The 121,896-nt window shown below is 38.3% G+C and overlaps 1 protein-coding gene across 1 annotated transcript; it reads left to right on the forward strand.

Annotated features, from left to right (window-relative positions):
- The first annotated feature begins 42,815 nt into the window (after window positions 1-42,815).
- On the forward strand, window positions 42,816-121,663 carry TRPC6 (transient receptor potential cation channel subfamily C member 6). Its single transcript, XM_058018485.1, has 12 exons — window positions 42,816-42,958; window positions 90,276-91,050; window positions 98,882-99,067; window positions 100,949-101,113; window positions 102,910-103,123; window positions 104,893-105,120; window positions 106,846-107,110; window positions 107,941-108,136; window positions 109,312-109,515; window positions 115,487-115,570; window positions 117,939-118,014; window positions 118,791-121,663. Exons 1-12 carry the CDS (start codon window positions 42,816-42,818, stop codon window positions 118,940-118,942), a joined length of 2,688 nt encoding a protein of 895 aa, XP_057874468.1. The 3' UTR covers window positions 118,943-121,663.
- Window positions 121,664-121,896: the final 233 nt, after the last annotated feature.

Raw genomic sequence — 121,896 nt, forward strand, 5'->3', positions numbered from 1 at the left:
TCCAAAATGCTCTGGAAGTAGATCCAACAGCAGCTGGACTGCTGAGCCTTTTGTGCTTGGTGTGATAAAGGACATAACTGTGGTGTGGCAGAGGACTGAGGATGAGCTCTCTCACTGTCGGCCACTAACTTGCACATAGGTGCACAAGGTACAAGTTCTAAGTTGTAAATTAGAGAACTTGTGAGTTAGAAACCTCATGAGCTAATCAATGAACCAGTGAGTCACTTGTTAGACTAGTCTGTACCAAGAGGGTTGAACCCTTGTTTGTCATGTTTGTTTCTTTTTTTTCTTTTCCACTAAGCTCATAAAAATAAATTTATTTTACAGTGTAAATTGTAAATTTGAGATCCAAATGCACTGTGAAAGTCAGGCTCCAGGAGGGCTGCTTTCAAATAGTATCACAAAAAGCTAATTTCATTCCTTCTTGGAATTAGTGTTCAGAGTGCACTGCAGTGATGCTGCTCATCATTACTTCAGCCTGGGCTTTGATCATAAGTAATATATGAAAACAGTGATGGATTTACCTCTTGGAACTGTGAGGTTCATAAATTATTAGATCTAGATATTTTGAGATTTGTTCCTGTTCATTAAGAAACACTGAACAAAAACAAATCCTCAACAAAACAAACCCCAAAATACCCACAGAACAGAGAGAAAAAAATAAAGAAGAAAAAAAGAAAAGAAGAATAGAGAGTTCAGTCAAATTTCTGACTGGATAAAGCATGTGAACTGGGATGGTAGCATGTACAATGCACCTAGAGAGTTTTAAGGCTTTAAAATGGTTGTGAAGCCATTGGGCAATATTGATGACACAGCTGCAAACCTGTGGGTATGTGTTGGCTAAAACTTGTCTACCTCTGAAAAATGCAGCTTTGCTTTTGGCATGTCACTCCAATGACTATCATGTTTATTTTTTAGTGAAAGAGAGTGAAGAGGTGCCTCTATTTCAGGAGGCTGTATCCAGTTCCTACACTTGGCCAACAGATTCAGCTCACACATAAATTGTAGTTATGTTAGTAACTCTGCTAGAGAGATGATCCTTGACATGTCACGTTTCATGTCAAGAGTCTGAATTTTGTATGCTTGCATGCCGTGTGCAATTTCCCAATAGACAAAACTAAATAGAGGGATACAGGAATTCTGTAATCCATGCAGAATACTGCTCTCTTTTGGAGTTGCAAGAAAAACCAAACACCAAACCAAAACTACAACAACGACAACACAAACAAAACAAAACAAAAAACCCCACAAAATTCACCATTAGATTAGGATATAGAACAATACATGCTAAGAAATAATATTTTTGGGAGATGAAACTGAGTGTTAGCCTCTGCCCAAAAATTTGACATAATAAACCCTCATTTTAGAGCATATTCCTTACCTATAACCTTGTTTAGAAATCAGTTCTTAGCTCAAGTGCTGCCTCTGATCTGATGCCAATTTAGCAGGGCTGATGGACAAGAGGCTGAATTCTTCCCTGGGACAAGAGGTTGAATCCTTCCTTAGCCCAGCTGCAGAGGAAACTTCAGTGACTCAGGTGTGTGTTCTTAAAGGAGTTTCCAACAGCTGCTCATGGTGCTGTAAAGAAATTTCTGAAACCTCAAGTAATGTGCAATTTCTGTACTTCAGTAATAGAGCTAAGCTTAGCACCAGGCAAAAAGGAATACAGAAAATGCTGCCATAACAGCAGTGAAATTTGTTTTGCATTGACATAAAAATCATAAACTATTTCTGGAAATGTTACTTGCTGATTAAACTCCAAGCAAACACTTGAAAAACTAAGCTTTTAATGTGAAAAGTAAATTATCATAACTAATAGTAAACAGTAAATAAACATAATGATAAAATGTATAATTTGAAACTATTTTGCATGAAAGGTAAACAAATAAAGAATCAGTTGTGTCTTATAGGATTTCATTTCAGATTTCTGAGCATCTGGAATTCCTTGATGCTTTCTCTTAGAATATAAATGACATTTCTAGAGAATGAGTAATGTCAGAAAATTTGATACTCAAGCTGGACTCTAGATTTCTTGTGCTTCTCAGCTAGAAATAGGCATCAGCACAGTAAATTACAGGATGGAAATACACAAGGAAAAGTTTCCCCATGATAAATCTGATAGAGCTTATCAGAAAAGAATTTAAAAATCAGTATATATTGGAAGTGTTCAAGGTTGGATGGGCCTTTCAGCAGCCTGGTCTAGTGAAAGGTGTCTCTGCCCATGGCAGGGGAGTTGAACTGGGTTATATTTCCAACCCAAACCATTTTATGAATCAACAATAATATTTCATATTTCTCTCAGTGAAAATAACTTCAGATCTAGGTGCTGTTATAACATAGCATGCTGCACTAAATTTCTCCAGCTTTCTGGAGCAGACTGAGGACATTTCAGACAATTTTGTAAATACTTGCTGGCGGCAAGGAGGCCATGGGTTTTCTGGAAATACTAGATACAATATTAATCTGGGAGGTAGTAGGAAACAAAAACACTGTATAATTGTGTGGTAACAAGAACTTTCATTTCCATTTTACTCCATGGGCTAAAAGAGTGCCTGAACCCAGAAGCCCTTGTTCAGCTAAACCTGACACCACAGAGCAGCCAGGGATTGGCCTCCAGAGAATCCACATAAAATATCTGTTTAAATGGACTAAGATAGAGGCTCTATTCAATGAGAGTAAATCACTGTAACATCCTCCTTACATCTATTGGCTAAGCTACTATTTAATGTATGAGCTGTTAATCTTTTGCTTCTGGTGACTCTTCTCTGTGCCAGCTGCTGCAATTCAAAGTGCACTTGCTGGTGAAGTGGTGGAAAAAGATTAGAGAATGCCCAGGTGCAAGCTGTTCGGGGCTGTGAGGCTGTTTTCCAAGACAATTTCAGACTAGATGGTGCTTGCAGACAACTCTGAGGCAAGGGTGAAATGGACTAACCATGGGAGGCATTAAACCATGTCAATAAAAGCTGAAGGGGACCAATATTATAAGGCTTTTGTATGGATGAGAGAATTTATCCATCTTTCTTTATTGTGTTCCTAGTAACAGTAAAGGCTAGGAACCACAGTGTTGAAAGCAATACCAGATTTTTTCCCTGAACTTTAGATATCCATGTGTTACAAGAAGTAATTGGGTAAGAATTAATCATCCATTACTGCAGTAGGGAAAAATCAGCTCCTACTTGACATCTCTGTATAGAAATTGGCCTTAATTGCAGTGACTAATATTTCTAGCACAGTTGTGCTGTGTCCATGCTTTTTGAAGAGGTTCTTCAAGGACTCCAGCGTTAACACTGTGTTAAACCTCCTTTAGGACAATATACTGGCATCCATAGTGGATGTTGCTATGAAGGGTGCTATTAATATTCCTAAAGACTTATTTATGCTGCTACATTGTGTCCCAGACTATTTCTTGACATGGTTTGGAATAAAATTAGGAAAACCTGGCTAGCACACAGTAACACTTTCAATGAAAAATCACTGCTGACTGAACAATCAGTCAGTGTGCTTGAAGTTAGAGAGTTTCCAGGGAGGGCTGTTGTTCAATGTGACTTGAAGAGTTTGTTTGAAGATAAATGTGTTTAATCATGAAAGCCATGGTTCATTATACCCTGTACATTGCTTCTGTCAGCATCTGACTAGAAGCAAAAAGGGACAAGTTTAGATACAAAGGAGACAGTGCCAACGTGCTGATTTGTGCCTCCCAGTAAAAGGGGAAAGAAGAAAACTAAACTAACATTTTCATACTAAATGAGCTAGTTTTCTTCACTTGTAAAGCCTAAAAGTTGGCTTAACAAATAGTTTTTACTAGAGGGAAGAAGACAAGTCTGAAGGCACGAACAAATGAAGTGACTCTGATCTCACAGCTGATCTTGTACCACCACTTGTGGCACTGGCTGTTGCCTGGTGTCGTCCCCTTGCTCCACGCTGCCTCTTCCTCCTTGCCCTGTTAGCACCCCTGGTCATCACAGTTGTGCTTCTGTCAGGCCCTAACAAAACACAGCTCTCCACAGCTCTCCACTGCAACAAGTTCAATTCCTACTCCCATTTCTGCCCATTAATGTCTTTTACTTCTCTTCCCTTTGATCCATCAGGTAACAATGGAGTTCTCCTTTTGGGGGAGTTCTCTGCCATCTGGGCTCACTGCTGGGGATGGGAGGGAGATGTGTGTTCTTGCCACTGCTTTAGGTCCCAGCTTTCAGACTTCTGTATATACAGGTCCCGGGGGAGCTGGACTGATGGACTTCCAGGCCTGCTGCAATTTCCCTCTCTTTCTTATTGAACTGCCTCTCTGTAAGTAGGCAGATGATAGTGAGGTCCACCAACAATCCCAAAAATTGTCAATCAGTACATGTACTGAAAACCAGTAGCAGCTACTCAGGAGTTCTTGTAACCAGCAAGAAGAGAAGAAAAAAGTTTTAAGGGAATTTTATGATGTGCTTACTTTTTCTTGGAAATGTTCACCTATTGGTTTTGAATATAAAGAAAATCTTAAGATTACCATATTGACCTACAGGGTTATCAGACATGGGGTGGAGTACAGCATGGGTATGCAGAAAGCACACAAGCTGTAAAAGAAAAAGTCAGTAACAAAATGTATTTGATACTTTGAGATTTTTTTACACAGAAGTTCTAAGACTTGTTGGAAAATCAGTAGCAAATCATTTCATGTTTGTCTATGTGTTGTGTGAGTATTAAAGGAAAAATGGTCCCTTACACAGGAAACCTCCAGGAAAAAGTGTCCCCTGTTTACAAATACCTCCAAGGGGAGGGAGTAAGTTGAACAGATATATAAAACCAGATAAAAATAAGGTGGTAATAATTCAATTTTGGCTAAAAATCATAAAAGCCCTAAACATGGCCACAAGAGTAGTTCTGGAGCAGTCAGGAGAGGAGTGAAATATGAACCTACTTTTAGGTGAAATTCAATAATAAATTTATGATGGGGATTATCTGACATAGTGCATTCTGTAGCCTAAATGATTCAGGAGGTCTTCAAATCTACTTCAAATGATTTGAAGTAAAGGTGTTCTCTAAAAAATTTTTATCGACCAAATCCATAGTGTGTCATACATAATTTTCATTGACAGTGAGCAATACGTAATTTGTGAAGCATCTGTATCATCATTTATACAGCAGTTGCTTAAAAATTGTCAGAGGAAATATGTTGTTCCAAATTACCATAAATATTTCAGTTTTGAAGAGATATGATACTTTTTTTCTTCTTAGATTGTTTTGAGGGGAAAAAAGAAGATGAATTAAAAACAGCCGTTGTCCTTGCATCACTAAAAGTGTTTGGTGCTAAATATTTCCAAGAATGGAGGAAAGAACTGCTTGTGCATATGCTCTGAAGCCCTCAACTATACACATGTACATGGAAAAGTTGTGAGTTTGTATATGTCTGTATTTAAATGTATATCTGGCTCATCTCAGGGCAGAGACCCATGTTTCAATCTGCTGTTATGCACCAAAATCAAACTTGAATGCTGAATAGGACAGTAGTAAATTTTTTTCCACATTTGTCTAAATTATTCCTTGATTGGTCCATAAAGCATGTGCAGTAGATGCAAAGCAGTGTTTCCTGCAGATGTCTGAAGCACTGAGATGCTGCTCTCACATAGGAAACAGTAATTTTTCTTAAGAACTGACTTCTAAAATGCCCCAGAGAAGAACCAGAGGCCTTTTAATCTTTCAAATGGACACCAACCCTAAGGAAGCTGTTACCATTCATGTATCTCAGCTGGAAATGAAATTTGTGTATGGACAAGCAAAACCTGAAATTTTGCAGTAAAGAAGAAAGGAAAAAATGTTGGGCTAAGGGTTGGGTAATGGGTGCTCATCACAGCCTCATTTCTTGCTAAAAAACTATTAGAAAATAGTGCAGCTGTGCCTAGAACATGATTTTCACAACACACATTTAAAAAAAAACCTTGCTAGTTTTTCTGGTTTGCTCTGGATTAATGTCTACAAAAATGTAAAATGTTCTGTAAATAACAGAGGAAGAAAGAAAATAACTGAATTTGATAACTGTGAATTGCTTTTCTAACACTAATACAGTTATCTTAGAGCTGCATCTTCTGCCCTAAACCAATCAAAATACCCAAAGTCATTTTAAATGGGATTTTTAATCTCTGTCACTATATTATGTAATAAATATGAGAAATATATTTTAATGAGACCTCACTGTGGATCGTCTAGTGGCAAATTACTGCCTCCTGTACTCACTGCACAAACTGGCAACATGATGCCTCACTGTGGAGGTGCTTTTGCAAAGCAAAGTTTGCATCCTAAATGGGGGACACGAGGGAACGACACATCCTCTACCACACCCTCATCAGGGGATCAAAATTAGGAATTTGGTGTATTGGCAGAGGACAGTGGCAAACACCTTTGCAGATGCTAATCAGAAGACATCTCTTAAATGAATAAATAGGTTAAAATCTTGTATTAACTGATATGTAATCACTGATAGGTGAAATTATGGTATCAGCTCAAAAGGAATATAATCAGGATGATACTTGTGCTTTACTTCACAGTGTGGGCAACCCTCCCATGATAAAACTTCTAAGCAATCATGGGATTGCTTAGAATACAGAATTCTTTCTGTACTTTGTGAAATCAACAGCATGGGAATTTTTTGGAACAAAATATCATGAGATATGTACAGAATAAATTATTTTAGATGGAAATGAATCATGCTCCTGCAATGAAATGCCTGTCTGAAATTGCTCAGTAAGAAATAATATGGAGTCAGTTTTATGGTGATGAAAACATCACCCTGAGAGAGAGACTGGTGAGGATAAGAGCTCTGCTAGCTTTAGCACTCATGAAATGTGGAGATTTACTCACACACCATTGAATCTGCAACTGGTGGGCTGCAGCATGAAGGCACAAAGTCTGAGGGCAGCTATGCTTGTGGTGGTGGATTTTATGATTATTTTTTAACAGCACTCAGTGATCAGAACACTTATACTGGTTACATAATTAGATTTATTTTGGATGCCAGCAGAAGAGGCAGATGTGCAGATTTACACTAGGAAATAGAGTTAACCCTTCAGAGTCATTAGGGTTTGCCAAGAAAATTGAGATACCCCCACATTTCCATTCAGCCTGAAGCTGATTAAGAATGGAGAGGGCTCTGATACTGCAGCCATGACAGGGGCACAACATGAAATAGAAGAAAAATGATACAAGGTGAAAAATGGCTCAGAGCCAGCATATGTCTGCCATACCAAGCTCCAGAACTAACAACATTTTTTGGGGAGATGATATTAGCAACAGATTATTTTATTTGGGCTTTGCAAATGACAGCAGTGTGCACAGCATAGACTGGAGGATTGAGGCAGTGCCCTTAATTCAAAAGAATTAGGGCTAGACACAAAAGGTGACACTGTGGCAAAAAATAAACAAGCAGACCAAAAGCACACCCAATATTTGCAAATTTTGATTTGGATAAAAAAAAGGTGAAGAAGCAAAAGCTGTGTCAGAAACAATGATATTAGTACAAAAAAGAAGTAAAACAGCTAAAAGCTGGGCTGTGTGACACTGGTCTTGCAACAGAGGATGTGATTATACAATAGAGGATGTGATTATCCAGCTGGGAAAGAATCTGTTCTGTAACAATGCTGAGGAAAAGTGTGGGTTAAATTAAGGTGAAGCTCTTAGTTTTGTTTACAGGGCAGCCACTGGAAGGGCAATAAACTGTCTGAGGTCAGTCCACAAACAGGACACAAACCTGTACAGACTAAAGCTGAAAAGCTCAATGACCCCAGGTCAAAACTCTGGAAATGCTGCCACGGCCCTAGAAAAATCCAAGCCATGGAGAATGGGATTCAGGATGCAAATAAATACCTCATTTAAGACATTAATAAATATTTGCTTAAGCAGTTGTCCAAACTTCTAGTAGACCCCACAGAGATTCAAAATTTAAGTTGATTACTAATATATAAGTACTTAGCCCTCTCCAGTTTCATGTTTCACATGAATGTCTCCACTGCTCAGAGGAGATATAGATTAGGCAGCACGTGTTTGCCTATTTGTGAATGTTTAATGCCATTGTAGGTCAATGGCTGATTTTGCTGATCTTCCTTTGGCTGTACCAGTGAAGTATGGATTTCTAGTGGGTACCAGTCCTCTGTGGAATTTATTTGCTATCACTAGAGCACCTCAGATGATATTAGGTATCCATGGTGAGAGAAATTACTTCTGCCTCTAGCATCAGATCACAATGTTAGGGAAAGAACTTGGGGCAAAATGGGAGCTCTGGTTTCCCTAGCTACCTCGTAGAAAAATTCTGGTACTTAGTAAGACAAAATGAAATACTTGATCTTGGTATGTCAGCCAGTACTGGTATTGTGTTTAAGAGCTACAGGACAAAGAACTTTAATACTTTTCTCTAACATCTTAAAAAGGATATGTAAATGTCCTGTGCAGATTTTAAAAATTCTGTGAAGAAAGCCCATGTTTTAGTCCTGCCTTAGATAAACAACTGTGCCACAGAAGTGGTCAGGAGCCTCTAATATCTCAGAAGCTGGATGACTGGAGCAAAAGAGGCTGGGGAAACTCGTATGAATGATTACCCTCTTGCAAAAATAAATTAAAAAAATTAACCTAGACTAATGCTTCCTGGTGCAGCCATGCCATAAAACACATCAGCTGGACAGAGCCCTGCCTGTGAAGGAACATGCAAGACGTGTTACCCATCTCTCTTCACCTCGTGTTGTCTCTGCATCTCTCTTTGCCCCAACCCCTAAATTGGTCTCTGTTGGAGGGAGGCAGAAGGGGGTTGGTGCTGGGGAGCAAAGTGGTGCCTGCAGAGCTGTCCCCAGTGAGAGGTTGGTCCTGGCTGCCCCTGAGGCCCAGCTGGACACTGGCTGGCATGGAGGGAACCACTGCCTGTGGTATTCACATTCTCTGAACAGAGAGAGACATAATTCTCTCTCCCAGGATTTTTCCTGGGGAAGATAGTGAGGATGCTCAGAGAGAGAGAAGAGAAAACAATTCTTATCTCTATTCGCTGCTCCTGTTGTTTGGCACATGTGGAACGTGTTATGGAGATTGCTTACCAAAAGAGATTTGTTAATTGGACTTTGCTGATGGTTGTTTGGGCTGATTGACCAGTTGGGTCAAAGCTGTGTCATGACTGTCTGGAAAGGATCACGTGTTTTTTCTTTAGTACAGCATTGTTACAGGGCTTGCAAGGGTCTTCAGGGTGAGAGAGAGACGAGAATGTTGACTTCATGTTCAGAAGGCTTGATTTATTATTTTATGATATATATTACATTATGACTATACTAAAAAGAATAGAGAGAAAGTTCTCAGAAGGCTAGCTAAGCTAAGAATAGAAAAGGAATGAATAACAAAGGTGTGTGTCCAGGAAGAGAGTAAGAACAGCTCTGCCGTGAGTGGTCAGTAAATCCAAACATTCACAGGAGACCAATCACGGACTCACCTGCTGCATTCCACAGCATTACCAGATAACCATTGTTTGCATTTTGTTGCTGAGGCCACAGCTTCTCAGAAGGGGGAAAAATCCTAAAGAAAGGATTTTTCACAAAAGATGTCAGTGACATAGCATAGTTTTAGTTATAGTATAGTATAGTATAGTATAGTATAGTATAGTATAGTATAGTATAGTATAGTATAGTATAGTATAGTATGTAGTGAAATAACTTAATAAAGCATTTCTTCAGCCTTCTGCAATCATTGGAGTCATTGCACATAATTTCCTGGCTGAGGCTGTCCCCTGAATTGACAACTGTCCATCGCCAATGTCACAGCTCTGTCCTCCCAGCAAGGGGAATGTGCTGCCACTGCTGCACATCGCACAAAATCCTGTCAATGCCAGCTGAAGGATGTCTTCTGCATCATGGATGTGCTCTTGCTGAAGTCATGGCAGTACTTAAATGATGCTCTGCTGATGAATGCAGTTTCATCAGGATGATTAAATAATGAGCATACCATATTAAAAACATAATTTAACGTATGATAAAAATATCTTGCATTGCTTAGATAGCATACCTGCAGTTATTTCAATGAAAAATCCATTTGTTAACAATTACCAGCTTAGAGAATTTGGCACAGTGAAAGAAGGACATTAATTTTTAATTAAACTAATCTTTCTACTGAAGAGCTAATATTGGTCTGTCAGACTACAGATTCAATTTTAATTTTAAATTGTAAACTACTAGGCATTGTTTTAATGTAGCAAGTATGAAACAATATCAATAAAAGTCCCAGAAAAGATGAAAAGTCCCAGAAAGTTTGTGAAAAGTGCTAAATAAAAAAAAAAAGTTACTGTCTTGATCAAGATAATATTTTTGAACCCAGACATACATCTCACCGATGCAGGTGACTACACAGGAGCAATGGTACTGGGAATAGAAATGATGCAACAGAATCTCATGGACCTTGACCTCTAAGTATAAAATATTATAAATATTTCCAATCCAGGAAGCTCATTTTCAGCTGAGCTACCTGGGCTTCTTCACAGTTTTGCCTGTGTTGCTTTAAAAAAGATTCTCCTAATCTCCAAAGCAAGACCCAGTGTTGTGAGTTCACAAAAACTAATGTGAAACATCTGTGCTTTCATTTTAAGTAATGAAAATTACTCAGATCTTCACGTAAGAAAATTGTACTTATGGGCAAATTAAATTCAAGTGGTTTACTGGAGGAAGAATGATTTTTACACTTTTTAAAACCACACCTTTCTTTATGGTTCTTTCTCTGTTCTTCTGAAAAATGAAGTTCAAATCCAATTTTTTTTCTCTTGCTCTCAAAATGATAATTAGACTTTTCCCTATAGGAGATGGCAGAGTGGTAGTAATTCTCTGTTTTTGAAATATATTGTTCTCTGGTGCTTCAGAATTTGTTGTAAGCTACACTATTGCTACTCATTCAGTTAAAGCATCCCTTTTATACCATGATATGGTCTTTTGCACTTAGTAAGTGCATGAATCTGTCATGTCACTTCACTCACTTTGAGTTTTTGATAGGAAATCTGGGTTTTTTCAATGCTCTTCAGATGGCTGAAATGAACAGCATTCAATTAATTCCTGTAATTCAGTCTATAAACTAGTCTTAGTTACAATTTGCTATAAGTAATGAGCAAGATGGGAATTAACTGAATTTGTCAGTTTCAGTGAATTTAGATAGTTATGAAATACAGTTATCAAAATATGAACTTTACAAGTCTAAAAAGAGCTGTCATGAAAGTTTATTACGCTAGAACAGCAGCTGGTAAGATCATCACAAATTTATTTACAATTACAAATATATTAAAAAGCAAATTTCTCCAGGTATTAGTGCCATCTGATTTAAAATAGTATAAACACATTTTGCTTCGAAATTGACAATATAGTATGTTTCATGGAAGTGTGTAAAGAGGCACTGCTCTGTATCATAATCAGTTATTCCAACCCAATTTCCCAGGCAGTGTAGATGTCTAGAGCCATATAATTAGCAAAGTTTTCATACTATCTAACATGGAACTTTTCTAGCCTTCTGCTACTGGAATCAATGGGCATGAAAATGAAAAGCAATTTTTTCCCCCTTTCTTTTATATCAACCACTTATCAGCTTCTTCTCTGAACTGTCCCTAATGTTTAACTGGTTTTCCTTAGAGTGCAGTTGCAGAAGCTGAGCACAGTATTAGGACAAAACATTTGCCAGTATGGTGCAGAGAGTAAGGACTGCTTCTTGTGTCTTGCAGGCTATATTCTAATACACACACATTTTTAACAGTTAAGATGGTCATAACTGATTTCCAGCTCGTGGTGTCCCTAGAGTTTCTAGGCAAATATTTCTAATGAATTGTTTCCCTAGACACTTGTAAAATTCAATATCCTGAGACAAATACCTAGTACTTATTCCTGTTGAATTTTGTCCTTGTTTTACAGAACCCTCCACAAGACTTCCTTTTTTATTGCAATTCTGTTTCCAAGACAGTTCTTGTTTCTGAGCCTAAACCTACCCTCTCCTTGTTTATAGCCATTACCGCTTGTGCTATCACTACATCCCTAGCGAATAGTTTAACTTTCCATTTTGATAACAACAACAAAAGATTTCTCACTGAATGAGGCTTTCTAACTAATGCTATATCCAGCCTATGGCAGTTGTATCTTGTTTTAGAAAAGTGAAGCCTAATCCATTGTTTTGTCTATCAAATCCTGTGCAATACTTGACAAGCACACAAATGGCTTGTGCCAAAACAAGGGCTTCTGTCCATCATGAAATGATGGAAAAAGCTGTGCTGGATTGAGAGTATTTGTCCATAACAAGTTTGTTTTAGTATGGCTTTATTTGAGACCTTAGTTAATTATTTTTAGCAGAATTTCTATGATAAAATAAGTGGATTAGTTTGTAAATGCTTGACTTTTTTTTAAAGGAAAGGCGCAGTATTTGCCTTCTTTCTCTATCTCCACAGCTTCTCAAACAGGGCAGGCACTCTTCTGATGCTGCTTTAGCCAGTTCTAAGTATCTTAAGGTGGCATTTATCAGGCATGCTCCCCCTCTACTCCATCCACCTTAAGCTGTAGTTTTATTATGAAAAAATAATGTGTGAAAACATTACTTGCATTTTACCATATCCTGTCTGTCTGTAGCTTCTGTCAGGACATGGAGCACGTGCAGCAATAGTGATGGCTGCTGGTGTTGTTCAGTTACTTTTTCTGCCGTGTTCTGTGGGTTGGAACATGCATTAGGATGTACTGCTCTAGTATCTAACACTTCCTTCCAAACTTCATTAGTCTTAAAAAAAACCAAACCAAACCAAACCCCAACAAAAACAACAAAAAACCCAAACAACAAAACCAAAAAACCCCACCAAACCAAAAGAACAGATAAAAAAAAAAGACTAAAGGAAACCAGGAGAATGTTGCATTTTGCACTGCAAGGACAATATTGCTTTTCAAGTGCCAGCTGGATTCTTTTCTGAATTAGAAAGTCTTTAATGTAATTGCCTGAAACACCCTAATCTAACTGCAAATTCCTTACTGAGATTGTAAGAAGGTAATTAAAAAGTAGTTTGATTGTATTTATTTAATGTGCTAAATCCCTGTTCCAATAAGATTATGTCCAATTAAAATGCAATTACTTCTATATTTCCTCAAACAAATGACTGCACAAGGGAGAATTTTTCAGGCTTGGGGAATCCTTTCTCCATTCACTCTCTTCTACCAGAGTGTGGTGGAATTTTGTTGGTTTCTTTGTGGGTTTTGTTTGTTTTTTGTTTTAGTTTAGTTTTTTTTTTTTTATGGTGGGAGTGGCTCATTTTTTGGCGGGGGGGGCATTGTTTTATTTTTTGGGTTTTTTTTAAACTGGGGTTTTGTCTGACTGGGGGTTTTTAGTGAAGATAAATCAGCAAGTAACATCAGCTGGTAGAAGTAGATGCGGACATTACCAAACAGGCCTTTAAATGTTTAGAGGATTTTCTGCAGAAATAAATGTTTCTTTCCCTCTTGACATCTCTGTCTTCAGCCTCCCTTCTGTTCACCTTCTTGATCTCAGCATCCTTTCGTAGCCTTCTAGGCTTTCTTTTGATAAAGTTTCCACCACAGTAAGCTTTTATTCTTGTTGCTGTTAGGTATGACCACAAAACTGGGTTCACTAATAATAAGTGAAAATCTACGGCAATTCAAATTAAATCAGGAAAAGCCAACAGCCAAGTCATGAAGATCTGTTAGGTTTGTGGAAAGAATTGTAGTGCTTTTTCTCTCACCAGACTGTGTATCTCTTCTTCTGGAAGTTAAAGCACTAGAAGTTTGTGTTAGCTCTGTAAAATCTGTGGTGACCAAATTTCATGGTTAATTTGGGACATTGGGTTCATCTTGCAAACAAGACTTTTACAGACTTTTATATTGTATTCCATATTTTCCATTTTCAACATTCTCAGAATTATAAAGTGTTCCTTAGGGAGAAGGATGTGTTCTCCAGAAGCAGCAGGAGTCATATGCAAGTTTGGGCTATCTCTGGAAAAACAAGGGAAAAAATCTGGAGAGGAATTACTTATATATTAGAACGAGGAATGTAATTTTCACAGGCTAACTGTAGCCAGGTGACCTTTAGCAGGATGGTGCTTTGCTAGGTTTGAAAACCAGGAGGGAATGTAGCAGCTGTTCCAAAGCCAACGTTCAAATACATGAAACAACACGCTCACTGAATATGGGCACTGCCTGCCTTTTTCTTCCACATCACTGCCATATGTACAGCAAGCATAAGGTTCTTTGGCAACAAAAAATATTTCTGACCCTGGAAGATGTGTCATCAAAGGCATAAAATAGCCAAAACAGGCTGGCCTTCCTCTAGAAGACACCTAAATCAGAGTGATTTGGAATGCCAAACATCAGAATATATCTAAGTGTAGAACAGTCTATACTGTGGATTTTTTTAACCTCCTTCCAAGAAATGATATTCGAAACATAACCATGTAAATTCACCTTGTTTCATATTTTTTGTGTGAAAAGACTTGACAAAGGGTAAGACAGATATCCTGATGAGACCAGTCTTCACTTGTGTGTGCACGTGTCAGTTTGTGTTGGATGAGTATGGGTGTATGTGGTGGACATTACTGGCATTTCTAAAATTAAGTTGGAAAGCTCAGATTTGTATTCTGCTTCACATGCTCTTGCAAAACTCTGTGAAACTTTCAGTGTATCTATAACCAGCTCATGAAGCAACAGACATACATCAGTTATGTTGGCATATCTCCATTTATTAAAGGAGACATCAAAGCAGCAATCATGACCTTTAAATGCTTTCACTTCCTAATAGCATGGGGGGTGCCCCTGAAAGGTTGTAGTTTCATTTAAGTGCAGCCAAAAATGTTTTGTTTCTTTGCTTTTAGAGGAAAGTTTTATTTTGAGGAAAGTAAAATTTCTTGTTGCACGGGAATGGAATGGACTTCTTGGAAAGTTGTGGACCTAAAGGAACAGTTTCACAGCTTCTTCAATGTCAAGTTGGAGAAACGGGTTTTTCTCTTGGGCTTCACTTTCCATTACCGATCAATGAACCTAAACAGGTACAAGTCCCAGGGAGCCCTGCAGAGGCCCAAATATCTGTGACAAGTGCAATATGAGATGATGTTTTATTGAGCTTCCCATTGCCATTTGGAGGTCAGGAATGGTTCATTACCAAATACACCTTCCTAACATAGGAGTCTCAGGTACATCAGTTTATTGCCCACAGTTATCAGGTACTGCTGTTTCTCTGAGGAAAGACTTTGACTGCTACAGTCCAGAACTGAATTTTTTCTGTCATGATTATAAAGACCAGTGAATACCTTCTACCCCTATTAGATTCAGACAATTAGATCTCTCTCCTAATTGTCAAGTTTCATTTCAGTTCCTCTGCTTCAGTAAAGATCACATTTATTAATTGCTCTATTAATTATTCGGATGCTATAGAGAAATACTTGTTCCAAGACAGTAATTTCCTTATATTGAAATATTAGTGCTGTATGATTTTAATAATTTACACACATAAAAAGTAGTAAGTGTTTTCAAAATAAGGAAAGAATAAATATTGAGAAATGTATATAGGAGTTCATATATTTTGGTACATTTTCATGGATATCATCTGAGCCTACATCCTTTGAAAAGGACACCAATGTAAACCTGAATCCTTGCAAGCGCTGTCTTTTCTTTTTCCTTCCCTCGCAATTTTTGTGATGGAGATGATTACTGTAACATCACATAAGAAGTTTAATAACTGAGCTTCCTAAAAAATTGTAACAACTATTAGGCTATGTCAGGTTAATCTTCTTGAAGTAAGTTAATAAAAACCCCTCAGTGAAAGGAACTTTAATAGAAAACCAAAGCAAAGAAGTAATCAGTAGCCTTGGCCAATAAATAGAACGAAGAAGTGCATTTGCTCAAAATATGTTATTCAGATACATAGATTATGCATAAAGTACATGTGAAAGTTTGGAATATGTTTTAATTTATGCATGCTTGAGGTCTGAGACTAAATTATTCAGAAAAGATGTCTCTCAGGTAATCCTGTTAATACAGGTAGCCTTGTTAGTACTCCAATAAGAGAATTATTTCATCTGATAACATTTACAACTTTTAAAAGATAAAGTGGCTGCCTCTCTTGTTATTAGCTTGTAGCCTAAAAGAACAGTTCATAACCCAAAAGATTATAGTAATAACCACTTTCAAGCAGTGTAAGTTAATGAATAACTCAAACATAAATGCACTATGATGAAAACAATTGAGGTTGCTAAGAGACAAAAACACCATGAAAAGTAAATCACTACTTTTAACATCAGTTTATTCAAGCAATGAAGCCGTATGTATTCTTGTATCACTATCTCACATATGCATACCCAAGTCTGAGATTACACCCTGAGAATTTATAATTCAAGTGCATATATTCATAATAACAGTGCTCTTTCACAAAAGCATTTCACAGCTTGAGAAAAGGCCAGGGTTTCAGTAATAGGAATTCATGTTCTCCATAGATCCCCAGTACATATCTCTGATTATGCATCAAAATGATGGACACTTTAACTCCAATGAAAAAGTTAATAGGTCCCTGTGCCTTATGCCTGAGAAGTAATTGTCAGTTATACAACACTATTTTTTCCCAAACAGGGAAACATTTGCTTTCATTTTGTAACACTGCTATGACACAGAACCATGCTTGGAAGGCTGTAAATGAAACTAAGAACAAGTGAAAAACAATCGATGAATCAAAATAAAAAAAAAAAAACATACATTTTTGGGTAACATGTACATGTATTAAAAAACACTAAACATCTAGGAGAAGAAAGCTGCCATGGTATTCTCTGTTCATTTAACTTTAATGTGAATTCCTGGGTGCTAAGCATAGACACAGATAGTCACTGCCACAGTAACTTGTGGCAGAGGCCACTTCAGATGCTCCTAAATCAGAGGGGCTGCCACTGAGCATACCTTGGTACTCTTCCACAGCCCCTAATTATTAAGGTTTCTGAGCATCTCACAGTGTTTAATGCACTGTCTCTCACAGGTGTTCTCCTTTATGAGGTGGAGAAATAGTAGGCCATTTAACTTTTTTTCTAGTGCTGGTACAATAAGATGTTTGTGTGCCTCACTGCTGCACTGAAATGCTCTGTCCCTGCCTATATGCTTGATGTCTTCACCAAGCTCCTGGGAAGGAAGGGTGATGCCCCAAAGTGCCCAAAGATGAGAGCAACTAAAGCAGAGCACTGGCTGGGAAGCCAGCCAAGGTCAGGCTGTGGAGAAACACTGAAAACAGGGTAGATGATGAATGCCATTTCTCTCCAGGGCTGAGATGCTTCATGCAGGGTGGCAGATAAGTGCTTCTCTCCACTTGAGACTCTCACCTCTGAACCCTACAGCAGGGATAGTACCTCTTCTTTCTTTCTAAAGCAGAAGCAGGAACAGTTTCTTCTTTTAAAACTGAATCTTCAGTCTTATGCTGCTGTTTTTGAGCAGTATCTTAGCACTTGCTCAGAATCCTCACATTTAATTCCCTCTTGCATCCAAGTGAATTCAGGCCTCTTTTTCCCCTGGAAATATCCTAGCTTTAAGTTATTCTTGGCTTATGATATTCTCCCCCTCTCTGGGTTTTGTACTTGCTGAGCAGCAATTCCCAATAGGAGACAGAGGAAGTTTCAGTTTCTGCCCTGCTCAGTGGGGTGTGAGGAGTGGAGCTGCAGCTGCTCCATGGCTCAGAGCCTACACAACTAAATGGCAGAAAGAGCAGGCCCTGTAATTCTGTAAACTTCAATTCACCTACACAATCTTTCAGCTTTGGTTTATCGCTAATTACAGTCCTCCAAAACTGAATTATACGTCATTAGAGGTCATTATATTTTACCAAGGCAGCAGAATTTTCCGTGAGTGACAGTTTTGAACACCTTTGTGTGCTGTGGTTCTAATCACAGCGTCCCACACAGCCTGGCCATGTGAAGTGCAGGAAAATTGGCTATAACCGAGCCAGGAGATAATTTTAGACCTTTGACTTGTGTGCATGGGCTGGGACCTCAGAGCCCCTTTGCAGTGAAGGCAGCCTTTGGAGAGTAATTGGGAACAGCCGTGCTGGGAGCCTCCTCCACTCCCACATGGGCTCCCACCTCAGGCACAAAGTTAAATGCCTCAAGTAAGGAGGGTGAATGCTGCCATTTTCATTAAGCCTATTAGAAATGACAAAAAGGCCAAATCATCATGTGCTGATGCCCTAGCAACCTTTTAATGTAGTGCCCTTGCTGTAACAGCAGAGAATTTAATCCCATAAGATTCCTCCCACTGTTTGATGAGAGAAAGGTTAGGAATAGATGAGAACAAATATCCTGAGATAACAAAATCTTTAGGATTTTGCAATGGATCATTCCTCAAATAGTGAAAAGCTACATGGAAAGCCTGAAGTTAAATATTTCAAATCTCCATTTTGATGGTGGAAATTAACCCCTTCATGAAAAGCACAACCCAGGACTCGCTTTGGCTCCTCAATATGTGTCTCAGCCACAGGACTCATCACTCCAGCAGCAACTTAGCTGCTTTTTGAGACACAAGGTGTGTTGAGAAAGTGTTGAGTGGCTGCTGATCCCACTCACGGTCACAGGTTTATTATCTTCTCTCAGAAACTCACTCAAGAGTTGGGGTGTTTCAACTACCTTCACTTGAAATGGCTGTGGACAAAGGAGAACACAAACCACTTTTTAATACTACAGTTTTGTGTTAATACGACTGAGTGCAAAAAGTAGGTGGATCTTTACTGAGGCTTTAGAATGGGGCTTTTGAAACTTTGTGTACAGCAATGCTAGAAGGCAGCTTGAGCTAACACTCAGTATGTTAGTGGGAAGCTGTGTGCTGATCCTGGCAGGGTCTCCTCAGACCAGAACTAATTCATTCAGCTGATGAGCAGGTGATTTTCCTATGGAAAGTCCAAATGGGATTTGAGATCCTCATTCATATTGGTCTCCTAAAAGATCTTGTAATTTATGGGATACTTATGCTATGCAGTTTCTAGGTGCTACAGATCATGTGCTATCATCAAGATTCCTGGTTGTTCTTCAGCCAGCTTTTTGAAATAGAGCTGTGGAAATACAGAGGTTTGTTCAGAATATCTTATCTGAGATGCTGTAACACTTCTTTAGTTTATAGCAGCAATTTTAGTAAATATTCTTGTTTTGAGGAGAGCAAGGCTACAGCAAATATGCAATCACGATAGGAAAAGCATGCATAGATAAGAAATCAAAAATAAACACTTCCCTTCAATTGTTAAAATGGATAAAAAGCATATAATATTATTCCTCTTATGGAATTAAAAGACATCAAATTATTGAGTGTACAAGAAAGAATGATTACCATTGTAATATATTCACAATTGCTTAAGCAAAACATTCTCATGATTTGCAGTTTCATTTAACTTTAAAATATTACAGTTGTCTCATGCTCACAACTGGATTTATACCTTTGGTTGTTTATGTTTCAAAACTGCTGTAAATGTTCAGTGGTGTCCAGTGACCCTAGCAGATGCTGTGAAGCAGACTTGTGGCTCAGCTCTGAAGAATTCCAGGCAGAAATGACAATCATTTAATTTGATTTTGCTAACAATCAGGAAAGCATGAATTATTAAATTCTGAATAGTCATCTAGTCCTGTTGTCATATTATTCTGTTTCAGGCCTGAAGTAATTTCTTCTCTGTGCAACTGCTTCCTTAGGTCTTTGCCAGATGTCTGAAGGAAGAATCCCTGCCAGAGGCACAAGGTGGGCATTCCCAGCTCTCTCAGCCCAGCTTGCCCTCTCTGCTAGGGTGGGGCTTGCCATACTCTCTGTATGGCAACTTCTTCAAATAAATGGAATACAAATCATGTGTTCTTGAAAGAATGAAACATTTGCGTTTAATCTGAAATTAAGTTTCTCTGAGTTTTAAAATAGTGTTAAAATATTCCCACTTCATTCCATTTATTTTTTCAGCTGTTGGATTTTTTTCAGTTTCTCTCCTCTTCATTTGAACATGAACTAAAGAGGCTTTATTCATACAGCTGTACATTTTAAGTGACTTGTACATTTTACATGCACATACCAACACTGAGGAAAAAAACTTCTGTCTCTAATCCTTTCTAAACATTATATCATACTCTGTTCATAAAATCCAGTCAAGGAAAATAATCCAGAATTTTGGTATTACATTTCCAGAATAAAGTATTACAAATATCTCTGGGTTTGCAGGTGCAATTCCTGAAATCCCTGGAAATTAAGACACTCCCTGTGGGCCACAGAAACAGCCCAAATGGGGTTCTTCATTATTTTTCTGGGGACTGGCATGGCCCAGAGTCATTTGTGTTCCTTTGCTGTAGGAAGCCTAATTACAGAAGTTTATGCAGATAAAATTTGAAGTGCACTTTATCAAATTTGTTTTTCTGAGGCATGGCTCTGGGAAATCAGCCAAAAACAAACAGCAAATAGCAATTGATTTACACCTAATTTTTACTAATGCCCTCCATATTTTTTATATTATAAATTTTCCTTATTTTATGGCACTCTGCAATGTCATGATTTGGATTGGAGCAAATGCCTAATTAGTTTGGATCATAAAGTGCCCAACACAACAGCCTTTCATCTTACTCTAAAAAAAGATGGTTCATTATCTAGGTTTTCAAGCAAACAGAGGCTGGTGATGCATAGAAGCAGCCTCACACATTTCTCTATTCTTGTTAGGTTTATCTTTCACTGCAGAATTTCCATGATCAACAGGTTGATTTATATATCTCAGTTGCTGGTTTTTTTCCTTTACAGGCGAATACTAAAGTCTCTGTTCACTTCATGTGCATTATGGCCTGCACAGTTCTATCTGTGGGATGTATTTTAAATTTTCAGATGAAAAAACATTTTACAAAGTACTAGAAAAACAAATTCAAGCATAATGAAGCCTCTGTCAGATTGTGAAACTTCTCATTTGGGTAAGGTTTTTGCAAAAAAAATCACATTCAAATTTTCAAAAAAAAGAATATCACATTCAGATTTTCAAAAATACCACATGATTAACTGAAATGTAAGCATAGCCTGTTACTTCTCCAAGGCACCATGCAATCAGAAGGATGAGGGGTAGGTCTGCCAGACATTCCTACTTAATCATGGGTAAATCATGGCACTTTGCTCTTTCTCCATTCTTGGTTATAGACAGTAGATAATCTGGACCTCATAAATACTTGACATAGTAATATTTTGTTGTAACCCTCTCTTCAGAGTGGATATTGAGTAGAGCACAGATCAAGTCAGATGAATTTTCCACATAAATTTTTCTTTAAAAAAAATTAAATATTTTTCAAATTTTATTATTTTTTCATAGTAATAACTGCAATATTGTACATACAAGTTTTACTATGACCTTACCAGAAATCTTTTCTCCCTTAAATACCAAAGACAAGTCAAAATCAGATTTTCATGAATTGCATATTTTGCATCTCTGAATTGATATCGTGATCTGCAAGAATCACCTAATCCTGAAGGATGGTTTTCTTGTGTAAAATAACATTGAAATTTGTAATAACCAATTATGAAGAGTAAATTTCTGACTTTTTTTCCCCTCAATACAAGATTTTCAGAACATCAAAAATGCTCACCCACGTTGCAGAACTACAAACATTAGAAATGTAGCAGATCTGCAAAAACTTGCAGAGCATGAAAGAGTTTCAAGAAATCTGCTGAAAAGTATTCTGAGGCACTGAATGCTTCATCAATTGGGCAAATGAGGAATGATAACGAATAGTTAGTTAAATCAGACTTTTGTATAATCTTGTCATCAGAAAGCCAAATTGTTGCATAAAATCAGTGGCAACAAATGCGTTCTTATCACTCAGTGCTTGAATTGATGGAGTCATGTTGGTGCATCATTCACAAGTCTGTGTGCTGAAAAGCCAGGGCAGAGCTGCTGCCTCTGCCAAGCAAGGGAGTTCTCTGATTCTGCTCCTGTAAAGACCCTGTGCAGCCTTTCTTGCCAGAGGAAGGTGTGGGGGAGATGGTAAGGAAGCATTAAGGTATATACCGCTAGAAGACAAATGAGTCCTTTAATTTCCCTTTTAAAAGGTAGTTTTACACCTAATAGTGGATATCCAGCCAGGCAAATATTGCTATTATCTGTCTTTTGTTGGGATTCACTTAATCCAGCTTCATCTATCTGATTTGTGCAAGTTGTTGAGTGTCAACAACAGAATCAAGACAGGAGAGGAAAAGGGCAATGAAAAAGCACTGGAGCAGAGCAGCTGTAACCACTGACTACTGCTCCTAGGACATCCGAAGGAGAATGCATAAACACTTTAATGAAGTTTTTATATGCACTATTGGAAGGTTCTTTCTTAGCAAAATGAGCATTTAAAATTCCTTTAATAAAACATAAACAAGTGTACAGTGTCCTACTAAGCACCAAGGAATTAGTAATGGTTAGCTAAGTCTGCAAACATCCACATGCTTGTGCCATGGACACACACATAAACACATGGACAAAACTCAGAGGCTCCCTTCAATTTCTTCACACTCAGAACTGAGAAATCTCTGAAGTAACTTGTGTTTGAAGACCTGTTTTCAGTGCTGCTAAGTGTACAGAGCACCCAGAGCACAGCATTCAAATTGCCTTCTGTGTGACAGGGAGAGGACATTGCTGTGCAGAAGAACTTCCTCAACCTGCTTGTTGCTTAAAAGAAGCCAATGATCTAGAAGTATTTTAGAGGTGGCAATGTTGTATGTGCACTTGGAATAGGAGAGTCCTTCTCAAGAAAACCAACTCATCTAGTGAGCAAAGGCATTATGGACTTGAGCAACTGTAATGAGATCAGATCCCTGCTCTGGAGTTTGAATTTATTTTTAATGATACCTACTGCTGTTTTGAAGACTACAAAAGGATAAAAAAATGGGTCATTCAGACTAAGGTGGTCACCTCTCCTGAAAGGGATATTGCTGTAGATTTTATTGAAGGAGGTCTTGCACTAAGATTTTGGACAGATATTTACTTTGCAACCAAGTCCCACTGCACATTGTTTTCTGCAAAGTCCTCATTGCTTGACCTGTTCTAGGAGAATTCCTATACTCTTGTGAAAAAAGCAAGATGAGGGAGAAGGATGTGTGCGGACCTTGCACCATTACTTCAAGAATACAGCATATTTGCAATCTACAGCTTCCTACTTTGCTGACTCCAAGTCAATTGTCACACTTCACACAAGTGTGTCATATTTGCTTTTCTTTCAGGAGATAATGTAATACTTCTTGAGAAAATGCACCAACGTTTGCTCCTATTATGACTGTTATTATCACCTATGTATTATTAGGTCTCATATTGGTCTGGTATTATATAATCTTTATACCTGGTTTATATTTTTCAAATCCTGTTCACATACACTCGCGCTTTTTGACTACACAGATAAGATGGGCTGACATTTTGATAGATCACTATGTTTCCATTATTTCTTTCCTATATTTTATCTTCAGAAATCAATTTCTTCTGTCTGCAGCATTGTGAGATTCTGGTAATGTACTGGTGGGTGGTGGATTCACTGTGGCATAGCTAAGCCCTACCCAGTTGCTCACTGAGTCTTCACCTTTAACTGGAGAGGAGAGAGAATAGGAAGAGCAAAATCAAAAAAACTCATGGGTCAAGACAATGACAGTTTAGTGAGTGATGGAAAGATGAGAAGGCAAACAAACAAAACCTGAGTGATGTAGGCATCAGGATGACCAGTAGCAGAGCAATGACCCATGAGTTTGGGTCACACAGAGCCCCCTTCCCCCAGGTTTATTGCTGAACATGTTACATAGCCTGGAATATCTCTTTGGGCAGATGCACTCCGTTGTCCCAGCTGTCTCCCCTTCCAGCTTCTTGCCCACTTCCAGCCTACTAGCTGTTGCAGCAGAATGGTAAAAAAGGAAGTCTTGATGCTGTGCAAGCACTGCTCAGCAATAAGCAAAGCACTGGTGTGCTATCAAGAGTGTTTTAATCACAAGTCCAAAACTCAGCACCATTCAGGCTGATAGGAAAAAAATTAAGTCCACCATTAACAGCCAAACCCAGTACACACTGTCATTATTATCCAATTATAGTATGAATACTTGAAATAAAACAACCAGAACATACACTGTGAGGTATTTCAGCACCACTCCCCACCATACCTGAGCGAAACAAACAAAAAAAAAAATAGTGCCTGCAGTGTTACATCTCAAATAAAATTATTTTGTATCCAAAATATTGAAGTTAACTGCTGGTTTATTCTTCTTTCACCAGCTAGACTAGCTAATTTATTTATTTTAAAGATGGGGGTGTCATTAATCAGGATTGTTCAATGGATGTGAGAATCTAGTCCACATTGAAATTGCTTACTATCCTGCTTGGGATGGACTGTAGAAAAATCAGAATTTCTAGATTGGAGACTTGAATCAATTTCAAGTCAACCTCTGTACAGGCATCTGAAACAGTACACACAAAAATTTTGGTGACATTTTTGTTCTGAACAGCAAATGTCCTAGGCATGCTCAGCAGCACCCTGCACATATGGACATCTATTACTTCTAGGAGACTCACCTAGGACTTTAAAAACCATTTCAGCCCCCTCAAAATCCCATCCAATGGTGCTGAATGCTGCTCATTGTGCTGCATTCAAACATAATTCCGCTTCAGAAAAGCCACCTGTACCCTGGGCTGCATCCAGTGGTGGGCAGCAGGGCCAGGGAGGGGATTCTGCCCCTCTGCTCTGCTCAGAGCCCCTGCAGGGCTGCATCAGCTCTGGGGCCCCAGCACAGGGAGGACAGGGACCTGCTGGAGCGAGTGCAGATAAGGGCCACAAAAATAATCAGAGGTGTAGAACACCTCTGCTCTGAGGAAGGGCTGAGAGAGTTGGGGTTGTTCACCTTGGAGAGAACAATGTTCCATATGTATCTTAGACCATTCTATGATTTTTGTTAACATATTGAACTCAGGATGGATGGTTAGTAGTAGTAAGACTTCATAGTTCCAAAGATAAATCTGAAAGAGTCTATGTGCCTTTAGGAACAACATTTAGAAAGATAAGATTTTAGAATTCTAACTACACAGTATTATTTTGAAATGCTATGGGATTTTATAAACCGTTCATCTTGCAATATCAAACAGCCCAACTGGAAAAGTTATCTTTTCTCTAAATCAGATGTTTCATTAGTCCAAATCACACACAGAGTATCTGATGAGCCATGTTTCTGTTTTAAAAAAGCTGGCTACTGAGTACACTGATACCTATCTGTGAGAAAATTTTGAAAGAGTAATAGTCTAAGTTTCATGTCTTTCTGCTATTCACTCCTAGGTAGGAATGCAGAAGAGGAACAAATGAAACACACAATTTTGTTAAGATGAATTTTCTAAGTATTTTCCCTCCATGTCTGCACTGAGGGAGGGAAGGTAGCAGCTCAACTTTTTAAATTTTTTTTTTCTCTGATTTTGTGAGGGGAGCAAGAATGAGGAATCATCTCCAAGCCCTCTGCAGATTAATGGCTTCAAAATATCCAGAGTCCTGGATGCGTGATGGACCTGGATGTCCACACAGGTGTGTGCAAAGGTCAAAATGAAGCAAAGATAAAAATATTGGCTTGTAATTCCTTCTTTCTTTCAGACCTTATTCATATAAGGGATTTCTGCTGCACAGTGATCTGATAGTAAAATAAAGCTGAATATGAACCACAGAACTGGATTCAATATTTCACCATTTTAGTTAGATCAATTTGGACAAATTTGGGTCTAATATGCTTGGAGTCTCATTTCCCAAAGCTAAATTTGTGCTATTCTTCAGCACTAAGAAGATGAAAGAGATGCTGATGAGTTGATTGGTAAATGAGTTAATTTTGAATGGCTTTGGCTGATTATTTAGTTTTGTTTTAGGAGCATTTGTTTTTAGTTGGAAAACACACAGAAATTAATTGCTAACAAGAGTAGGTCTCTTGAATTTAGCTGTTTTAATTCAAAGCAAGCAGTTTTATTCAGATATTTTAATTGCTTGCCTAAAGAAGGACTTAAGTGCACACATATGGACTGGACTGCACTGCACCAGCAAAGTGCTTTAGTGTGACAGTCTGAATGGTTTTGAAGGGGTAATTCAATACAATTTTCAGGCAGGGTCACAACCTCCTTTGGGCATCAACCTGCTCTGGCATGGCCTCCTTCATGGGCTGCATTTCTGTTCTTCATTTTGCTTCTTACTTGTATTGAAATTTAGCAAATCAAAAAATCTCCTGTGTCTTCATTTACCCATAATTCATTCTTGTTTCTCAAAGTTGCTTCAAAGTTTCAATAATTACTTAAGGTTCATGTAAAATTCAAGGTTCTTAGCTAAAGTAATGTGTAAATGGTGACACGACATGATAAAAAAAAATACATATTGAACCCTAAAGAAACTGTGAAGGGAGTCCAGTGATAGTGCATTTTATCAGGTAACAAAATAACAAGTGTAGGGCTGTGACTAGTTTTATTATTTATACTGTCTGAGAATGAGACTGGAAAGTATAAAAACATGGATATAAAATCAAGGGAGCAATTGTACATGATAAAACTTAAACATAGCAGCATATTAGATTTTACTTTTTTAATACAAAGGATCTCTGAAATGCTAATTCCCCCAAATTAATTATTTAACACAGGTTGAATTATTCAGGTTTAAAAATACAAAGCTATGCACAATAAAACCTGTGTGTTACACAGGAGGTACTAAATCCTCTGGGACAAACTCAAAGATCTTTTCTCAGCCTTCATTCTGCCCAGACTCTTACAGGAAACTTCTAGTGGAAACTTTGCTGAGTAAGGATCATTCTGGAGCATTCTGTGAGGATTTTGCAGTAGTTGAAGATGGTTCAGGTGAAAATCAACATCTTCTGTTTGGGGCTTGATGATTAAAAGAGGAGAAAAAAGTTTTTAAAACTTCTCAGATCTAAGGATTTGGCTGGGAAATGAAAGTTTGGCCAGGCCATTCTTCTAATATCCTAGCGGCAATTAAGAATTAAGGGTTTAATATGGCAGCTTTAATTTGCATATGTAAACTGTGATGCAGCACTCAGTCACTGTGAAAAAAACCACTGGAACAGACTCATAAAGAAGGAGTGCTTAATATTGGGTGATATCTTCAGAAACAGATTGCATAATAGTGACTTACTGCTAATGGAAAATTAATCAAGTACTTAGATTGCCTAATTTAAATTCAATACATTGTGAACTGTTGGATGGGTTCTGTCTCTACTATAAAAAGTAGTTACATCCAAAAGCCTAGCAAAAACATATTACATCAAAACTGCAGCAGTAGGAGATGGGGAAAGGAACAGTGACTACAGTGGCAGTAGGATTAAGTTTAAAATGTAGAGAAAACAAATCAGGGAAAGGTGACTCCATGCAATACCTTGCTGAAGCATGTATGTGCTGCAGTGGAGTTATGGGATCACAGCAACTCAACCAGGATTAGAATCATGGAATGGTTAAGTCTAACCACCAACTCAGCACCACCACTACGTTCACCATTAAATCAGGTCCTCTACTGCCTTAGGCTGGGAGGTTGGGGTTAGCTGTGGCACAAGGGCATTGGTAACAACAGCAAGTGTTATTCTAAGAGATTGCTGTACCCTCAGTTCCCCAGAAAGTAGTTCTGGACTAAGCTATTACAGTTTTGTTTTAATCAGACTGAAAGTCAATAGTTCAGGAAAAAAAAAAATTTACTAGTTTTGTTAAAAAGTAGATTTTGGAACCTATAAATTGAGGACTACCCAGTTGTCAGAGATATATATTACATTGTATAGTATTCTTATATTTCCCTCTTGCATCCTATGTAATGTAGCAATATCTCTGTGTTTAGAAATTTATACTTCTGTCCTTGAGCAGCTGCTGCCTGTTCTCACCAGGACAGAAATGGATGTTGCTTAAAATATGATTTTAAATGAAACTGTATAACTGTGTTCATTACAGATAAAGGTTATAGATTTTCCAAATCTATTATAACTGATTATCAAAGGGCCAAGTTTAAGACTTCCCAATCCCACAACTGGAGATTCAGCTCTTCTGATTTAAATCTCACAAAAGAGCATCTCAGCTCTTCTCAGTTGCAAGATATGATTTTGAAGGAGAATTCGCACTTTGAGCACAGCACTTCATAACTTAGTGAAATTAAGTGCTAATTTTAAACTACCTGAAAAAAAAAACAGCTTCTTCCAGAGTCCTATTGAAAGGGCTTAGAAAGGCCCCTTCATTGCTGCTACAGTGGATAATAAGAGGATACAGGCACAGGGAACTTCCTAAACTACTGTATCTAAACTGCTGGGTCTATTGCTTTTTTCCCCCTTTTGAATTGGATCCAATTCCTGTTATTCTTGAAGCCAAAATTAATTTTAACATTAAAGCCTAAGAATTATTTTAAGCATTATTCCCAAGAGGAATGTGAAGTGGATTATTATTTCCACTTCTGTCTTTGCTACTCAGAGTACTAGAAGCTTTTTTCACTGAGAACCCTCATGCAAGTAACATGGTCCCAAGAGCTGATAAGTGAAGAAGGCGAGCAGACCCTTTGACTCAAGATTCCAAAGAGCTATTTACAATATACAACACTTAGAGATGAATAACAGCAGTCTTGTAGCTCTGAAACAGTTCCATGGGAGTTTCCCCCAAGAATTTATTAAATAAATCAGTTAAGTCACAACAACTTATTTTCTGCAACAAAAACGAATGCCTGAAGTAAGCTGTCGCCTGAAAAATGCTCTTTAGAATGCTACTGTGGCCTTGGAAACATTTGCACTTCTTAGAAATACCAGTGTTTCAGAAAAGACACAACAAAGAGGACAGAAACTGAGAATTCATTTTTGCAGAGATTTCTTACCTCCAGTATCACAGCTTACATGTTCCTTTCCAGTGGAACACTTTCAGAAAAAGTCTTGTAGCCACAGTAACTTACTAATATTTTTCCACTGCAGGTACCTTAGCACAGAAAGTGGACACTAAAGATTATGATGGGATTTGAAGAGAAATTCCAGTCCTGCAAAGATCATGTATTTATCTCCAAAAATGTACATGGTGCAACCACAGAGGACAAGGATGCCCACTGTCCTGGTTACAGATGGGATGTGGATAATTTTGGCAGCAGGCAGGAGGGGCATGGCCAGGACCCAAAGCTTGTGTGATACCACCTCCCATTTCCATTTTCCAGGGATGAGATAAGGGCTCCCTTAAGGGTCAATGTAGGAGGATGGCAGAGGGAGCAGCCAGGTATTCTCTGGGGGTTTTCATATGAATTTTTTACCTCCCTCTTGTACCCTCTGTCATCAGTACTGTTGCTGTTACTGTTGTTTTTCTTATCTCTTTGCTGTTTCCAGTAAATTGTTCTTGTCTCAGCCCATGATCTGTGCCTTTTGTGTCTCCAATTCTCCTCTCCAGCCCACCACAGGGAAGGGGTGGTGTGGGAGGGAGTGAATGAGCAGAGTATGGTATGGAGTGGTCTCAGTGGGAGCACTGAATTTGAGTATACCATTCCTAAACCCCAACACCTACAGAGACCTACAAAATCCTGCAGGATTTCAGGATTTACTCGCTATAAAATACCATGGTATAGCAACCCATTAGTTCTTCTGAATTTGGTCTATAACTGGGTTTATAACTGATGATTCTAAAAGCATTTATCAAGCATTCATGACTCTATAGAATATTAAATTGCAAGCACAGGTAACACAGTTCATGCAATGATAATTTTTGAAGTAATTTTCAACAATTCCCAGTAAGCAAGGCCAAAACAATAAAATGGAATTCCACTGGGCTGACTCTTGGGAGAGTTTTGGTATTATTACTAAATATTAATGATACGAAGATGCTAATCTAGCTCACCCATACAGCTGAGATTTGCTTAAACCCTGTACCAATCCTGCTAATATCCAGGAAAAACTCTTGGTTTTGTTGTAGTCCATTGATGACATGACTTCCATGGATACCAGAGGGATTAGAATTTCATCTCAACAGTTAGTTTTCTGGTGCAATATCTACAGAGGAGGCTGACACCAATATTTTTTTTTCTTTGTCATTAACTCAAAGAGTTTGTACCAATTGTCAACTGTCTGGAAAGATGAAATTGTTCCAATGCTTAATTAATGGGGAAAAAACAAATTTATTTGGCTTCCTGAACCATTTAACTTTGAGAGTGTTTAAAGTACTTAATTCTAGTTTTATATTTTCAAATGTAATTAATAAAATCAAAATAAAATAATCACAAAAAAATAATCAAGTGATACATTCTGAAGTGACAAAGAATGACTGCTTATCATTTGGGGATTTAATTTCTTTCCAAGACAAACAAATAACTTCATCAGTTATTACTGTCAAGTAATAACTGATGATTTTGTGGACACTGCATCTGCTGAATATTGCAGACAAGTTTTGTCTGAAAAATTTATCAAATCAGAATATAATTAACATGATGCAGGTTAGCTCATGTATCTTGGAGAGGATTCAGCATTTACATGTTTTTAAATTCTTCAATATCCTTTCTTTTTTGACTTTTCCTTTGAATTGCTTCCTAAAGACACAAATTGCTTTGACAGAATAAAATTAATCCCTTTTTGTATGAATTTGTTGTTGTTATTAATCAATATTATGAAATAAAACTAAGGGTGTGACCTATGTGACCCAGTATGGATAGTTTTGTGGATACTATGTATTTTGGGTAAGTTTTTGCTCTGTCCTTGTTACAAATTTTTTTGTCACATAAATGTGATCTACCAGAATAATCCTGTAGAGCCCAGCAGAATGCTCTCTTAGTCATATTTGCAAAGATGCCATGAAGAGTTAAAACTACAGTGGTTTATCTCTGTATATCAATGAGGAGGGCTCTTCTATGAGGAGATTCATCCATGATGTAGTTTGGAGGACTCAGACAAGATTAAAAATACATCATACAATTCTGGATCCATGTGGATGGCATGGACTACAACGGAATGAGTGCAGGACATTTGCATAGTTTTTACTGCAGATGTACTCCCTTTGGAGTAAAATCTCAGTAACATCTAATTCTGCAAAAAACCATCTCAGAATGACGGTGAACTGCACAGAACAAACTGTGCTCCACATGACTCCTGTGTGCAGCAGATCACTGCTGTACTTTGCATACAGTCAAGGTATCTTTTGCAGTCTGTTCTCTTAAGCTCTGAGGAATCAGCAGACTGGTGAGAATCTGAGAACTGTGAAGTCTGGGACAAGGATGTTTTGCAACTGCAAGTTATTCAGCAACTTCACTTTGGTGAAGAATACAGAGACCTGCTGTCTAAACAATCAAAAATCTGATAAACTTTACCAGGAAGTATTGAGTAAATAATTCTAGCTCCACTCTCAGTATTGCTTTATTCAAAATTATTTAATATACTTCAAAAATATATTCAAAATATTTTTTTCCCCTGAAAAATTTTCTCTGGGAGAATTTCTCCAATGTACTGATCATCAGTAATCTTTAAACATTGACCATGTCTTGCTTTTTAAATTCATATTTATTCATTCCTCATTAATCCTACTTCCCAGGAATGAACTGAATACCCAGATTCCTTTTGAGGTATTTTTGCATATTGATACACTTTGACAAATCCTATTATGTGTGCTACATCTGCTCTCACGGGATAAAAGAAGAACCTGCATATTTACTGAAAAGGACATGAGCATAAAGATTCAATGCTTTCATCATCACATTTGATTTCTTTGCTAGCATTATTTACAAATACAACAGCCATGCAGATACTTTACAAGGACTGAACAAAAGTAAGAACCAGACTTCAATTTATGGCTAACAAATACAAGAGATCAGTATTTTCGAAATATTTCCTACAACATAACAGTTGTCATATGATAATGGAAAAAACCCCAACCAAATCTTTCTAAAGATGTAGTTTTACTCAAATTTTCAATAAATATTTTTAATCAGAAGGGTAAAATAATATTCCTTAGAGCTATTCTGTCTGTTCCCTTGCCCTAACTTCATCCCCATCTGTCCCCATGCCCCAACCTCATTCCACTCCTTTAGTGGACAAACTTTATGTTCAAAGGTCTCTACTAAATCCTAGAATTGTTTTTCTTTTCTTTGGAGGGTTAAGTGGTCATGGCATGAAATGCAGATGCTATCTCATCACCTCTATTTGCAAAATAGGAGTCTGGAAACATATTCCTGTTTAATATTTTTCACAGTTTTGTTTCTTATGATTTCATGGGATGTTCATGCATCTATTACTACAATATGGTCTAAGTTTTATGTGTTGACTATTGTGGGGGAGCCTAAAAGGTAACAGGTGAATGCTGAACTGTGGACCAGAATTTATTTTGCTTAGCTTTTGCACATTTGCAATGTAAGGACATTTACTGGGGTGATTATCTAGTCTTCCCTGATGATCACTGGGAGAAAATTGGATAGACAATTAGCCAAAGAAGAAAACTGAATAGCTCTATGCCTGTGTTGTAAGCATCTAAAGATAAGTGAAAATTGTTTACACCCATACGGTATTCTTAAAAGCCAAAGGATAATGTATCTCTGCCTCCAAACATACCTTCCCTCTTTTATTCCCTGACACTCCCACTTTGCTTTTCTGCAGATAATCTGGTAGCAAATTAGGCAGATGAACATTGCAGTACATTTTGTAAAGTCCATCAGAAGGAAAGTTTTCTTTAGAGAAACTTCAGGTGGGTTTGTTTCATATTTTAACTTTTCTAGATTGAAATTGATTCAACTTACATGATACCGTGTTTAATGAATATACTACTTGCAGGCTTCCACAAGGATCCCCTTGTCTCCCTGGGACTGTTTCTTTGTTCTTATTTGCTTGTTATGGTGTTAGCTAAATCCTTCCATGCTATCAGAATGGTCTGGATCAAAGAAATTTCATAAACTGTGTAAGCAGTGACCATCATTCCTGAAGTGCCATGACGTAAAAGGAGCAGGCAAATGTTATGCAATCTGATGTAGCCAACTTTGGGAAACCTATGAATTACTAAAAGAGTCTAATCAGCAACAGCAAGAAGTATTTTTTGACACTGTGGTGGTATAGCCAGACACAATGAATAAGCATCTTGCAATCCATGTTAGCAATTTGACTTCCTTTACTGTAGTTTATGAAACTGAAATTGCATCCGGTGTCAGCATGGGAACTGCAATAGGGAGTATAGAAGATTTCCAGGTAATTAATACCCAACTGTCCCTTCTGGTGGCAGGATACAGAGTGACTGCTCATTCAGGACTGAAGTCACAATGGGTAGAACTGGTTGTCAAAACAGGTCCTGAAAGATGCCACCATAGCTCAAACTGTAGAATAGAGGACATATACATGGAGGATATATTTATAAAAACTTTATCTTACCAAGAATGTTGGGTAGAGTTCGTGAAATTGTTTGTAACAAAATCACTATGTAGCAGGCTGAGTTGTCATACATTTTCTGTATCAGCCGTGTTTTCTTTCTCAAGATATATGTATACTTGTGTTTTATATGATATGTATTATAGATTATATCTTGCAATTTAGTTCCTAGAATTCAACAATTAATGTATATAAACAACTTCATCATGGAAATCTGTTTATGTGCTTTTCCTAAAGGTCACCATAAGCAAATAATTACCCTCATTTTATTTTATTATTTTCTCTTAATGAATGCTTGGTGGATCTTCAAAAAAAAAAAAAAAAGAAACATAAAAGGAAAATAGTAACAATAAGTAAAAGATAATTACACAGAGGAATTTTCTCTTAAAACAGTTATTCAAACAAACCCTTACTAATCTAAGACTATATGAATGACAGATGTTGTAGGCATGAATGTAGAGAAACCAGAGAATCACTCAGAGGGGAAGGCTGTCATGCACCACATAATGGAGTTGTTTGACAGGTCACTTGCAACCCTTCAAGCAATACAATGTTCTTTTCCCAACTTACTTTTTTCCCAATTTCCAAACAAAACAACTCAGGCCAGCAGCAAGAATACAGAGAAGTCAGGGTGGCAGAACTACAGAGTTTACCACAGGCCTGCCTGCAGGAGCCAGTAGGGAAATCTCTGTGATAGCTGTCGGAGGTATAGCAGCAAGAAACAAATAAAAGGATGTGTCTGAGTTCAAAGATCAGTATTGATGCCAATCAATACTGTTTTCTCTTTAAGATGATAATACATGTAATACATGTCTTCTCTGTAAGACTGATGCTTTCAGGCCTTGCAATTACAAGGGGAAAAAAAATTATCATTGTCTTATGCTTTAAAAGGTGGGAACCCTTCAAGATATTAATGCTGAGAAGCATTAAAGTTCTCTACTGCTGAAGACACTGATTAAGATGGTATAGCACATACAGGTAGCAAAATAAATACAAAATAGAACATAAATCCAGACAGGATTATTTTATTACTTAGAGCTTTGTTAAAAAGAAACTTGGGGTAGAAACTGATTTACTGTAAAGGAATAGGATGCACATATGTAATTCAGAGAAAACATAAGTAAGATACCATTTGGGCATAACTTAGAAAATATATTTTTGAAAGATAAACTGTTGTGAATAATTATTTTAAATACAGAAGGATGGCATATTGATAATTATAAATTTCACCTTGAAGGCAGAATGGTGGCACTAATATCCATCATGTCAGGATCCCTAAATGACAAAGCTGACATAGCAGTGAGATGTTTAGGAGGTACTCACTGCAGTTACTCTGCTTTCAATTGCACAGATCTGTTGGTCTCCTTTCAAAATATTTTTCACACTTTTTGTGGTTTTGTATGTTTCTCAAAGGAGGTAGAAAATTCCCAGTGTTATGCTGGGCAGATAACTGATAAATTTATTCTAGCATCATCAATAAACATAAGTGATTTGAGAACTAAAGTAACTACTGATGTCATCTTTTAATACGACACAGTAACAAACCTTACTGTTGACAATGCTAACTTGACATTTCTAGTATGCACCAGAAGAAGAAACAAACCAAAAAATTGTTATCTTCTCATTAATAGAAGCTTCACATCTTCAGCTTGTAAAGAACTTAAAATAAAAAGCAAATAGAATTTTTTTCAAATTATTAACCACATCATTGCTGTGGCTGTATATGATCGTGTCAAGTGTCATGGTTTGAGCCTGGCACAATGCCAGTGCCCTCATGAGAATACACTCTCCCTGGTGTCTGCTGTGAGATGTGACCAGGAATAAGCAAAGCAGGCCCCTGCTTAGAAATAAAGAAAATTTTATTAACTAAACTACAAGAAAAGAAAAAAAACCATAAGGAAAATGGAAACCTTACAAAAGCATTTTCCTCCTCCCCCATCCCCCCCTCCAAATTTCCCAATGCAATACATTCCCCCAAATCACCAACTTAGTCTGGCACCACCCTTTAGAATACTCAATCTTCAGTTCACGAAGAGGAGAGGAGTCCTTCTTGCACCATAGGCGTCCCCTGGAAACACGCTGAAACCTCGTGTGCTCCCATGTCACTCAGCACCCCCTAGAAAGTCCTTTGCCATCGTGACATCTTTCCTTCCACGCTCAGTGCTCTCACCCTGTGCATGGACCAGAGCTGCTTCTAGGGTTGTCTTTCAAGGATGCCTTGTCTCCCTCCAAAAGGCACAGTCTCTGCTTTGGGACATCTGTCCCCCCAGTTTTTCACCCCCTGGGGCCGAGGGGTCCCCACACTGAACCCTCCTGGTTCTGAGGCACTACCTCCCCCTAAATGCAGTCTCTGTGTCACAGGGAAAAAAAATGGTTCAGTCTATGGCCACACAAGAAAAGTCCAGCCAAACGGCCACTCTGTCATCTCTCCCCCACTCAAGAGTCTTCTCCACTTCACTCCTGGTCTATTCCTTCTTATCTCATCTCTTATCTCTCTTCTCATTCAGCTCCAGGGGGGTCAGCATTTGCAAGGTCTCAATCATGCAAGAAAAGGGTTAAAAATTTCAGTCTCTGCCTGTCCCAGAGCTCCGCACTCCCACGCTGCCCTGCTGGGCACTCCCCCGCTTCTCCTCCTGGGCCGGCTGCTATCGATGTCGCTGGCTCTCCCTCTCTCCCTCCTGGGGGGGGGAATGGCTGCCCGATGTCTCTTGGGGCTCTTCCACCCTTCCATCCTTGGGCTGGGCCTACCTCATGGCCGCGTGGCTTTCCCCCCCCCCCCCCCCCCCCCCCCGCCCAGCCAGCAGCTGGGACAGGGGGAAAGATCCAAAGCCTTTCCCGACAGAAGTCCCAAAGAGAGCTTCCCAGAGGAGCAGCTTTGCTTTTTAACCCCTGTGTGTTCTCAGAGGTGTGTCCAAACTTCAGTGGCTACACCAGGTACTAATATTAAAATCTGAACACCTATTGGTCACCACAGCATATAAAAAAAAATAAAAATACTTCCTGTCACTCAAACCACGGCATCAAGCTAAACAACTTGTTATTCAAACACATTTTTCAGGCAAAAGTTAAATACCAGGAATAGTTGTTGGAATGTCAAAAAGCCTATTTTTGTTGGAGCTGTGATGTATTTGTCACTCTTTATGCCACTTGTTTACTCTTTACACATTTGCAGGTCTAAGTATCAAATCTCCAAGATAAGAACATGATTCTGCAAAGTATGTACACAGAAGGCTTCAGTGTATCACATTCTTTACATTCTTTGCTGTTGTGACAAATTTAGGTGACAAGTGGAGATGCTTTGAACCACTCAGGCAGGACACAGAAGTTAACATAGCGCCTTGCATGAACGTGGAATGGAAGATGAAAAGCTCTTAGGTTAGTCATTAAAATGACAAATAGAAAATACTTTATTTCTTTCTGTAATGAAAGAAGGTAGAAAAGGGAAAAAATGTAATCTTGATCTCACTTATACTCTAAGTCTATTGATTTCTGTCAAATTAATCTCGCATTTCATGACATACATGATCTCTGGTTCAAGATCTCTTTCCATATACACTTTGATTAGAAGGTTAAAAACCTTTCCACTTCCTTGGAAAATAAAAAGGCATTTTGTAGTTAATTCTATCTAGTTTTGACTTCAAATATCCTCCTACTCACTTAAAATAGAGGAGTATCTTATTATCTGTAATGGGAATAGCTTGATGACTAGTAGAGTTCTTTATTTTGGAGCAATATGCCTCAGACTACTGGGTTGGAAACACAGTATCTATTCAAAGCCCACAAAATTATATGCAATGAAGCTGCAATGGGTTTAGTGACAGTATTTCAATTGGACTGACTTTCACAGTGTACATATAGCACAAGTGGGTGTTAGTGCGTTTCAAAATTTTAAAATTATTTGACAATCATTAATTACACCATGTAAACCAAGGCAAATGTAGCCTGACAGATCTTGTGTGAAGGCACATAGAGAAGAGCTGTATGTTTCTGAAAAAGATAAAGGCTAAGTGGGATCTTCTAAGGGAGGGGGCAGTGTGTATGTACACATGTTTATGTGATGGGAGTAGGATCACCCCTAGCAGTCCAGCAATTATTAAGCTCCCAGAAATCTCTGGGTCCCCACAAACTCGAGTCCTGAGTTTGTGGGTATAAAAGTTCTGGTAGGAAGACATCCTTAAATTTTGTCATTGTAGACCCCACTTCTCTTCCCACTCTTTTGCAGTTCAAAAATTCTTCAGTATCTCTGGCCCATGAACACCCAAGAGTGGTTTTAGCCAAGAAATTTTGAACAGCTTTTGAATGTGTTTCTGCAATCCAGTCCTACTGCTCTCATCTAGCTCACCAGCCATCTATGCCTAACTCCTCATCAAGCTCTCCTTTGAAGAAAAAAGCTTCCTCTGTAATTTCTGACCAAGTGATTAAAATGTGCACTTCAGTTTCATACATTTACCCACACAGCATTCTGTGTGAACAAAAGGGGTACATCTATGAGAGCCAAGTCACAGAACCATAGAACAGTTTGGATTGGAAGGAACCTTAAAGATCATGACGTTCCAAACCCCCTGCATGGGCAGGGACACCTTGCACTAGACCAGGTTGCTCAAGGTCAGATCCTATCTGGCCTTGAACACTTCCAGGGATAGGGCACCCACAGCCTCTCTAGACAACCTATTCCAGGGCCTCTCCATCCTCGGAGTGAAGAATTTCTTTCTAATATCTAACCTGAATGTGAAACAGCAGGTTGGATTGGGGCCAGAAGAAACCGTACAAATGAAGAATTTTAGAAATGGGGAAGGGTTTCTGATTGGCACAACATGATTCTGCCCTCATTCACATTTTAAAAAAGGCAGAAGGCAGCTGAGATTAGAACCAGTAGTTGACAATGGTTATTCCATTTATCTTATGCAGAGAAAAACAAAATTACTAAGGAGTAATGATTCCATTTTCAGATTTTCCAAAAGCAAGTCGAGAGTTCTGCACTGTAGAGCAGAGGAGAATTCCGACTTCAGGCTGTATAGCATTCTTCTATTCTTTCCAAGTGAAACTCACACCCACAGCAGTGACACTGCTTACCCATTGCACTGCTGAATTGACTCGCACCTTTCCTGGTCTATTCAACTGTGGTTTTGGTAGCATTCCCATGGCAGAACAGAAAGCCACGAAACTGACTGTGGCATGTGCTGGAGTACCCTTGTTATGTTAATGCTTTTCAACCAGCTTACATAACAAGATTTTGGTTAAATGTGAGCAATTAAATATCACTGTATGAATCCTTGAAATTTTCCTTGGAAGTGGAGGTTGATGTTTCCACTTTCTCTTGTTCCTGAAGAGGTTTAGATTAGTCTACAAGTTAGCAATACAACTGCACCTATATATATTCCACTATAACATTTTTGTAAGTTATGCAGTGAGGCTGAATCATGGTACTGTGCTGTTCTGCATGGCATCTTTTTGCAACTTTCATTGCCATGGCACCCAAGTGACTTGTAGTAGCGCGCTGAGCAATGTGCCTGTCACTCATTAGGCAAGCTCACTCCATCTCTCATCCTTTCCCCTCCCAGGAGCTTTCAGCTTTTGTTTTTCATCTTTGTGAGTGAAATATCTCAGTCACTAGACTTGATTGAGTGAATGATGATGGAATAGTTTGTAACTTGCTGTCTGTAATAAAACCAATTAAACCAACTCTAAACTACACTTACACTTCACATTAATTCACCAGTTCTTTTTATCTGAGAAGACAGATGTATTTTCTGATAATGTACTAAAAAAGGTGCACAAAGGAAATATTAAGCATGTCAATGCTGCAAACTTTTTTGGTCGAGATTAAGTATTTTTTACCTCTAAAGCATGAAAGTTTAATACGTGCAGGTGGATCTCTGCTCCACCATGAACCTCCATGGGCTGCCTCACCATAGTCTGTGCACTAAGGGCTGCATGGGAATCTCTGCTCTGGCACCTGGAGCACGTCCTGCCCCTCCTTCTGCCCCAACCCTGGGCTCTGCAGGGCTGTTTCTCTCACATACTCTCACTCCTTTCTCTGGCTGCAAATGTTCTTGCTCAGAAATTTCCCCCCATTTTTAAATCCCTTGTCACAGAGGTGCTCCCACCATTGCTGATGGCTCAGCCTTGGCCAGCAGTGGGTCTGTCTTGGAGCTGGCTGGCACTGACATTATCTGACATGGGAGAACCTTCTGGCAGCTTCTCACAGAACTCATCCCCACCAAAACCATGCCACACAAACCACATAAAGACTCAGGAAAAACAGCTGGGTTTTCTAGTTCAGTATTCACTCTGATTTTACATATAGATATATACACATATTTACAGGAAATAATGGAGTGAAGATCTGATAACTTTCTCCAGAACAGCAATTTCATTGTAATTCAATTTGCCATTTAAATGTCTAATAGATGACTGCATAAATATCAGTAATGGTAAATTCATTAAAAAATGGCATATGTTCATCTTTGCAACAGAAATGCCAAGTCATTAGGAAAGCCAGAATAATATATAAATGTCATTTGGTGTAGGAAAGACTTGCACAAAGCATAATGAGTAGTTAAAAGTTAAACTCTCAGCTAAGAATCTCTTTTCTTCTCTCTCACAGAAGGAAAGGACCACACCTTGCTTCTTCATTCCAGCATTTTGGCATCCAAAATAATTCTCTTTAACCTCACTAGCTTTCAGATAGTTACATAATAGGTTATCATCTCTAGCCTAAAAAAAGAAAAAAAAGGCAAGTCCACTCCCATATCCTGAACCATTCCAACACAAACACATCAAAAGGACACACTACCTTTAGCCAGTGTTCCCATCATATTGTAATTCTTGGAAAACCCACAGATTTCAGAACATCTGTGCTTATCTGACCTCTAGTAGAAGTATGGCCCGCTCCTATAGTGCTGCGTGTTTTCACCCTGTAACCAGGCAATGGAGACAGGGCAAGTATGTTGAAAGATGCCTTTTATAATATAAATCAGGCTGAAAAGATTCAGAATTTCAGCTCAGCATCTTTTTTTTTTTTCCTTTCAAGGGCATTGAACATTTTTTGTTCCTATAATTTATCTGTCCAATGTTTCTGGAAAATCACACAGCTGTGTCATCACTGTATCATCCATAACACCTATTGAGTGTGGCTTCAGGATTTGTGAAAGGTTTGGGATTGGTGAGAAAGTAAGAGTGCCTTGGGAAATACCAGAACATATGAGGCTGAAATAAGAATGAAGACCAAGGAAAGCTTGGCATCTAGGAAGAGCACCAACTGAGAAAATGAGAAATGTCACCTGGAAGCTGAGAGAGAGGAACAGGTATCATGTGGAAGATGGGAAATAATCTAGGGGCATTCAATCAGTAGGCACAAGACTGAAGAAGCAGCAGAGTGAAATAGAGAAAGTGGCTCTTTTGGCTCTAGTGCAGACTGAAAAAAACAATCAAGGGATATGAATGCCTGTCAACAAAGTAGGATGGTACTCACTTTGAGAAAGAAGAAAATATACCAGAGGGGAGAAGAAAAAAGAACAGAGGGAAGAAAAGGGAAAAAACAAAGGTACCTAAAAGAAAACATTTGAAACAACAGCCTAATATCAAATAGACTACTTGAAATAAAAAGTAACTGCAAAGATTTGGGAAATATACGAAAAGCACTAAGTGGAGAAGTACTGTCTCTTCATAAAAAAGTGGAACAAATGAAATTAAATGGTTACACACAAGAGCAGTGGAACACATCAAGATTCCATCACAAAGTATTCTAGAAAGCAATTTTCTTTCACTAAAAATGTGAGATATTATCAACAACATATTTCTCAAATGCAAAGCCTGCACATAATTTTGTGTTGTCTGTTTTTATAGTAATATGAAAGAAGTAGCAGCATGAGAATTACAAAATACACATGGTATCATCGGTACTAAACTTCCTATTTAAAATAAGATATCCTTTAACAGAAAAAAATGGTTTGCAAAGAAGGGAAGATTTCCAAAACTCATTAGAGTGTAATTTTGAGAGCCATAGCTAGGACAAAAGAAATTTGACTGCAGGTATTTCTGCACCTCCTCTAAAGACCACGTAAATGAGCAGCAGGTTCCTTTACGCAGCCCCTGCTCTGGCAGTTTCAGTGGGCGAGCCGAGTGCCAGGCAGGCACTGCAGCCACGGGCTGGCTGGGGCTGCTGGAGAGCAGGGGCAGCGCCGGCCTGCTCTGCCAAAGACTCTCCCGGGGCTTGCCCAGTTGTTTTCTCAGCGCGTCACTAAATCAGGGGAAGGTGTGCATGCCTAGGGAGTACAGGGCTGTGTGCTACTCCGTCACAAACGCAATTCAACATGCGAACATGGCCAGGAATGAAGGAGTGGTTTTATTTAGATGCACTAATGTTTTAGCTATACATTTGCAACATTTAATTCTAAATATCCCCTTATGAAACAGTAAGTACTATGTTTAACGTGGAAGATACCTAAAGGTCAGATGTTAATTCTTCAGTGCCATGCATTTTTCCTAGAAAATTTTGTAATTACTTATTTGCAAACTATCGTCAAACAAAGTGCTACCAGTGAAGCAGAACTGAGAAATACAAGTGGACTGAGTTTCGCTTAAGTGCTATTACTGCAAAAATATTGTGTTGTTTGGGGGCTTTTTTTACTATTATATTTGATATTGTGCCCCTGCTCTTAACTGATGTTATTAGAGGTGATTAAAAACTAGCTCTTCTCTGAAACAGGTGAACAGCGTTTGTAAGAGGATATTTCAGAGATGAAAGAAAGAGGCAAAGAGCCTGAAAAGGACGTAGAATTTTCAATGAAGTTTTCCAGTTTTTGGGGAAGACGTAAAGTTGCAGATTTTCTGGGTGTACTTGACTAGCATTCATTTTCACTGATGCTCTTCCTCGGACACTTACACGAGGAGACAAGTGCAGCGCAGGCTGTCCTACCAAGCCACTGTAAATCCAAGCAGGAGTTCTGTTCCCCAGCCGCGGGGAGCCACCGCCAGCCGCGCCGCCGGTCCTGTCGAGCTCCCAAGGGAGCGTTCGGCGGGGTTCACTGCCGACCACCGCGGGCCGTGCCCGGCACAAGCGGCGGGAGGCTGGCTCGGTCCGGGCGGGGGAACATGGCCCCTGTCCGGGGCAGCGCTGCGGGCCCCCCAGCGCAGCCGGGCCGGTGCCGCCGGCGGGGGAGGCGCGCAGGGGGCATCGGAGCCCCAGGGGAGGCGAGCGGAGCCCGCCGCCCTCCCACCTCCCGCCCCTTCCCTCCGGCCGGGGACAGCCGCGCCGCCTGACGCGCCGCAAACTTTGCTGCCCCCGCTCCGAGCTGCGCCTCGCCCGCGGCGCGGCGGGCGGCGGCTCCGGCTGCCGGGAGCCCCTCGCTGCCGGCTCCGGCTGCCGGGAGCCCCTCGCTGCCGGGGCGCGGAGCGAGCGGGGCCGCGGCGCTGCCGGCGAGAGCCCAGCGCGGCCCCGAGCGCCGGTGCCTCCGCGGCGCTGCCGGCGCGCCCCGAGGGAGCCGCCGCGCAGCTCGGCCGCGGGACAGCATGAGCCAGGCGCAGCCCTACGCCCCGCGCAAGGGCAGCTCCCCGGCGCCCGGGGCCCGGCGGAACGACAGCCAGGACTACCTGCTGCTGGACGCGGAGCTGTGCGAGGAGAGCGCCCTGCCGCCCTACGCCTTCTACCCCGTGTGAGTCCCGCCGGCCGCGCCGGGGTGGCTCCGTCCCTGCGCGGGGAGGCGGTGGCGGGACAGGGGCGGCGGGCGGGGGTCGGCGCTGGTGGGCAGCCGTGTGGGGACCCGACAGCTTCCCGCGCCTCCCCGGGGCAGCAGCTGTGCTTGCCAAGGCGGAGGAGCAGCGTTGGCACCGCCGTGCCCGCGCTGGCAGGTCTCCTCCGAGCACGGCGTGGTGCCTTCCCGCTGGCAGGGAGGCGAAGGGTGGCTTGGGCTCAGCTGTGGAGAGCAGGGCAGGAGACGTCGGGTGTACGTAGAACTGATGGTGTCTGATGGGTTTAATGTCATTACAGAAATGTTAATTCCTGTGATCGGTTGCTCCCACCGAGAGAGCACACATTGAAGGTGTGTGCATAAAACCATCCTCCTTTCGTTTTTGCAAAATAATTACAAAAAACCCTATCCTCCTATCATTATCTTTAAGGCCGCGTAGCCTTGTGTAATTTCATTATGTGAGTTTTGGCAGGTAGTTATCATTTAAAACGGAGTGTAAGAACATATGCAATAAAAGCTGAATTATGTAAACATAAATTACAAAGGTTCCAGGAACTACAACTTAACATCCACGTCTATTGGCGTTCAGTGTTGGCAGTGTCCCTTTGGTTATGTGCTGTCAGCATGACTACTGTAATTACCACTTGTTAATGCTTCTGAGGAGAAGCTACCCAACAGGGGGAAAATGGGTATTAAGCAATGCAAGATGAGTCCTAAAATCTCAGATGATTGCCAGAAGATGTGTACTTTCTTTTTTACAAATTATATTTTATTGCTTAAATGGTAAATTACAGTTATCAGGCTCTCCTAATATTTGCTGTTTTATCTGTGAGCCACCTACCAGCCACTTGACAGCTACCTGGATATAGGAAAGGAATAACAACAGTGAAACTGGGAACACTTAGAGTGCTTGAATATTTATCAACTCAGCTAAGAACAACCAGAGTTTTCAAAATTTACTGCTGTATTGCTATTCTTGAGTGTCTTTGTGGATCACTAATTCAGTATGCTCATGGAGCTATGTGTAACAGCATATATTACTGCACATTGGACTTAAACCCTGCATGTATGAATGCACGTATCTAATGCAAATATCTAATGAATCCTTTCAGAAAAAAAAAGCTTTCTGATGTTTAGTTCAGATTGGTTCTCACTAGTGGACTAAAGCTTTGAACTAATATGGCAGTTTGAAGTTCTTTTGCCATCTACTCACTCAGAGTGGTTGTGCAGATGTGAGAGGACAGAGCTTGCGTTGTTTCAAATCATCTCTTCGAACAAAGTCTGCAAGTCTGTGGGGTGCTGATAATTTCCCTTCAAGAATGAAGTGAAAGAAGTGCCTGTGCCGGCAGCTCCTGGTCCATCACTCTCTCAGTGTGGAGACTGCCTCTCATCACCTCACAGTGCCCATAGGGACAGCCTGCATCCTAATCTAGTTGCTTTGCAGAACCAGGGTAGCACTAACCACAGGAAGTTATCAAGAGCTTGGTTTTCACATCCACATTAGGCATGGAGAGAAGTTGTTCTTTGGGGTTTCTCTGGATATGGAAAAGAATCACTTCACAGAGATCCATAGGCAATGCCTACATGTAGCCACTGCCAGGACTTCCTTGGCTGGCAGGAATGAATGCAGTGAGTGAACAGACTCCTCTAGGCTACAGTGATTACCAAGCAGTTTTTGAATTTTTCTGCCTAACTTCCAGCTATATCACATTTCAGGTACATTTTGTAGATATGCCTTTTCAACCAAAAGTCATTGGTTTTGCTAGAGGCCTTCATATAGCCAAGAATTTAATAAATAATAAGCTGGGCCATGTGTAGCATATGATCTTTATACTCCTTATCATCTACATGCAGTAAGAATACTTATCTCTACTTATGTTTTTTTTAATCCTCAAATTACTGGTATTTCCTGATGCTGTTATGGTGATTAATGGAGATCAATAATGCACAGTACAGCTGATGTCCAAAAAAGTTGAGTTTTACCTCCTTTAACATTACTGAGAGGGTAACACACTTACTGGCATAATATGGCACGTGACTATTGCTTGAAAAGTAGCTTGATACTAAGGAATAGTTTTTCTCAAATGGTGATTTGGTGCTAATGCTGATGTTACTGAGGACATTGTTTGTAGCACATGCTTTTCATGTGTTGTTTTGTGACTGCTGTTAAGTGCTGTAGCTTCTGGATGATAATAACAACCCAAACCATTTACAGAGATGTATTTCCTGTATTTTAGCTCCTCTTTCTGGAGAACAGCTTTACTGTATCCAAGGTATCTTTACTGCAAAAAAGATTTCAAGAAGGTACCTTGAGTTTATCAGCTGTGCCAAGTAGGGTCACACAGTCTTTTGGCAATGGATGGAAGGCTTTTACCTTTATATGTGGCATGATGCAAACCAAAATTTGAATGGAATTTTGTGCTGAAAAATTCTGCTGTTCTTTTTCAGAACCTCAAGTGGGAAATCTAAAATTTAGGCAATCTGTAGAATGTGTAAATAAATTATTTCCAAAAGATTACTTACTTACTTACTCCAAAGTCTTACTTTTTAAGACTTAGACTTCTAAGATGTGTTAGAAATTATATGCAAGTAAACATTTTCTTTCTAGTAGTGCTATTCCACGTGGTCATTGAGTCCTGCCTCTTATGTATCAAAAAATACACTGCAATATACGTGTCAGAAGATTGACTATTGCAATGCAAAAATGTGTATATGTTGGGATTTGTCCCTCCTGTGCAAGTATTTCATTGGCAAAAAGCCCAGTTTTGAGGTTTAAAACAGGATGGAAGCTGCATTTTAATGTCTAACCCCACATCTGAGCACTGATGTGCAGTAGGATTTGGAAGTGATAGCACTTGTATGTAAACTTCCCTGCTGGAAAAATGTTAGTGAAGGACAGATTGTCAGTGTACTAAGCTAGTGAGAAGACACTAATTCAGTCAGACATCTGGTTAGAATGCTTATTTATACTTCACAATATTTTGCATTGTGAAAAATAGATGTTTTCTTATAGATGTGAGGAGGAATAATTGTGTATTAACATTCAGTTGTAAAGTAAATGAGGCACACAAGTTATCAGAAGAAAACGGGAAAAGGGTTCTGATGTCCATAACTGCCTTGAGACATAGACTGTTCCTCAACTTTTGTGGTTTTCCAGCTAAGTGTTTCTTGAAATTACCAAACCTAGTACATTCTTAAAAACCTATTCTTTGTTAAATAACATGTTTAATGATTTCTTTCCTGTCTGCAATGTAATGGTTTCTGCCATTGACATAATGTAATTTTTATCTCTAGTCTCAACTGTCTTGCTTGAAATGACCTGTAAAATTATTTTCCAGACTCTTCATTAGACATAATCTCTTCAGGGAGTACTGTACAATGTGGCAGCTGTGTTTCCAATTGTCAGCCTCTTTGATGAGATGCTTTGTCTTCTGAAAATATGTTGCAATAGTCTCCTTGAAATCAGAAAGGTAGAAGAGTTGGTATGGAGGGGGGTTCATTTCCTTTTATAGCCTAGTGTATGGAACAAATGCACAGATCATAATGTGATTTATGTTTGATGGATCTAATTCATACTGGGCACTGGAAAAAAAATCATATCTGAATCTCTCATATTCTGGGTGACTGAATGTAATCTCTTGGCTCTCGAGTAAAAGGACAACAACATTGTTATCAAGCCCCCCAGCTTTTAGTTCACTGTGTATCCTGCAAGCAGGTAGAAGAGAATGCTTCACTTTTCACATCACACATATTCCTATTTATTTCATATTAAGTAGACTTTTTCCCCCACATGTGTTCATTTTTGGTGCAGGCTTGTGGGATTTCTTGGGTTTAGTTGTTAGACACTCTTGTGTTCACTGTGTACACTCAGTAATTTAACTGGGAGCTTCCTTGCCAGCTACAGTACCCAGTTTCCTATGCTATGATTATGAATAATAATTTTTCTTGAGCCACTGCGATATATCTGTAAGTTTATTTATACCCTAACTCTCATTTAGTCACCAAACAAATGAAAGTTGCCTCCCTGGAGGACATAATTTTATAAAACTGTAAGATTTCCATAAAAATATAAGTAATTTGTTAAATTTGCATGAGGAAGGTGGAGTAGTGATTCAGAAATGTGTGGGATGTATGGCATACTTTTCAATATAAATGTAATAACCAGCATGCTGTTTGTCAAACATTGTCCCAGCAGCATTTCCCACCACAGAAGCTGAAGGTTATAATAACTGGCTACTTGAAGAATTCTTGCCAGTATTGGTATCCCCAAATAAATATGATTTGGCACGGTGGGTCTGCGTCATCAAGCTGTGTTAGACTTTGCAGCTCTGCAAACACAAGCAGAAGAAGAGTTTGCTGGTTAAACTGTGTCCATCAAATTGTTTTGCTTTCGTACCTCAGGCTGTTGTGCGGTGTGAGGCAATGCCTTAGCAGAATGCCTTAAACTTGAAGTGCATACAGTGAGTTTTATATACAGGTTTGTGCACTTACTTGTGGGTGTAGCCATTGCTACACAGAGTCCACTCAACAGGAGGCTTAAAGGACTTGCGTTGATAAGCAGTGTTTAAATCTAAGTTTGGATAATTGAATGTGGACAAAAAGCTTAATGGTAATTAAATGACAGGCAGTGTTCTCTGGAATGGATTAACATTTTTGTCTTGAAGTAGAAAGTTTATTATTTGTTTAGCACTGATATACACAATCAAGTATACTATTTTTAGTGAAATAAAATGTGTGGAATATAATGTGAAGATGACTGACTAAGGTCTGGGTCTGGGCTTACCTTCCATATCCATTTCTGTCCAACTACATTTTTTCTACTAATAGTGCATTTGTCAGCACAGCTGTATTGTAACCCCTAGTCTGATATGTTTGAATACATTTTTGTCAAAATTGGAAAAAATAGCCAAAAGGCAAACTTTGGCATTAAGAATAAAATGTGAGATTTACTACAGTGACCCTGAATAAGTGAAATAATGGCATATCAAGTATTGTCATTTTTAGGTTTCTCAAAGCTTTGTGGGAAGTAGATAACTTGTTTTCTGAAGAGTAGTTCCTTTTTGTTAAAAAAAATTACTCATATGAATAAAATATCAATATTGTGGTTGTCAGCTCAGGTGATGCCAGCTCAGAAGAGCATGACTGGAGTTCAGTTTGGTCTTAGAACTTGATTAAACACTGGGTTTGATGTCAGTATTTACCTTAGTGAAGAGAACAGAGAAGTGAGGATATTTACAAAGTATTTAGCATCTATGAGGCCTTTCAAGCAGATAGAAAGAAGGATCATAAACCAAAGGATCATGGTTGATCTGTAGAAAACAATGCGGACCACAAGGCCTGCTGCTGCTGCAGCACTAACAATTTTGCAGACTATTCAGTCTGGAGAATTTCCATAAAGCTTTGTGCTGTGTTACAAAACCCTAGAAGGGTTTGGTATGGGGGAGATCTTAAAGATTGTCATCTAATCCCAACCCCCTGCTATGGGCAGGGATGGCACCCATTAGATCAGCTTGCTCAGAGCTCCATCCAACCTGGCCTTGGACGCTTCCAGGCATGGAACATCCACAACTTCTCTGGGCAACCTATTCCAGTTGTCTCAGAACCCTGTGAGTAAAGAATTTCTTCCTCACAGCTAATCAACTCTCTCCTGTTTTAGTTTAAATTAAAGCCTTTTCCTCTTGTCCTATCCCTGTCTGCGCATGTCACATCAGCTTAGCTAGCAGCTAGATGAGTGAGGGCCCAGCAGACTGGAGGGGTGGACTCAGAGCTGGTCTGGTGCCTCCTGTCATCTTCTGTCAGCACTGGGGTTAGTTCAGAGGAGCACTTGGTTGTGCTGATTTTCCTCCTGGCCCAGCTTGGGTTTCTCCTGTTGTGCACACTGACTGACTTCAGGACTGATGACAGACTCCTTAGCAGCTTTTCAAAGGGGAAAATTCCCTTATCTCTACGGAGTGATTTGTGTTTTCTTTTCCTTCTGTAAGATGTTTGCCTGCCATCAACATGTGTCAGCTTTGTAAAGGCTGAGTAAATCTGAAGTCATGATTTTCCCCCTTATTTGGAACAACTGGCCAGGCCAGACGGATAAACTTTGTTAGTCCTGTTCTGTCTGCATGTACTAGGCCTACCAAGTAGTAATAGCCCACAGTAAACTTCCATGAGAATTTTTCCTCAGCAACTGTTTTTCGTGATAGAAAGTTATAAACCAATTTTCTTTTTTGCTTTTCAATGCAGTAATTTATTTTCTGTACTAGTTTTAGTTCCACTGTGTTAATCTTTAGTTATATGCTTTTCTTCCTTAAGATAACTTAAAATTACTTTCAATTTTCAAATATTATAAAAAATGTCTTAATGAAAGAAACATGCGCTAGAAATTTCTAGTTTATTATCTTCATTTGCTAAGGTTGAGAAGTTATGTTTCTTGGAGTTTTTTTCCATCTGGATTTATTAATTTATAGTTAATTCCAGTGAAACCACAATGATCGAAGTATATTGCACACAAAAGCTTTTGAAATGGTAATTGAAAGGTTATAGAGCTTTATTTGGGGATATGTGGGAGAGGAGTTTTTGAAGGTCACATGTGTGCTATACTACTGGTGCTTATTCAAAGAGAAATCCTGTGCTCTGAGAACTCTCAGGCTTCTCTTAGCCCTGAAGGATAATTCTGAATGCTGGGGGATCTGCCTGTGCCATGTCCACTGCTTGTCTTTTGCTTTCCTCTGTCCTGCAGGAGCACATAGGGTAGGGTGGTTGCTCACAGGGTTCATTCAGGCTCTGCAAAGGATCATCCTGCTCCACTGGAGAGTGGGTTATCTAGTTATCCTGACAAATCAGATGCAAACGGCAGGTTGTGGGAAGGCAGCAGGGACTCTTCCTCTCTGTAGATTTTATATTCCTCTCCCTTTAAGAACAAGTTTCCTCTTAATTACTCAGGACAGTTTTTGAAGACTGCTGCTATTGTGAGTCTTAGAGTAAATCTTGTGCGTCTCAAGTGAGTTTTAGAATAGTATTTCTCCCCATACAAGAGAAAAATTTGTTTTCTCTCTTCTAAGTGTGGAAATATGAGTTAAAAATTGCGACAACCCTTGATAGAAATACAATTGAAGTGCAGTAGCACTTGAAAACCTTAGCTGATGTGACTTCATTTTCAAGTAGTAAGCACGAGATGAAGCTTTTCAAGGATACTGGGTATTTGGTGTGGCTTCTCATCGTGAGATGTTCTCGCTTCAGGATCTTACAAACTCAACCACACAATATTAAAAGCTCTGGAAAACTTGGGCTGTAATCCGTATTGCTATTCAAGTCTCTTGGTTGTCAGTGGGAGTCTGTAACAAGCTCTTGATGCCCAGGGAAGACTAAGGAGTTGCAACAACATGGCAGATATGTTGGAGCAAAATTAGCAATATCTTGAACTGACATCTAAGCAACAAATAAAACCACCAATAATTAGGAGGGGAGAGGGACTTAAGTTTCTGAAGATAGAGTTTAGATTATTTGAAACATTTTGCAGAGCACTTCTAACAAAGAAGTCAGCAATAGCAGTGTCTCCAGGTCTGCAAAATGAATGCTGAATATGGTACAAAGCTGAAGAAGTTAATGTTTCCTACTTTTCTTCAGAAAAGAATTTCAGAGGTTTAAGTTAGACAGCTATTTAATCATTTAGCAACATCTGATGTGAGCACATTTGTAGGTAAACAGCAAATGATGTGACAGTGAAATTTCAGAACTTCTTTGTATGATAAAATAATAATGATCTTACCTAACAAGTTGATATATAAAATATACACTGGGATTTCTTACCCCACAGCCACTTCCATCCTAGAATCAGCAACACCATTTAATGCATAACAGGAAGAGAAACTAAAAAAAAATAACCTAGGCAAGGATTTAGAGGTAGCAGGGCTAATGCCTCTCATTTTACAAAGCTGTCTGAGGATCTTTCATGACCTGATGTTTCTATTTTACTGATTTTACATCAAATCTGTAAACCAGCAAAAATTTCCCTAGTTATCAGTGAGAGCATTGAAAATGCCTTAGAGGGAAAGAACATCCTTTGTGGTTTTAACTAGCTTTGTGCAGGGCATTGCTCAGTGAGGAAGGTGCTGGAAGCAGCACTGCTGGGTGTCTGTGTGCCTTTTTCAAACTCTATGACAAGGTTTCTGACTGCATACTGGTCTTGATATCTCCAGAGGGTCAGAAAAGGCATGGAAGTACACATTGAGCAGGAGGGCAAGTAGAATCACTGCAGAGGCATGTGGTCCAGTTCCTGTATGCATTTAGAGGCCTGAGGACACTTTTGGGGAATCAGAATTACATGACAGATTCAATGGCAAAGTGTCTTTTGTTGAGTGAGATGTAATTTCTGAATAATTTCTATGTCTGGAGTAATTCTTCTGAATCTATCAATATTATATTGGCAGAGGGGCAATGTTGCCCCAAATATGGATTTCCAACCAGACAGCCCCTTGGCAGTGGCACAGTCAGCTGAGTGCTCTTTATTGTAAGAAATATGGAACAAGATTAGTAGTGCTGAGTGCCATCTGAAAATGGAAATGTGCCCATCTGTGCAAGCTCTCATCCAGACTCAGCAGCAGGCTGCTGCTGGTGAGGGGCATGGGGTGGCTCTTTTTGCATGTGATGCAGGGTTGGGATCCTGCCTCTGCCTGCTGGGTTTGTACTTCTCTGCTGTGTTGTGATAGCAAGCAGTCAGGATCATTCCAGCTGTGTGATAGCAAGCAGTCAGGATCATTCCAGCTGTGTGATCGTGTCACACTGCCTGATGTTCAGGTAAGCACAGCTTTTTGTCATGCTCCTGGGCTGCTTCTCTTGTTGCTGTAGTCATAACATTTGTCCTGAGTACAGGCCATGGGTCATTAGTGGGGTATGTTCAGATATGCTAGCAGGTGTCACTGTCCTGGCTGAAGAGTCAGTGATTGATGGGATCACCTTACCTCTCGCTCTGCTCAGTAGCCCCTGAGCCCAACACTGAGACAAAATTTAGAAGAAAACATCTAGTATTATTCCAGTATTCTTCAAGGTACTACTTCTGAGAATATAAGAGGCAGTAAATATGAAATTATGACTGCTAAATATCTTAAAAAAAAAAAGGGCAAGGTGCTAAAAGCTGTGTAACTGGAGGAGATGGTTAAAAGGAATCAAAAAAGTTATGGATGTACAAAATAAGACTGCCTTTTTTTCCCACCTGTCTCCAGTCATCAATTAGCATCTTCCTAGAAATTCAAGGTAATTTCCAGTAAAGAGAGATGCAGCTGCTTTATGTTCTTATGTACAGGAATGGGACATTGCAGAGTGGTGGAGAAGGATGGTAAAACTATTTTCATGACACTTTTCATGTGCAGCATGTAGAGAAATAATCTATCAACTAGAATAACTTTATATCCCAGACATTATTGCTGCATGAGAGCATGGCCCTCTGCTCCTCACACTTTTGCACTTATTGCTGCTGCACTTACTGCTGCTCCAGAGAGTACATGGCATAATACTTACAGGAGAATCATGAGGAAAACTATCCAATTTCTCAGTAAATAAAAATTTTAAGTAAAACTCTGAAAGTGCGTGTTTTGTCTTTTGGGTTTATTTCCTTCCCCTTCCCTTCTTCTTGGATGTCACCTTTTATCCCTGGCAAAAAAAAAAATAAATTCATTTTTCCAATACAAAATATAGAGGAAGGCTGTGTTCCCATTTCCCAAGTCCTGTGTAAAAATGAAGACTGAGTAAATCTGAAACTTCTGCTCATGTGGAGTATTACTGGTTTAGTATCTGTTTTCATGGTTTAAAAAATCACTTTCATTCTTTTTTTCCAAATAAGTCTTGACAGCACTGTTCTCAGAAGTATTCTCCATTGGCTTTTTGATCAAAAGTGTTTCAGTATGGCTGAAATAAGAATGTTTGCATTTGGTTTGTTGAAGCCACCATAAATCATGCATGGGTTGATCCAATATTAACTGCTTTTGAATCCCCCCCAGGATGGCTGTAGAGGGCACAGCTCCAGCTCTGCTGAACTCTTTCCTGCTCTGCAGACGTGACTTGAGTCCCTGGGCAGTGCTCAGGGTGTATCTGCTTGTCGGTGTTCAGCTCATGGTGTTCTCTCAAGAGACCAGCCCAGGCCAAGCTATGGTGACCAGAACTACAGTTCTGTCTCCCTTCAGTGGGAGAACGTAGCTGATTGTGCTGTGGAACGATGCAAAGCTCTACATTCCAGATCAGTTACAAAGCAACCATACAAATGCTTTCTTCTCCTCTACAATGTAAAAATTTGGATTCAGGTAATGGAGCCTCGCCTTGTCCCCTTAATTTTAATGTATTTGGTTAAAATCTGGTAAGTGAGGTTAGGCAGTTAGACAAGCAAGATGAATTCCTGATGAGGTTTTTTTTTTTCAGAACTTATATACTGCACCAAATAAATGAAAAGGCCACTTTGATTCTTATTTCTCCTGATGTACTTTATTTTTCCAGGAGGAGAGTTCCCTTCCATGCCAACAACCTACTACTGTATAAGTCTTAGCTCTGCTTGTGCCCACGCAATTTCATGCTAAAAAACGGTGTACGTTGTTATTCTGCTTTGATTCACTGGATTCTCTGGATGTTAGAATCATCATTCTTTATCACTTAACAGTATTTAACTAAGGAAGGTTTTAATTAAATTACAGTTCTTCTCTGAAGCATGTTACAAATCCAGTATAATTTGATAATAAGTAGTACCATGTGAGAACTGGTTCTGATTGGTATTTATCATTGTACCCAAAGGTAAGTGCTCCAAATTCTTACAGTTTGAATCAATCTGTCAGTTTGAATAAATACCTTTTAGGAAAACTTCTCATGTCTATATTTCAGTGTAGTGAATTATTTAGCAGTAAGGTAGGTTTGTAGGGTGTCAAAGACCAAGTTGCAAGACCAGTTTCAACTCAGGAAAAACAGAAATCTCAATCCACAACAGCTACCTGCCAGAAAAATACTAGCAAGACAGAACTCTTCTTGCTTCTCTTCCTTCTGTTTTTTTCTTGAAGATAAAGGTCTCAAGGTTTTCTCTGTATATTCTGAAACTTTATTTTCTCCCTGTGAAAGCAAACTTCTTGATTTTAGCTATACTAACAGTCTTTGTCAAGTGATTGTAAAATCCTCCCCATGTTATTCTATTATTATTACCTGACTGGAGTGCAACAAGAGCTAATAACATTGTCATGTGGCTAGCTAGTTCATGGATTTCTTCTGTTCTGTGGAATCAAAAGCAACATGGTGTTCAGTGGAGGCCAGGGAATCTCTTCTGAGTGACAATGTTTGCAAATGTCACACGTTCTGCAAAATATTCTGCAATTCTAAAGTAATGGTAGCTGTTAAAGGTCTCATTATACGCCTTTGATCTATCAAATCTGATCACAGCTCTTTTCTGAGTTGTGCTCTGTGCTGCAGTCACCATTACATCTCAGATTTGAGAAAGCCAAATGATCTTTTCCTGCTGGAATTGTGTGTGTGACTTGCCACCAATTCTGTTTTCTCTAAAAGTGTCACTGAGGTCGTGATACCAAGTACTTGTGCATATCAGGGAACAATAAACATCATAATTGTTTCTTTATTCTTATAAGGTAATTAATTTGCATAACAGTAATTACAAACATTATAAGTAAACCAAAGTAACTCCCTTTTTTTCTACTGCTTTCCCTTTTACATATGCACACATTGAAATACTAAGATCTTCTGCAGGAACTCCTATTCATCCTGAAGTTGCACTGCTGCAGTTTTTATTGTGTGCGTGTGTGTTAAGGTAAATTTAATGCTACTGCATGGATTCTTTAATTAGAAGTACATCACATTTACATGATTAAAATGGCTTATTCCTAACAGAGATGCAGGAAGAGCATTGATAAGCACGCTTCATTATTTTCCTTCGAACACAGCTGTTAAAAAAATGGTCTCCTGGACATGAGCATTGTATATTGTGCAAATCTTTACTTTCTCTAGGTAGGAAAAGTTTGCGAAGATCTAGTGTTCTCTCTGAAGTTGGTCTCAGCCTTTTATCGTTGGTTGAGTTAAAAATGCAGTTTCTTAGCGAAATTTTAATTTTGTAGAGGTACGAGGTCAGATCCAGATTCATATTAGATGATGGACATATTTTATTTTATACAGAGTATATGGAAGAACAAATGGATAGGCATATGAAGTTCCTGAATCAGTTCAGTGTGACTGCTGGAATAATCCTAATCATTACCTTTTTCTCATTTGTAATTGCTATATTATTGTGTATCTCTGTTATTTGAAACATTATCTCTAAGTTAATTGCTCTCTTTAGTATAATGATACTCTCTTCTACATTTTTGCAAAGTAGAGATGGCTTACTGTTCCTTCTTCCTCAGATGCCAAGCAGAAAATGCACATGCTGCTTCTGCAGAAGGAAGCAGCTCTGTCCCTAAACCCCTGATGGCTCATCCAATTCCAATGGATTTTCCTATTGCTCTTTTCTATTCATGTTTAAAAGATCTTTAGTACTTTTTCCTGTACTCTGAGTAGTCCTGAGGTTGTTGCTTGTCATTTTCCTAATCAGTTGTTTACACAGCTTTCATTTCATGTCCAGTCCCTTTTATTCACAATTGCATGCACTCATAAATTATTCCAGTTCTCCTGCAATCATGAGGCATATATTCAGCTTGGAGGATCCATGATGTTAAAATCCATATTTTTCTCCCATCCTTATTTCATTGGCAATTTTCTTCAGTTCAGAGCCCTCACCCACTCACAGGTCAAGATTAGTGACAGATGCACAAAGGAGAATATATTGAAAGATATAATATTTATAAAAAGGAGTAGCATCTGAAATAAAAAAACTGAATGTACTCTGAATAGTATTTCACCATGAAAGATTCTGAATGTGGAGACTCTACCTAGGAATTTGATGAGATCTCAGGGCTGTTATATTTCATATTTGCAGTTTTCCTCAGATTTCAGTTATGTTTGATATTAGTAGTCAGATCTACAAGAAAGAAATACAGACTGAATAGATCTTCTGAGGGTAAAAGAAATACTCAATTTTTTATTACAACCCAGAAGCTGACTAATCTGATTAAGGCATAGTTTATTCCTGTGTTGGAGTGCTAGTTCAGTGCTGACTAGAGGGCATGTTGATCTGCCCTGTTAGAGATTCACTGTTTTGTGTCATTCACTGTAGGCTTTATGGTTAAACCATGTAGGTGTGTTCCCCCTCATTCAGTTAGCAGTTTTTTTTTATTTTGTTCCATTCTTTTCTATCTTTACTTGCATTGCATGTGGAAATATTGGAGTAATCTTAGTTACCATGTTGTTTCCTGTCTAGGATTTGTACTTTGCAGCTTGATGGAGTTTTGTTGTGAACTCTGGGCTTTCTTATCCTTACAGAGGATAAGAACAATCCTACTGAGGCTCTTGTGCATGTTTTTCTTAAAGGATGCCCAGTAGTCTTGGTTTAGAACAAGCAATTAAAAGTGTGGCTAGCTAAAATTAATAAACCTTTATAAAAATAAAGTGAAAGCAATGTATTTAGACTTCTTACCTTCTGCAGCATTCCTCTGACCAAAGTAACAGAGGAAGCAGCTACCTGAAGAGCTGCCTTTTTAGGGTGTTTTGCATTACTTTATTTATTCTTTTTCTAATCATCTCCAGGCCTCCTGTTCAAGATGGTTTTTGTGTTTCTCTGACATTTTTTGCTGATACCATACCCTATTGTCTGGAACTACAGCTGTAAAATAAACTGTGCTAAGCTATTGAAAATGGTGTCTGACTCATGCCAGAAGTAATTCATACCTCTGGAAGACCAGGGAAGAGGAGTAAAACAAGACATTGTGAGTTTGGTCTGAATTCTGTTCAGTGTTTCAACTTGTGCTTGTATCCCCTGATGCAGTTCCTGGATTGCTGTATTGCAATTGGATTTAAATACATTCAGTGTCTGGGATGAGCTCTGTTATCTCTACTATGTGATAAATGTTTGTTTTCCTTCCTTTTATAGATACGTATGTAACATATGCACATGCTCATATATGTTCTCCCTTTTGAAAATAGATGGCATTAATTGGAATGAGAGGAAATTACCCTATCATTAAATGATCAAAGTAGAGAGTTCAGCAGAGCTCTTCACACTGCCAGCACAAGCTTGTGTTATCCTATCACTGTAGTATTGTGTTTATCCTCACCTGCTGAAAATTCTGTGGGTGGATGGTCTCTGGACCTTACATTATATGAATTGCACAAAGGCAGGCAGTCAGGAGTTCCTTCTCCATCCTCATCACAGGGGATTAAGGTCCCTAAGGGACCTTCTGAGCTAAGGAAATGCATGGCCCTTCTGGCTGGATATCCTTCAGTAGGCTTACCCACAGGTGCAGAGAGAGTCAGGGAGAAGACAGGACCGTGTCTCAGTCCCACAGGTGCATAAAAGGGGTGTCTGAAGCAGCCAGCCTTGTGGGGTGCACTGGCACACACAGAACTGTTTATCTGTTTTTGTGTCCAGGGAGGTGAAATCCCAGACGTGGGCAGCAGGCAAGCAGTGTTAGAGAAGCTGCTGCTTCTTCTGAGGCTGGGTCTGAGTATAGGGGCTCCATTCAAGCAGAATATTACTAACTTATGACCAGCAATGCAGGAAAGAATCGTTGTTAGCAGCTTATAAATGAGAGGACTACAAGGCACTTGATAGCTATTAGTTTGTTGTGACAAATGGGATTCTCTGTGCTTAAATTGTAGTTCTGTAAGCTTCTGAATTAATCTGTACACAAAAAGTATGTAGGGAGCAGTGGAAGTAGTATAAAAATGTCAATTATCTAAGCCTACCCATGAATGTGTATTCAACCTTAAGACCCTTCCAATTCAGAAAGCACTTTACCCTGTGATTAAGTCTTAATAGTTTTAAGGCAACTAAAGTGAAAAGCAACAAACTACTTTTATGAACTTAGACTTTAGTTACATAAAAGGAAGTGGAAAAAACCCACACTAATACTTTACTATTCTTTTGCTTCTACAAAAAAAAATTTTCTATTTTCACATATTTAGTATATTCATCTTACTGACCTTAAAACCATGGACTTTTAAATATACTAAACAAATTCATTTAATTTTCCTAGTGCACATATTGTATCACACTCCTAAACATGATTCTGGCATTCTGTGCTTCTAAATGTTTTTAATCATTTTTATGGTTTATTACATTTGGAAGCAATAAATTAAATTTTCTCTAGTATTTAATTGAATATTAATGAGTCATTTAATGGAGTTGATAATATGAGTGAGAAATTTTAAAATACATAAAAATTTAGTTCTGGCATTTAACATTAGTTAACAGTGCTTATAAGATTTGACAGAAGGATGGATAGGCATGGAACTATTTTACTTTTATTGAGCTAATCCGTTTCTGTGTGTGGATTTTATAAAGCATGTTATAAGGCATTAATGCGGTTATCAGTTTTGCAGATTTAAAGGGGTTAAAAACAAGATTATTTGCATAAATGAAGATTGACAAATGATCTGGAGTAGATGAACAGTAGGATTTTTATCTCCTAAGAGGTTTTATTGACTGTAAAGTATTAGAATGAGAATTAATTTAACAGTGATGCTTTCTTCTTGCTACCTGACAATTTAAATATGTCAGCCCTGAGTAGTGGTGTTAACTCACAGTAGAGTCAGTGCAGAGAATCACAATGTTTCATATCTGGTTGAAGAGCAAGAAATTGAGAATAAGGCCTGCTGACTACAAGGAAAAAGAATCAGCCACTGAATTAATTTTGAAGCGCAAATTGCAGTACTTATACACTAAAACCTGGATATATCTGAGAAAGTCATTAAAAACATAGAGTGTGTCTTGGCTTTAGACAAATTGTTGAAGTTTCTACTGACAGAACTTCAGATATTCTTACAAATGACAGAATGGGAGAACAAGTGCTGTTGTACAGTTCTCCTGCAGTAGCCTTGAACCTTGTAATTTTCAGCATTGTTTATCCATCTCACATCTCTGCAGATTGTTTATTGAAGGTGAAGTGTATTTGACTGGATATTACTGGATTTATGTAACACTTTCATTTCTAGTTATAAAAATTGTGCTCTGTTTCCTGCACTTCTCCAGATATTGACTGGTTGACTTTTCCTTTTGCAGGCTGAAGGGCTGTGTGCATTCTCAGTTACCTGGATGACTTACATTCTTACTGCTTGAACTGCCTTTTGTCTGTGTCTTGTGAGGGGTGTTATGTTTTGATTTGAGAACCTTAAAAATTTGCATTTTTTGTTCTTAAGTGGATGACTGGATGATTTCTAATTTGCAAAACTACAAAAAATAAGTTCACTGTCATCCACTTTCTTTAATGTCAGTTCAGGCCTCTTTCTGTTTATCTTTGGAGTTCCTATCATTGACAAAAACAATTCTTGGGAATCGTGGTACAGATGATATTGTAAATGCAATTGAGACACAGATAAATATAATGGGAGTAATGGGCATTTATGCATGAGAGCATAACTGGGAAAAACAGAGTGGTTTTGTAACAGCTTGCACCATCTTGAGATCACCCTTATTTATGGCATTGGCTGTGGGAAGGGAGCAGTGTTTGTGCAAAGTTTATATAGATGGACAACACTGAGGTATATTTTATTTGAAGACTAACTTATTATGAACTCTAAAAAGCCATTTTTTCATACATGCAAAGCCCTCCAAATAGTAAATTTATTTTAAGAAAGTGAAGACTAATTTTTCTGATTTTGTATGCTCAGATTGTAATAACACTTACAGAATGAGGAGCTTACTGCATGGGCAACTATAACTACTGTGAGAATAAATGTCTTTGTTTACTTTTTCTGGCACTGGATTTAAAAGATCTCTGATTTTGTGACTTTCAAATGAATTTCCTAATGTGAGCTTCAAGGTTTGATAAAGTTGCCTGTGTATGATCATGGCAGAATGTTTTTATGTGCATTCCTTGAAATGTTATCCTACTGAAAAAGTACTAGGTAGTCAGCTATTCAGTACTCATTTAGCTGTATTTTTCCAGTTACAAGTGTAATAACTTCAAGGAAAGTTAATGGTGACCTTCAAGCCTGAAAAGCACTGAAACAGTCTCAATTTTAAAGTTACATCTCAATATATATAGTACACTATCAGGCTGAGAGCTTTCTTTGGGGACTTCTATACTGTGAGTTGATCAGATTTTGATTTTTGGACTTTCTGAACCAGATAGAGGTCATGATTTGGATTTTTGCAATAGGGGTAGGTTTCCAACTCAGGGCAAATGGATACTGTGGCTTCCATATTGTAGGGCAAGTTTAGTGAAGCAGATTTTTATCTATGCTTTCTTTACTCTAAAATGTACATTTCAATGACCAAAATTCCCATTTAGAGCCTGAAGGCATCATTGCACTTGACACAATAATTCAAAATAGAAAGGCTCTGTAACATATTCTCATGTGGATATTGAAATGTCAAAGGGTTGTGTAGATCACCAGCTGGAGTCCTTAAAATTTAGAAGCCCTTTCACCTTCACACAAGCTTAGGCATCCTAAAGATGGCCAGTAACTGAAATTTATGAAATACAATTGGCAAAAAATAAACTGCATTTCAGTCAGATAGATGTTCAGAGGAAGAATTAGAAGTCTGTCTCTTAAAATGAAATTTCATGTTTGTAGTGTTGATTCAAAATGTTATAAAAGGAATATGGAAAATATTAAAATAATTTTTTCAAAGCCTATTAGAAACTTTCAGTTCTAAAGGCAAGCAGTCTTTTCTTTGCCATTTCAGTTTTTAATAGCTCTATCAGATAGGGGTGATATTTTGTGACTACTGAATGGTAGATATACCAGCTCCATTTTAAGAACAGAATACAAAGCTTTAGACAGAAAATTGAAGAAAGGAACAATATGACAAAATTAAATGTAGCTAATTGCCAGCTACTGCGAGATTAATTGTATATTAATAAGAAAGGCAGTAAGAGTTAATGTAGCAGGACTCAGTAATCCATTTGATATAATGTCATATAGGAATTTATTTGTTAAGTTAGGAAATACTGTTGTCATTGAAGAAATTGCTTGGTGGAAGGAAATAAGAGTTGAATTCTGGTTTCCAAATGTTTAACTTCTACAGTTTTTCATGATATAACTCCTTGCCTAGTTCAAGGAAATATTTTTTTCTTTTTTCTTTGAAGCATTATGTGTCTAGAAATTTTTTGTGCACTGGAGGTCCTCCCAGATCAAGAAGCAGCAATTCAGTTCCTTCAGTTTTTTTCAATAGCTCTTCCCTTCTCTTCCCTTGACTTTTTATCATTTATTACCATACACCACACCTTGCTGGTGATGATTTTGTCCATATTCAATCACTTGTAACATAGTTGCCTCTCAGAAACAGTTCCTGTTTCTTATGTTTCTCTGCTTCCAAAATATACTTATTTATTTGCTCAGAGAAGATCCAGCTAGTTCATGTTGCACATGGTATTGTTCAGCTGAGTTTGAACGATTTCGGTCTCCAGCAGTGGAGACTCCACAAATTATTTTGTCAGTCTGTGCCACGAGGGAGCATTTTTGCTTTAAATAAAATCGGAATATATTGTGTTGCAGCTTCTGCTTTTTGCATCTTGTCCTTTCACTGAGATGAGTCTGGCTCAGTTATTTTCATACCCTTCCAGCAGGTCTTTATAGAAAGCAGTAAGATCTTAACCTCAGTTTTCTTTCCTTCAAGATGGATAAGAAGAGTTTCCTCAATCTCTTCTTTCATTTCTTGAGCTCCAGCACTGTTGAGCACTTGCTGGCCTTGCCCTGTTGCGTTCATGTCTTACTTTTGTCGTGTGAGTCCAGAACTGGACACAGTACAGTACAGTACTCCATATGTGCCCATCAGAGTCTCAACAGTGCTCAGAAAAGGCTAAAGATGACTTCCCTTGATCTGCTGGTAGTGCTGTTACTGATACAGCACCGTACAGGGTTCATTGTCCTTGCCAGAGGGGTATATTTCTGAGTCTTCTTTAACTTGAGGATCTTCACATCTTCTGTGCAATGCTGTGTATTCTCCAGTTGTTCTCCAGCTTGCTGCATTGGTTTAATCTGTCCTGGATATAGATTTCACAACTGCCTTTGATGAAGATTGTAATGCTACATTTGGCCCATTTCTGTGGTCTACCCTTTGAACAGCAGCCCTACCTTCCAGTGTGTCGATGCTCCCACCATCTTCCCAAAGGTGTGCTCTACCTTGTCATCCACGTCACACATTAAACACTATTAAACACCAGTGTTATTCCAGGAGGGATGCTCTGGTAACCAGCTGTAGCTGGGCTTTGTAGTGTTTGTCACTACCCTTTGAGCCCAAATTGCCTGGCATTTTTGTGCTCACGTTATCCTGTCCCTCTCCAAACCAGACTGCATCAATTTGTCTGCCCTACTATGGGGTCATATTGAAGGCCTTGCTAAAGTCAAGGTCAGTGATGCCATAGCTCTGGCTTGCTGCAGAGAGCCCAACATCTTGTCATGGAAGGAAGTCCAGTTATCAAGTGTGATTTGCTGCCTCTTCCACCTTGTTATCCTTCATGTGTGGGAAATGTCTTCTGGGAGAATTTACCACAGACTTCCTGAGATACTGAGATTGGACTGATTCACCTGCAGCTGTGCACTGGTTACCTCTGGGGAAGTCTTTTTTTGAAAATGGATGTGACATTTGCCTTTTTCTGCAAGAATCAGGAACTTTCCTCAAATGCCAAAACCTTTGAAAGATAGTACATGACAGTCTTGCAGTAGTATTGGCAAGGTCCCTCAGCAACTTCGCATGTGTCTGATGTGATCAGTTGTACTTATGTATATCCAGTTGGTCCAATTTAATATTCTGGTAATGTAGGCAATGCTTTACTCCCCTGCACTCTGATAGTTGGCTCACAGACTTGAGAAATTTTGCCTGTTAAGGCAAAGAAAACCAAGCTCCTTAGACTTACTCATTCCATTAGGTTCACTGCCACATTGAGTAATGGACATGTCTTCTCTTCAGCCTTCCTTTTTACTATTTGGTTTCTCTGAAAACCTTTAGAGGTGCTTTTATTTTCCTTTGCTAATTGTAACTTTACCCAGACTTTGGCTTACCTAGCTCTATCCCTGTGTGGCTGGACAGTATCTTTGTATCGAATCAAATAGTTTCCTCCTTTTTCCACCATCCCTGTTCTCCCTTTTTACACCTGTGCTCAGTCAGGACATTGTTGTTCATTCATGCTGGCCTCCTTCAATGCATTTTTAATATATCACAAAGGGCTCTTTCCATACTTTTGAGGAGAGTGTCCTGAAAACCAACAAGTCCTCCTTGACTTTTTGCCTTCCCACAGGATGCTGTTGAGTAGCTTTCGAAACAAGGTCATGTTTGCTGTCATGAAGTCCAAGATTCTTAGTTCTGTTGTTTGTCTTCTTGCTGCTGCCTTCTTTCAGGGTTTTGAGCTGTACAACCTCACAGTTCCTGATGACAAGGCTGTTGATGACCTTTGTATCTTATACCAGTTCTTAGTTTGTGTGTAACGAGTTGGAAAGTTCCTTGTCCTGCTTTTTGCATAATCCATATAACAGTGTCTCAGACAATTCCCTTCATGTTTTAAGAACTGAGAGTGTTTCTGGACCTGTTTCCAAATGTTCATTTTCATGGAGCCACCCTGTTCTCAACAGTGAGAGAATTTACTGGAACTGAACAGAGTGGCTGTAGTAAAACATTCATTTTAACCAGTGTAGAGGTTGATGAGGATTAGCCTCACAGGCGTGCCATGCAAACAGTTGACTAAACTTGTGAAAAACGCTGTACCAGCTAGTGCCAATTTAAGGAACACATTCCTTTGTTCTGTAAAAGAAGACTTTCTTTAGCTCTAAAAAGGGGAGAGATGCAGAAGAAATGATAGAGAAATTTAAGTCTGTGTCTGTATGTGTTCTCCCAAGCACTCAGCCAGTCCCAGCCTGGGAAAATTTTAAGTAGAGAGTTTACTGATAGTAAGAGACAAGTGGTCTCTTAAGACACCCTCTGCCCCCCATCTGCTATATTGGTTTTCCTTGCTCTAAGAGTCCACTTCCTGCTGATTCTAGAAGGAAAGCCTGAAGGAGTAGCTGATGCTTTTTAATTAAACCTGTCCATGCGCACTTCCAAAGCCCTGCACCTGGCACGTCCCCTGGAAGCTTCCAGGATCACAGTAGCCATTCTCCATTTCCATCTTGCCCACTCCCTGCCTGTCTCCATTTGGCTTTACACTAAAGAACCTCTCATATGCAGGTTGGGAGGGAGCCGTATAACTCTGCAGATTTTTCAAAGCAGAGTTTGGAGTTGATCCTAATAAATATATCTTCTATGACAGTTTAATCTAGCTGCATATTATAGCCACAATGTAATCATTGAAAAGAATCTTCTCTGACAATATGCTGGAAGGCAGTATATTTATAGTTATACAATAGAGGTGTAAATGTGTTCTCAAATATTTCTAATAAAATCAAAATGGGTCATAGTAGCAAAAAGGAGAAATTGTCTAGAGCAACACTTACGAATTTATTGTATGATAGTATTTAATTGAATAGTTACTCACAGTGTATTGGGGTTTTTAATGTTTTTAATTTTTTTTTTACTGTCTGCAGTGTTTCTTCTGGGTGTTTTGCTTCCATGAACTCCTCTAGATGGTACTTCTTATCAATTTATTGAAATGATTTATGAAGGTTTTGTGTTTGTAGTGGTGGAATTTAAATCTGTGTATTGATGTAATTCTGCAGTGATGGGCATCTCCTTCTGGATGGAGATGTCATGACTTGTACTGAACTGGAGCTCTTCAGCCAGGACAGGTTAAAGGTGTCTCCTGCAGAGTTCCCATCTCATCATCAGTCAGTGCTGCTGGAGACACGTGGTACTGTGGGTTGTGTCTCTGCCGGCCCACGTGTACTCCAGTGCTGCAGGCAGTTGTTCCTCATGATCCCAGAGTGATGGGACACTGCAGGAGTCATATGGACTCCATAGCTGCAGTTTCTTGCCAGCATGGTGGCTGTAGGCTGTTTTGTGCAGTGTAAATTCACAGAATCACAGAATATGCTGAGTTGGAAGGGCCCCACACAGATCATTGAGTCCAACTCCTGGCCCTGCACAGCACCATCCCCAGGAGTCACACCATGTGCCTGAGAGCATTGTGCAAACACTTTCTGAGCTCTGCCAGGCTGGTGTTGTCACCACTTCCCTAGGGAGCCCGTTCCAGTGCCCAGCCACCCTCTGGGTGAAGAACCTTTTTACTGATACCCACCTAAACCTCCCCTGACACAGATTCATGCCTTGGGTCCTGTCACTGCTCACCAGAGAGCAGAGATCAGTGTCTGTCCCTCCTCTTCCCCTCGCAAGGAAGTTTTAACAGTAATGAGGTCTTGCCTCAGTCTCCTCCAGGCTGAACAGACCTCAGCAGCTTCTCATACGGCTTCACCATCAGCCCCATCATCATCTTCATGGCCCTTCTTTGGGCACTCTCCAATAGCTCTGCCTCTGCAGCACACTCCCAGTGTGTATGTTGTCACAGCTTCATCATCTTTGTAATCCCAGAGTGATGATACACTACTAATGAGAGTTTGGGTGCACTAACTATGTAGGAATACTGGTTTGCAAAAAGTAAAAATGCTTATATGCCAGTAATCATGGAATGAGATTTCCTGAGGATTTCAGTAGGAGCCAGTTCATGATTGAAAGAGATATCAGACACATGCATATAAGGCTGATGAATGGTTTTTTGTGCGGGGCTTACGGGACATTTTTCTTATGGGAATTTTTCTTGTTTAACAGATTGTTTTCTTACTGTAGTGTCTGATATGTGCTTTCCCCATGTAAAAAACAGGTGGAGAAAGGACATAGCAAAAGTGTGCAAATAGTTACAGCAGAAAGACTCATCAGCCTAAAGCTTAATTCATCCTGAAGAATAGAAAACCTTGCTAGATGAATAGTGGTTTCTTTAAAAGCTCCTTACATTTTATCAAAATTGCCTCCAACATAAATTCCTCTTTCAATTCCTGTAGAAGAGATTTTTGAATATTTTATTAAATACTTAGAGTCAATTTATTAATAGTTTTCTTTAGTTCCAACCCCAGATTTCAAAAGTAGGTTTTTTTTTTTTTGCTTATAATTTTCATAGGTATTTGGGATTGACTATCTTGGAACTCTGGTTTCAGCAGATAAGTATGAAGAATTTTCATTAGAAAGTTGTTTGAGATTCCTCTTTTCATAAATAATTTCTGTTTCATGAGGCTGTATTTGAGTTTCTTGGTAACGTAAGAACAAGCAGCATTCCAATAAATTGTGAAAATGAGGCAATGAGAAAATTAGGAATCTTTCACTCCTCCAATAATTTCACATCTGAAAAGTGAAGACAGGTTTCTTGAGCATTTCTCAAAATCATTCCCTGGATTACATAACACCAATGAGATTCTGTGGTGACAGGATACAAGGAATTTATACTTGTGTATAACAGATTCAAATCCACTTTGTGCTGTTATAACTGAGGGGAAGATCCTTGCCTAAATAAAAATGTCATGCCTAATTGAACTTCAGGAGTCCAACTTCAAAATTATTAGTAGCCTTTTGCTCTTTGTTCATAAGAAATTACCTGGCATTCTCATTGTAATTCCATATATATTATCAGCATATATGCACTTAATGTTTCTGGCTGTCTACAAAATCAGGTATTTCATATGGACTACCTAAATAGCTTGCTGTACCCACAGAGAACCTCTACATGGATATTAATTCACAGTCCTGCACAGGTGGATGCCAGCTTGGCCTGAACTTGCCCTTAGCTCGTAAAAGCCATTGGTATGGTGCAGCATTTGGGTTATGCGCCCGGCAGATGGCTCAGGCTGAACTTGTGGCTTAGCTGTGATTACTCAGCTTTGCACTTGGTGGAGGTTCACATCAGGCCAGTGTAGAAAGTCAGCAGAATGAAACCTTGCCTGCAGGCAGGGATTCTACAGATGTTAGAGTGTAATTTTTATGTCCATTTAGTGTATTTGCCCAGGAACTTCCATTTGACTTTTCTGATGCATGAGGGAAAAGGAAAATCTTGCAGTGATTACAAGTATATTATCTATTCTATTTCTACCATTGCCTTAATTAAGATACTACACTGTTGCTTATCAATAATATATTGATTACAATGTTTTGCTTCCAAATATTTATTTCAATTTTATTTTGATTTCATATTTCAGAACACTTTGAAAGTCTTCGTTTCTTCCCACTGCTCTGTTTCTCCATTTATCTCCATTTATCTCAGTGCTTACCTTCACAAAAAGGTGAAATATTGCAATTTATCTACATAGAAGAATTCAAAAGACCCAGAGGATCCTGATATGGCCCTTAATTATAATGAACTTGATATGCTGCCCATTTTGAATTACTTTTCCTCACTTTGTTTCATTTTCTAGACAATATCTTGAAGCATAAAACAATTGCAGTCCTAGATATATCATGGGTTGAAATGTCAGTTTCTTTCAATTGTTTTAGTTTTCCATTCTTCAAACTCCCTCCTGTTTTGGATTCACATAAGCATTAGTGAAGATCCATCCCAAACATCTTCTAATTGTACAATAATGTTTACATTTTTACATTGCAGACAACATGTCCAGAGAAAACAGATGGCTTATTTTTTTCTAATAGATGGAAGTCTGAATTGATAAAAAAAAACAACCAAAAGAGTTAAGGAAAACTGGGAATAAAAGCTGCTGCTTCTTGTACAAAGGGCTTTTTTGATTTTAAGAGCATCATACATTTATAATGGATGCAAGACCTCAGGAATTTTGCTTCCCTCTCCTCCCTAAATTCGTCAATAACTACACAATATTCTTTTCTTCTCTTTGTTTTGTTACATCTGCTGTCCATGGAAATATGTAGGGGAAGGGAAATCTTGTAATTCAGCTAGCCATGTTTCCTGGGATATTCAAGGTTTATTATTTGTTTTGGAAACACAGGAGCTTTATTAGGGTTATTCTTGGACATTTGCTCTCTACACATTTTTCTTTCAGGACCCAGTGTGCTATTTCCAACTTTTTGAACATGCCCAGCAATTTCACACAACACCTGTAAATGGAATCAGTAACTACTAGGAACTGAATTGAAAACTTGTAATTTTGTCACTTGTAAACCTGTTGGTGACAAAGGTACTGTTTTCTTATGTGTCTGGTCTCACACAACAGGTTTCTGCTCAATTTTTAGTCCCTAGGCTATGTCTGTACTAGTAAATGAGTAAGTGCCAGGGAATGTTCCTGGGCAGCAGATCTCGCTCTGTATGGCTAAATTATTAGAATGGTCCCTGGTATGTTTTTGGGATAAGCCAACTAGCATTCCCAAATATTCCCACGCACCACTCAGGAGTTAACCCAGGCCATGGAAAATTTCCATTAGGTAGTCTGAATGCTGCCACTGTGTTTTTGTAAATAACAGGGTTTAATAAAGGGTCAAGAGTTGTTCAGCACCAGTTCACATTTTGGTGCAGATATACCAGTTCCCTTATGTGTGTTCCACATATACTCTAACTCATCATTTTCTTCAGCTTTCCTTCCCATGTCTTGAGTATTCCAAAGAAAGAAAATTAAACTACTGGCTGAAAGGTAATCATAGCATGCTCCAGATGGGTCTTCAGTATCGACTGGGGGACCACACCAGGACAAAGGAGAAAGCAGCAGAAAGCACCTGCAATTAATTCTCTTTCTCTATAACCATACATGATGTGTCCTGTTCTGAGCATAGAACAATTATTTTGACTCGTTTCCTGCATTAAAGGGAAAAGTCTATATTTTCTTGGGAAATTATTTGTATTGCAGGACCGTGAAACCTTCAAGGACCCAGTGTGCCAGCGGCAGCTCACTAGCCTTCCCTATGATCCAGCAACTCATGGCACTTAGCATATGAGATCAAGAAGAGTGAATGAACAAAACAGAGTGGTGTGCTGAAAGCCAGGGAAATGAATGAGCTTCATCCTCTCTATTTGGGATTCCATGTGTGAACATTTATATCTAGTTATAGACTGAAGCTCAAGTACACACAGAAAATATGTTATGCAAAATTTGTTTGTATTTACATAGGTTAACTAATATTCTACATCCTGCAGCAAAGCAGAACTCATTTTTTAAGAGGTTTCATTTTGATATACATACAGCCAAGTCATACAGTAAAATCCCAGACTCATTAAAGTGAGCAACAGAGCTTTATATTGTCTTTGATCAAGTAAGAGTTTTATCCCTGTACATTTTTTGTGGATGTTTGTTCTCTTGTTTAGTTTTTCAAAGATTGATGTTCTCATACATTGTGCTAACTCAAGTAAGATGGTGGCATATTTTAATAATGATTCATCTCTTCCAAACAGATAGCATTATTTCATCTCATTACAGGAATTTTCTGATCCTTTTGAACATTAAAGGTCCAGACCAGTTCCCACAGAAGTCAGTAACATTTGGATCAGATTCAAGGAGATGTTTGGCTTTATCTAGCTTATGCTGCCATGGTGAAAATGCAACTGCCTGGGGAATTTTCACAGCATTATTTGACCTTTTGCTAGAGCTTAGATTGAATATCAGAAAAGTGTGTTTTCAAGAGGGCATCTGTTCTTACATAAATCTCTCAGATCTATGCTTTAAATCTGATTTCTGGTACAACTTCTAGCTAAATTCCCTGCATTCTGCTTTACAAAGTGGCAGAGTTTGGAAAAAATGGCATGCTTTAATTTACAGACAGTGTTACAGTCAGAATGATTTAAGGATGTTGGAAAGATAAGGTTTTGGGATGAAGGCAATATCTTTCTTGGACCAGTTAGTGTAGACCTGAATCAGAGCATGAAAAAGTCGTAATCGTCTCAGATAATTTTAGTGATGTATATGTAGGTATCTCCATCTCAACTGGCCGTGCTTAGGTCTTTTACAAAAAGTGGAGATAAATAGGCACTTCTAATGTGCAGTTCAATTTAGACATTTATTTGGGGCAGTGAGTCATGCTGTGGAAGGGCTTATTTCTGTCCATCAGCAGCGTGGAGGGTTCGGGATGCCGAGTTCAGTTGCAGATGTCTGCATTGTGTGCATCTATATTTAGTCAAATCAATCGTGTCTGATTGTGTCACACAAAATGGATATGATTAGATATTATCTCATTTCCCAAGTCAGTTCTAGTGTCAACATGAGTATACCCCATTAAAAGCATCAGATTGTTTTCTGCTGTGCTGAGTGACTCATGTTTAAATTTTTTTAAAAGAAAAACAGACCATTCTGACATACATTGTCTTTCTTACTGGTGGGTTTCTTGTGTGGCTAAAGTCAGAAAGATCTTGTGTATTGAGGTAAACTGTGCACAGCACGAGAGTGACTGCTTGACAGAAGAGTTCCTCCAGATCTCATTAGCGATGGAAATGTGAGTGAGTCAGTGTTCTGAGTCATTTTTAGGGGGTATTTGGAAATGCCCAGGGTGTTCTGCTCAGGTGTGTTGAAATCTTCTGTGCAACAGTACGAGAATCAGTCTAATTTGATCCTTCTGGGCAGAGTTGGCATTCAAGCAGTCCTGCAGAAAATTCTGCAACCATTCAAAGGAAAGTGATTTGTTTACTAACTCTGTCAAAGAAGCATTTAGGAGTAAAATTCAAAATAAGAGGTGGTAAGGAACCTCTCATTCTCTGAGTTGTGATTAAAAACAAAGTAAAACATAGAAGCATTGATTTAGAAATTAAAATTATAAAATTATAGACTTAACCATACCAAGCTCTGCTAAATCTGTGTCTTGAATTTGATGGCATATTTTGATATTTCTTACAAGTCACTGCCCAGTGTCTGGAGTTCAGCACTGGGAACAATTACAGTACTTGTTCCTTAAACACCAGTTATTATATCCTGATTCCTTCAAACCCTGTTATCCACAAATGCATACACATCCCTTCCTTGCTCATTTAACCTATCTAAAAGTGTCCCTTTATGAGCTGAGCCACAAATTGGCTTGTTACTTTGAAAATTGAGATGACCAAACGTTGTTATGAGAGAATGTTCTCTGAAATCTCTCCAAATGAAACCTACAGAGGGGCAAGGTCGTTAATGACCATATGAACCCTGCATTTTCATACATATTTAGCTTTGCCATAAAATTGATTGAAGTGACAGGGCATGTATAGGGAACCCACAGACAGCTGTGATAGTTAATTACTGTGTTTGATTGTCAGGTTGCCATCTTTGAAAAAAGGTTATTATGACAGATGGTGCTCATAAAGGTAGAGCTCAAGATTCCTCTGAGTTCTTCTGAGGCTTCCTGGGTGTCTGTGGAGTAGCCAGAAAAATAGGGATTAGAAGAATTAGGAGCTACATCAGTAAACAATCATAAGGGCAAAACCTTTCTTATAAGATGAGTGCTATTTATTTAGTTTTGCCTAGTATTTTCAAATAACTCCTGTCACATCACTGAATTCTGGACACATGAAATGGATGTGAGGTCTTATTCTGGCATAGTCTCAAAGGCTGTTTTGATGTACACAGTCATAACCAGATATGGGTAACTCATGCAAAGAGCTGTGGCTCCCTGTCACAAAAGCAATTTCAGAAGCTCAGAAAATAGAACACAAAAAGTGATGTTTTACGAAACACAGGACATTTATTAGTTCTTTACCAAGGGCATCATTTAGGACATACTTCTTTAATCCTAGCAATACAGGTTATTTGGGAGCATTATTTAGTTTCTGACAGCATTCAACACAAAAACACCCTAGACATAACAATGGCTACTGTAAAATGTGTTGTTTTATTCCAGATCTATTTTATGGTATTTATTATTCAGTTCTTAGTAGAGTTGGTTTTGCAAAAAGCCATAGTGCTTAGGGGTCTAGTGACACAATTATATTCTTTCCAGAAGCAAAAGCAGACAGAAATTAATGGTTACATCTTGGGGCCACTGACACCAAGCATAAGACATAAGCAGTTGTTTTTCCTTTTAAGGCACAAACCCTACAATTTAGCAATTAGCTTGTGACCTTGAAGATCAAGATTAAAACTTGTCCTTTTGACATTAAGCAAAGCACTTGAGGCCTCTTTTAAACTTTGCACTGATTGCCCTGCAGAAAATCCCAAGTTAATATTTGGGGTTTGCTCCATGCCTGAAGTCACTAAAACCTTTCATTTCCTCACTAATGAATTTCAGAACAACTGAAAAAACAAGTTTCCCTAGAAAATAAGCTGCTTCATCCTTTGGTCTTACTCCAAATGAATTAGCATCTAGGGGAATGTTTTCCTTTGTTGTCATCAGGTTTTGAATTTGAGTTTCTGCTGTTTTGAGGGAGGAGGACTGGGCTTGAATTGTTACCTTTTTTAGGGAAACAGAATCAGCCAGCAGATATAAAGCCAAGTAGGTTATGGATGTTCAGTGTTCCACGTAGTGACATCTGCAAGTGTCTTACTTGGAATTTACTTTCTTTTTACTTGCCCTGAAACATAAGCTCAGTTGGGAGATCTGCTTGCAGGTTTTCAGTATTTCTGTGGAATTTATAATAAGTGTAAGAAGCCTTTCCTGGGTACTAGGTAACATGAATTTTGGCAGTGTAAGACAGCCACATTTTCACAGTTTCTTTATTACATTATTGATGCTGTCCATAATTTCATGTGAAAATAGTAATCAAAATGCTTCACCAGCTGCCATTTCACTGGTTTTGGGTTTGGGTTTGTTTTACTAATTTTTTTGTTGGTTCTTTTTTTTTCCTGCCACACAGATGCTGAATAGTAGCAGTTCACCTGGGAGTAGAGTTGATGTATTCCTGTTATGCCAGACTAAAGCCTCAACCAGGATCTGCTGATTTTATGATGCAGAAGGAGAGGTGACATGCAAAAGAAAGGGGTGGGCAGCACATTTTCTGGATTTTGTATAATCCAAATTCAGGCTGCCTCTGACACCCATGGATTTTAGTATTGCGAGAAATGTCCAAAACAGTGTTCTGTTTCAGGAAACAGATTTTGTGTTCCTGAGTAATTTCCTGACCTGAATTCCTGAATTTAACTTTTCCTTTAATTTTCTCATACTGTTTCCTATTCAAAGAACATTTTTCCCTTTGGATCAGCTGGCTGCCATCTTTTAATTTCTTGAAGTGCCTTAAATAACCCAGGTGCCAACATGAGAAGTGTGTTTATGAGTCAGGTTTCTTGCATAATATTCTTTCTTGTCAGCAGGGCTTCCTGATAGAGCTGTGTTATGATAACACAACCCTTTTAGGTCATTCAACCAATTTTTTATGAGCTGGTTCAGTTAATCCTATTCAGAAGTTTCTCAGACTTCATTCAGGTTTTCTTTTGTCTAAGAAAAAATGTGCCATTGAGAGTTATATTGTTGATGACTTTCAGTCCTGTTGTTTGATTTTTGATAATATTTATTTTGATTGCCTTTTTCTGATTTTAACTATTCTAAAAGTATTTTAATGTTTGCTCATCTTCTTTCAGTAATGGAAATTAGTCAAAAATTTGAGAAATTATGCCCCAGAGTCAGCAGAAGTTAAAGGAAATATGTATTCTCTGTCATGGTATTGTTTTACTTCTCTAATAAATTTGCAATAAATTTAGCATCCTTTCAAAAAGTTCATTATTGCTCAGTATTGCTCTGCTCAGTATTTTAAAGCTGTTGTGATGGCTCTAGAAATTGCATAATATATGAGAAGTTATGCAAAGGGACACTGAAGAGCTAGACCATGATAAATAGACTGTTATGTTTGATGACGCAGACAATGGGAACATAATGTATTAAATTTATTTTTTCCCTGCCATAGCAATGAAAACATTGATTTTCTTGGAAAGGATGAGACTGACACAGCAAATACTTTTGCTAATACTGACCTGTCTAGAGAGTGGAATAAACTAAAAAGAACTAAATCAAATTCTATTAAAACTTCTGGCCCAATTTTCAGAAGGTTTGTAAGACTCAGGTAGAGACCAGTGTAGAAACTGATGAAGAGGGGACAGGAAGAAATACTACAACAACTCATATGAAAACCTGAGAACAAGTCATTAGGTTTTGTATTTGTGTGTAATTTGGAGCACTGTTATTTATCCAAAATGCTTTAATCAGGATAAAGGTAAAATTGAGTGGTTTTTATAAGGAACATTGAATAGTCACCTCTTTACATCTGTTTCCACTTTATTTCATCTTTTCGTTTTATTCAGTTTTGAAGCTATTTTTCATTTGCTCTGAATTCTTTAAGTGTTGGTTTAAATTTCCTTGTAATGGGTCAGAGAAGTCCCTTCTACATAATTCTCTGAATCCCAGAACGCCTGTCCCTTTCCCACAGTAGTATTTTTCATGACTAAGAAAAAGAAAACACAATATCCAAAATGCAGATCTCAAAAAGAAAGACTGACATAATCCACCATATTTCTCATGGAATTTTCAACGTCTGCTAGTGCCAGGCATTTAAGGAGGCACAAAAGGTGCTTCAGTAAGAAATTAATCCATTCTGTAGCTAGAGGTAGCATTAAATGAATCTGTTCATTTTTTTGGATAGCTGACCTAATTTTTCTACACTGAACTTGGCCCAGATGCTTCATATCACTATTACTTATTTATAGGTAAAATGCAAGGTATTTTTAGAAAAAAAAGTTAAAGCTCATTCTTTACTTACAAGAATTTTTTATTTAGGTCACACAGAAAGAGGACAGTGGGAAATTTAATGTAATATAAATGAAATGTGAATGAGGAAGTCTAGTTTTGTCTGTTTCCCACCAAAGCTACCACTCTAGAATCGAGCAGCAATGACGCTTGTGGCAAACCAAGGCAAGGGTAACAGTTACACTGGCCAAAAACCTCTTTGAGCTAAATTCTGAACAGCTTCAGGATTATTTCTGCTTCTGCAGATGAGATAATTTGATTATTGTTTTGCCTTTAGTACTAAGCACTGGAATGCTCTCACTCTACTCACAGAGTAGAGATCATTCCTGTTGCTTGTCTTGTATACGGAGATATCAGGCATCTCTGTAGAAGGGTTTCCTTTGGGCAGTGTGCAGGTTGTCTGCGAGGAGATTTTGATTATTGGCATAATGAGCTGAGGACTAGACTTTGGGATACATCACTTTCTCTGCTCACTGGTAGAAAAAGCAGTTCAGAGTGACCCTGGGCTATTTACCAGCTTGATTAATGTTGAATAAGCAGGGAGTAGGTTGATTGGATATCTTCTAAAACAGTCCAGTAGATTTGCCTAATATTCTTTATCAGTGTGGAACTAAAGCATTGCACAAATGCTCCTCTCCTTAACAGGTCTTTCAAATGTTTGAAACCCCATTTAATGAAATCTTGAACACAATTACCTTACTTCATCCCAGTCTGGTACACTTTTTCAGAAGTTGCGAATTTATTTTCATCAAAACTGGCCACAGCATAAGTTCACTGTTTTTATTTATTCCTGAAAGATCAGGATTTACATAGATTTTAAGTAGATTCACTGTTTGCATTGAGAGACATATATTTTGTGCAATGCAAGGCAAATCTCCTAAGCAGAACAGAGCTGGAGTTAGACAGCAGTTGTTCTCAAGTGCAGTTGGAGCTTACACAGCCTGTGGTATTTCAGCACACCTTTTCCTTCCAGAGGCAATTTCAGTCTGGTTCCTTTCAGCTTCCATATATCTACTTCATCTCTGTGTTGATAACAGTTGCATGTTTGTGAAGTGTATTCTGGATAAAATCAGGAATTTGCATCAGGACAATCCAACTAAGGACCTGTCATGTTCTGATTCCTCTGCATCACCAGTGATCCCTAAAAGCTCAGTCAAAAAAAAAAAAAAAAAAAAAAAAAAAAAGAGCAAGAAAATGGTAAGGAATACCATTAAAAGGAATAGGGAGTGGTTGTCTTAAGTTTAATTGAGCAGTCTTCAAAAGTAATTGCTTCAGGTGGTTAGTGAACCTAATGAAGAATTATTTCCTTTTTTACTCTGCCAAAAAAGTGATGACTGTCTGGGCTCAATACAATGCCCAAGTTATCACTTAAAACAATGATAAGTAGCCCTAGGAGATGACCTGCTCTTTGTAGCATTAGATTTAGCACTGTTTACTGTAAAATGTGTGAATGGAAATTCAGCATTCTGGTAAGTGGAAAGTGAATCCAAGCTGTGTATGACAGGACATATAGTTGTGTTATTTCCTGTGTTATTTCCAATTCTTGTGCTTCAATGACTGTCTTCCATTCTATTTCTGGGTTCTAATATGGTTTGTGGAAAAGCAGGTATCTACACTGTGTATGACTGTAATAATGACTTGTTTGTTATATGAACCCTCGGAAGTTGCTATGGTTCTTGGAGTTGGAGAGTCCCTGAAAATAAATGATTTGTCCATCAATAGCAGAAAGATTTGAAAACAAGGGAGCACCCTTTGTTAATTTTCCGAAGTCCTTTCTAAGCACCATAAAAATGTTGCTTGAGATAAGTGATATGCCTTATGTTTTCTAAAATCACTTGACAAGATTCCTTTCTGGAGATTATGATCTGTAGTAAAATGGTGTTGAGTGAAAGATGAAATAGGATATTGGCCAATTTCCACAAACCAAGAAACAGCCATAGATGGATGTTTTCCTAATGGAAGGGAGCTAAGGTTGGAGTAATCCAGCAGCCTGTTTCTGTCCCAAGGGAGATTTTATTATACTGCTGGGCTTCTTTATGTCTGAGGGGTGAAAGGAAGTTGAAGACTGGTAATAGCACAGACAGGAGAGACAAATGCTGTCCTACATCCTGAAAAAAAACGGTACCATGTTTTCTGGAAAAGTAAACATACCTTCTGTATTTTAGAGAATCAGAAATAGAAATGGTAGATGAGCTTTTTTTTTTAATTTTAATTTAATCTGTTTTGGATTGTTGTATTTTAGGGGCAAAACCTCTACATTTATTCTATACCATTACAAGGCAAAGGATTTTGAGCCCTGATTAGTTGAGTAGGTAATTATCTGTCTGCTGGAATCTGGTGTATCCCCCTGAAATGTTTGTGCAACATTTTCACTGTATGTATTCCCTGAAGAATTTCTAAGTAGGATGCCTTTTCTGCCTGATCTGGTTTAGTTGATTGTTATTAATAGGGATTTTCTATGTTCAAACCATGTGAAGTGCAGCCCATCTGTGCCTTAAATACCTATAATTTTGCACATGAAACTAGAACCCAGAGTATTGAGAAGAATGTTGTGGTGTTTTTCAGGTTTTTCCCTAGTATATTAATTTCATAGTATATTATTATTTACAAGCAATTTATTAATATCCTCTGGCAGGTTTTGAATATGGATAAAGTTGGTGACAATATTGTATCTAATAAGTGTTCATTTAAAAATAAATGAAGGAGTTGAGAAAGTGTTTGGGGAGAAGCATTTCACAAATGAGGTTAATTAACACATATGTCAGTAAGCAGCATTCGGTTATGAAAAAAACCCAGCAAAATGAAAATGGCTGTGGTGAAAGGGCACAGTTAAAGTAAACTGAAGAATAGCAGTGCTAGCATGTGTGTGGAGTTTCTCTGCTTTTAAAATATCTTCCTGAATGTGACAACATTATGAGCTGAAGTGAAATTAATTTTTAAACATCTTCTGGTAGCAACTCCACTGCTACCAGAAGACTAATGCCTCAGGACTGTAAAAGGGCATCGCTTCATATCTGAGGCATGACTTAAATATACCCTTCCACAGCATTGCTTGAGTTGTCTTTCTGTTTTCCATTTTTTTGGTCAACAAAATTCAACCAGAATCTTTCTCGTACCTCTGTGAAGTACCACAGATCTGCCCATTCTAGCAAGCAAAACAGAATAAAGGCTGCTAGGTTAGGTTTACTCATTGTTTCACAGATTTAGGCAGCCTTTCACATGCTGCATCTATCTACAGTGTTCAGCTGTGGCCATCTGGGGTCCCAGCCCCTGCAGTTCCACAGCTGGGATTTTGCTGGAGCTCATAAATGTGTAACTGTGCTTAAGGGCCCTACCTCTCCAGAGATTATTCTTTGCTTTGGGAATATGAGCTAGTGACTGTGGATAGTGTCACTCCCCTGACTGCAGACAGCCTGAAACCATAGTTTCACAAAGTATGAACTGCCCAGTTATCCTAAATTAGGTATCTGAGGTTTCCTGCCTTTAATTCAAAATCCCGTGGTCCCAGCAGTATTAAGCTTTACAATAGTGAAGCACTATTAAACGGGATTAAATCCTATTAAACTGAAACCCCATGTACTTGCATCTAGTTTTTTTTCCCCTCTAAAGGTCAAGAGACACTATGCAAAGTATGTTTCACACATTATGGTGTGAACTGTTCAGATGAGGGGAGCTATTAGAAAAAGGTTCTGACTGTGCTGCCAGCTACTTTAAAGAACTCGAGGTTCAAGCTTGGTTGGGAGAACACCGGGGGAAGTTTTCCTCACCTGTGTTTTTTACAGCTAATTACTCATGTAGGAACAAGCTGATCATCAGAACCATGAGGCTTACATGGGTGTTGTTCTCCAGCTGTGAGCCATAGGTGAGTAAGATTTTGCAAAAGCAAGAGGAGTGAGATTTAGAGGAAGGTATATGGCACCAGTAGAACACCCACCAGTGTTGCTGGAGAGTTTCTAGGCCTTTGCAGCAGCATTGAGAGCTTGTGCCATTTAACTTTCACATTTCAGCCCTGGAATGGCTGAGAAGAACGGGCTGCTACAGAGCTAATCAATTAATGGTTGATTCCCCATCTTTCTGGTACATCATGCACAGATGTCTTTTAAAGCTGTTGTTTAATTTCAGACATTGATATTTATTGTAGAGGAACTTAAATCAAGATCAGCTGTCTGAATGCTCGAGTTCTTCAAATTCTCAGGAAAGGCTACGGTCAGGATAGTTTCTATTCCTTAAATTTATTTACATTAACAATTTTTTTCTCTTAGGCGTGAAGTGATTTTTATAAACATGAATCCATTAACTGTAAATTACCACTGTACTAAATCAGATTCCATGTCTCTCTGATAAATTGTGGCTTTACTCGGAGGAGCAGCACAAATGTAATTTTGTCTCTAGTATATCGATGTACCTTCCTGTTGCCTAATTTAATAATCTTTATCCATACTGAAGTTTACATAACAAAATGTCCATAAACATTCAGCTAAATTTTTACAACATCTATGTGATATGAATATTAAAACTATTGAGACAGGAATAGATTATAATAGCAGCTTTTGGAATGTGCTGTAGGCTATGCAAACACCTACAGACATGAGAATGGTTCAAGAAAACCTTTTCAGCTAGGCAGCTATATGCAATTATATATATTATTTGGGCATACATATGATTCTATGTCTAAATATATATATATATATAAAAGAGGAAATTCAATCCCAGCAGTGGATTTTTGTGGGCTGAATTTGCCTAGTTGCCCCTTGAGCCTGTTAGCTTTTATCACCTGTAGCATTGTGTGTCACATTGCACATACTAACTGCACAGTATGACAGAGCACCTCCTTTGCCTTGCTTTGGATCAGTAATCTGCTAATTTACTTCCTGCTCCCTTTTCTTCAGTTTCTTTATTAGGGATAAGTTACAGGCTCTGCTAGAACTTGTTCCTGAAAAAAAAAATATACAAAAGGAAGGAGGACAGGCAGAATAAGTGATCAGCTTTCTCTCCAAGTGCTACTTAAAAATATGCCTATTTGTGGTCAAAATTGAAGAAGACATGGCAGAAGGAAAATGCACACTATTAAAAGGGTGATGTTGTGTCTCCAGATAGATCTGAATGTATTGTTCTGTCAGTGCACTGGCACATGTTCTCTAGATAGAGGGGGGTTGTGTAAATGGGTGTCTGATCTTCATCAGCTCCCAGCCAGCCTCTGGGACCCTCTGTAGCTCTTGATTAGTGGCTCTGTGGTGACTCAGAAATGTGAGCAAGAGAGCTGTGCATGAGCAGCCCTTGGGGCAGGAGTCAGAGCAGGGTGCTAGCTGCAGGCATCCTGTTTGTGAACTGCAGACAGTGAGTGGACACAAGAGCGTTAAACACTGAGAAAATAACCTGGCCCTTCTGGACTCATATGTTTCAACCTGTTCTCTGTTTAGGATTCACTAAAACTAGAGATGCAGTGTCTTTCAGGTTTGCATTTTCCAATTTTTTCAGCTGAAGGTCCGCTACTATGGGTCTAAATATGATTAATATGCCCAGGTTCTGTTTATCTGGTTGTGAAATGGGAAAGCACAACCCAGAGCTTGATAGAGAAAATCCACATGAAATTGTCTATTCTGCTTTTCCCTTGTCTTCTAAATCATCTGTCATCATCATAGATAGATCACTTCATGAGTGAATACAAAATGCTGGTTAAAAAAAAATCCCCTTTATTTTGCATCATAACCTATTGTTTTGAGTAAGAGTTCACAGTAGGGTGGTTCAACAAAGGGAAAATACAAGGGAAAATACACAGTTGTGTCTAAGTGACTACTGTAGACAGTAATCTTTGTGGTACAGAGTGGTGTGAGAATCAAATCTTCTCTCCTCACTTCCTGCCAGCGATTCCTGTCCTCACTCTGCCTCCTACCAGGGGACGGCACAAGGGTTCACATCTGTGTGGTAATCTGGGTTGGAGAGCTGCGCTTAGAGCAAGCATTTTTGCTGGAGAGGTAGGGGGAGAAGAGGAGTTTGCTTATTTCAGAAATGTTAATTTTCATTTAGATAGCTCCTTGCTTGGGGTCAGCCTGGAGATATCCCAGCACTTCTGTTAGGACGCTGAGTGACATGCTGCAACAGTAACCATGAGCAGCCGAAGCAGAGCAGAAGGTTTGGAGTGTTTCTGCAAGGATGCACATGAAACAGCATCCTGACCTAATTTATGAAGCAGTTATCAAAACTGCTGCACTGTATAAAATATGGCAGTATACAGGAATTAACCTGTTTAGTTGAATAGAAATTAGGCTTTATCCTTTCGAAATTAAAAAAAAAAAAAAAAAAAGAAATTCAGTTTGTCCCTCCATCTCTGTGGGATCAACATTTTGTGTAAAAAGAGTTGGAGAATAAAACACTGAACCTTGTCTTTAGTTTATTGTTTAAAAGATATTTTCTCTTTAAGAATCTCAGCATTTCCAACAGTTGAGGGCCAGCATCAAGTTGCTTGCATATAATAGAAGTTTGCTTTGTTTGTATCCAGTTTTAGCATTGGTACAAGTATCCACACTCTATTTAGAGTACTTTTATTTATAACCAGTAGGACAGGGCACTAAAGCATGTGCTACACAGAAGTACAATGTTCTATGAGATATAAGAGAAGTGGATTTTGCTTTTATTTGATTTCTTGCCACTTCATTCCTGAGGAACTCTGAAAGTAACAAGGGCTATGGTGTTCATGTCTGCTATTTCACTGCTAATGTAATAAATAATGTTCTGTTTATAGAGGCATGTTTGTCATATACAGACAGCTGTGTCTGTGTTACAGCTGCTATATTGATAGTGATCCTTCTAACTGAACCAAGTTTTAACTTCATTTAAAAAAAAAAAAACATGACCTGTTAGCTTCAGTGATCTGGTCTACAAATCATCAGAGTAGTCTTATGATACTAATAGTGATACGAGAGTAATGGAAACTTCAATGGTGACTCTAATATGAACTGGATGTACTTTTTCAGGGGGCTCCTATCTAGATAAACAAATGGTTCTTAAATTGCCATGTCAGATAAAGTCAGACCTGGAATTCTTAAATTGCTAACTGCAGTGGCTTATTAAGACAGAGAGATGTCTCTTGGTGGAGAGGAGAAGCTGGCTTGGGGCAAGCAGGCACCTGGCAATTGTTGTCTACAGTGATCTTCCTGACAGTCATCTCTCAGCGAGGTGAGTAATGAAAGCCATAACTCACCAGAGCTGCTGGCAGGCAGCTGCACTGAACAGTACTGATAGCTCTGCAAAAGGTGTGCCTTGAAATGGACAGAAGGCACTTGAGCAGAAAATGGAGTTTCTGAAAGGGGAGGTGGCTTCGGGGCTAACAGGAGGAACCTCAACGAGGACTGTCAGCTGCAGTGACAAAGTTAGGCATGGCCAGGTTACTGGGGAGTGGGCAAGGCACAAGACGTTGCATTTTACAGAACATGCAAGCTCAGATAGACCTACATACTTTATTTAAGCCCCAAATACAAAGCCATATAGAAACCTTCAGAAATTTAGAATTATTTGCTTAAGACTGTAGGAATACAGAATTTAACATATCCCTTGGCATATGCAAGTGAAATACCTCTATAAACATGTGACAATGAAGACTGTGATGTACTTCAGGTATTCATATAAAAGCCACAAATTAGCAAAGTAGCCAGCTGATAAAACTATGCTAAAGTCATGCTTTATATTTCATGTCTTCTAATTTTCCTTTTTATCCCCAGTCCAGAGGATAAAATGCACACTTTAGTTTGAATTGTTATGACTCTTTGATCTTTGTTTTACTATTCTTTAACAAATGAACTTTGGATGGTCTTGTCTCCAGAAGGGCAAGAGGATGTAACTAACTTACAGAGTAGGCACCAAGAGGAACTTCCTGAAAATCATGTAAGGAATGTGGAATTCTGTATTTTTTATTAGACACTGGGTATAGAGGAGAACAGTGGTGTTATCAAGTGCCAAGCTTAATAAAGTGTTTCATCTGGTGGGCACACACCAGTATTCTTTGCCACCTTCTGCAATAAACAGTGCAGAAAAATAAACATTTCCTATCTTAAAAAAACCTCAGAGCTGAGGTTGCACGTTGATCAAATAAGCTGTGAAAATAGGCAATTGAACTTTAATTAAACTGTATTTTAAAGGGTGAATGCATTCAACATTTTTTTACAGTTGAGGAAAAATGTTTGAGCAGGTGTTACACAGAGAGGAACTGGTTTTGCAGATGTAGTTAGACATCATTCTGAGCAAGATCAGCTACTGGAAAGTAGGAATTCAGTTTTTCAGTAATGACACTAAAATTAGGCTTTAAAAATTGTATTTAGCATTTATTGTCAAATATTTTCAGCAGCCAGAATGAAATTATCATTATGCTCAGGTGCATCTCAGTCTTCAGACCTGCACAATCCAGATCCATAGAAGTCTTTTAAACCTTAAAATGATAGTAATCCTCAAAGGAAAGGATGATATCTTTTGACAATCCATACTTAGCGGTCTCAACCCATTTCTTCATGTCATCTGCCTTGCCTTACTGTCCTAGGCTGACCCTGAGGGTAGCTCAGTTGGAGTGTCAGAGCATGGTGCTAGTAACACCAGGGTTATGGATTTATTCCTCATATGGGCTGTTTACATCAGAGCTGGACACAGTAATCCTCGTGGGTCCCTTCCAATTCAGAATATTCAGTGAATCTGTTTGCTTCGCTTTGCAATTTTGATGTATAAAAGCCTCTGGGCTGGTAAAGCACTCTCTTTTTTTTTTCTCTTGGGGAAGAATTTAAATCTCACACCCCTCTTTAGAAGCTTCAAGCAATCTGAGTGCTATAACCTTTTGTGTGTTGTTGCTGATAAATCTGTAAGCTGACTGGGTTACAGCTTTCCAGGCTACTTTTTCTCCTTAGGCCGTTTTTATTCAGACATTGTTTTCCCAACCATTTCCCTAAATGCTTCTGTTTACTTGTCATTCCCATTTCTGTGGTTGGAAGCTACTTCATCAATAATAAACCACTGGTTTATTACTCAACTAAGGGTAAAAAATAGGCTTAATGAATGACAAATGAAATAAGGAGTCTGAGAACTGGTTGTTTGCCTTATGTTGGGTGCTTTCTCTCCATTAGCCATTAGCCACTAAACTGCTTTTCAGGAGAGAAAGAAAAACCTTTTGTTATTTCCTGAAGAAAGTGTTTGTCAGACTGTTACCCTTCCAGGTTCACAAACTGTGACTGATGAAACACACTCTAAAACATAATTGTTTTTAACTGCTTCTGTACAAAAGCATTTGCACAACATAATCAATCAACTTGGGGAAAACACTTCTCAGCAGTCTGTAAACACGAAAGCTTTGACAGTCCAGGTCTAAGAAAGACCTCTGGGACAGTTGCAGAAGGCAAATCAGTTTTCACCAAAATTTCAAATAAAAGTCTTAAAGATTTTCTATTTCATACTGTATGTTACATGTACATCTTCTGATAAAAACCCCACAAGAGTAAAAATACTCTTTCTTGTACCTTTCATTTGCTACAAAATTAAATACTTAGGGTTGTTCATTGTGGGGTTTTCTTACTTATAAGACAGTCACTGTCACTGATTATTTGTAAGCTTGATTGTACATGTCCACAGGTGGTTTTGTCTTGTTATTTAAGGTGTTTTTAAGCCCAAGCTCACTTACAATTCACCACCAGCTCCCAGGGGTTATGGAGGAACCTTGGACCCTCATGCTGGGGATGGAAACTTGGGTTTTCCTTTGGATGGAAAACCCAAGTTTTTTCAGATACTTGTTTCAAGACATTTACCGTCTTTATGTTTAGAATTTCAATTTAATCTTAATTTCTACAACCTGTCATTTTCTGTGCTTTAGCATGGTATCATTTAGAGATCCACACCCTTTGTCTGTCGAAGCTCCCATCCTATCTCTAGTTAGATGGAGTTTATATTATTTAATCTTATATATGCTGCTATTATTTTATGTATATCAATATATAAGTTTATAAAATATATTTGACAGATTATATATAATATTATGTTATATAGTACGTATATTTTTTTTATATAGAAGTATGATAAACGATAGAAGAAAGTAGAAGAACAGAAAAAAAGCAGAAGAACAGAACATCCAAATCCAAATAATTAGATAGTTTCAAGCTAATTTATTATTGGGTGTTTGGTGCTGATCATTTTGTTTGGTATTACTTCCTATCTGATCTTCTAGCTAATTGCTAATTATTGACAGTTTACCAATAGCATAAGATAATTAAATTTGAAAATTACTGATTTAGTTTAGCTTTTTTCTTCTCTTTGGAAAAATAAGCTCACGGCCTTCAAAGTTTTCTGGAAGCTTCCCCACAGAGCTGGTTCAGAAATGGTTACTAATGGTTTCAACCTTGTTTGAGCTGTGTACTTGACTTTGAACAAGCAGTGGAAACTATTGTCACAGTGATTGGACAATTTTCAGAATTCTCGAGCTTCACAAGACTGAGGAGTTTGTGATTAAACCAGTGTGTCAACACAACTTTCTCCACTTAGTTTGCTCTGAGAGCATTTGTGTCTATGCCTTTTTTTTTTTTCTTTAGGATGCTGCCAGTAGTGTCAGCCTCCTTTTTTCCTTGTTGTGCTTCCAGCCTGTAGATTTGCATTCCTGGCAATGTACACGAGTACACATTTATTTTGTTTTCATGAGAACAGCAGGCTTTATGTCTGGTTTTATATTCATATATGCAGGTCAGGGACTTCAGTGCAGTCTCTTACTAAAGCATAGTCCTGAGGATAGTAGCAAAGTTGGATTTTTTGAGTTTAATTTGTTCTAATTTCTTGAGAAAGCCAGTCTTCTTCTAAAGGTTAAAAACTTCTGAAGGAAAGCCAAGCCTCAAGTTTAAATGCATTAACAGATTACTCTTATAAGGTAATTTTAAAGTATTATAAGCTCTTTTAAGTGAGTAAAGGAAGATGAGGACTCTAATCTGTCAATTCTATATACCAGCTTGTTCAACTTCTAGCAGATATTGCAGAATTCCTTACAAAACATTTTACTTTGGATTCTTATGCTGTGGATACTCACAGTTGTTTCCCATGGCCAAACTTCCCCAGCTTCACAACTCTTTGTAATGACAGTTCATATCCTCAAAGGGAGTTGAGGGTCAAAATCAGATCTTTCAGCATAGTTCTTTCACTTCATAAATCTGAGACTCATTGTCTGAGACCTGACTAAGGAAAGTCAACAAAGGCAGAATTCTGCCTCACGAGAGAATCCATAGTGCCTAAATGATTTCTTGGATGTACTGCACCAAAAAAGGTGTCTAATCATTTGACTACAAACACTTGACACAAGAGATTCCTAAACTATTTTAAGTTTAGGAAGGTGTAATCAAGAAGAGTTTTGTTCTATGAGACTTAACCTCATAGATGTAGCAGGAAATGAGAAGAGCTTAATTTCACTCAGCATGGTGAATGTTGAGAGGAGATATGATTGCTATGAGTTCGTGTTTTGCAGGTGACACTGTAGGGAAAAGTGATACTTAGTTTGAGTGAAATAGATCTAAGTTGGTGATTTTTAAATTTAGGCTGAAAATTAAGTCAATGTTTCTGAGTACTACAGCAGGGAAATTCAAGATCAGTCATTCCATGTGATTAGTAACTGACAATAAAATTTCAGCAAGACAGCAGTTTCCTTCATGACAGTCTGACATTTTAATGGGAATTATTTGAGGTGATACCTGTACTTGTAAGGGACTTTACTCCATCATCCTTCTGTGGTCTATATTCCTGTTAAATTCTATGCATTAAAGGAGGCCTCTCACCTAATCTGCTGGGATTCTCTTTGAAACAATGGAAAAATATAGGTTCTCCACTTATAGAGTAGGTAGGAGAAATGTCTGTCCTTTATCTACAGAGAAGATAAAAATGACAAATTTATCCTAGAATTCTACTGATCCTGTGGTGGAAGTGAAATGAGTGGAGTACCATCCTGTATAATTCACAAAATCAATCTTACTGTGCTTCAAGTGGAAGATATGGTAGAGTCTGTGTGACCTTTGTTGCTCTCTTGCATTTAATTTCTAATTTTGTAGAACCCCTTTCCTGTAATATGAGATCAAAAATGATGACAGTATTCCAGCCTTGATCATACTGGTTCTTCAGTTCTAAGGAGTAATGAGTATGGTGCTTTAGACTGCATTTCTCCAAAGTACATTGGGGAAATATCTTGCAACCAACAGTCACAGTCTGAGAAGGATGAGGTTTCAAGTGGCTTTAGGATTTATGTGGCCAGTACTATGACACAAGCATCTATTTAAGAAAAAATGAACTGGAATGAACTTATTGAGTGTAAAATAAATGTAAGAACATCAGACTAAAACAAGACTGAACATACCCTTCTGGATTGCCAAATTCCTTTCCCTGTGCTTGGAGGCAATCAAGTCTTATACTTTTCTAAACAAACTCCTGAAGTAATGTTTACTTCTCTGTCTAGTCAAGCAGAAATAATAAAAAAGAAAATTCAGCTTTCTGTGTTGCAATTAAACATACTTATAGCCTTGTGCTACAAGAACCAGTTTTAATGACAGATCCTTAAATTTAATTAACTGTAATTGCAAATGGACAAACCCGGACAATAATTTCATACATATGAAATGCATTGATGCATGAGAAATTGGTTACATTGAGATTCTATAGATCTGCATCAGACATGTGGTACAGGCCAGCAAACAATAAAAATATATTCTATTTCATTCTATAATAGGTTCTAATTCAGTTGATGAGCTACTGTATAAGGAATGTATGTATTTAATATCCCATTTAAGCAATGATTTTCTTCTAAATGCAGGCAAGGAAAGAGGAAGTGGTACTAGACAAAGACACTAATTCAAAGTATTCTTCACTGCAATGATTACCCTGTGCTTTGATAAACCATACTGAATATATTGCTAGAATAGAAATAGAACCTCTTTCCCTTATTTGAAAGATGGAAGAGGAAGTGTTTAATGAACAGCAGTTTTTGGCTGTGGGCTGTGTCAGTTCACCACCACAGACTGATTATGCTGGTGGACCCACTGACAAAGGACCCAGGTGAGGCTGAGGTACTCAGTACTTCCTTTGCCTGTTTTAAACATTAAGATCTGTCCCCACAAGCATTATATTGGATCAGTTAATCACCCCAGACTGCTGAAGCTGATGGATCTCAGGAAAAAATAATGACCAAGATTCTGCTGAAAGTCTATTTCCTTGTTCAAGGATTAAATACTAGCAAAATAATTTTATACTGGGTTAGTTTTGCAGGGCACATAAAGATACATATTTTATATCAATGATGTTGTTATTGACAATTTAACTAAGATTTTAGTTTCTATTGAACACGTCTTTGTTATTTGGAAGAAGTTTAAAAAATATGTTCCAATTTTTTTATGGGTTGAATTTTTTATCTGTCTATAATCTGTTGAGAGGAGGATTAAGTTGGACATCAGGAAGAATTTCTTCATGGAAAGGGTTGTTAAGGAAAGGAGTGCACAGGGAGGTGGTGCAGTCACTTGGTGCTTGGTACTTAGTGCTTTGGTCAGGTTGACAAAGTAGTGATGAGTCAAAGGTTGTACTTGATGATCTAGGAGGTCTATTCCAACCTAAATGATTCTGTCCTTCTGTGAAATAACTTCAGTATAAATTATTTAAATTATGTTCAACAGTAATTGATTGCTGCACCGAAGAAAGAAGCAGTTCAAGATAGATAGTGAACTACTGCATTTAAATAATCAGTTTACTCAAAACTGAGAAGCCAGTGTGGAGCTAAGAAAGTTGGAAAACTTGGTGCACTAAAAAAAAAGGTAGAGAGCAACCTTGCCATGATTTCTCCCTCTGCACCCTTGGATGCCAGGTCTCAGGACTTTGTGTCTTGTTGGTTAAATTGAAGCCCAGGTCAGTTTACCTTAAATGTAGGTAATGCCTCACACTGCTAAGGACCTTCTCTGGTACAAAAGAACAAATCAATAAAAAATGTATATGAAAACTTTGCCCTGCTTTTCAGACTTTCTACAAATGTGATGTCACAGGAACACACTGCACTGTGAAAATACAGCAAGCTTACAAACTTCAACATATACACAGGAAAACTAGGATAAATATGAAATAAAGTTTCTATAGCTTTTTTTCAGAGCTACATTTCTTAGTTCATGGGATTCACATTTATCACTAGGAAAAAGTTTGCTTTTGAAATGAATTTAAACATAAAAGTAAACGTTTCTTTGCTTGATTTAAATATTTTGTGCTTCCCCACTAGCAATTCTGAATAACTATTAACAATATCAAATAATGAAACTAATAATTATAGTTAATAGTTACTGTTGTCAGTTGTGATATATTCTCCATTCCATACCTATTATTATCGTGCAGAAAAATGGTCCTTTTATATTTAAGACTTTCACATTTCCAAGTATTGCCAGTGCTGCAGAAGACTGTATCTCTAGAACAGAGAGGGCAAGAAGCAGAAAGGAAATTTATACTAAAGCTAAATCTAAATCTAAACAACCTAGAATAAATTACACCTTTTAATGTTACCTTTTGTGAAGAGATTTTGAATCACAAAGGACTAATTTTTTTAACTGAAACTTAAATTCATATTTGTTAACATTTAATGAATAAAATATTGCTTATGGTTATTTTTTATGGGAAATATTGAATGTAGTAAAGTGTATTTGAGCATATGTATGTAAAGAATAATTAAGCTATTATTCAATGAAGAAAAAAGATGAAGTTGTGGGGAATATAAAGTAGTTTAGCAAGGTAACTCTAGAAGAGAAAATTATTTGCAATTTAATTTATATTGAAGATTGGAATCTTAATACGCTGAAAAAATAAGATTGAATTAGTGAATTAGATTTCCTTCTTTTAACAAGAATATAGCATATTTTGTAACATTTCTTAGAAAACTTAAGTTTGCCATGTTCACTTTATAATAATGCCTAAATAATTATTAATGATGTATTTAATAATTATGGTTGGAAATGGCTGAGGATTTCAGTAGTAGCAGACTGGACAACATTTCGGGGCTATCATGAATCAAGAATTAGCAGGATTTGTTGGCAAGCCCCTGCGTGAAGGAATAAATAGCATATCAAGATTATGAACTGCAATAATGAAAAGAATGGTGGAGATGGGATGTAAGAGATGCCATACAATGTATTTAATGTGCTTTTATCTTGTCCAGATTCAGTTAATGCCTGAGCACTCCATTATAGATGTGAGAAAATCATCAGCAGGGTGAACAGTAGAAACCAGAGCCAAAATATAAGTTAGATGGTTGCTGAAGTAGAGAGAATAAGAACAAGGGAAGTCAGCCTGACTGCTTTTGTGAAGCAGAAGGGAGTTTAGACATTTTCCATCTTTGTGTGCCCTGTTATCCTGAGCAATCCCTCATTTCCCATCCCATAACTGCTGACTCCTCTCACACTGTGGCTTATTTTCACTCTGAGCTGGGAGGACAAAATAAGGGAAAAAAGTGTAGTTTTAGATGATGATTGATGACAGCTTTTTCTTCTTGTTCAAATAAAATGTAGCTGGCTACTGATTCTCAGGTTTTGTAGTAACAGTGGTTACAAAATGCATCAAAGGCAGGGTTTCTGGTGTCCCTGCTGCATTCAAAATACACAGCAGATAAAGAACCAGAATATTTTTACTAATTATGATTCAAAATGCCCTTGCATAAAGAAGAACTAACAATTTAATTTCTCTGTGTGCACGCAGCCGGGGCAACGAGAACAGGCTGGCCCTGCGGCGACAGACCATCCTGCGGGAGAAGGGCAGGAGGCAGGCCAGCCGGGGGCCGGCCTACATGTTCAATGACCGCTCCACCAGCCTTTCCCTGGAGGAGGAGCGCTTCCTGGACGCCGCCGAGTATGGCAACATCCCGGTGGTTCGCAAAATGCTGGAGGAATGTCCCTCGCTCAATGTCAACTGCGTGGACTACATGGGGCAGAACGCCCTGCAGCTGGCGGTGGCCAACGAGCACCTGGAGATCACGGAGCTGCTGCTGAAGAAGGAGAACCTGGCCCGGGTGGGGGACGCCTTGCTGCTGGCCATTAGCAAGGGCTACGTTCGCATAGTGGAGGCCATCCTGAGCCACCCCGCATTCGCCGAGGGCAAGAGGCTGGCCCTGAGTCCCAGCCAGTCGGAGCTGCAGCACGACGACTTCTACGCGTACGACGAGGACGGCACGCGGTTCTCGCACGACGTGACGCCCATCATCCTGGCGGCTCACTGCCACGAGTACGAGATCGTGCACACCCTGCTGCGCAAGGGAGCGCGCATCGACAGGCCGCACGACTACTTCTGCAAGTGCAGCGAGTGCAACCAGAAACAGAAGCATGACTCTTTCAGCCATTCGAGGTCCAGGATCAATGCCTACAAAGGTCTGGCCAGCCCTGCCTACCTGTCTTTGTCCAGTGAGGACCCGGTCATGACTGCCTTAGAGCTCAGCAATGAGCTGGCCGTGCTTGCCAACATTGAAAAAGAGTTCAAGGTGAGTAGAGGGACGCTGATTCTGGCAGACACGGAACTGCAAACTTTATCCTTCATAAATCAGCAATACAATGTGGGAAACTACACAGTTTTTTACTGAGTGGAAGATTTAAATCTTAGTGAATGTCTTACTGCCATGTGCTGATTGTAATTCATGCTGCTTATGTAGAATGTGCCAATGAACTAATTTTCTACTTCCTACCAGGCAGGAGAGTGAAGGAGGCCCTTCAAACCCATGGCTGAAGCTGGTCTAGGGCAGGGGAAAGAGGAGTCTAAAGTGGTACATTTTAGTCACTTATGTCAGATAAGTTGCATGATTCTATCAAACCCTCATGCATTCTCTTTAGTTTCTTGTATTTGGACTTGAAGCTTTCATACTTACAGTGTATTGCATTCTTTCATGAGGAGAATTCTAAGTAGATGTCCTCCTTTTTTAATGTGCTATTCTGGTACTTCTGTTCACTTCTTCCTCTTTCTTACTTTTTTGTACTTAGTTATATGTAAACTGTGTAGAGTTAAAAGGCTTTTTCAGTGTTAAATAGAAATTTTTTTATTTCATAAATGGGTGTTTTTGAAAAAAACTATTAGTAGTTGAGACTCTTGAAGCATGAGTTAAGGAGTAAGAATATAAGGTTTTATCTGTCAGTAAATGCGAAGTCAGGCCTTGTGCAAACATTGCCAATGTTATTTATGACCTGGGTTAGCTAAAATCATTTAGTGTGGATTTGCCTCATGGGACCCTGTCAAAAGCAGATGCTCCTGTGACAGAGCTCTATATATAGACTTCACTAGCAGGAGATCAACATCCTTCCAAAACTGTTACAGAATAATTTCCAACATTGTGTTAGCAAGTGTTTGAAGTTATCATGATGAATATTTAGCAATAATCTTGGCAATGGTACAGTTCACAAAATTGTGAACTGTCTCTACTTAGCCAACCTGAGCTGAGGTGCTGCAGTTATAAATGAATTCCCCTGGACTTATGCTCATAGGTGGCACCAGTCTATTATAAGAAGCTGAAATATTTATTGGAGAGGGAAAATGAGGAAGAAGAATGTATAAGGTGATCTTAAAAACAGCACCTGAACTGCTGAAATTGGAGAGAAGGAGAAAAAACCAAAATGCTGGGAGGACCATTTGAGACTATTGCAGAGAATGAATATCTGCCCCCTGAAGTCCCTGGCAGAAACCTTTAAGACCTCAGTGGGCTGAGATTTCATCCACTGATTTCCTGTGCAGTTCAGTGAAGAGTATTGAAACCACATACTTTTTTCTCTTCAGCAGCTGCTGATGGCAACAAAAGGACTTGATTAACTTAAAGCAGAGTAAATTTAGAACAGAGCTAAAACCCATTTTTCATAAACCGTAAGTGCAGCCTGTTAAGTTCACAGCTATGTTGAGATAAATAGCATGTCTGATTTGTAGGAACTGCATAGATCCCTTTACCACAGTTGGAGTGACACAAGCTAAGATTATTATAAAGATAAATAAACTCATCATCTGGTGCAGCCAAAAAGAGGTGTCCTTCAATGTATGCTAGAGAACACAATCAGTGAGATGAGTGGGAGGACAGTACCTGTCCATGGCTCCACCAGGCAGAGAATGGAGCTCACAGGTGAGAACCCAAGTAGGCTGGGTCACAGAAGAAGCTTCTGCTGCCAGCTCTGAAGTGCCATGAGGAGGTCCTTCTTTGGTGACTTCTGTTTTTCCAGTTCCTCTTTTGTCTCAGTTGCTCTCTGTAAAATGAGAGCTTCACTTCTAGTGTAATGTTGTACAAAGAATTTTGGATACTGTCCCTCAGCAAAACAGGAGATTAGAGACAAAGCAGCTCCATGCTGCAGGGCATTAATCATCCAGGCTCTGCTGGGAGTATTAATACTCTTTGGATAGAGTGGAGTAGAATGGGAACACTGAGGAGCACAAGGCAACATGGAAATTTAACTCTCCAATAATTTAAGGTTTCACCAGGAGCTGGCAGCTGGCAACATGAGGTCTTTTGGGAATGTTTTAATAGATACTAAAACCATGTAGTGATTCTGGATAAATATTAAAGACTGTGAAGTACATTTATGACTGAATTTATGAGAGCTGACATTTACACTATTGATAAGTAGTGATATTTACAATATCTAGACAGGCCAGAGATTTGACTGCAAAATACCCTGCCTTAAGTTCAGTGGAGGCAGTACAAGTGTGTAAAAGTTACAAGAAATGGAGGCTGTCAGCTCTGATGAGTCTGGGCTTGTTTGCTCTCCTGCAAGCTTATATCCCTGGTTGCAGCAATTGATCTAAAAAAAAAATGTTACCCTTGCTTTATTTCAGGAGTTTTCTACAATCATTTGAAGAGTGTGGTCACTGCGTAAAAGTGTGGGTTTGGCAAAAATGCTTAACGTGTGTTAGTGTAATCTAAACAAGTATATTTTTAGTGCATAGGTTATGGCACTGGACATGGCAAATCTTTAGCTCCACCTAGGGTTAGCCTGAGCCATGTAAAATATTTCAAATCTTACCTAAATTAAAACTGAGCTTTCTGGTTACACGCCACTTTAGGTCACCTGTTTTATAGTGCTGATAGGGTATTGCAGCAGGGAAACTTTCAAGTGGTTGCCTACAGCAGCCAGTGACACAGATAATTTCCAGGTCTTCTCAGAGGCAATCGGAAGGATCAGTGCCAAACTGTGATGCTGGTTGTTTTATGACTGTCCTATAAACTGCTTCTCTCTTGTAACATTAGAGAGAACACTGGCCATGAAAATGTGATTCACACAAAATAGGAAATGCCACAGTCAGGGGAAACCATTATTCTCTGGAATAAACCCCTTTCTTTCTACAAACCTATGCAGTAGTGTTATCCAGCATTACATGCATTTTGCATTTTGTTGCAGGTATTAAAAGTGTTGCAGTATTTAATAGTGTTTTGGAGAAAAATACTTTATGAGGCATAAAATCAGAAAAAAGTAGATTACATCTGAAGGCAGAATAACTGGACAGATGTGTAAATCACAGTGTAGAAACATTTCTGTACCAAATAAATAGGTAATTCAAGCTTCCTAAGTAATTCTGAGATCTTCAGGTGTTTCTGAAGACCATTTAATTTAGTTTTGTGTCATAGAACCATAGAATGGTTTAGGTTATAAATTACTTTAAAGATGATCTAGTGCCAACCCCACTGCCAGGGCAGGGAACCTTCCATTAGATCAGGTTACTCAGACCCCCATCCAACCTGGTCCTGAACATCTCCAGGGATACAAAGTACTCTAAGGACAACCTATTCCAGTGCCTTACCACTCTTTTTTGCCTAATATGTAGTCTAAACCTATGCTCCTTCAGCTTAAGGACATTGGCGCTGGTCCTGTCCTGCCAGGCCTTTTTCTGAAGTCCCTCTCCAGCTCTCTTGGAGCCCCTTTAGGTACTGGAAGGTCCTGTAAGGTCGCGCTGGAGCCTCATCTTCTCCAGGCTTAGCAGCCGCAGCTCTCTCAGCCTGTCTGCATGGGAGAGGTGCTCCAGCCCTCTGATTGTCTTCGTTGGCCTCCTCTGGACCTGCTCCAACAAGTCAACCTCTTTTTTATGTTGGGGACTCCAGAGCTGATGCAGCCCTGCAGGTGGGGTCGGAGCAGAGCAGAGGGGCAGAATCCCCTCCCTGGCCCTGCTGCCCACGCTGCTCTGGATGCAGCCCAGGACACAGTTGACTCTTCAGGCTGCAGTCTGACATTGCTGCCTCATGTTGAAATTTCCATCCACAACACTCCCAGTCCTTCTTCCCATGGTTTTTCTTGATCTGTTCTCTGCCCAGCCCATGCTTGCACTTGGGATTGCCTCAGCACATGTGCAGGACACGGCTTAGTGTGCAGCTTTACAAAGTTTGATATTATAGCGAATATTTTTATTTTTGGAGACGGTGTTCATGTTTTCTGTCATCTCACTGGTTTGCCCACGTAAGAGCTAATATATTTACTATACACATAAAGATGTAGATGATATATGACAAAGGTTGTCTTGCAGAGAGATGTGACCTGAAGTTTTGAGAGGGACAGTTGTGGCCCAGTGCTGTTCAAAATAGATAAGATTAGCATTTGTTAAAAAGTCCACTGCAACTATAATGGCAACTGACTGATGAAATAGAAAATGTGTTTTTAAGTTAAACATAGATATATTACTGTTTGCTGTACAGTAATCCCCCTAATAAAATCATCCGAATTTGCTTTTCTGATGAGAGGCAAAATTCAGTTCAATCCTCTCAAAATCTAATTTTCTAGGGGTTTTTTGTTTTTGGTTTTTTTGTTTTTGTTTTTTGTTTGTTTGGTTTTTTGTTTGTTTTTTGTTTTTTGTTTTGTTTTTTTTTTCATTTATACAACCCTCATTACAGAAATGGGACCCCCATCTTCACTACAGCTGTTATCAGCTTTCCTAAAGAAAAGTAACATTACTTGTTAGAGAAGGAGGGAAGCACTGAAGTCATAAGGGCCACTTTTGAAAGGGAAGTAATGTATTTAGGTATCTGCTGTGACACTTAAATTCAACATGACATCCCACTTTGAAATCCTAAGTTCTAGTATAGCCGTATCCATATTTCTGATCTTGTCCTCTGCAGTTCACTTAGCAGAGCCAGGACATGGTTTGGAGCACTGCTCCATCCCATCCATGTGCTTCATTGTCGTCCTGCATGCTGAGAGCATTCTAATCCCAGGCACAGTCTGGGAGACAGCAGGAGCCTGTGACTGGTCACAGGGAACCATGTGAAAAAAGTCTCTTTCTTTGGGAGATACAGCTGTGGTGATGCTCTCCTGGCTGTGCTCTCCTGTGCATGGTCAGAGGTAAAGCAGGCCATGGTCAGCTGAGGTTTTCAGAGTGACAAGAGCCTGCTTGCTCCCTTACTTGGCACCCCAGGACAGTCTGGCATGTTTAGGGCAGGTGACTCCTCTCAGCAGTGCTACTCACACTCCTCTGCCACCAGCATTGTTCCCTAGCTCCTCATCCCCCACTGTGCTGCGTCACCTCCCTTCTGCAGGTGGGAGCAGCTGGTACTGCTCCCTCATCCTTGGGAAGAAATTTGTGAAATTTGGCACAATTTATTTTTTTTCTAAACTGCTGAGGAGCCCTGAGCCAGTGTTGTCACATGCAGGAAATAAAGCACACATGCTTTGCTGAAGAATTCAGTGCTGATTCTTTTTAGAGGCTCCAACTGTAACTTAGTTTCTAACTACCATCTGAAGTTTCTCAGGAATGGGGTTTTTTTTAAATCACTACTTTTACAACATGTAGTAAAGGAGGACTCATTATCCCTGCCTTTGTCCATTTATGAAAATAAATTAAGCCAAATAAATTGCCCACTCCCTTGGCTCACATAAATGGTAGGAGACATGTGGGACCCGGGGAGGGGGACCTTTATTTGTGTGTATACAGAGACACATTGAAAAGTGTATCAATCATTTTTGCTGTCATTTCATTTTCTGTTCTGCCTTCAGCTGACTTTGCCTGTGACACAGCAGAGGAGGAGGCAGTGATGGGCAATGCTCAATTTCCCAGTTGAACAGTTGTTTGCCATAACCTGACTGCCGAGAACTTTTCATCTTGGCTTCCACCACTGGTCACAGCTGTGGCAGTATTTCATGGGAGGGGGCAATGTTTTATTGCATTTGCAGAGGAGAAAATAAACTGGTGGATTTTATGGATGAATTTACAGGGTTCTAATACATACTGTAGTACTGTGTACAAACCTAAATTCAGAAGGGATAATTCCCCTGTAGAGTAATGGTCTCCTCATGTACAGTTTTGAAACTCCATGTCTGGTGTAAGTCACTTAAGCTGGAAAATACTTATGGAGAGTGTGTATGAGTGTGGAGGTATGTACCAATCTTTTACCAGAAAAAATGCAGATACTAATGTATTACAATGCTTTATAAGTTCTTATGAAGGCCAAATTATACTGTTCGTATGTTTACTGAAAGTTACTTGGTTTTTTATATTGGTACTCAAGGGTCAAATATCAGTTTGGAAGAGTTAGTACCTAATCACAGGTGGGTAGTTGCCTCTGTGTTTCTACTTTGTCTGTGAATTTGAAATGGCTAATTTTCCTTTCATTTGGAAGAGAAAATTAATGTGTTAAAAATACAGAATAGTGAATCTTAGATTCTGCAGAAAAATGAAAGCCAAACAGAAGGTGAAATATTACTCTCAAAAAAGTCTTTCTGTAGTGTCAGAAGTCAGGATTTTGGTTAAAATCTCCTGTTATTCAATGAATGGAGAGAAAACAAATAACGCAATAATAAATTATTCAGAATGACAGGAAGTTATTACTTTTAGTATTTAGCTTCTGTTGTCTTTGTAGATAAATGGCATTGAAGTGCCTTTTGCTCTTCTAAGAGATCTGAGTTACCTTGTTTATGTTATATTATTAAAAAATAAATCACTAGCAGTTTTATGTAGATGTCTGTAAATATTTGTCTGTGAATGTTTGCATCCATCTAAGCAAAGTGCAGTGTGAAACTTGGATGCAATCCTTTAATATATCCAAGTAATAAACTGCTATTGTAGTGTTGTGGGTAATAAAGCACGAAGATGCATGAAGAAATTAGGGTATCCTGTATGCTCATTCTTTTCTAGGATGAAGTATTGGATGCATTAGATGGCAGTTAGTATGAAGGAAGTATTTAAAGAGAAGGGGCTAACCCAAGACTAAGGGTGGAAGAAGGGGAAATACCCCGAAGAAGAGACTGGAAGAGGGGGAAATGTGTCTGTGTAATAAAGCACTTGTAGAAAATTACTCTGAACATGCCACAGAGACTACATGAGCAGTCCTGCATGCTGTGAGGTGGTGGGAGGTGTCTTCCATTCTTTCATTTAGGAAAAAAATTCTACAGTAATTTCATCTTTTTGAGACATTAAAATGAGCAGAAATCAAAAAATAGCAGAAGTTTTTGACACATGTGTGACTAAATCTCTTGAGAGATTTTTTTTTAGCTTTAGACACGCATCTATACCTAATTCCCAGCTATGTCCAACTTTTATGATCCAAACACAGCTGCATGTAAGGAGTGGTTAATGAACTGCAGATTGCAATGATCAAAATACCGTTTTCTGTTTTGAATTCTGTCTTTTGGAAAACAGTGCCCAAGGACAACACTGTTAGCTAAAGCAAAAAGCAACTGAAGCTGCAGTTGCAGAGCCCTTGTGCTGAAGTCTCCTGAGAGGTCCTTGAGCTAGAGCAGGGCTGCAGTCAGAGATGTGGTGTCACCACACAAGCTCTACCACTGGTAGCAGTGTTGTGGAGAACAGCAATCAAACCTTGTGTTTGCAAGCTTGAATAGATGTTGGAAAAGGGGAAAGACAAAGTTGACAAGAATAATTGTAGGCATTAGAAATTTCAGTATATTTATGCATTTCGGAAGAAGATTGGGAATTTCTTTTGATGTATTCTGCCTAGGATGCTCATCTTGGCCAGTTGAAATCTCGACAGTGTAATTTTCTACATCTTTTCTAAACTTCTGCAACAGTGGATAGAAAAATTTCCCCTCTGCTATACATCTCAACTTGAACTGGTCATTAAAATGTGTCATACGATGTTGCTGAAAGGGTTTTGGTTTTCTTTTCCTACTTTAATTTCCTCTAAAGCATGTCTAGACGAGTGACTCAGGTGTGAAAATTGATAATGTAGATGTACAAGACAACCAAGGTGAGATGAGCTCCATTCCTTGAACATTTAGGGGAAAAAAAGCAAAACAAGATGCAAAGAAGCTATTCACATTCACAGAGGTGTAGGTGGAATGCAGAATGGCTTCTCTCATGTTGGATCTAAACACCAAGATTTTTTTCTTTCTGCTTCTCTTTTCTAGAATGATTACAAGAAACTGTCTATGCAATGCAAAGATTTTGTAGTTGGACTGCTTGATTTGTGCAGAAATACAGAAGAAGTGGAAGCCATTCTGAATGGTGATGTGGAGATGAGCCATAATAATGGAGAGCATGGTCGTCCCAGCCTCAGCCGCTTAAAACTCGCCATCAAGTATGAAGTTAAAAAAGTAAGCAATTCTGTTGATCAAAGAGGCGTGTCATGATGGTGGTATAAAATTATGCTTTTGTTAAATTTTATGTTTTGGTAGCCTTTGACACTGAAATGAATGTTTGGGCCCTTTGGGCACAGTGGTTTTAATAATCTAAAGAATCCTTGCTTGCAATGTAAACAAGAAGCAGATATTTAAGGTGAATACTGCTCACAATGAGCATGAGTTCAGATTACTCTAAAACAATGTGTAGCTGTATGCAAAAATTTTTGATATACATTTTTATTTTAAATCTCTTTTTTAAAGAAAAAATATGGAAAAGTTTTGCACTACTTCTGAAGCCTGGAAAAATGTAAGATCTAATAAAAGCTAAAAACAGTACATCAGACCTAGTGCACTACATAATGAGTATTAATATAGATTTTTGTCAAGCTGTTGTGCTTTGCTCAGGAATTTGAGAAAACCTGGAAAAATTACATGTCTCACAGAAACTGTTTGTGTCTGTACAGAAGGATCAGAGGAACAACCTAGGAATATTAGAACTGTGGTTCTGAGTTCAGGAGAAAGCAGGCTTTGGGCAGTGCCAACTACAGGAATTATTGTCCCTTCTTTGGCTTGCTTTCGTTTCTACTGACAATTCAATACTCTGCTCTCTATCTGAATGGTGCTCAGTGAAACCAGTTGAGTTTGTGACTGCATAAACATTGGAATTTCCCAGGAAACTTGTCTTGGATAATATAGGTTGTAAAATTCTAGGTGACTTGTGTCAACCAGGGAGAAATTATTTGTGTGGTGAAGTTTGTACGACCAAAGATCAAGGAGACACAGATAAAAGGTGTACTTCAAAAGCATGTTACCCTAAATTTTTACAGAAATTGAGTTCCCATGCCTGGGGGACACACACAAATTTATATGTGAGAGGTGTATTTATGTGTTCATGAAAGGAAGGAAAGACAAAAACCCTTTTGGCTGAACCAGTATATGAGCACAACCTGCAAAACACTTCCAAGCTACAGTCACTAAAGAGATCTGAAGCAGCTGTTGAAGAGAACAGCTTACATCGAGCTTGGGTCCTTCATACTGTGAGTCTTAGTGCTTCTGCACATGGGAACTTCCTTTCAACACTTTCTCTTATCTCAATAAAGACATTTCTTGTACCTTCAGCCAGTCATCTTTAAAGTGTAGAGAAAGGACCTAGAAAAAAATACTACATTCAAATAAATTTTTATTTTATTTATAGATTTGGATTTTAAAATGTACAGTGCACAAGAATCTACAGTTTTTTAACATCTACCTCTGTAAGATGCTTCTTATACTGTCCAGAGGACACAAAGAGCCTTATAGGACAGACTTCTCAGTTTTGCAGTTTGTCCAAATGGTTCCAAGAACCAAGTTATAAGTAATCCTCATCTGATTTCCTGCAAATGTGATAGCCATTTTCTCATGCCAGCTGAAAAAAAATGGTATTTTCTGTGTAATTATGTGAAAATGGGATGTATTATTTCTTTCCTAAGTGAAGATTACGTAGCAATTTTTGCAGAACAGAAGACTCAACGTGTTGGAATTTCTGAAGCAGTATAATTAAAATTATAAATGTCAGAAACTTATAGAGTTTGCCCAGATAAATCAGCCTTAGATGAAATTAATAGTTTGTGATGGAACATAGTGTTAATAAATAAGTTTTTAAGTTCAAGTATTTCTTGCTGATGGCAACATGCATGTTTGCTGGGAGATTTAGCTTATCAAAATAGATTTTCTTATGCCCCCGTTAATGCTCCTTTGAGTTTAAGCTGCATTTTCACAATTCCAGCATTCTTAATCTGCTTCCTATATCTGTATTTTAAGAGAAGTTATTCTGAAATCAGTATCATTTTTGTGCTCTTTTTTTATTTTTATTAGTTTGTAGCACATCCAAACTGCCAGCAGCAGCTCCTCTCTATCTGGTACGAGAATCTGTCGGGTTTGCGGCAGCAGACGATGGCAGTGAAGTTTCTGGTTGTCCTCGCCGTTGCGGTCGGACTGCCCTTCCTCTCCATGGCCTATTGGATTGCTCCTTGCAGTAAGGTCAGCCTGGGAAGAAGCCCTGTCAGGGCCTCCTAAGAACTCCCCAGCCTGTAAATTCCTGTATGACAAAGACACACTTACACAGCACTTCAGAAACATGTTGTTTTAAAGCCAGGTTAGAGTGGAATGGCTGCAAGGTTGCACATTCAGGCAATTGTAATTAAGGCAAGTAAATGTGTTGTGTTAATTGCAGTATGAAGGAAACTAAGTTAAAATGGTCAACCAAGGGTTACATTGAGGAAATCCTGCTTTAGAAACCAGTCAAACAGTTTTTCATTTAATTCTTGCCTTAGTAGGCATTTCAGAGGATACTCATTTTCCATTGATTCAGATGTAAGCTAAGCTCAGGCTGTGGGTTGATTCCAGTTGCTTCAAAGGAAATTTTCTTTTTCATTATCAAAAATAGCTCTATAAAAGTCAAGACAGTGCTAGTATTCATCATATTTTGTGAGGTCTTCAAAGCAGTTGTACAACCTGCCTTGCATTCACTTGGAATGCTCTGTCTGGGATTAGGTGCTACCAATATATCTGGTTTGGTTTATATATAGTATGGAAAACCTTTCTGATAAAGATGGGTTGCAGTTTTTGACCTCACTGAGCTTTTTGTTGAATCCCTGTTTCAGTTGGCCAGTATCCCTTTTGAGTGGACACTCATGGAAAATTTCCCTTGAAAGCATGTTAGAGGGACAAATCCTATAAGGATTATTCGACATGTTGCAGTACAAGATCCACAATTCTAGCAGGTTGGACTCTGTAGCCTTTTATGTTGTGCCAATTTTTTTCATGTCTTTCAAGCTAGACAATAAAAATGAGTTGCATTATTTTCACTTTTTAGTATTATGCCTACGGGTTTTATGAAGAATTAACGCCTTGAGATACAACACATTTCAGTAATTGAATTTTTGCTGTAGCAGTGACTTACCTTGCTATTTTCCTTAAATGATTTATTTGTCATATACAAATGCGGTCAGTCTAAAATTAAAAAGTACTTTTCTGGAGCTGCCAACCTAAGTGGACAAGCTAAGACTTTTAATACTAATACAGGCACTCTCAAAAATAAAGAATTGCTAAAAGTTCAACCTCATGTGAGTTTGTGTGGAGCTTTCAGGTTTTAAAGTGTTGCGCTAAGCTATTTTTTAAGTTGTTCATAGTGATTACAAAGCTGAGAACTTTTCCTTTGTACAAATCAGGAGGAAGTTAAGACTCTACAGAACTACAAATACAACTTTTTGAGATGTCACGACTTTTTTAAAAAAAGAAAATAAGTTGGGAAAACTGCACAATATCTGTGCTAAATTGAGTATCTCATCAGTCAGGAAAGGGAATTCTTTTCTTCATAATTCACTCATAATGATAATGCTTTTAGTAAGTGTGTCAAAATCTTATTTTCTGTCTTGCCTTACAATGAAGCTAGCTAGTATTAAAAAATTCAACAGCTGTAATAGATTTTTCTCTTGATTATCTGTAATAGACAATAATGACAAAAAATAATTACAGTATTATTTCAAGTCACTGACTTAAAATATATATTTTTTATTTTTCATTTCAGTTTCACTTTTAATCTATTGCTGATATCCTAACAGTGAAACTGATGGATTATTCCTCTGAAAATAGCAAATCAGTAGAAACTTGTAAAGATGACTGTGAACAGGGCATCACAGTATACAAACGTTTTCAGATATTTGTTGCTTTCTATTACTGAAATATATGATTATCTGTGTTACTGCTCTTTTTATATACATTTTATTTGGAATCAATCAGTGCAATAGCCTTGTGTTTGTTGATCTCTTTTGCAGCTGGGGAGGATAATGCGTGGCCCATTCATGAAGTTTGTAGCCCATGCAGCTTCTTTCACCATTTTTCTTGGTCTGCTTGTCATGAATGCAGCTGACAGATTTGATGGCACCAAACTGCGACCCAATGAAACAACAGACAACGTAAAACAGCTTTTTAGGATGAAAACATCATGTTTCTCATGGATGGAGATGCTTATTATTTCTTGGGTAGTAGGTAAAAATTTTTGCTTAAGTTGCTATGATTACAAGTGAAGCTGAACTCAACTGAACCCTTTCCTTTTAACATTTTGTGTAAAAATTGGGAACATTTTGTGTAAAAATTGGAACAAAGGGAGTTTATTCAGCTGTCTGCATTCCCATGTGGGCCTTTTGTTTTTTATTAGATGTCAGCAGGATTCAGGTGTCTAGTTGATCACAAACATACAGACTAAGTATTTAGGTGAAATCTATATTATCTGAAGATTAATTAATTCAGTTTTATGAATATCAAAGCAAAGTGTCTATCAGTTTTTGGGGTGGTTGAGTCTCGGTGTGAATTTCCAGGAGGAAAGATTTTTACGTGATGAGACAAGATTAATTTGTGTCCAATTGTCTCTTAATCTCTTATTTTGCAAGCATGCCTGCAGAACTAATAGAGTTTAGCTGAATATATTAGTGACAAAAGAGAAGAATATAGATCCCAGAAGATTCAGTGGTTTATTTTTTCCATCCCGACACAGGAATTAAATGAGTTCTATGAACAATACTCTGAGCAGACCCATTCAACTTGGTGATGTAGAACTCTTCAGCATCAGAACTTGAGCATAGACCTTCCAAAATATATTAGCTGTCAGATTCTTACTTACAAGTCTACTACCTTTTAGTCAGTAGGGTTTAGATGTCCAAGTATTTTAAGGATCTGGTTGTTAGTTATGCCTATAAAAAGGGAAAGCTAAATTCAAGCTATCCATTCAAGACCTTATGCATTTAAAGTATATTGCTTTTATGATCTCACTGTGATTGAAATTTGTATACCAACTGATTATAGCTTTAAAAGACCTTGGCAGTATTTATTTATTTATTTGTAAAGCTATTTATAAATTATTATAATTTTTTATTTTAGGAATAATATAGCACTTAGACTTTCAAAGTCTATAAACGTCAATATTTTCATCTGGTAATAAAGAAGTAAATCATAAATTCTCAATTTGAAGTTCTACTTTGCTAATTTAATCTATTTTTGTATCAGTGTCATGCATAAGACAGTTTATGAAAAATTGATTCATGCATACAGGATGTAACATTGACTGTAATTGACATTATTATTGTCCTTATCTGAAATGTGCTTTCAATTTAATAAGTGTAAAAATTAGTGACATTATTCCATTTAGTTATTAGCTCTTTAGAATTTTACTTCATAATTACATATTTTTTACCTTGAAAAGAAAAAAGGGTTTTCACAATGAAAAAAGCTGTCATAAGCTGATAATGTACTTCCACTTTATTACTAAGGGACAGTAGTTAGGAATCAGACAGATACCTTTGTCCTATTGAAGAAGAATTAGGTCTGAGTCTTACTTTCATGATCATTTGTCACATATGTAAAAGAGATTGTAGCCAGGAAAATGGCAAATAATAAATTTTGAGTTATGCTTTAGCTCTGCCACCATTGTATGTTCATGCCAGAGCATTTCTGCTCTTCTCATCTCATTCTGTGTCAGTAACAGATGGTAATACTCACATCCCATTCCTCTCTTGGAAAGCTTTTTTAGTTTTACAGGAAGAAGCAGTCTGAAAGATTGTTATTATTACTTAGATGAGAAAGAAGTCTCAGAATGTATATAAATTTGGAGGTCCAAGGATTTAATTTTGTATTTGAACTCCCACTGATCAAAATAGTTTTGAATTTGACTGCCACCAAGAGCATATCCTATATATAATAAGAATATTAAACAAGCATGAGGAATAAAGAACACACTGTTTTCTCTGTTCTCTCTTATACAGGCATGATATGGTCTGAATGTAAAGAAATTTGGTCCCAAGGTCCAAAGGAATACCTGTTTGAGTTATGGAATATGCTTGATTTTGGTATGTTAGCAATTTTTGCAGCATCATTTATAGCAAGGTTTATGGCATTTTGGCATGCATCCAGAGCCCAGAACATCGTTGATGCAAATATGAAAGATCTGACAAGTCCAACACTGGAGCCCAACATAAAATACTACACCTTGGGTGAGTTGATGGCACAATTATTGGGCCAAAACAAACTGATTTTCTTTTAATTAGTCTCCAATGCCATAGTTTCACAATGTAGTACTGAAGAAATTCCCACTGCTTCTCTTCTTTATCTTTATGGCAAGTTGAACGTGAGGCAGCAGTGCCCTGGCAGCCAGGAGGGCCAACCCTGTCCTGGGGGCACCAGACACAGCACGGCCAGCTGGGCAAGGGAGGGGATTGTCCTGCTCTGCTCTGGGCTGGGGCAGCCTCACCTCCAGTGCTGGGGGCAGTTCTGGGTGCCACAACATAAAAAAGACATTAAACTATGGGAGAGTGTCCAAAGGAGGGCAATGATGATGGTGAAGGGCCTTAAGGGGAAGTCATATGAAAAGCAGCTGAGGTCACTTGGTCTGTTCAGCATGGAGGGGAGGAAACTGAAGGGAGACCTCATTTCTGTTACAGCTTCCTTGTGAGGGGAGGAGGAGGGGCAGGCACTGAGCTCTGCTCTGTGGTGACCAGCGACAGGACCCGAGGGAATGGCCTGAAGTTATGTCAGGGGAGGTTTGAGCTGGATATCAGGAAAAGGTTCTTCATCCAGAGGGTTTTTGGGCACTGGAACAGGCTCCCCAGTGAAGTGGTCACAGCCTGTCTGAGACCAAGAAGCATTTGGACAGCATTCTCAGGCACATGGTGTGACTGTTGGGGATGGTGCTGTGCACGTCCAGGAGTTGGACTTAATGATCCTGATGGGTCCCTTCTGACTCAGCATATTCTATGTTTCTGTGATTCCACTATTGATCATAGCTCCCCTGTCTGCCTTGGTACATCTTTTTGTAGACTGTTCTAGACAGCACTGAAATGAACTAATATCAAAATAAATTCACTGTCACCCACCCCTTTTCTAGATAATTTTAATCTGTTCAATTATACAATACTGTCCTGCCAACCAGTCTGTGGTGGTACAGCTTTGAATGGAATGTATTTTAATGCAGGGACAGAACTGAGCAATGAGGTGCAGGAAGTTCATAAACCTATTTTGCCAGAAAAACCAATATATCTTTTATATATTATTTGCTCAGAGACTCTATTCTATTTCTTTAATATTTTTCAATCCTTGCTCTTTACCAGTAAGAGATAAAAATGTTAAGAAACTTTCTTGGGATATTTGGGAAGTCCTAGAAGGTATTTTGCCCAAATGGACTAAAAATTAAGCACTGCTGACTTGTGTTCACTCTCAACACCACCACATCTCTTACCATTATTAGATATTTTTCTCTAGATACTAAATTGCATCAGTTTCTGTCTTTATTCTGTGCTTCAGATACTGTTTCTGAAAAGGTTTCAGAAAGTTTCCAGACTGCAGAAAAGCAGAGCAATTAAAATGTATATATTCTGAAACACATTAAATTGTAGTCTTATAAATTTTACTTGAAAGTTATAAATTTCACATAAGTCCTAAAAGCAATAGTTGAGGCATTTTTTTCATGTATGCATGTACGCTGAAGTCTGTTTGAAGAGCATCTGGGTATGGATGGTATTAATAGTGAGTATTTAATGTCAGGTTTTTTCATAGGGTAGCAAAGATAACTTGATGGACACCAGGTTGAACACGAGCCTGTGCAGCAAAGAAGGCCCCTGGTACCCTGGGCTACATTAGGCAGAGCATTGGCAGCAGGTGGTCCAAAAACGCCTCCCTTAGATAAGCACATGTATTGACAGGAATTCTCATCTTTTTTGCAGCCAGAATAAACTGGGATCCGTCTGATCCTCAGATCATTTCTGAAGGGCTGTATGCAATTGCAGTGGTGTTGAGTTTCTCACGGATAGCCTACATCTTACCAGCTAATGAAAGCTTTGGGCCACTGCAGATATCACTTGGCAGAACCGTGAAAGACATCTTCAAGTTTATGGTGATATTTATCATGGTGTTTGTGGCTTTCATGATAGGCATGTTTAATCTCTATTCCTACTATCTGGGGGCAAAACAAAATGAAGCGTTCACAACGTAAGTACAACTGATTAAATTGCAACCTTTATTTTCTTATCAATAACTCAGTAAAATACTAAATGTTCTTTGCAATGCTACTGTATTTTTGGATGTGGGGAAATGAGATCTCTTTATCAAAGCAAGAGAAAATAAGTCTTCAAAGAGATGGAGATAAATAGGAAAAAGTACCTCAGAGGTTTGGACTTACGTTTATTTATAAATTATCAGGAGGAGATACATGCATTTAAATTAACTAACCTGAAAAAAAAAAAAATCATTATTTCCACACCATGACTCTACCCTGGAATTGTGGAATAGTAAAATCTCAGCTGGAAGATTATGGTCCATAAGACTAATTTTTTTGAAAATTGCTGATTTGCCATCAGATATCCTGTCTTCTTCATAGTTTATATACTTTAGTTTCATGTTAATAATTATCATATTAGCAGTGAAATTATTGTCAGTAAGTGAACTAATGATGCAATTTAAATAAAGTATTTACAGGTTAATTATTTTTAATTTTTTTTCATGTTAACAGCAAGCTTGTAGTATATAGATTAAAGTAGTTAACAAGTGAATCATTGTAATATTCTTTTGAGGATGGATATATGATTCCTAAAACCATCTGATCTGAATCAGATGGTTTTATTGTTAGCTCTATTAGGAATTTTGTGTTATGAAACAGCCATGAAATTAGACAGTCTTCTTTTATGTACAGAGATGTAGTTAAACATTATGATAATGGAAAAATTTGTACACTGTATAAAATTGATAACTGGCAATTTCTACAATAAGAATATACAGCTTTTCTTCAATAACGTATACATGTGTCCAATTTCTCCTTTTAGTGTTGAAGAAAGCTTCAAAACATTGTTCTGGGCTATATTTGGACTCTCAGAAGTTAAATCAGTTGTTATCAATTATAAACACAAATTTATTGAAAATATTGGTTATGTTCTCTATGGAGTCTATAATGTTACCATGGTCATCGTCTTACTGAACATGCTTATCGCTATGATCAACAGTTCATTCCAGGAAATTGAGGTAAAAAAGTCCATTTATGATGAAATATCACCCTATTTACTGTTGCAAGTGATTGTCTCTGGCTCTTGGAAAATTTTCATGTTGACATCAAGACAAGTACCACATAAGCTTTTGGAAAATTTCAGAAGAAAATATTAATGCCACTGTTCATTTTTATTATAAAATATCTGTCAATTACTTGGCTGCATGTGCTTGCAATAGTAAGAATCCGACTGGAATAAGAAACTACTGGTGAATTGTGTTATGTTCCTGAAGAGTATGGGCTACATGGTGTGACTTTGTGAATCTTTCATTTGCCTCATTTGTAATTACTTGCCGAAATCCAGCACTACCTTTTGCATTCCATGGAAAGCAGAGGGCTAAATCATTATCACTGTTTAGGAAAAAAGTAAGCAGATCTCCAGGAGCTAGGCCATCCCAGACTTTCCTAGGGGTTGCTCTTGCCAAAGCATCAAACTCGGTTGGGTTTGACTCCACTTTGGTCCCACATTCTGGGCTCTGACTGGGGCCTGTAGCATTGTCAAGCTAGAGCAAGAGCAAGACATTCTCTAGGGATGTTCACATTCTTCTGGATCAGGAGGCCACAGGGCAAATCTATCAGCTTTGGAGCATTAAAAATACAGTGACTGGACAAAACAGCCTCTAAGGTACAGCAGTATTGAGTCATGACCCTGAACTGATGTCAGTCCTTTCTGTAGAAAACCCTCCTAGACTTTACAGGGGGAAATAAGGTGAGTGTTTTGGTGATCATAAATGATAAACATAAACCATGGTGATGATACTATATCTAGATTAATCATATATTTCAGAAAATTGAAGGAATTAGGTAAGAATCACCTCATCTTTTTAAAGTTCATGTTTAAAGTAATAGAGTCTACAGACTCTATTTAATAGAGTCTGTCATTGTGGTCCTGTACCACAGACTATTAGCACTTATTCTGGAATAAACAACATTTAAATTAAATCCATTCTGTTCTTCTGCAATTGCATAAGCTCATTAAATGGATTAAGAAGAACAGTTCCATTCACTGAAATTTTGGTTTTCATAGATCTTGATCTGTTTGAGATTTACTTCAGCCAATTACACTTAAAACACACATGAAGTTTAGCTAAAGCATCTTCAGTACTCAGAGTAGTATTAACCATGTCTTAACTGCTGTGTTTCTGTTTTACAGGATGATGCTGATGTAGAATGGAAATTTGCAAGGGCTAAACTTTGGTTTTCTTACTTTGAAGAAGGGAGAACTCTTCCAGTACCCTTCAACTTAGTGCCAAGCCCAAAATCTTTGCTGTATCTCCTAATCAGAATCAAAAAATGTATTTCTAAACCATTTTTGTGCCAAAAGAAAAGCTTTCAGGAAGATGCAGAGATGAATAAGGTAATTTTTTTCTTGTATATACTGACTGCTAATTTTAGAAGATAAAGCCAATTTTAATTTTATTTTTATTATTGCCCTTCTTTATTCATGAATTTCCCAACCTACTTAATTCATACTGAATCAGTCACTAATATGGGAGAGCAGAATAGAATAGAATAGAATAGAATAGAATAGAATAGAATAGAATAGAATAGAATAGAATAGAATAGAATAGAATAATTACCATCCCTGCTGAAGTTCAGGTCCAATGACATCTCCTGCTTTCCCCTTATCTGCAAGTCACTTTATCTCAGAATACCATCTAGATGGTCAGACAGATTTTACTTTTCATAAATACACACCTGGTTTTTCCAGTCACCATCTGTTCTTGAATGTGCTCCAATAAGTTTCATTTTTCATTGCATTATTTTGCCAGTTACTGAAGGGAGGCCTGTCGCAGACATTTCTCCACAGAAATCCTTTCTTTCGGATTTCTGCGTCTTCTGGCTTCCAGAATGGCCCAGGGTTGCTCGAATCATACTTTTGACCTTTTTTGAAGATGGATCTGACATTTGCTGTTCTCCAGCCTTTGGGGACCTCTCCCAATACCCTTGGTCTTTCAGAGATGATAGCATATTTACAAGGGGTGCATCTACTCTCTCAGATACACCTGTGGATGTAGCGCTCTGGATTTGCCTGGTTCAAGTTCTTCCTGTCTCCTCAAATTCCTTCACTGAGCACAGAGGTCTGAGAAACTGTTGATGAAACCTGAGGCAAAAAAGGCATCAAGTCCCTCATTCTTGCCTTCATCCAGCTATCACTTAAATCCCTTTCCCCACTGCCAACAGGCCTGCATTTTCCTTGTGCTGCCTTACGTTGCTGTTGTAGCAATATTTCTTACTGCTCTTGCAAATGTCAGCTTAAGGCAATCTTTGTCTTTCCTAATGCCACCCTCACATGCCTGGGCAGTCTCCAAAGTCCCCCCTTGGCACCCTGTCTCTGCTTCCACTGAAAATGCCCTTTGCTTTTATTGTAAAATATTTTGTTTCCTGTTTTACTTACACAGCTTCAGTAAAAAGTACTTGAGTTGATGCGTTGGACTTGCTTAGTTTGTAGCAGGTGTATTTTTCCTACACTATCTTGGTATAGGTCATGTCAATTGCTTGAGAAAAACATGGAATGTTAGATGGCATTGGAAATGTAAAGCCTGGCACTATTCTAGCACTATTTTAACATTTTAGGGAAAAAGAGTTATCCAAGGCAGCTGATCAGATGTAGTGAGTAGAAAGGTGAGCATATGCTAACATACAGGAAAAAAAAAAAAAAAGAAAGAATTTGTCATGTTGGAAAAACAAAATTTTCTTCAAAGGAAATTTAAGTATGGAAGAATCTTTGTTAAAATGGGCTGTGGTCTGAGCAGAGGCCTGTTCAAGGTTAAAAGTTCTTGAATTTGTTGTCAAGAGCCATTAGTCCTTAGTCTGGGGACCAATAAAGAATTTACATGCATCTGTCAGTTCTCTGTCACCAATGTGACCAGCACATTTTTCACACTTCTTAGTTGAAGAGTAAAAGAGGAAAAAGTGCTCGCAATCCTAGAAAGAAAAAATGGACTTTTAGGGAAAAATACTGTGCCTCTGGGTAAGTTTATACAGTTTATGAAAACAAATGTAGGTATTGTATTACAAACACTGTTACCTAAGTCAAAATTGCTATTAAGTTCAAGTGTCTCATCTCTATTACCAGTAATTTTTCTAGTGTTTCACAGATCTCACTTCATTTTGTTTGGAAAATCTAATCCTAATGTATTTAGGACCTAATAGAAATGACACATGCATTTGCTCAGGTTTTTAATGAATCTGACATTTGCAAAACTTTTCTTCAAGCTGCGTGATGCAACCCGATTTTAAAACCTCTGTGAGTGATAAAGTCATCACTAAAATATTGTGCATTTGAGGAGATCCATATAAACTTAAAAATGAGTGGTGGTGGAAAAAAACAAATGGTTCTTTTCTAATTCACTTACTCTGTGAATTTTAAAAGCACATAATTAGGTTGTAAGCTTGTGTAAATGACTTTTTAGCATGAAATTTATGTTCCCATAAAACAGGTATTCTTATAAGTCCCATTTATACAGACTAAGGAAAGAAGATGTATTTTTATCACTCCATTCAAACCTAGCAATTCATGTTTTCTAGCATGTTTCTAGAAACGTGCATAGTGTAATACTAACCAGCTCTACATAAAACAGTAGCAGATTTGTCAGCTTTTACAGTAGTCGCTCTGAAAGAGAGCTGTAGGGATGCAAACATTGTTTATCAGATTTTTTCCTAGCCCTGAATTAATTTTGTCTTCAAATATTAATGCTTTTACACTCAGATTTTAGTATAACTAATCCTAAATGAAATTTGCATACTCTGCTGCCAAAGCAGCTATAAAAATGCAAATCAAATTTTTAAAAATCGAAATTTTACATTGAAAACCATAAAGTGTCTGAGTTGTATTTATTAATTTCTCAGGTTTTGCAGCAGATAGTGGCAGATGATTGCATTTTCACTTACCTTTTGGGGTTCTACATGCTGAATTTATCTGAATCTATTGCCATCCTGTGCACTTCCAAGAAGTATCTAAAGTGGTTTTGTGTAACCTTTTGATCCACTGTTGACGATTCATTATTGTTGAGGCTGTCATGGCATCTTCTCAAGGGCACTCTCAGGCTTTTGGGATTTTGACTTTTGGTTCCCTTAGCACTGAGTGGGTTGATGCTGCTATGACTCCTGAGCAAGGAGCTACTTGTGCAGGTATATTTATAGCATAAATAAGAGGAGCTGTGGAAAGATAAGGAAAGATTTGGCAAGACCAGACCCAAGACTTGAGGGCTGTGTTTGTGCTGGTATAACTTGGGTAACTTATCTGGGTATGGAGGCCAATTCAGGAGTGGCTTGCCCCTATTCAGGTAGTGTTCCTCACAAAGTAGGAAACCTCTTGTCCCCAAGCCATTCCAGTTGCCAGACTGTGCCTAGGCAGACAGAAGGTTGCTCTGGTGTGAGTCCTACCCGGGAGGACAGTGAAGGTTTACTGGTGGGAGACATTGCACTGCAGTGCCCAGCAATGTTAACACACACTGGGATTCACTGATCCAGACCCAGCCTGTGGCTTGTTCTGCTGCAGAGCCTGCATCTTCTCTCTGCAAAAGCTGCTGCAGCTTCAGAGTGAGTGGGAAGACAAGAATTAGGGTGGGAAGGAAGGAAATTCTACTCCTAGCTCCAGCTCTGCCCTGATCATTGCTAGCAGAAAATAAAGCCAGATGCTGTCAGTGCTAAACAGCAAGTAATTTACATAGCTGTGTTCAAAGTATAGTACACCAGAAATTAATTTCCTGAGACATATCTAAATGCAATACAAAAGACTGTGAAGATGTTTTCTTTCAGGCTGCTGATTAAAATCCACATTCCTTTTTCAGGCTAGAATAGACTTTTTAAATATCGAGTGAGAAACTCAAACCAATAAAAAAGAAAAAAGAAATTAAGGAAAAGGAGATTTTTTTAAAAAAACCCTACTTTGACTACTGTTCTAAATTTAAAATTGCCTTGGGATTGAGAAAATTTATTGTTGAAGTGTCACAGAACTTGTTCATCTTCCTGAGCTAAAAATCAGCAGTGAGAGATAATATATTTAAATTTTGTTCATTAAACATGGCCCTTCAGAAAAGTAGTAAGGGACAGCTATTTATTGAAGTAGCTTTAAGCCCTCACTCAAACAAGAAAAATATGTTAACTTTAACTTTCCTAGTGTAAAACAGTATCTCTGAAATTTTCATGAGTGATGTCTGCTTATAGGAGCACAAACTGAGTCACTTTCTGGGAACCCTCCTTTTTGATCCAAGAAAGTACAATTTTTTGGAATTGCAAGTTGACAGCAGTTTCTGATTTAAGGCATTAATGAGGTGCTGAAGAAACCAGCTATAACAATTTCATTACTATACTGATTGAATTTTACGTAATACAAGAGAATAATGAAATGAGAGGCAAGTGTAAAGATGAAGATGTTTTCAAAGAACAATGATCCATATATCCTGCATTTCATATTTCAACCCCACTCTAGAAGAAGAGTTATTTTGGTTGGGATTTATATCATTGTTCTGTTTAATTTACATCATTTCATCTCTGGTTACTCATATTCAATAAATGATAACTTAAAAATACAGATTCTAGGTCAGTCACCCATGTGGCAGGTTGAGTGCACTGTAGTGCTAATTTTGGAGAAAGAAAAAGCCTTAAGCAGGAAGCTTAAACAGAGCTTAAAGAGAGTTAAAAAATGTTAAATGTGATAATGAAATCTTGGCAGTCTCTGCCACCAAGTGGTCATTCAGCAATTTACAGTGGATCTTGTATCCTGTTGCTGGTACACATAAGATCTAATTAAAAGTAAATTATTACCCTAAAAACTGTGCTGGAGGGAGAAGTTTAACATAAAGGCATTATTACAGTGTGCCTGGTTTTACAAGTTTGCAGTGTCATAACTCATGTCATCACATATTTCCAATTTTGCTATTTCAAGTGAAAATCAAATTGTAATTGAGCAGTAGATTAACTTTTGAGGTGAAACAACGTAACGTAAGTTTGAAACTGGTAACCAGCATGACACTTTGCTTTTAAAATATGTAATAAAATACATAGTAAATACCCAAGGCAACTTCCCTCTACTGCTGCAGAGGAAGCGTGATCTTACACTTTTTCAAAAAGTGGTGCATGAGAAATCCAGGAGCTGAAATAGCAGGAAGATTGTTTTTCTGTTTTAACCCAGTATTGTAGATGAGGCCCAAGAAAGTATAATTAGTTCTAAAATCCTGAAAAACATAGTGATTTTGTAGTGATTGTGTAAACTCACTAGTCATTATTTGTTATTATAAATCAGATACCTAGTTTAAGGTAGGTTTAAAACATTTTGATAAGATTATACTTTTTAAGATATATTCAAAATATCTGAAGTAGCTTTATTCAAGCATGAAAAAATAATAACTTGCCGTTTCTATACAGGTCTGTGCACATGTAGATTAATATATAAGAGAAATATTAATTGTTTTATATGTTTTACATTATTTATCTTTTATAATTACTTTTGCTTAGTCAAGTAAACATAGACTAAATAGATAAATAATGTTTTTTTTTAAAGTATGGACAAATAGATTTGTGAATCTTTCTGAAGAACCAAAAATTCCCAAATTCAGTGTACACTTTATATTGATTGCTAATGAATGTATTTTACCAATAGATTTAATCAATTTTTGTATCAAAATACAAGCCTGATCTAATAGAAGGTGTCCCTGCCAACTGCAGGGGCATTGCACTACCTGTTTTTAGATGTCCCTTCCAACACAAACCATTCTGTGATTCTATGGAATGCTGAACAAAATCTAATAGTATTTAAATTATTCCCGGTGTACAGCTGTGTAAGCAGCAAATCCTGCCCCATTTTTGTCAACAAATTGTTTCCCAGCATATCCCACAGATCTTTAACAGGCTTCAAAGTGCCCCAGTCTGCTTATCAGTAGGTGCTTGATATATTAGGGCACAACATAGAGAGGTTCAATAGAAGTACAAAACATCCCTCGGGATTTGAGACTCTTCTCTGATGGTCCCGTCCTTTGAAAGAGTAAAAATCTGGTTGGACCATGTATAATTTCAGGGAACTGAATTTTTAGCGGCAGTCCCACTTATTCCTCATCCAGATCCACTATGACTTATATTTCTTGCACTGCTATTTGTTGATCTGGCCCCGCTTTTTATCTATTTTTATCTATTATTGCTTTTATCTAAAGCAATACCATTTGGTTTTGCAGTTTCTGTTCACTGTTACTGCAGCCCAGTCGTTCATCTTGAGTTCCAGTTCACCATTTTGTGATGCCTTAGGTTTTCTGTCATAGGATATATACATGAGATATACATATTGATCTTCTATTTATTTTGTACTATAAATAATGATTCTGTTTCAGCTTGATCAAAGGAAGCAATCAAGTATAAGAAGCTCAGATGAAATTCACTTGAACAGTTTAAACAATCCTCCAAGACAATACCAGGTAAAAAACAGCTTATTTTTAAATAATATCAAGAAATAGTAGAACTGGCAGACTGATGGCATGAGGACAGTTTTGAATTTATGCTAAGTAACATGAGTCAAGGATAAATCCACAGACCTTGTATATTTCAGAAATAAATGAAATGGTTTAGGTATTTGCAGTACAATTTGAGGGTGTTTTTCACTACTCTTTGTTTCTTAAATGACACCCTTACAGTGCAATTTATTTATGTGTTCTAGAAAAATGTTTTTAATTTTAGAGTTGAGTCCTCAACTGCACAATGTGAACTGAGAAATCCAAAAATAAACCCCAAATCTTTCCATTAAATTTGCTGAAGCAGATCAGCTTGTTGTGGCACATCTCTACATACAAATGCCTCAAGCACTGCGAGTATCTGTCAGCCTTTATCCTATCAATGCAGTCTGGTTTTCCTTTGCCTCCTAAACAACTGCAGTGAGCCTTTGTGCAGTTAAGTATAAAGAGACCCAGCACAGTCCTCATAAATCTCAGCTATTCTGGTCCAGAGACTGCTTCTTTCCTTCTTGTAATACTGCAAAGTGGGTGGAAAGGAAGAAGCAAGAGCTGCCTGGGTAATATAAAAATACAATCTGAATGAAAAAAGGTACAGAAAATGAGTATAGTTTATTGATCACAAGAGAGATTTTCCCTTGGGCAGGCTAGCTCCGCTCCACTTTTATGTTATGCAGTGTCTACAGGAGTCTGTTCCAAAACTCCCTCACTTTTTCACAGCCAATTTCATTATGATGCAGGGGTAGATACTAAGATTAAAAATCTATGCCATAAACATGTAGTGTGGCTTTGTATTTGAAAGATTCTTGGATCATTGTAATAAACAGTACAGCTGCTGACCTTGCAGGCGTGACCACGGTGATGGCCTGGGACCACTAATCTGGCATGACTCACCTCAAAACCAGCTCTATTATTGTGGAGACAAAAGTAGAAATATAAATCTATGAATGTTTTCTATCTTAAGCTGGAAAAGAAAAAGTATTACGTTGTCATGGACTACACCCTATGAAAATATTAAACCCAAAGGCAGAAATACATATCGTAAAACGTACTTGGATACCTTGTTCTTTTTTAAGTAATTTGAACTGTTGGGAGAATCAGGGCCAGAATTATTTTTTTTCCTGGAAAGGTAAAATTTACAATAAATTTGCTGGCCTAGATTCCCCTTATTAAGCAGAGAGGTTGGTCATTCTCATGATATAAGCTATTTGATCAGTTTTAGTTGTCTCAGATGAGCTGTGATCTCAGGTTTGCTCCTTTTATCCATAGAAGGAAATAATACATATATTTACCTTAGAAAGTATCTGTCTTTGGTTATATGAGTCCCAGCTGAGACACTTAAATGACTTGGAATTTTGGATCCCATTTTCTCTAAGCAAGCCCTACACTGGGAAAACATGACTTAGCAAATATATCAAAATAGGTTCAAATAAACTAACAAACTAAAGGATTTACAACTGGCAATGCTAAGCAGGGTCATTATCATCTTTGGGTGGCAATGAAGGCCAGATGGCTTCATCTACTTGGAGATCAAAGATGCAACTCTATTAATAGCTCGTACAGCCTCCAGTAGTAGGTTAAAGCTTATGAATTACAGCATTCATAAGATTATGTTTAGTTCTCTAACTTTCAAATATATATATATATATATATATATATGCAGAATCATGAAGTTTTTTACATTAAGTTTCTTTAACTTGTCAAGTTCTACACTGAAGTATCAGAATGCAATAGAAGGTAACAGAGGTGTCATAATTTAACCTGTGTGTCAACTAAGTACCACACAGTTGCTTACTCACTGCCCCCACACTGCGCCTTCCAAGTTCATGCGATGAGGAGGAGAATCATAAAAGGTAAAACCTGTGAGTTCAGATAATGATACTTCACTAATTTAAATAAAGAAAAAAAAAAAAGTAGTAGTAGTGGTAGTAATGAGAAGGAGACATAAAGGAGCAGTGATCACCCCTCAAGGCCAAGCCTCCCCAGTGTCTACATTGAGCATGATACTCTGTGGTATGAAATATTCCTCTGGCCAGCTTGGTTCAGCTGTCCCAACCATTCTCCCTCCCAGCTTCCTGTGCCCCTGCTCAGCAACAGAGCATGAGGCATTGAAGAGTCCTTGCCTTTGGGTAATCACTGCTCAGCAACAACTAAAAACACCAGTGTGTTATCAACACTATTCTCATACTAGCCCAAACTCACACTGTACAAGCTACTAAAAGGAAAATGAACTCTGTCCCAGCTGAAATCAGGATGAGAGCTCTTACTTTGAAAAGTCATAACAATACTAGTCCAACTAAGAAAACTCCCCTTTCCTTTCTTTGTTTCTTCTCTGCAGAAAATAATGAAGCGTCTTATTAAAAGATACGTGTTGAAAGCTCAGATCGATAAGGAAAGTGATGAAGTCAATGAAGGTGAGTATGTTGATGAATTGTATGTTTCATCAGAGAATCAAACTAAAGTGATTATATATTTCCAAAATACTTAATCCACTTCACATCTTTAGAAGTGCAAGAGGTAAAATTAACATGCTGTTGAAGAGATGGGATTTATGTCTCTCCTCTCCCATCAGAAACTGTCACTTATCTGACAAGTATTAAAATGTGTTGCTACATTTAGAAATAATAGAATCATAGAATAGTTTGGTTTAGAAGAGCCCTTCAAGATCATATGGTTCTTTAAAGATCTGGTGGTCTGGGCAGTGATGGGTTAATGATTGGATTCAGTGATTTTAGAGGTCTTTTCCAACCTAAATGGTTCTGTGACTGTGATTCTGTGATCTCTCTTGCAGCAGAACAGCATCCTCCATCAAATAGATCATGTGAGTTTTGTGAACTCACGGTCTCTCACACTTTTGCCTTCAGATTTGTTTGATTCCTGAACTGCATCTTCATATTCCTATCTCCAAGACACCATTCCACTGAGGTTAGCTCAGCTGGTCAGAGCATGGTGCTAATGACAACAAGATTTTGGGTTTAATCCCCACTTGGACCGTTCACTTAAAGCTGGACTCAATGGTCATTGTGGGTCCCCTCCAACTCAGAATATCCTATGATTCACCAATGGGCAGCAGAATATCTACTTCTTCTGTTTCAACAAAGAAATACAGGAAAAAAACATAATTTTGAGATATTTGGGTATGCTGTTTTTTTCTTTTGTTAATATTGTGATCCTTTAAAATCTGTTACAGGTGAATTGAAGGAAATTAAACAGGACATCTCAAGTCTCCGGTATGAACTCCTTGAGGAAAAATCTCAGAATTCTGAAGATCTGGCAGAACTTATAAGGAAACTTGGGGAAAAACTGTCACTTGACTCTAAGGAAGAAGAAAGCAAGAGATAACCAAAATAAGATATGCAACAGAATGTTAACAATTCACTTAAAGCCATATTTCTGTTTTCCTCAAGTCTAGCTCACATTTCTAAAAAAGATTCAGAAATTAAATCATTCCAATTCTGTTGAAAGAACACAGTTGCAAATCCTCTAGGTCTACAGTAGGGAGACCATACCACTTCAGTAAAGATATTTATTCTTTACCTGCTAAAGAGTAGTTGATCTGAGATAATTTAAGTACTCAATTTACTGTCTAGAATTCCAGTGGAATGTTGATGAGCTCAGTCACGAAAGATTAAAAGCATAGATCAAAACTTTTCCTATGTTAACTGTTTGTTTTTTGCAAATTTCCCTTTGTAACCATTCTTACATGTATTTTAGTGAAGCAAAAGAGAAAAATCCAGGCTTTTATATATATATACATATATCAAAAGCTATTTAATTTTTCCAGCATTCCCAACTTGCAAAAAAAGGAAAAAAAGCTAACTCTCTTTCTTAAGAATATGTAGGATATGAAAATAAACCTATGAATGTTTCCATGTAGAGGTAAATACCAGGGCACTCAGAGCACTGTGTTGTATTTTCCCCTACTGATCCCTGTCAGCACTGGGCTATCCTTTGAGATACCTAGGTTCCAGTGGGAGTTAGTGCATTAAGAAAGAAATATTTTTCACCAAGTTTATTGAAAAGCTATTTCTGAGCCTGGGAGGCTAGAAGAAAACCTTCTTTAACCCCAAATAATTAACCCATGATGTTCCAATCTGTTTCAGAATTCCCAAGTTCTCTGGCTTTTATGTCTTGAACTGAACATCCCAAACTGCAGGTTAGGGGTTTGAATGCAACATTTTTATTTGAGGTGGAAGATACCAAAGTGTTAGGTCCAAACCTCTCTTTGAATTCTGGGAATGTCATGCATGGGGGACCATCTTTCTCTATGTTAAACCTGTTTAAATGATTAAATTTTCTGCAGACATAGATAGCAAACAAAACAATCTTGTTGCAAAACACAATGAAATCTTTTCTTGTCTGGATTTGCGTCCCTCCTCCTTTTTTCCACTGGTGACAGCTCAGCTCTTGTGCTGTATTCTTTAGGACTCTTTTAATGAAGAATCTTCACTCCACGTGGTAAAGAAAGCTCCAACATTTTCACCCTGCCCACTGCAATAGTTAAAATCTCTTTCTGTTAAACTGCAGATGAGCTATCCCATGCTCTGTCTGGCTGTTTGTTGTGTAACAATGTCCATGCAGGACAGTCAGATGGTTTCTGTCTTTCCAAATAGAAACAGCATAAATTCCATTCCATAATTTTTCCCTTGGTTAATACAATAATTTGTGTTTCTCTCTTTGGACAGCCACTAATTCTGGAGGTGTTATAAACATATATTACATTGGGCATCTCTGCTTCTCTTTAAGCTTTTTTTTTTTTGAGATTAGTGAAAGGGCTGTGAAAAATTATAACATGGCATCCAGGTGTATAACATACCTGTAAAAGACTTGTATGAAACAAGACTAAAAAAGGCTTGTCAGTAATTGCTTTAAAATTAACTTTGTGAAATTTATTTACTGTGGAATGTATTAGAATGTTTCTGCCTTTCCCTTTCAGGCTAGAGATTATTTTTATGGGGTCTAGATTAGTTTCCAGCTGAATTTTTATTGATAGTTCTTTTTAAAAAAATATTGATGGAATCACTGTGTATTTTCAGGGAAAAAAGACATACTAGAATGGGTTTTGAAATCACTTGGAGACAGGTGGAGGTAGGGGACAGAGGTCAGCTTGCCCTGTGACTGTGTTTCGTGCTTTGGAGGAAGAGCTTGGCACGAAAGTTTAGCCACAAATGGTGTATGGGGAGCAATGTGTGTCCTGTGGGCTTCAGGTGCAATGAACTCAGGGTATAGCAACTTCTAAGGCTTCTTCATCTGAGGGAGAAGGAGGAAAGTGAGGATTCAAAGGTAGTGGCGGGATTCAACAGGCAGCTGGTGTGACCTTAGGCTGGAAGGCAGTGTGATGGTAACTTCACTGTGTTCTGGCTCCTGGATGGTTCCTGGCCATCTCTCTTGGCCAGGACTGGCCTCTGAGTTGAAGTTCCACCTGAGTATTTTGGACCTGGTTTTCTGAAACAGTGGGCAGTTCATTCAGCCCCACCGAAGGGCTGTGTTAGAGGCCAGGCTGCTCAAAGCACATCTTCCATCTGAGGGAAGCTCTTCAGAAAATCTGTTGGTCAGGATCAGAGGTAAGAGGGACAGCCAGCGTTCACTTTCAGTAATCAGAAGTCTTAATTTTTGGTCATTGTAATACACAATTTGGATCTGCTGTAGTGCTCATTGATGGTAAACCCTCACTCTCCATAAACCCAGAGAGAGGAAATACATATACACAGGTTGAGATCCAGGCACTTTTAAAGTGAAGATTTTTATTACAGAGGTAAAATGTACACTGTGAATTTGTTTAAACCCAAAATTTGATGTACCTTAAAACTATAAGATCATAATGTATATATTGTATTTCATGAAGAAAATACATATGGATTTTTTTAATCATTGAAGATATTTTATATGTAGTTATTACTCATGGAACAATTTGTTAAATATATTTGAAGAGGTCTATTGCCAAATGTAGTGTGACAAGCAATGTAGTATTTTAAATGAGCACAATACCAAATATATTATGCTGATTAAAAAAAAATTAAATGTACCAAACTAAAAATGCCTTTGTGATCCATTGTATGAACATTTTGGTATTTCAGTTTGGAAATTCGGCTGCTCCTGCTTGGAAGACTGATACGGTCAAAAACTTGGATTTCCGAACAACACTAATATTAAAAAAAAACATTTCAAAGAAGTATTTTCATACTTAATTAGACTCAAGGCCAAGTATTTTGTCTCCTTTGACTGTGCATGGTGCTAGATGTTTCAGAGCATCTGCAGTAACATAATTTTCACCTTACATAGTTCTCCTTTTGGTT

This window comes from Melospiza georgiana, chromosome 2 (assembly GCF_028018845.1).
Source record: "Melospiza georgiana isolate bMelGeo1 chromosome 2, bMelGeo1.pri, whole genome shotgun sequence".
Classification (NCBI taxonomy): domain Eukaryota; kingdom Metazoa; phylum Chordata; class Aves; order Passeriformes; family Passerellidae; genus Melospiza; species Melospiza georgiana.

What these genes read in the sequence shown, in the direction of transcription:
- TRPC6 (XM_058018485.1), top strand. Translation starts at nt 42,816, where the DNA reads ATGAGCCAGGCGCAGCCCTACGCCCCGCGCAAGGGCAGCTCCCCGGCG. An exon ending in TATTATTTCTTGGGTAGTAG is followed by an intron (nt 103,124 to 104,892) that starts GTAAAAATTTTT and finishes TCTCTTATACAG; the next exon opens with GCATGATATGGTCTGAATGT. An exon ending in GTTCATTCCAGGAAATTGAG is followed by an intron (nt 108,137 to 109,311) that starts GTAAAAAAGTCC and finishes TCTGTTTTACAG; the next exon opens with GATGATGCTGATGTAGAATG.